Below are 144,179 nucleotides of genomic sequence, written 5' to 3' on the forward strand. Positions count from 1 at the left end.
CAATAAATGGTGTTGGGAAAACTGGACAGCCACATGCAGAAAAATGAAATTGAACCACTCCCTTACACCACACATGACAATAGACTCAAAATGGATAAAGGACCTCAATGTGAGAAAGGAATCCATCAAAATCCTTGAGGAGAACACAGGCAGCAACCTCTTCGACCTCAGCTGCAGCAACATCTTCCTAAGAACATCGCCAAAGGCAAGGGAAGCAAGGGCAAAAATGAACTATTGGGATTTCATCAAGATCAAAAGGAAACAGTGAACAAAACCAAAAGACAACTGACAGAATGGGAGAAGATATTTGCAAACGACATATCAGATAAAGGGCTAGTGTCCAAAATCTATAAAGAACTTAGTAAACCCAACACCCAAAGAACAAATAATCCAATCAAGAAATGAGCAGAAGACATGAACAGACATTTCTGCAAAGAAGACATCCAGATGGCCAATAGACACATGAAAAGGTGCTCCACATCACTTGGCATCAGGGAAATACAAATCAAAACCACAATGAGATATCACCTCACACCAGTCAGAATGGCTAAAATTAATAAGTCAGGAAATGACAGAAGCTGGCAAGGATGCAGAGAAAGGGGAACCCTCCTACACTGTTGGTGGGAATGCAAGCTGGTGCAACCACTCTGGAAAACAGCATGGAGGTTCCTCAAAATGTTGAAAATAAACTACCCTATGACTCAGCAATTGTACTACTGGGTATTTAGCCTAAAGATACCAATGTAGTGATCCGAAGGGGCACATGCCCCCAAATGTTTATAGCAGCAATGTCTACAATGGCCAAACTATGGAAAAAACCTAGATGTCCATCAACAGATGAATGGATAAAGAAGATGTGGTATATACACACAATGGAATACTATGCAGCCATCAAAAGAAATGAAATCTTGCCATATATGACGACATGGATGGAACTAGAGGGTATCATGCTTAGCAAAATAAGTCAACTGGAGAAAAACAACTATCATATGATCTTTCTGATATGAGGAAGTGGAGATGCAAAGTGGGGGGTTAAGGGGGTAGGAGAAGAATAAATGAAACAAGGTGGGATTGGGAGGGAGGAAAACCATAAATGACTCTTAATCTCACAAAACAAATTGAGGGTTGCTGGGGGGAGGGGGGTCGAGAGAGGGGGGTGGGGTTATGGACATTGGGGAGGGTATGTGCTATGGTGAGTGCTGTGAAGTGTGTAAACTTGGCGATTCACAGACCTGTACCCCTGGGGATAAAAATATATGTTTATAAAAAATAAAATATTAAAAAGAAAAAGAATATTTCCAGTAGACCATCATCAAATTCAGTTTTAAAAAGCCATCTCAAAATATTAGACCAGCTTCAGATATCAAGTTATAGATAAGTGCTCCTTTGTTCAATGAATTGTCCCCTTTTCAAGTTTATATTACTGCATAATCCATATGTATTTTATATTTTATACATATATATGTATGTATATATACATACATTCAGCATTTTTTTTTTCCTGTGACATGGTTCTTTTCTTCTGGAATGAATGCTAGTTATCAATTTGGATGCACTGACAGGTGGTAGGAGTTTTTCTTAAAAACATTATGCCTCAACTTTTGAGTACCTGCTTTAGGTAAGATTATTACATGTGCTTCAACAAAGATAAGATATTCTCTTGTGAAAAGAAAGAGGCTGTTTGTTTACTGGCTCAGTAAAATTTGAGGATTCAAAATTCTCAAAATTTTCTTAATTCCAGGTACTGGTGTCCCATTATTTTCCTGTCAATGTCCTTATTTTAAGTAGGAAGTATGTCAAGGCTATGCATTTATTTACCTTTTCACCTCTTTAAAGTTCTTGGTAGATTCTTTTCTGATTCCCAGCACAGTCTGCCTTATGACTACAAAAGGTAAAAGTTATTTTCCATGGTTCTATTGATTTTTCTCTGGGTTTTGGATCATGTCAGTTAGCAATCAATTGTTTTGAGTCTAACCTTTTCTTTTCTTTATGGTCTTCAGTCCCATTAATCAGATTTTTTGTCTCAAATGTATGTAATTTCCTTGGGTCCCGCCAGATTAATAACTGTATAATTTTATCTCCTAATGCCTTGCCTTCCACTTGAGCTTCACCCCAAATAACAACAGAGGAAAGCTTAAGTAAGTGTGATGCTACTGCCTGACAGTGGTTATTACTATTCCACTTACCACCAGAATATCACCTTATTGCCATTCTGCACAATACAACTCAAAAATCCTATCCTCAAAGTATATTTCTAGAACATTTTTAAAAAGATTTTATTTATTTATTCAACAGACAGATATCACAAGTAGGCACAGAGGCAGGCACAGAGAGAGGGGGAGGCAGGCTCCCCACCGAGCAGAGAGTCTGATGCAGGACTCGATCCCAGGACCCCGGGATCACAACCCGAGCCAAAGGCAGAGGCCCTAACCCACTGAGCCACCCAGGCACCCCTCTAGAACATTCTTCAATGTCAGTAACCTTATCCCTGTTTTACTAGGGGGGAAAAAAAACCTAGAATAAAAATTAATTGCTAAAGATTTCTTTGTAAGGTGCAAACCCAGGGCAGGCAGAGTGATGGAAAAAGCATGGAGACAGAGAAGAGTAAGAAGTGAATTATGATGCATTTCCATACAAGCACCACTTCATGACAAGGCCTAAATAGATACAAAATATTGTTTGGCCATGTGTGACATCCCCAGACCACTGTATTGGGAAACTGATGTTAGGAATACTTAATGAGAGAAAAGTTGGTAGATTAATATCCTGGCTTATCCTACCTCCTAAATTCCATTGCTTGAAAGTCATCTTCCTGGCCATTTGAGCAAATTCTAAGGAAACCAGACCCTATGTCCTACAATGTGGTGCTCAGAAGTAGAGGGAGAAACCAGAGATTCTGTTTGGGTAGCTGATTTGATTAAGGAAGAACTGTATGGGCCAGCTCAGGGTTAGAATTACTCATTAAGACTGCCTCCATCTTGTAATGCAGCAATCTCAACCTGTGGGTATTATGTTAACATAGTAAGGACACTGAGACCTTCTTGGCTATATGGGTATTTTATACTGGCTCAGTAACACAAGTCATTTCAGATTGAATTTATTAGCCAGAACCAGTCATAATACCCCACACAAATTAGGGTACTGGGCAGTACAGAAGAGCTAAAAGATTTTTATTGAATGTTAGATACCTCTTTCCCTATGTCAAGTTATGTTGGTTTTCTTGCTATCCAATCATGTGAGTTGTTCTTCTGTTGTTAAATATCTGAATTTATTAAAAGACCTGCAATGTCTACTCTTAAAAATTATATGTAGCCATAAATAAAGTATTCTTTAAATCAAATGAAGACGTTTATGCGAACATACAAAAGGAAAGTGTAAATAGCCCGGCAACATAAACAACCCATTCTTAACTTTTATTTTGGTTACTTATTTCTGTCCTTTATTCTGTATATAATTTTTTTGCATTACTGTGTCATTTTTAACATATTTTTATCACATTTTGGTATTAATGTTATATTGTGCTCATAAAACAGATTTGACAAAGATCTTTTTTTCCTTATTTTCTGAAAAATATAACAAGCACTACTGATATTATTTCATCCCTGAATATTTGATAGAATTCAATGAAATTGTAAGTTGTGCAGGCCTGGATTATTATTGTGAGGAAAGTTTTGGTTTCTTTTGTAACAACAATGTTCACTTTTTTTAATAGAGACATTAAAATTTTTCCTTTCTTTTTCCTTAGTGAGTTATGTGTTAGGAAATGTTCAACTCATCTAAGCAGCTAGAACTTTTCGTTTTAATGTCAGTAGGATCTGTGTGAAAATCACATTTTTATTCCTGATATTGATGAATTGGTTCTCTCTTAATTTCATTGATCAATCTAGCTAGAGGTTTGTTAATTCTGTTGATCATTTGAAGAAATTGTTGATTGCTAATAGTCCAAACTGAATTTCCGTTATCATATTGATTATTTATTTATGCTTACTTTCAGTTTATTTTGATCTTTCTCCCCTTGTTTCTTATGTTTGGGCATTGATGTCGTAGGTAGACTAATGCCTCCCCAAAGATGTCCACATCTTAACCCCCAAAATTAAATGACAAAAGAGACTGAAGATGAATTAAGTTAAGGATCTTGAGATAGGTGTATTGTCCTGGTTTACCTTGGTGGGCAGAATGCAATCATAAGAGTCCTTAAAAGTGAAAGGCAAGAGACTCAGAATCAGAGAAAGTGATCATAACAGCAGAGGTTAGAGAAATGCCATTGCAGGAAGGGGTCCATGAACCAAGGTATGCAGGGAGTTTGTAGAAGCTAGAAAATGCAAGGAATCTATTCCCCTGCAGTTTCCAGAAGGAATGCAGCCCTGCCAACAATTTTTTTTTCTTTCATTTTCATTGAGATATAACTGACATACAGTTCTGTATAAGTTTAAGGTGTACTGCATAATAACTTGACTTAAATGTGTATTGCAAAATGATTACTATAATAAATTTAGTGATCATTTATCTCCTCATATAGTTTTTTCCTTGTAATGATCTTGGGATCTATTCTCTTAGCAGCTTTCAAGTATACCATACAGCGGTGTTAACTATAGCCATTATCATGTACTTGTTAATCTTACCACTGGAAGTTTGTACCTTTTGACGATCTTCATCCAATCCCCCCACCTCTGGTAACCAAAATTTGATTTTTTAAATTTAAGTTTTTGTTTGTTTGTTTGTTTGTTTTTAGATTCCATATACAAATTAGATTATATGGTGTCTTTGTCTTTCTCTGTCTTACTTATTTCATTCAGCATAATGCCTTTGAGTTCCATCCATGTTGTCACAAATGGCAGAATTTCCTTATATGGCTAAATAATATCCCACTGTGTATATATTTCCCATATTTCCTTTATCCATTCATCAGCTGATGGACACAAGATATTTCCATGCTTTGACTATTTGTGAATAATGCTGCAATGAACATGAAGGTAGAGATATCACTTAAATATAGTGATTTTGTTTCCTTCAGCTATATTCCCAGAAGTAGAATTACTGGATCATATGATAGTTCTATTTTTAGTTTATTTTTCTTTTTTTCTGGAAGAACAATTTTTAAAAATTTTTTTATTATTATATTCAATTAGCCAACATATAGTACATCATTAGTTTTTGATGTAGTGTTCAACGATTTATTAGTTGCATATAACACCCAATGTTTATCACCACACGTGCTCTCCTTAATACCCATCCCTATCACCTGGTTACTCCATCCCCCCACCTCTCTCCCTTCTGTAACCCTCAGTTTGTTTCCCAAAGTCCAGAGCCTCTCATGGTTTGTCTCCCTCTCTGATCTCTTATCATTCAGTTTTTCCTCTCTTCCCACACCATTCCTCATGGTCCACATATGAGTGAAACCATATGATAATTATCTTTCTCTGCTTGGCTTATTTCACCTAGCATAGTCCCCTCCAGTTCCATCCATGTCAATGCAAATGGTGGTATTCATCCTTTCTGATGGCTGAGTAATATTCCATTATATATATGGACTACATCTTCTTTATCCATTCAACTATTGAAGGACATCTTGGCTCTTTCCACAGTTTGGCTACTGTGGATATTGCTACTATGAACATCAGGGTGCATGTGCCCCCTCTTTTCACCACATCTATATTTTTAATCTTTTGAGGAACCTCCATACTGTTTTCCATTGGTGACTGCACCAATCTTAATTCCCACCAACAGTGCAAGGGGATTATCTTTCCCTCACTTTCTTGCTGGTACTTATTTCCTCTTTTTGATGGTAGTCATTCTGACAGATGTGTGTTAATATATTAGCATGGTTTTGATTTGCATTTCCTTTATAATTTAGTGATACCAAACACCTTTTAAGATTCTGTTGGCCATTTGAATATCTCATTTGGGAAAATGACTCCTCGGGTCCTTTACCTATTTTTTTAAAATGGATTACTTTTTTTTTTTCTATTGAGTTGTATGAGCTCTTTATATATTTTGGATATTAAGCCCTTATAAAGCATATAATTTGAAAATAATTCCTGTTGGGAGGGTATGTGTTATGGTGAGTCCTGTGAAGTATGTAAACCTGGCAATTCACAGACCTGTAGCCCTGGGGTTAACAATACATTATATGTTAATAAAAAATAAAAAATTAAAAAAAAAGAAATAATTTCTATCCTGTAAGTTACTTTTTATTTTGTTGATGATTTTCTTTCCTGCATGGAAAGAAATGGAAAGAAAAAAAAAAGAAATGGAAAGCTTTTGTTTGATGCAGTTCCAATCGTTGATTTTTTTATTTTGCTGCTTGTGCTTTAGATGTTCTATCCAAATAGTCATTGTCAGGAGCCATGCCAAGGAATTTTCTTCCTGTGTTTTCTTCTAAGAGTCTTATGGTTTCTGGTCTTACATTTAAGTTTTTAATCCATTTCCAGTTAACTTTTGTGAGTAGTATAACATAGGAGTCTAGTTTCATTCTTTTACATATGAATATCCACTTTTACAGTAGCATTTACTGAGGAGACTCTTTTACTCCATTGAGTATTTTTGGCTTCCTTGTCAAACATTAGTTGATCATATATGAACAGATTTATTTCTGAGCTCTTATTCTGTTCCATTGACTATGGTTCTGTCTTTATGCCAGTACCATACTGTTTCGATTACTATAGCTTTATAGAACAGCTTGAAATGAGATGAAATTTAGGATTGGTTTTTCTATGTCTGCAGAAACATGTCATTGGAATCATGGTAGAAATTGCACTGATTCTGTAGGTGGCTTTAAATAATACAGACATTTTAACAATATTAATTAGTCCAACTCATGAACATGGGATATCTTTCCACTTGCCTATGTCTTCTTCAATTTATTTCAAAAATTTTGTTATTTATATTTTCAATGTCCTTCAATTAAAAATATTTCCTAATTTCCCTTGTGATTTCATTTATTATTCATAAGAAATGTGGTATTTCATTTCCAGATTTAGGCTTTCCTTGGTATATCAGTGTTATTATTAATTTTTAGCTATTTGTTGCCCAGTATATTAGCTACCAGCCACAAATAGCTGTTAACAACCTGAAGTGTGGCTAATTTGAATTAAAGTATGTGGAAATTATAAAATCATAACATTTCAAAGATTTACTATGCAAATCTATACATAACCAAAACATAAATCTCATTAAAATATTATATTAATTAAATGTAAAAATTATCAAATTTTCTATATATTGTGTTAAATAAAAAGTATTATTAAATTAAAGTGAATTTTATCTCTCCTTTTTTTAATGTGGCTACTAAGAATTTTAAATATATGTGCAACTACATATGTGGCTTGCATAATCTTTCTATTAGATAGCATTTTTCTAGTCAATTCCCAGTGTAATCTTAACTACCTCATTTCCAATTTTTTTTTTCACATCCATCCATTCTAACTAATCTTCCTGTTACATATTTGACTTTTTCCATTATCAATAACTGCATCATGTCAGAAAGTAAACTTTAAAATCCTAAACTCTGACCACCAACCCCCATATTTTAACTTATCTACTCCAGTATTACAAATCTTGAATTTTATCATTTTCTAATACACCAATCCTACATTTTTTACTTCTTCAGTAGTAAAGAAAGGAAATTTTTTACTACTTCAGTAGTCCCTTGCAGAATTCCTACATTATACTTCATCTATACTCTCCAAGCATGACATGAACTCAGTTTAAACCCAAATATCAGCCAACATTTTCACTCAGCTCAGCAATTATGAGTACTAGTGAAAAGGCAACATAAAACCATATTATTAGTACTATCATAAAAGTCATGACCATGGGAAAATGACCTATGCCACAATTCATTATGGTGACTGCTTTTCATATTTCTCTTCTGTCTTCAACCTTCCTATTTTAAGTCCTTCTACTGACTGATGGCCTTGTGTCATATATTACAGAGAAGGCAGTATAGAACTATAAATCTCTCTCTCTCTCTCTCTTTTTTTTTTTTTACCACCCAAACAGCCAATCTATTCCCAAGCATACCCAAAATCTTTGCTTTCGCTTTGTTACTATACCTAAAGTTCCCCCAGTCCTATGAAAAGATAGATCTAGACTTCAACCTGGATTCTAGATCTCTTTCCTTTAAGCATTTTTTAGAACATTTCCAACAAAATGAGACCTTGTCTCATACATCATTACCTTTTTGCTCTATACTAGATCATTCTCTTTAGAATACCAAATTACTAAGGGTACCTGTCATTAAAAATCATTGCCTTGACACGAAAGCATTTCACAAGATTCCTCAAATTTCCCATCACAGGAAAATTTCTGAGTTTTAAAAATTACATCTTTAACCTGCCCATCCCACATTTCCTTCTTACTTTTCTTCAGTTAGACCAATCTGCAACCACTACCAGTTAGATATTCTTTTTATTTTATTTTATTTTATTTATTGACAGAGAGAGAGAGAGATCATAAGTAGGCAGAGAGGCAAGCAGAGAGAGAGGAGAAAGCAGGAGGAGAGAGGAGGAAGCAGGCTCTCTGCTCAGCAGAGAGCCTGATGCGGGGCTTGATCCCAGGATCCTGAGATCATGACCTGAGCCAAAGGCAGAGGCTTAACCCACTGAGCCACCCAGGTGCCCCACCAGTTAGATATTCTTTATCAAGGTTACTGATGCTTTCTTACCAAATCTGATGGTAATCTCTTCTTAGCTGACAAAAACTGTTTGTAATTCCCTCTTTTATTCTTTTAAGTTTTGTTATTAAAAAATAAACAAATACTGAAAGTTTATAAAATATATATGTGCATATAAATCTTATAAATTTTATTTATTTATTTAAGTAATCTCTATACTCAACAGTGGGCTCAAACTCACAACTCCTGAGATCGAGTCCTATTCTCTTCTAACTGAGCCACCCAGGTGTCCTGCATTTTAAAATTTTAATGAAGTACAATATGCACGCAAAATATGCACAAATCACAAGTGAAGAGATCATGAATTTTACAAACTGAATGTACTGTGTAATTCATATGTTACCAGAATCTTAGAACAAGTCTTCCCTCTCTTAACCAATACAATTCCCACTGTTTTCACTTATAAAGTCACAGCTAAGTGTTGTCTGTTGGAACTTCATGTAACTATAATGAAACTGTATTACTCTTTGTCTTTGATTCTTTTTTTTTAACTGAACATTATTTTTGTGAGATTAACCATATCACTTTTTTAAATTACAGTTCAATCACACTCAGTGCTATAAATTTTTCCATGGTTTAAATATAAAGCTATTTGCTTATCTATTATTTTTTTCCATGGAGAGTTGTATAATTTTCATTTTGGTATTAAAACAATAGTACTAATTTTAGCATTATTTTACTTGTCTTTTGATAAACACGTGTACATGATTCTGTTATACATGCCTAAGAATGGAATTACTGGGTCATAGGCTATGAATATATAATACCTGCCAAACAAATATTCATCAGATATATATGAGAGCTCCGGTTGCTCAGTTTCCTACTGGCACTTGGCATTGTCTGTCATTTTGATTTCAGCATTTCTAGTGGCTATGCATAAATATCCCATTATAGGGGTGCCTGGGTGGCTCAGTGGGTTAAGCTTCTGCCTTCAGCTCAGGTCATGATCCCAGGGTTCTGGGATCGAGCCCCATATGGGGCTCTCTGCTCAGCAGGAAGCCTGCTTCCCTCTCTCTCTCTGCCTGCCTCTCTGCCTACTTGTGATCTCTGTCTGTCAAATAAATAAAATCTTTAAAAAAAAAAAAGTATCCCATTATAGTTTAATTTTCATTTTGCAGGTGATTAATGATGTTGAATACTTGTTCATGGACTAATTTAGCCTTGTAAAATTCTCATTTGATTCTTTTGCTTACCTTCAATTAGATTGTCTTTTGCCAAGTGGTACTCTCTGTTACCTGATACAAGACATTTATAGGATATATGTATTTGAAACATTTGTATGCTATGGATTTTTACTGTATTTATGTTGTATTTTAATATGTTAGTAATTTTAATATAGTCTATCAATTTTATTCTTTTGTGCTTGGTAATTTTGTGACATGTTTAAGAAATACTTGACTTCTCAAAAGTTATGGAGATGTTTTATATGTTTTCATTTAAAAGCTTGTTTACAGATACATAGATCAATGGAACAGAATAGAGAACCAAGAAATGGACCCACAACTATATGGTCAACTAATTATCCACAAAGCAGGAAAGAATATTCAATGGGAAAAAGACAGTTTCTTCAATGGTGTTGGAAAACTGGACAGCAATATGCAGAAGAATGAAACTGTATCACGTTCTTACACCATACACAGAAATAAATTCAAAATGGATGAAAGACCTAAATGTAAACACAGCCTGGAACCTCTTTGACCTCAGCTGTGACAGCTTCTTACTAGATACATCATTGGAGGCAAGGGAAACAGAAGCAAAAATGAACTATCAGGACTTCAAGATAAAAACCTTCTGCACATGATAGTTGTCTTTCTTTTGATGATCTCCCTGATATGAGGAAGTGGTGATGCAACATGGGTGCTTAAGTGGGTACGAGAAGAATAAATGAAACAACATGGGATTGGGAGGGAGACAAACCATAAGTGACTCTTAATCTCACAAAACAAACTGAGGGTTGCTGGGGGGAGGGGGTTTGGGAGAAGGGGGTGGGATTATGGACATTGGGGAGGGTATGTGCTTTGGTGAGTGCTGTGAAGTGTGTAAACCTGGTGATTCACAGACCTGTACCCCTGGGGATAAAAATATATGTTTATAAAAAATAAAAAATTATATAAAAAAAAAACCTTCTGCACAGCAAAGGAAACAACAAAACTGAGAGGCAGCCTATGGAATGGGAGAGTATATTTACAAACTACACATCTGATAAAGGGCCAGTATTAAAATTCTATAAAGAATTTATCAAAGTCAACAACCCCCCAAAACAAGTAATCCTGTTAAGCAATGGGTGGAAAACATGAAAAGACATCTTTCCAAAGAAGACATCCAGATAGCTAACAGACACATATAAAGGTGCTCAACATCACTCATCATCCTACTATGACATACCACCTCACACAGGTCAGAATGGCTAAAATTAACAACACAAGAAACAACAGGTGTTGGCAAGGATGTGGAGAAAGGGGAACCCTCTTGTACTGTTGGTGTGAATGCAAACTGGTGCAACCACTTTGGAAAACAGTATGGAAGTTTCTCAAAATGTTAAAAATAGAAGTACCCTATGATCCATCAGTTTCATTACTAGGTATTTACCCAAAGGATATAAAAATGTTTATAACAGTGTTATCAACAATAGTCAAATATAGATATAATAATTCCTGGAACTGAGGTCCATTCTAAATTGAAAATAATCCCCAGTTCTTCAGCTGAGGGTTCAAACTAGGATCAATGTAGTTTAGAATCCAAAATAAAGTCCTAATATGAAAGGCATGGAAATCAAACTTTGTAGTAATCTTTTTTTCCCCCTCACTCATGCTTTGTTTCTTCGTTGTTTACACCATTTCTACTGTGTCACTCCGATAAAAACCCAATTCTTGGAAACTAGGTCTATGACTTATTCCTCTTACCTATAGCTTATATTTGATATTGCTTGTGTTGTACTTCCTCCAGGTCTTGGAACTGGATTATGGATGAAGCACACACATAAGAAGAATATCTGTTGCTAGACAGTGAATGAATTTTCGATGGCATTCAAATCTTACCATGTGTTTTCTTTTTTTTTTTTTTTTAATTTTATTTATTTATTTGACAGCGAGAGATCACAAGTAGGCAGAGAGAGAGGAAGGGAAGGAAGCAGGCTCCCTGCCGAGCAGAGAGCCCGATGCGGGACTCGATCCCAGAACCCTGAGATCATGACCTGAGCCGAAGGCAGCGGCTTAACCCACTGAGCCACCCAGGCGCCCCACCCTGTGTTTTCTTTTGGCCCTTTTGACACAAATAAATGAAACAAAACAAAACAAAGCAAAAACTACATCAAATAAACACTAGCTTAAATTCTTCAAATTAATTTATTATTAAGGATTGGAGTAAGCTGGAACAACAACAACAACAACAACAACAAAAAAAAACAAGAAAATCTCATCTCTAGGGGCAGCCACTCTTTCAATATGGGTTATGCTTTCAATGGTTATTTTCACTATGGCTTACAATATTTCTTCCTTTTTTTTTTTCTCCTTGCTGACAGGCATCCACCATTTTCTCATTGTTTCTGTACCCTTATATCTGTTTCAGCTTGCTGTTTCACAGGTTTTATTTCACATATCCTCCTTTTAGTCTCTCTCTGTCTTACTTAAAAATTAAGAAAGTAATCATCTATCTGTTTTAGCTCTTTTGTGAATCTAGCCAAGTGCAAATTCTCTACGATCCGAAGCACAAACATCCCTATGTAAGATAACTACCTGTGGTAAAATCAGATACAGCATGGGAATGGGTAGGGCCATGAATGAAACATTGCTCCATATTGGTAAGGACTTTGATATGGAAAGCTTCCATACGTGGTGAACTGGGTTTTGTAGGCATTCTGAGAACACTGTTTTCCTGCTATCTCAACTTCTTCAAATACCTAAAATTATTTTTCTGGTGTTCCTCTTTGCTTGTTCTATTTCACTATTTCCAATAATTCTTTAACTTTTTCTATACTCTAATGCTTTCATCATATACTTCTATTGTCATTTATAATGATGATGTAAATGCCAAATCTAACCCCACCTTGGATCCTCCTTAACAGTATTTTCCACTACTGAAACAGTGTTAGGCTTTATGTTTACAAGATTACTGTGCTGGTATTTTCTCCTGGTTCTCAATCTCTGTCCACAATCTGTTCTTTCACAGGAACCGTGTCCTCTGCCATCCTACTGATGTTGACATTTTTCAGGGGTCTATATTTTGTCTCTTTTTTCAGTACATATCCTCATGTGTGATCTTATCATGACAGTCACAGACTCAACCTACATATGTCTTAACATGATTCTGAGAAACATGTATCAAATATGAATTTCTCTCATGAGTTATACAACTTTATTTCTAATGAAATTACAATAGTTGGCTACACATGAATTGAATAAAATATTAAAAGAAGAAAAAGAAAGTCAAGTCCCAACAACCCAAATCATTACAAATTGGGATACAACGATAAATGAACATGGCTCCTGGTTTGAGAGACTTCACATGAGAAGATTGTCAGGTACCTAAAGACATTATTACAAAATACTGTCTAAGTACAAACCAAAAATATGTTAAGCAAAATGGAGCTCTCGGAATTAAACATTGATGGAGTTTGTCTTTTATTGCTCTCTGCTCTATCAAAGCAGTCAACTTGGCCACCTATAAGAATCATGTCAACACAGATTTACAGATGTTTTCCCCAAACTATAGATTAGATTGTATGTTGGGAAGGTGGAAGGATGGAGTAGATAAGCCACATGGAAGGCCAGCAATCATGAGCCATATGTACTGATTTTGAAAAAAAAAAAAAATTGTTGAGAAATAAGGACACCCCAAGACAACACTTTGATATTCCAAAGTTTTGCGCCATTAGAGTAATTAAACACTTGTGGCAAGGAGAAAAGTTGTAAGATCCTATTGTGTTCCATGAGCTGAAAAGGAAACTAGCCCAGCTCCTGGTGGGACCCAGGTCCTGGAACCAGGGGGAAACTGTATTGGTTCTAATAGAAGTGGACATCTAAATTACTTAAGAGACTGAACCTCTAGAGTCATGGCCTCAAAAGACAATGTCTATAAGAGTTACCAAAAAGATTATATGAAACTTAAAAGCTATGGACTGAAAAAAACATGTTAGAGCACTCTATGTGGCATATAATACTGAGAGAGAAGCATCTTTGGTGATTTTTTCTCTCCTTTAAATCATGTTGATCTGTGCTGACAGCTGGATCTGCAGGATTTAGTTCTAGCATGGCTCTGATTTGTTGTCCAAATGTTAGAAAACCACATAAAACAGCAATATTGTGTGTCAGTAAGGAGAAAGAGCAGCAGCGACTGTAATAGAATGACAGATGCTAGGGCTTCTCTCTTTGCTCTAAAAGTTTGAGGCACTGTTTGGATTGCAAATTTCCCTATGTGGAAGAAATACAGTCTTATAATAGATTTTTTAAAGTAGATTTTATACTTGCAAACTGAAGCATTTGTACTGGATGCATATGTAAAATTAAATAATTATGCATGCCTATGAATAACGAACTCTGTCACAGAAAGCATCACAGTAATAATGGGTGGTCAAAGTTCTGAATAATTATAGAATGCCAAATAACCGTGGTGGTAAACAGTAAAGAGTGTACTACAAGAGAAAAATAAATGCGTTAAGGTATGGAAACAACATGATATATTCGGGGATTGAGGCATTTGGCAGTGATTCAATATATGCTTCTAAATAACAAAGATGTATTTGTTCTAGCATCCATGGCATAGAGTAGATTTTTAGCAAATATATAATGAATGGGTAGATAAATAAGTGCATTAATTAATATAAAGGGGAAGGGGCTGAATCAAGTAAAAAGGTAAGAAAAGTTTAACTTATAAAGTTTGTAGGCCATACTAAAACACTTTGGTTTTACTCTATAGTAATATATTGTATTGTAATCATGGGCATGCTTACATTTTTTGTCAAGTTGACTGTGAAGGCAGTACCTAGCTCGCCAGCAAGGAAGAACACTACAGCAACAAATACTCTAAATGCAAATTTTCTTTACAAACTGAGACTTGGATATGTTTCTCAAAAAGAAGTTGACTAGAGATGGGTTTATTTAAAATTGCAGAAATATCACAAAACATGAAAGTCACATATCCTAAGTATCATCTTTTTGCATATTTAAATTCTTCAAATGAAAGTGAATTTTAAAATAATGCAATCACAACTGAAGGTGTTTTAAATAACCTCATTTACCTCAACATTAATTTCCTTGTCTTTTCACCTCAATTACATTTCCATTGCAAATAGCTTTACTTGGATAATTTGTAATCAATTTCATATTTATATTGTGATAACAAAAATTAGTGTTTTGATGACTAAATCACTTAATGCAATAATTTCACTACATAAATTTACATAATTGCTCTGACCAAAACATATTTGTACACACAGTTAGGAGAAAAGAATTTGATGAAAAACCCATTTTATTATAATACTGTGCATTTGCATGACTTTATTGAGACTGGGGAATAAAATGCTTTATACGCAACACATGTACATCCACATACACACACAATATGATCCTATCCATGAATAATCAACTTGTATGAATTTAAATTCATGAAAATATATATTATGTATACAGTATCAGTGAAAGTCTAATCTTTACACTTTTGGCATTGAGAGAAAAAAGTTTCAAGTTCAAGTTCTAAGTACAATCACAAACTGATTTTAAAAATTAAATATCATTTAGCATAATGCCCTCAAGTTCCAACCATGCTGTTGCAAATATCAGAATTTATCTCCTTCTCATGGCCAAATAATATCCCATTATATATATATATATACACACACCATTTTTTTTTTTTTTTTTTTTTTTGTCCATTCACTAGTTGATGGACACTTAGAGATAGGTCAGACAGAAAAGGACAAACACTATATGATAACACTTATATGTGGGTCTAACAAAAGCTGAACTGGGTGCCTGGGGTGCTCAGTCAGTTAAGTGTATGCCTTTGACTCAGGTCATGACACCAGGGTTGTGGGATGGAGCCCAACATCAGGCTCCTTGCTCAGAGGAGAATCTGCTTCTCCCTCTGCCTCTGCCCCTCCTCCTTCCTTGTGTTCTCTTTCTCTCTCAAATAAATAAATACAAATCTTTAATTAAAAAAAAAAAAGCTGAACTCATAGAAATAGAAAATAGAATGAGGTTTATCAGGGCAAGAGCAGGAGGAATTGGGGAGATGTTTAGGAATACAAATTTGTAACTAGTAGATAAGTAAGTTTTGGAGACCCAATATACAAATCTAGTGAATATAGTCAATGATATTGTCTTATAAATTTCTAAGTTGCTAAAAGACTAGATCTTAATTGTTCTTACCAGAAAAAGAAATAGCTATGTGACAATATAAAGGTGTTACCTAACTCACGAGTTGTAATCATATTGCGATATATGTATGTATGTATCAAACCACCATGTTGTACACCTTAAACTTATACAATGTTATATGCCAATTATATCTCAACAACAACAAAAATTTTTAAAAAGCCAGAGTTATGTCTTAAGTGTGATGTAATAAAGAACAGTCATTGTAGAATGTACCTTTATAGAATGTACCTGTGTAATCATATGTGAATACTGATTACTATGCAGAATTTATTAGCATCGGAAATGTGCTTTTATGTTCAATGTTCAGGTTAATTGTCTTGGAAAATTAATCTCAAAATAAATTAGTCAAACTCAATAATAGCAATATCATTATTGTATTATCCTTATTTTATGCATGAAGCAAAGTTATCTCAAAGGGACTGAGCATTTTCTTAAAGTTATGTTTATTTTATATGACACTTGATTAATGGCAAGGATCTGATTTTTAATTGAACTGGTAGCAAGTCTGTCACATTATTATTAAAGAGACATCTTGGATCTGACTTCTATGTTAGTGCTAATTTCTTTGCTTCTTTGTGTGATTTACTTTATAAAGTAAAAAAAAAAACAAATTAATTATACTTTGCTATCTGCTACTTAAACTTGAGAACAAATGCTTTCAAGGTAAATAATTTTAATTAAATCTTAATGGTAACTAAATATAATTAGAGCAGAAAAATTTTTTAAAAACTCTCCGTTTTGATTAAAATGTAGTAATCGAACTTTGCTTAGCATAATACTCTCTAGCTCCATCCATGTTGCTGCAGATGGCAAGACATCATTCCTTTAATGGCTGAGTAATACTCCATTGTGTGTGTGTGTGTAAATCACCTCTTCTTTATCCACTCATCAGTCTGGATACTTGGGCTGTTTCCATAATTTGGTTACTGTAGATAATGTTGCTATAAACATCTGGATTTGTTTGTACCACTTTGAATTTGTATTTTTGTATTCTTGGATAAATACCTAGCAGTGCAATTGCTGGATGGGTTAAATAGGTGTTGGGGACTAATGAGTGTACTTGTTGTGATCATGGATTCATTATATTGTACACCTGAAACTAATATTACACTATATGTTAACTAACTGGAATTCAAATAAAACCTTAGAAGATTCAAATTATGAGGTACTTTATTTAAAGCTACATACAACATGAATACAATTTTTAAGTTAACTTTTAATATATTAATTAGGAACATTTCACTTTGACATAAACAATATTAAAATGAAAAATATTTTGATTCTTTTAAACTTTGGAAAATATATTAAGATATACAACTAAAATAATAGCTATTTCCTCTAAATTAGTCCATATTTATAATAAATCTAGATATCAAATGGAAGGATACTCAAAGCAATGACAGATTTTCCTAGTTATTAGGCATTTGAAATACATTTTCGAAAATTTTTGTTAAATTCTATGAAAAACACAAAATGGGAGAGATTTTAATTAAATTTTATTGGATCTAAAGATAATATTTTTAGAATATTTTGTTTTATCCTATCATGAAATAGGACTTTTCCTTTATTTTCTCCAGAGTTTTAACACTTGGCTATCTTTCATGTGATATATTTTTAGATCCCTTGCATTTTCCCTTTGCAATTTAAATGAATCTTCTTTTAACTTACATTTTCTATTGCTTATTGCAAATTAACAGTAATTTTATAGTTGATTTAACAAAGACCTTGCCATTGTCTTTTGATGATCCTAGTAATAGGTTAAATAATAGATATTTTTTGCTCTTTCTTGAGAGAGAGAAAAAGACAGAGATGGAAACAGAGAGAGAAGAGACAGAAACCTAGAGAGACAGAGAGAAAAAAAGAAACAAACACACTTACTCTAATTCTTCCCAATACTTAAAAAGTTTTATACTTTTATATATCATTGCCTGGAAAGAGACTTCAGAAAAATGTTAATAGTAACTTTTGGCATCCTTAATTTGTTACTGATTTCCAAAGTATACTTCTAATTATTTTTCATTGAGTCCTCTGTATAAGTCTTGTGGTTGCTATCAATTTTTTTCAGAGTAAGCAAGTTTTCTTTAATCCTTAATTTACTGAATGTTTTTCTCCATGAATAGTTTATGAACTTTCTAAATATTTTACTGCACCCATTGAGATGATTATTTGCATTTATCTTTTAATAGTTAACATGATAAATTAGCTAATATGAAAAATAATACAGAAATAATATCAAATTTCTGAAATAAATTGAAAATAGTGAGATCTGTTAACTTCCATTTATGAAATGCAGGGACCAATATTTTGTTAGTACGTTCTCATTTGAGGTGACAAAAAAAATGTTTGACACATATTTTAGTTTTCAATTCTGTCCTTATCTTGTTTTGAGATCCAATTAATATCAAACTCACAATCTCAGGGATAAGTGGTCTTTATCTCATCTCTGAATTAATTAGTTAAGATTAAATGATTTATTTCTGGATTATTTGGTAGAATTAGTTTCCTTACCCAAATGGGTCTGGTATTCTCCTAGTTGGAAGATACTTAATTAGTCATGCAAAGTATAATGATTATAGCACTATTTAGTTTTCTGTTTTACCCTGTTAGTTTTATCATTACACTTATCTAGGAAATTGGAAATTTCAGCTAATTATATTAAAATTGATTATAAAAGATTTTTCTAAAAGTCATCCTCAATATTTTTAGTGTTTGCTAGGCATATTGATATAATCTGATATTTTTATATAATATAAACTTTATATCTTTCATTTCTATAATTATTTATGTATATCTTCAATCTTTTTTTATTTATTATTTCTCCCAAAGGTTTGTCTTTTTGTTGTTGTTATTGATTTTTATAGAGAAAGTATTTTATTTTTATTGATATACTCTTGTGTTAGGGTTCTTTAGATAAACAGAACCAATAGGATACATACATATACATTATATAAAGATATTTATTAAAAGGAATTTTCTCAAATAATTATGGAGGCTGACAAATCCTAATATCGGCAGTCTGCAAGTCAGAGACCCAGAGACTCTAAGGTGTTATTTTAGTCTGAGTCTGAAGGCCTGAGTACCAGGAGAGCCAATGGTGTATATAATTCCAGACCCAAAAACCCCAAAGTCCCAGTTGGAAATCAGAACTGCAGGAAAATTTCCCTCTTACTCCTGTGAGGGTCAGCTCCTTTGTTCTATTCAGGACATCAGTGGATTGGATGAGGGTCAAAATATTAGGGAAAGCATATGAAGAAAGGGGAACCCTCTTACACTGTTGGTGGGAATGTAACTTGGTGCAGCCACTGTGGAAAACAGTGTGGAGATTCCTTAAGAAATTAAAAATAGAGCTGCCCTATGACCCTGCTGTTGCACCACTGGGTATTTGCCCCAAAGATACAAATGTAGTGAAAAGAAGGGCAAATCTGTACCCCAAGGTTCATAGTAGTAACGTCCACAGTCACCAAACTGGGGAAAGAACCAAGATGCCCTTCAGAGGATGAATGGATAAAAAAGATATGGTCCATATATACAATGGAGTATTATGCCTCCATCAGAAAGGATGAATACCCAACTTTTGTATCAACACAGACGGAACTGGAGGAGATTATGCTGAGTGAAATAAGTCAAGCAGAGAGAGTCAATTATCATATGGTTTCACTTACTTGTGGAGCATAAGAAATAACACAGAGGACATTGGGAGATGGAGAGGAGAAGGGAGTTGGGGGAAATCAGAGGGGGAGATAAGCCATGAGAGACTGTGATTGAGAAACAAACTGAAAGTTTTGGAGAAGAGGTGGGTGGGGAGTTGGGTGAGCCTGATTTTGAGTATTAAGAAAGGCATGTATTGCATGGAGAACTGGGTGTGGTACATAAATAATGACTTTTGGAACACTGAAGAAAAATTAAATTTAAAAATTAACAACAACAACAATATTAAGGCAAGCAATGTACTTACTCATTCTACCAGTTCAAAAGCTAATTAAAAAAAAATTTATAAACATATAATGTATTAGCCCTAGGGGTTCCTGTGAATTGCCAGGTTTACACACTTCACAGCACTCACCATAGCACATACCCTCCCCAATGTCCATAACCCCACCACCCTCTCCCAACCCCCTTCCCCCCAGCAATCCTCAGTTTATTTTGTGAGATTAAGAGACTCTTATGGTTTCTCTCCCTCCCTATCCCATCTTGTTTCACTTATTCTTTTTCTATCCCTCAAACCCCCCACATTGCCTCTCCACTTCCTCATATCAGGGAGATCATATGATAGTTGTCTTTCTCCAATTGACTTATTTCACTAAGCATAATATCCTCAAATGCAATCTTATCCAGAAATATCCTTCCAGACACACCCAGAATAATGTCTGGCCTAGTCAAGTTCACACATAAAATAGTCATCACAACTTGGTATAAGTACTTATACCAAGAGAATTCCCTACTCTTTTTCTTTTTAACTGTTTGTTAACTCTATTTTACTGTCTTTAGGCTTCTTCTATTTTTCTAATTCTAACTTCTTTGGTGGATGCTTAGATCACTGGTTTAGAAACTTTTCTTTCTGGGTCAATTGTATGTTTAAAATTACTTCTTAGTTCTATTCCTTCAGATTGTCATATTTTTTATATGCATTACTTTTTTAAAAAAAGATTTTTATTTATTTATTTGACAGAGAGAGATCCAAGTAGGCAGAGAGGCAGGTAGAGAGAGAAGGGGAAGCAGGCTTGCTGCTGAGCAGAGAGCCTGATGTGGGGCTCAATCTCAGGACCCTGAGACCATGATCTGACCTGAAGGCAGAGGCTTAATCCAGGGGCCCTTATATGCATTACTTTTTAAAGAATCTGTATATATTGTATATATATTGATGTATACATGTTAACTATTGGTAAAAATAATATCGCATATCAAAAATTTCAGGGATGCCTAGGTGGCTCAATTGGTTAAGTATCTACCTTAGGCTCAGGTCATGATCTCAGGGTCCTGGGATTGAGCCCCATGTTGAGTTAACTGCTTTGCTTCACAAGGAGTCTGCTTTTCCCTCTCCCGCTGTCCCTCCCACCCCTACTTGTTCTCTCTTTCTCTCAAAAAAAAAAATATTTTTTTTAAATTTCAGTGGCATAAAATAATAAATAATAAATTCTCATTTATTTCTGAGGCCACTAGGAAAACTCTCTTTCAGTTGTGCTAGTTCAATTGATCTAGATAAGCTCAGTTGGGGACATTTTTTACACCCTGCAGAGCCAACTGGGGCTTGGATATTCACTGTGGTTTGAGCTCGGGTCTGCTCCAAATGCATTCATTCTGGAAAGTTGATTGAGAAAGGTAGAAGAGCAGGGAATTCTCTCCTCATGGTAAAGGCACAAGTTCAAAAGGAAACCCACAATTTCATGGTCATGTTTCAAGTCTCTACTTGCGTCTATGAAACATGCCACTGGCCAAAGTAAGCCCTAATCTTCTGAGCTCACAGAATAGGGGTGGGAAAAACAATATCCATCATGAACAGAAGAGGAAACAAAGTGAAATGTAATTAAAATTGTAACTTTTTATTTATTTATTTCTAACCATATCCTACTTTTTATTAAGCCAATGAGTTTGGAGAAATGCATTTTTTTTAAGTTACCAATGTATGTAATTGGTTTAATTTATATTTCTGTTATTCACATTTAGCAATCACACTTTGGCCAAAGAATGTTTCTATATGGTATTAAACCTTTGAGTTTGTTAAAAACACCCTTATCACCCAAAATATAACCAATATTTGTAAATATTCCACATATTCTTGAAAAGAATAAATATTCTTATTCAATCAAATGGTTCTCTAATGCCCATAATTAAGGTAGGGATTATGCTCTTCAGATTCTTCAAAGCTGTTTTTTGTTTGTTGTTTTCATGCTACATCAATAGCCAAGAAAGTATATACAATTTTCAAAATGTTATGTATATTTTTCAATTTCTCCTTGTAATTCTCTTGATGTATGTACTGAAGCTGTGTAATTAGGAATATGCAGTTTAAGGCTAATAAACCTTCACATTTAATTGAAATCTAATTCTATTTATTTGATAATATTACTATCTTGCAATATATTATAATTTTTAAGGCAATTTTAAAGCAATTTACCTTAAAAGTTAAAGTTAATGGGAAACTGTATGGTTACACGATGCCAAATGCAACTCACTGTTTTATGTTCTCATCATGAAGAACAACAAAACTAAAATGATGGGATCAGGCTGTTACCCCTTGAATTCATTGGTCAATCTTAATATCACTAAATGAGTCAAACAAAACTACATTACAATATAATTTAAACTTGGGAATGTTGGCCCCTCGATAATGATACATTCTGGACCCAAACTAGCCCTCGGGTTGAATCAGAGTGGGATATGCAAAATCTATGCATCAGATTTTTCTTCTTGTTGTTGGTGGTGGTGTTTCTATTTAGTATATACGTGCCCTGATTTCTCTTAAATATAGATTTTTCTGAATTTCAGGTTTTGTTTTTTCTGCTTTCCCTCTCATGTGAACCCCCTAAAGACTTCTCAATAATAGCATTTCTGAGTACTAGAAATCCAATTCACACATCAGATTGAGAACATGGAATGACATTTTGTGAAGTCATGAGTTAGGCCCTAGTGTTTATCTGCAACCTACAGAAACAGAGTTTTTAGATAATACTTCTATGACTGATCCATTTTACTGCAGAAATTATAAGATTAAGCTAGTTTGAAAGATACCTAAAATTATCTTTATTTTTCACTTGAGCTGCAATGGGCTAAAGTCTGAAAGATTGAAAACCTAATTTAACTTGGACAGGAGCTATTTAAATTTGCTTGAATTAATCCTTGTTTCCTAATTAATAATTAATACACTGAGGGGTTCTGACTCCAAGGTCACACAGTAAAATAGTAAAATCAGGATTTTAATACCAATCTGGTTCCAAAGATCTAACCATTTTGCTGTCTTACCTTTCTAGTATAAACACCTGTCTGGAAGAGAGACTTACTAATATTTGCTCCAGAGCCCTCTTCTTCTCGATTTTCTGTCTTTTTCTAAGTTCCCAAACTAAATAATAATTATAATTCTCCATTCCTATTTCTCAATACTGTACTCCATTTTGTCATAAATTTCTGAATTATGTTTAAAAGTTAAAAAATATATTGATAGCTTTCTCTTTTTTTCATTTTTAAAATTTTAATTCAATTAATTAACATATAATGTATTACTAGTTTCAGTGTTAGAAGTCAGTGATTCATCAGTCTTATATAATACCCAGTGCTCATACATCACATGCCCTCCTTAATGTCCTCACAATTTTTAAAATTGTAGAATATAAAGTCACACACTAATGGCTTACTTAAATATAACAAAATAAAATATACCAGTGCCCTGTTTCCTTCCACTGAAAATAATCTATAATATTTTCTTTTTTTTGAGGCCTCAAAGATCATTTATTGTAATTATAACATGTAATATCGTAAGACAAATTTGAATATATGTGACACTCGCATCAAATTACCCACCTTTTAAATCTCTATTTCTAGCTTATTTCCTTTATTTTTTTTCCAGAAATGCCACTCGCCAATTCTCAGACAGTTTCGCCATAATACACACAGATTCTTGAGATAAGAAAAAAAAATTACATTTTTTAATATAATTAAAAAATGTAATTTTTTAATATTTGAAATATTAAAATCCATTCAATGAAACCCAACCTATACATGCAGAATCTTTGTTTCCCCTGAAAAATCTATGTCCTAATTTGGCTGGAGAAGTAAGAAACCACTGAAAGAGTGCTATAAAAAATGAATCTCCAATATGACAAACCTGAGAGCTTAGAAAAGACAGATCTCTTTTACACCTTTAAACTGGAAACATCAAAAGCATCTGGAAATTGAATTTTCACAGTAGGGGCCGGAAAGGAAAAGTAAGAACATAATGATATAGTACTTAATTATCATAATTCACCCCAGGTGTTGAAATGCTCAGAAAAGATACATTTTATAATGAGTATCAAACCATGTATTCACAAATTGCTAAAGATAAAAAGTCTTAATTAAATATCATGCATATCATACAAGGAAGATAAAATAAAAGAAAGATAATTTTTGTCAAGTATTCTTATTTTTTTCTGATAATCACCTAAAAATGAAAAATCTTATAGAGCTACATGTGTTACAATATGTTGTCAAATTGGGTAAGGTAAATGTTATAGGACAAAAAAATGTTTTATAACAGTTACCAGATGATACTGTTCACCATCTAACAGCAGTTTTATATAATATATAATCTTTTCGGAAATCTTTTATCAGTTCTACCAGGATTTTTGATTGTACCAGGTAAATGAAAATATGACATAAATGTGAAATAAACAGATACTGGAAATTTTCATTTTCTTTGTACATATAGGAATCAAGATTTCTTATTATTTCACTGAGAAACCATACATGAACTATAAAGTGATTGAGAGAGAGAAAACACAGAGTATTTTGAAATAATGGTCTATCTCAACATGACTACATATTCAAACCTGAGCATAATTACACCTCCCAAAAAAGAATGTATGCCTAATCTCTCTTAAAAGGTCCTCATAAGTTACTATTATAAATAAATTACTCTAATTTAGGTTCTTATTTTCTACAGGAAGGTTTTATAATAAATAAAAGATATACTGCTCTTTAGTCAATAGTTTTTGTTTTTGTTCTGTTTTAACATACAGAAAGTGCTGAGAAGCAATCTAAGTTTAACAAAGTAAGTTTAGAGTGAAACAAATGACTTATCTCATCAGGTGTGATTAATCTAGTAGACTGACCTATGAAATATTCTAAAAACATTACGCTGTACACCTTGATCTTATACAGTGTTGTAGGTCAGCTATATCTCAATAAAACTGAGACATTAGCCTTCTAATAGCAAACACTGTGGTGACACTTATCCAACCCTTTAACTGTATGATACTATTTCATAAAATTAAAATCAACTATAATTTAAAAGAAAAACACCTATTATAGAAAGGCACTAAATAGGGGTGCCCAGGTGGCTCAGTCATTAAGTGTCTGCCTTCAGTTCTGGTCATGATCCCAGGGTCCTGGGATCCAGCTCTGTGTTGGGCTCTCTGTTTAGCAGGAAGCCTGCTTCTCTCTCTCCCACTCCCCATGCTGGTGTTCCCTCTCTGGCTGTCTTTCTCTGCCAAATAAATAAAATATTAAGAGAAAAAAGGCACTAAATAATACATATAAGATTCAGGAAAACAGTCACATTAAGTGGGAAGAGATAAAAGTTTGATTAGATAGATAGATAGATAGACACCTAAACAAACTCTTACCTCTTCTCACATGAGGTGTGCTCTCCTTTGTATGATATGTATCAAGGTGATTGCTTTCCTGAGGATCTCTATTTTTTAGCTCCGTATATGTATCTCATGTTTTCTTTTCTCTCGGTATTCTCTCCATATTTTTATTTATTTTTTCTCTTCATATTTTTAAAATATTTATCTAGTGATATGACCTTTAATCCTGAGAGTTGTGACACATTGGTAGTTCTATGTCTTTAGGGTCAATATATCTTCCACTGAGCAAGACATTCTAAGCGAAGTATTCCAGGATCCCCTGAGTTCCATCCCTGTTCCTCCTCTTCCTCCTTGTTTTGTAGCATTAATTTCACTTTCCCTTCCTTCCACCATTACTCTCACTAGCGAAAGTTGTAAACTGTTTTTTGATTCTTTGGCTTTGGTTTATGAGGTTCAATTGGCTATTGGTGTATGAGGTTCAAATGACCACATTTGAATTAAATGAAACAGCTCTTCAAATATGCTGCTGTCTTAGAGTTTTAGAACACCCTTCTAAGCACTAGCATTATCATCTTTCTTCATCTATGTAGTGTTATCCAAGTATGTTCATTTTTTGAAAATTAATTCTCCTATGCTCTTTCAAAGTGCAGTTTAATTCAATTTCAATTCAATTCAATTTAATCCAATTTTGTCTCAAATACCGAAAAAATTAAATAATAACAAAGAATCAAAGAAAAAAAATTTTAAGCCTTGAAGATTGCTTGTATATGCATAAAAATTTTCTATAAGAATACAGTTTCTCTGGAAACTTGTGCTTTCAGGTGCACTGGATAATTTATAATAATTACATGTGTTTGTATACTATACAGAAAGATCAGTAAGTAGATATTTAACTTTAAAATTTTAAAATACTGGAGCACCTGGGTGGCTTGGTCATTTAAGCCTCTGCCTTCAGCCCATGTCATGATCTCAGGGTCCTGGGATCAAGCCCTGCATGGGGCTCCCTGCTTGAAAGGGGAGTATGCTTCTCCTTCTGCCTCCCACCTTTGTTCATATTGTCTCTCTCTAATAGATACATAACATCTTTTGAAATGTAAAGGTAAAATTTAAAACATTTAAATATATAGAGAGAGGCAGGCTATATTTAAATAAGAATTTAAATTCTTATTTAAATATAGCCTGCCTCTGTGACCAAGATATCATTGATTAATTTAAAATTATAAAATAGAGGGGCACCTGGGTGGCTGGGTCTGTTAAGTGTCTGACTCTTAGCTAAGTGTCCGATTTTGGCTAAGGTCATGATCTCAGAGTCCTGGGATTGAGCCCCACTTTGGGCTTGACACTCAACTAGAAGTAAGACTCTCATGTCCTCTCCTTCTGCCCCTCCCTGTCCCTGTGCACTCTCTCTCTCTCAATCTTTCTTTCTCTAAAATAAATAAACAAAACTTTTTAAAAACATAAATAAATAAATAAATAAATAAATAAATAAATAAAATTATAAAGTAGGCATGTTTACCCATGACTATAAACAATGCCATGGACTTTGGGTCAATAAAATACACACACGTACATGCACGTGCCCACACACAGAGTCATCTGGTATTCTTTGATACCAGTCATCTGGTATGAAAGTCATTGTGACTGAACCCAGCATTAGAAGTGTAAATTTTTTGACCAAAATATGGACTAATATAAAGTTCAAAGCCCAGCAGGTTTATATAAATCTGCATTTTGTTTTCTTTTTTTATGTACATTAGCTACATTTAAACCTAAAGAGTGACTACCAGTCAGGAAGACTAACAAACATATAAACAATTTTTATGTTACTTTAAGTATTTTCTGGTGGTTTCTAGAATATTAATATTATAAATAAAAGGTGCAAATTTACTCAAAAATCAAACTTAGACATAAATGAAAGTACACTATTCTGCTGCAGTTTGCAGAGCACACAAAATATTAAAATTATACTGCCTTGTTCTTATGACAAATTTGGTAATCAAAAAACCAAAATTATAACATTTCCATAATATCCGACCATAATTTTGTAATAACATTTAAATGATTCAAAAGCGTATGTGCAGCCATAAATGTAATGAAGTGTAGAATATTTCCATATTACATTAACAGCATTGGGAATTGTATCTTTAATTTCTTTGATGGACAGTAATATGAACTTACATATTCTTCTCTTTCTTATAAGGGAAAGAGTAGGAGTAAAGCCTACATTTTCTTTCAAGCTAACCAGAATATGATTGTAAACCCAAGCTCTCCCTGATTTATAAGAATGTAAATACTAAGCAGCACAGAATTGAAACTCTGACATACAGGAATAGTCACAACACATAGTTTACAGTCTCTGAACATGAAATATCAACATTAATTTTTTTTAAAGATTTTATTTATTTATTTGACAGACAGAGATCACAAGTAGGCAGAGAGGCAGGCAGAGAGAGAGAGAGAGGAGGAAGCAGGCTCCCTGCTGAGCAGAGAGCCTGATGTGGGACTCAATCCCAGGACCCTGAGATCATGACCTGAGCCGAAGGCAGTGGCTTAACCCACTGAGCCACCCAGGCGCCCCTCAACATTAATTTTTGATTAATGTTATATACTTCCAATTTTAAAGAAACACTGTATTATAGCTATACACTGAACAAACATCAAACTTTATTTTTACACTTCTAAATTTGGCTACAATCAATTTTGCTAGGCATTTCTTAATACTTCACAATTATTAAAATTTTTTAAGTGTCTCAAATTGATTTTAATTCAGAAAGATACTTCTGTCATTATTTTTCTATAGTTTACAAATATGAAGCAACACATTATAAAATGCAAAGTAATATTTCATTGGAAGGTTTTTTAATATCACTCATTAAAAGTCTGCTCTATTGCTCTTATCTTTTTACCAACTTCAGCATTTAGTTTGCAAAGATTTTTGTTTTATGTTGTTGTTTAGGAATGTTAACATCTATAATAATTTTGTTTTTGTCAACTCTCATTTTGAGTTTTGGTGTCAAAGATTTCTTGCATCATACAAAGAGAAAGGACAAACTTCTCATTTCAGTTTTCTGGAACAGTTTGAATGTGAGTAGAAAAATGTTTCCCTTATGGTTTCCCTTATATTATAAGGAAATACAGTATATAGTATACTATAGTATAGTATAGTATAGTATACTATACTATAATGTTTCCCTTATACTATATAGAGTATTGTATGTCAGCTATATGCTCAGGTAAACATGACACCACCAAAGCTCCACACACCAACTAATAAAGCTCTAATAATGTACCCTAAAGAATGGATATCTATGAATGGTCTGACAAATGATTCAGATTGGACGTTTTTAATAAGTTTAGTGAACTACAAAAACACACAGAAAACTAAATGCAATTAGGAAAACAATGCATGAACAAAATGAGTTCAATAAGGAAATAAAAGCCTTAAAAAAACCCCTCACATCTGTTAGAACAGTAGTCATCAAAAAGGCAAAAGAATAAATTCTGACAATACTCTTGGTGAAAATGTAATCTGGTATACCACTATAGAAAACATGGAAGTTCCTCAAAAATTTAAAATAGAACAACCATGTAATACAGCAATTCCATTTCTGGAATATATAGATCCAAAGAAAATGATTTCACTATCCTGAAGTGATATCTGTACCTCCACGTTCACTGCAGCATTATTTACAATAGCCAAGACATGGAAACAGTTTAAGTGTCTACCAACAGATAAAATGGATAATGAAAATTTGGTACATATACATAATGCAATACTACTCAGTCATAAAATGAAGGAAATCCTGCCATTTGCAACAACATGAATGAACTTTAATGGCATTATGCTAAGTGAAAGAAGTCAGACAAAGACAAATATTGTATGATCTCAGTTATATGTAGAATCTAAAAAGTAATAATAATAATCATAGTAATGAAGATCAGATTTGTGATTGACAGAAGTGGAAGGTGGGAGGGTGACTAGGTGAAGGTATTCTAGAGGTACAAACTTCCAGTTCTAGTTAGATTAGTACTGAGGTTGTAATTTACAACTTGATGATTATAGTTAACAATACTGTATATTTAACATTTGCTAAGATATTAGACATTTGCTAGCTTAAAAGTTCTCATCACAAGAAGAAAAACTAACAATGGGAGGTAATGGTTAACTAAACAATTTATAATCATTTCACAATACACACATATCAAATCATATGTTGTACACCTTAAAAGTTACACATTATCTGTAATTATATACCAATAAAACTGAAAAAATATATATAAACATATTTAAAAATAAAACACATGGGATCATTTATATGGGTAACACTAAATATTTTCTCTTTCTGTTGTTTAATATAGGCAATGACTCAAGATTTCTTCAGATTTTCTGTTCTCAGTTGGAAGGTGAAGACACTATACATGAGCATATTGTATTAGCTAATGCTTTTTATAATTTTTAGTTTATTTTTTGTTTTCTAAAAATAATTACATAACTGATCATCAAAATTTATGGACTCCATGAAATTTTTAACTGGTTAACTAACAGTGATGAGACAATTGAGTTTGATCTTTTGTAGGTATCTGATAATTAAGAATGAATGATTAGTGTATTCAAATGTATTTTCATCATTAATCCTCAAAGGCCTACTTTTGCTAATATATTAGTAAAATAAAATGTATAAACTGCTTCATTATATAGTGAGTTACATACAATTTTAAATTTAATTGTTAGTCAATATAATTCCAGTAAATTCTATCCAAAAGCTAGAAGTAAGGGGTTCCAGATGGTACCTTTGGGGACCCTTCTGATTTACACATATGCACATATGCCACATGATTGCATAATTCTGCTATTTGCTTTTAGTTTCAGGAATGTTATAACTAGGATTTTCAGGTAGGCTGCTTATTACTCTTTAGAACATATGTTGGATAACTTGATCTTAATGGAAGAACAATAAATTTTGGTTACTCCTAGAGGTTTTAGAGCAAGTTTCCAAGATTCTATGATACAGGCATGCCATTCCAGATCAAGAAAAATCTTTTCCTTCACTTTGCTACTCTAGAATTCCTTCAAAGAATTTTAAAAATTAACAATTCATATTTTACTAAAATTTCTGTTTTAGACATCTTCCTTTCCCTCCTACAAACCAATGCCAGGAAAAATATTACTGTGTGATTATCAAAGGAAGAAAAATATGATCTGGATCACAAATCTAGCCATGCAAATATGGTAGGACATACAATATCAATAGTTATCAAAAGGAGAAAAATTATAACCTGAATGAAATAAAAGGATTGATATAATACATATAACTCCAAAGAGATCATTCTTAGGTCCACAGCATATATTCCCACAAGTATAAGGAAAACATGAAATACTTATTAAATTTATCTGAGAGACTAACCAGAAGAGTAAATACCTAGTGAAAAAAGAAATTCGGTATATATTCAATATAAATTCATGTGCCCCAGTCATCATATAGAAGAATATCCACCAAGCTATCAAAGCAGTTGTCAAAAAATGGAAATAATCCAAATGTACATCTAATGGTAGAATGAAAACTAAAAATAAAAATGGCATATTCAAAAGTGAAACATAATATATCAACATTAAATCATACAAAAGAATACTTCTAATTAAAACTGTGTTACTAGCTCTGTATTAAAAAACACCAATAAAATTAAAAATTTAAAAAAATAAGTTCATAAGGAAGCTTACATATGACAAAGGTGGCATCTCACATCAATAGGCAAAACTGGACTTAAAAAAGTCTCTGGCGGGGCGCCTGGGTGGCTCAGTGGGTTAAGCCGCTGCCTTCGGCTCAGGTCATGATCTCAGGGTCCTGGGATCGAGTCCCGCATTGGGCTCTCTGCTCAGCAGGGAGCCTGCTTCCTCCTCTCTCTCTCTGCCTGCCTCTCTGCCTACTTGTGATCTCTGTCTGTCAAATAAATAAATAAAATCTTTAAAAAAAAAAGTCTCTGGAAATGGAAAGTAATACAGGAAAAATTGACAAAATTGGAATATACAGAAGAAAATTTCAATATGGATCAATAATCTAAATGTTAATAGTAAAGCCATACAAATACTAAAAGCAACCTAGGATTAATTACTCTATAAACTGAGTATGTGAATAGGCTGTCTTGGCTTGAAAAAGAAATATAAATAAATAAAATATTGCATTGTAAAAAATCAATCAATCAGTCCATCCATTCAATATAAGCCAACATCCCTAATGTAAAAAGAATCTTTAAATTAGAGGAAAAGTATAAAGTAAAAATCTTGGGGAAAATAGACTTCAGTAAAGGATATGAATCATCTATTCATTAAAAAAAACTGTAGGAGCACCTGGGTGTCTCATTCTTTAAGTGTCTGCCTTCTGCTCAGGTCATGATCCCAGGGTCCTGGGATAGAGCCCTACATCGGGCTCCCTGTTCAACAGGAAGCCTGCTTCTCCTTCTCCCTCTCCCACTGCCCCTGCTTATGTTCCCACTCTTGCTCTCTCTCTCTCTCTGTCAAGCAAATAAATAATTTTTTTTAAAAATTGTAAAAATGGCCCTATGAAAAGTTATTCATCTTTACTTATAATAGGAGATGCAAATTCCACTCTTAAGCAACAGCATTTGATAATATCTAACAAATTATAAAATTGCCTATGCATTTACCCTTTTTCTTTAACTATTATATTCAGTTGCCAATGCTGAGTACATCATTAGCTTTTGATAGAGTGTTCAATGATTCATTAGTTGTGTTTAACACTCAGTTCTCATTGCAAGCATTTATTCTTTAACTGACATATTTCCTTTCTAGGTATTTATCCCAAAGATACACATTCAATTACACAAAAATATATGTGTACAAATGTACCCACTGCAATGATAATTTTAATGGAAAATAAGTGACAACAACTTAAGTTTCTAGATAAAAAATCATTTGAAAGCACCCTGGTTTAAGCATAAAATTTATGTATCTGTAAAAATAATAAGGAAGATCTGCATGAAATGAAATGGAGGCATTTCTAGGATTTGTGAAGTTAAAAATAAGTGCAATTGAATATATATTTATTTCTATATTTATATACATAATGACATTTTAGTTAAAACAAGGAAAATAAGAAAATATATAATATTTACTTTTTTTTATTTTTGCAAATGGAAACACAGGAAGGGCAAATAAAAGACTAATAAATTCTGTTACTACATGAGTTGTGTGAACCTGGAGAACCAAGGATAAGAGAAAGAGAGTGACTTTACGTTTAGCTTATCTTATCTGTAGCTTTGATTTGGGGAACTAAATTAATGTTTTATATATTCAAAAAATTAAATGAATAAAAAATAGGAAAAAAAGGAAACTGAATATAAGAGAAAACCTTTCTGGAGAAAGAAAATCCCTTTCTGGAGAAATAAAAGAACTAAAATCTAACTAAGTTGAAATAAAAAAACTATTAATGTGGTACAATAAAAAATGGAGTCTCTTACTGCTAGGATAATGAGGCAGAAGAGAGAATTAGTGGTATAGAAGACAAAATGATGGGGTATAAAGAAGCTGAGGAAAAAAGAGACAAATAACTACTGGATGATGAAGGGAGAATTCAAGAGATAAGTGACACCACAGATGAAACAATATTAGAATAATTGGGGCTCCAGAAGAAGAAGAGAGAAAGGGGAAGAAGGTATTCTGGAGTGAATTATGGTAGAGAATTTCCCTAATATGGCAAAGGGACCAAGCATCAAAATCCAGGAGGCACAGAGAACTCTTCTCAAAATCAATAAAAATAGGTCCACACCCCATCATCTAAAAGTAAAACTTACAAGTCTTAGAGACAAAGAGAAAATCCTAAAAGCAGCTCAGGATAAAAGTCTGTAACATACAGTGGTAGAAATATTAGACTGGTAGCAGACTTATCCACAGAGACATGCCAGGCCAGAAAGAACAGGCATGATATATTCAGAGCATTAAATGAGAAAAATATACAGTCAAGAATATTATATCCAGCTAGGCTATCATTGAAAATAGAAGGAGAAATATAAAGTTTCGAGGACAAACAAAAACTAAAAGAATTTGCAAACACCAAACCAGCCCTATAGGAAATATAGAAAGGGGTACTCTAAACAAAGAGAGAGACTAAAAGTAGTAGAATAGAAAGGAACAGAGACAATATACAGTAACAGTCCCCTTACAGGCAATACAATGGTATTACATTCATGTATCTCAAGAGTTACCCTGAATGTAAATGGGCTAAATGCCCCAATCAAAAGACAGTACATGAGAATTGATAAAAAAAAAATGGATTAAAAAAAATACCCATTGATATGCTGTCCACAAAAAACTCTTTTTAGACCCAAAGACACCTCCAGATTTAAAGTGAGGAGGTGGAAAACAATTTACCATGCTAATGGACATCAAAAGAAAGCTGGGGTGGCAACCTTATATCAGATAAATTAGATTTTAAGCTAAAGATATAATAAGAGATGAAGAAAGACACCATATCATACTTAAAGGATCTGTCCAACAAGAAGACCTAACAATTTTAAATATCTATGCCTCTAATATGGGAGCAGCCAACTATATAAACCAATTAATAGCAAAATCATAGTAACTTATTGACAAAATACAATGATAGTAGGGGATATTAACACCCCCCTCACTGAAATGGATAGATCATCCAAGCAAAATATCAACAAGGAAATAAAAGCCTTAAAGGACACACTGGACCAGTTGGACATCACAGATATATTCAGCACATTCCACCCAAAGCAATAGAAAGCACATTCTTCGCTAGTGCACATGAAACATGCTCCAGAATAAATCACATAATGGGTCACAAATCAGGTCTCAACTGGTACCAAAAGACTGGGATCATTCCCTGCATATTTTCAGACCACAATGCTCTCAAGCTAGAACTCAATCACAAGAGGAAAGTTGGGAACAACCCAAATACATGGAGGCTAAAGAGAATCCTACTAAAGAATGAATTGGTCAACCAGGAAATTAAACAAGAATTTTAAAAATTCATGGAAACAAATGAAAATGAAAACACAATGATTCAAAATTTGTGGGACACAGCAAAGGTGGTTTTGAAAGGAAAGTATATAGCAATATAAGCCTTTCTCAAGAAACAAGAAAGGTCTCAAGTACACAACCTAACCCTACACCTAAAGAAGCTGAAGAAACAACAGCAAAGAAATCTCAAACCCAGCAGGAAAAGAGAAATAATAATCAGAGCAGAAATCAATGAAGTAGAAACCAAAAGAACAATAGAACAGATCAACAAAACTAGGAGCTGGTTCTTTGAAAGAATTAATAAGATCAATAAACCCCTGGCCAGTATTATCAAAAAGAAAATGAAAGGACCCAATTTAGTAAAATCAGAATGAAAGAGGAGAGATCAAAACCAACACCAAAGAAATACAATTATAAGAACATTTCATGAGCAACTATATACCAGCAAATTTGACAATCTGGAAGAAATGGATGCATTCCTAGAGACATATAACCTACCACAACTGAACCAGGAAGAAATAGAAAACCTGAACAGACCCATATCCAGGAAGGAGATTAAAGCAGTCATCAAAAATCCTCCAAGAAACAAGATCCCAGGGCCAGGCGACTTCCCAGTGGAATTCTACCAAACATTTAAAGAAGAATTAATACCTATTCTTCTGAAATTGCTCCAAAAAATAGAAATAGAAGGAAAACTTCTAAACTCATTTTACGAGGCCAACATTACCTTGATCCCAAAGTCAGAAAAAACCCCACCAAAAAGGAGAATTATAGACCAATATCCTTGATGAACACACAGGCAAACACGCTGGAGATGTCCACGATCACCACTGCTATTTAACATAGTAGGAGAAGTTCTAGCCTCAGCAATCAGAAAACAAAAAGATTTTAAAGGCATCCAAATCAGCAATGAAGAAGCCAAACTATCACTCGTTGCAGATGAGATGATACTTTATGTGGAAAACACAAAAGATTCCACTCCAAAACCACTAGAACTCTTACAGGAATTCAGGAAAGTGTCAGGATATAAAATCAATGCACAGAAATCAGTTGCATTTCTCTACACCAACAGCAAGACAGAAGAAAGAGAAATTTAGGAGTCAATCCTATTTACAATTGCACCCAAAACCATAAGATACCTAGGAATAAACCTAACCAAAGCGACAAAGAATCTGTACTCAGAAAACTATAAAGTACACATGAAAGAAATTGAGAAAGACACAAAGAAATGGAAAAACATTCCATGCTCATAGATTGGAATAAAAAACATGAAAATGTCTGCACTGACTAAAGCAATGTACACATTTAATGCAATCCCTATCAAAATATCATCCATTTTTGCAAACAAATGGAACAAGTAATCCTAAAATTTATATGAAACCAGAAAAGACCCCGAATAGCCAGAATAATTGAAAAAGAAAGTCAATGTTGGTGGCATCATGATTCCAGACTTCAAGCTGTATTATTACAAAGCTGTAATCATCAAGACAGTATGGTACTGGTACAAAAACAGACACATAGATTAATGGAACATAATAGAGAGCCCAGAAAGAGAGCCCATAGACCCTCAGCTCCATTGTCAACTAATCTTTCACAAGCAAAATGTCCAATGGAAAAAAGAGTCTTTAAACAAATGGGGTTGGGAAAATTGAACAGTCACATGCAGAAGAATGAAACTGGACCATTTTCTTACACCACACACAAAAAATAGACTCAAAATGGATAAAGACCTCAATGTGAGATAAAAGTCCATCAAAATCCTTGAGGAGAACACAGGCAGACACCTCTTTGACCTTCGCTGCAACAACTTCCTCCTAGAAACATCTCCAAAGACAAGGGAAGAAAGGGCAAAAATGAACTATTAGGACTTCATGAAGATCAAAAGCTTTTGAACAGCAAAGGAAACAGTCAATAAAACCAAAAGACAACTGACAGAATGAGAGAAGATATTCACAAATGACATATCAGATAAATGGCTAGTATCCAAAATCTATAAAGAACTTATCAAACTCAACATCCAAAGAATAAATAATCCAACCATGAAATGGGCAGAAGACATGAACAGACATTCCTGCAAAGAAGACATCCAGATGGCCAACAGACACATGAAAAGGGGCTCCACATCACTCGGCATCAGGGAAATACAAATCAAAACTACAATGAGATATCACCTCACACCAGTCAGAATGACTAAAATGAACAAGTCAGGAAATGACAGATACTGGCGAGGATGCGGAGAAAGGGGGACCCTCCTACACTGTTGGTGGGAACACAAGCTGGTGCAACCACTCTGGAGAACCGTGTGGAGGTTCCTCAAAAAACTGAAAATAGAGGTACCCTATGACCCAGCAATTGCACTACTGGGTATATATCCTAAAGATACAAACCTGGTGTTCCGAGGGGGCACATTCACCCGAATGTTTATAGCAGCAATGTCTACAATAGCCAAACTATGGAAAGAACCTAGATGTCCATCAACAGATGAATAGATAAAGAAGATGTGGTATATATACACAATGTAATACTATGCAGCCATCAAAAGAAATGAAATCTTGCCATTTGCGACAACGTGGATGGAACTAGAGCGTATCATGCTTAGCGAAATAAGTCAAGCAGAGAAAGACAGCTATCATATGATCTCCCTGATATGAGGAAGTGGTGATGCAACACGGGGGCTTAAGTGGGTAGGAGAAGAATAAATGAAACAAGATGGGATTGGGAGGGAGACAAACCATAAGTAACTCTTAATCTCACAAAACAAACTGAGGGTTGCTGGGAGGTGGGGGGGTGGAGAGGATGGTTGGGTTTTGTACATTGGTGAGGGTATATGAGTGCAGTGAAGTGTGTAAGCTTGATGATTCACAGACCTGTACCCCTGGGGCAAATAATACATTATATGTTAATAAAAATAATTAATTAAAAAAACCTACAAACTAATCTAAAACTCTTTTCGTTATGTTTGACTTTTGAATTGGTAATGGTGTAACCATTCTGATATCATTTTGTGTTGGGCCCCAAGAGGCCAAGATGGCACCGGGTGGCCTTCTCTTCCGGATCAGGAACCCACGTGGCCGACCACAAAGGCGCCAAAGTGGCGATTTCGGTTTCCCATCAGTTCTGTTTCCTGCAAGCCTCCACCCTCTGCAGGGTGTGTCTCTCCCAACTCCCGCCAACAGGGCACATCCCCATTGGCCCCCACTTTGCTGACCTCACTTCCCTTCCCTCACCCCATATAAGTCGCTGCCCTGCTCAATAAAGCGAGATCCTGCTTGGACAGATCCCCCGAGCCCGGTGTCTTCTGTGGGTGCGTTCTGGGTTCGCGACATTCGCCATCCCACTCAGCCCCAAGGAGAGGCCTCCGGCTGGCCCGGGCGCCTCCTCCCCTCGGCGGGGAGCCCAACAATTTTGTATATTGAGTGAATTTTGATAAGCTGTTGGGAGTCTGGTTCTTCTTGCTCAAGAAATGATGTATAACATGGACTTTAGAGGTAGAGAGAAAACTTTTGCATTGGATTGAAATTAGCAGTATCCCCACATATCAGGCTGAAGTGATGACATCTTAACTTTTCTTTTCTTTGTCCACCTAAAGGGCACAGGAGCAATAACAACCAAGCAGCAACAACTACAACCAGGATCCAGGTATGTGTCTGTAAAATATTTTTTTCCAATATAATTAACCCAAGTCTCCTTGGCATCTTGTAAAGATTAGTGATTCCAGGGCTAGAGCAAGAAATATATACCACGAGCCTTAAAGTCTTGAATCAAAAGTAAGGAAATACTTTAAAAAATGATGGAATCATGTAAAAGTAACATGGGGATAGTACAGAAGGAGCTATTACTATTCTCCAATCCAACATTATTTGGAATTCAACGTGAATAATGAAAGTATTAGATTTTGACCTATTGAATAAATTTTTAATCCACTAATCAGTATGGATAAAAATAGATACAGATACTGGAAGGCAGATGATAGATAGACATAGAAAAATCAAAGAAAGAAAAAGCTCTTTTTTAAACAATAGAACACTAAATCATAACTATGGAATAACAGATTGAGAAAAATTACCATTTCATAACTTCACAGTAGTAATTCAGGTAGGATTTATCAATGGAGACCAAGATCATTGGGTAAATGAAAAAGTATCTAAAAAATTCTTGCCACATATTACTTACAAAAGAAGGAAAGCTAATTGTATAGTGGAAAATCCAGTGGACAGCAATTTAATCAGATGACCAAACTTTATTCACCACAGCAGACTAAGAATAATAATTAAAATAATTACATAAGCAGGAAAGAAATGCTCTTGGTGTTAAGACTTTTATGCTAAGGATTTAGGGATAAAAGTATAAAATGTTAACTTGTAAAATCTGAATGCAGGGTATATGAGTGGTCTTTATAATTCTCTTGCAAATTTCCTATGAATTTGAAATTATTTAAAAATAAGAGTTGAGGGGCACCTGGGTGGCTCCGTGGGTTAAGCCTCTGCCTTCAGCTCAGGTCATGATCTCAGGGTCCTAGGATCGAGCCCCACATGGGGCTCTCTGCTCAGCAGGGAGCCTGCTTCCTCCTCTCTCTCTGGCTGCTTCTCTGCCTACTTGTGATCTCTGTCTGTCAAATGAATAAATAAAATCTTTAAAAAAAATAAGAGTTGAAAAAAAATGAGTTGACAAAATCTAAGTTGAAAATTCAGAAATGCAGAGCAGGATTTTCTGCCCACTATTGCTGCTGAAGAGAAAAATACCACCTTAGGAGTCTCTTTCAGATAAAATACTTTTTCATTTCTTTAGAACAACAACAAACACTTTTGAAAGGTAGTTTTTCTTTAAAGCATTCCCTAGTATATGCTGTAAATAATACATTAAAGTAAAAATAAATGCTAATCATAGATTAATCAAATATAAATAGATACATTTAATAGTCTAAGCTTATACTGTCTTATTCACTTGTTTGCCTAAAATTTTATTGCTTTTAAAAACAGTAAACTTATATAATAAATGTTGTTTTTCATGCTACATTTTTGACAGAATACTAATCAAATTATAATAATTTCTAAAATGTATGAGTCCATAGTAACAAATTTTTCTTACATTTACAAAATGTATGTTTTATATTAAAGATGTACAGAGACATTTTGAAGTCATTATGGTCTATTAACAGGAAGCTTAATGAGAGGGTCTAGTGTGGTCAGTTTTGATCAGAGTCATAATTAAGTAAATGAAGCATAAATGTGAATAATCAAACATAGATGTGAAGCTCTCTCATTGTGTGCAAAGCCTATACATATTTAAAAAAAATTATTCATTTTCTTCTCTCAAAAACAGAATCCCCTTTACTAGAAATAAAATTATTTTAGGTAAAAATGAAGAAGTTTGTAACATAATCAAATTCAATACTACCATTTCAATCAGGATTACTATTAAAATATACAACCAGGATAGTATCACATATAGGAAAGGCTATTTGATAATGAACAGGAAAAACTAATTTCCACATTCTGCTTTCAGTACACTTGAACCTTTAACTTGAATGTTCTTCCACGCACCTAGAGGAAGGCGCTGGACAGCTTGAGTTGTTTACCTTTGTGCTTTTGCAAACTGAACAGCGCTGTTCTCCTTCAGCACTAGATTTCAGAAGAGATGAGATAGGCTAGGAGAACGGTGGAGAGCCTGCTGGAAATATTGACCTAGGGTAGGTAGATCTAACTATTGTCTATTCTGAAGTTCTAGAAACAGGAAAGATTTCCTAGCTTGGGTTGAATATTATTATCAAGCCCATTGGAGTACAAGGAAACATGAGGGCTTAGGCATTAGATGTCTTCCTCCCAGGAGAAAACACACCCTGATAACCACAGGCTGCCTTGATAGTATTTGTATCAGATCTTTTATTCTGAGATTCCACATAAATGATTCTCCATTACCAGACCACCAAACTCAGATCTACCAATTTACTTATTAAAACTCATTTTCCTGCTTCCTGTCTCTACCTATGAAAATAAAATATCTTAAAATGGGGTGTAAAAAACTGAAAATTTTCTTTTCTTTTTTTTTTTTAAAGATTCTATTTACTTATTTGAGAGAGAGACCCAGAGATGGTGAGAGAGAGCATGAGCAGGGAGGAGAGGAAATAACAGACTCCCCACTGAACAGATACTCCTGCCCGCACCCCAACCCCAGGGCTCCATCCCAGGACCCTGGGATCATGACCTGAGCCATAGGCAGATGCCCAATGGACTGAGCCACCCAAGCATCCCAAAACTGAAAATTTTCAAGAAACCCAGGTGACACACACATACACACACACACACACACACACACACACACTAAAATTTGGAAATCACATAACTATTTTGTACTGCCACAAGGGAGTCTTTTCTTGAGAGCTTATTTACAGTGTTTTCCTAAGAATAGCTAAATCCCTTTTTAAAAAACCACATACATATCTGCTAAAAAATTACCACCTTCACTCTGAATGAGAAGAAAAAAATACTTAAATAAAATAATTCAATATGAATAGGAATTATAAGTTTAAATAATAAGAATTTAAAAGCAAATGAGACAAAAGCAATGAAAAAAGGAAGAGTAAGAACATGCCTATTTACTAAAGCGCTTCATTACATTAAAGTTTCTAAGTACGAGGCAATGGAAATAAGAGTAATTCTATAACTAATTGTATATGCTAATAGTAGCTTAAAAAGAAATATATTATTTCATGAGATTGCTTACCCTCATGTTGCCTTTTCCAATTCTTTTAATTAGCACTTACAGTATGCTAAACTTATTGTAAGGCACAATTAAAGACTCCAGATGTGACTGTGATTTAGCTTGATGAAAGAAATCATGAGACACTGATGATCAACACTAATTTCTTACATTCTGCTCAAATCTTGGCAGTTAACATGAGTAAATCCCACACAATGTTGTTGTACAACATTAATTATTTTCTGTTACTTTGCTCAAATGTGCCACACATTTGAAATTAATAGATCTCTTCAGATAACAACAAGTAGAGAACTCTGCCAAATATATGTATAGAATTTTTTCTGAACCTAGAATAAATTGCTAAAGGCAACTGATATCTTTTATAACCTGAGAACAATGCACATAATACTTTTTAAAATTTTTTTTGACCAGTTCATTATTGTTGTAACTTAAGATAAGCATTACAAGTGAATAGGCAAAGACACAAATATTTTCAATATTAATAAATGTTCTTACTCCCTGAATTTAATGTTATCATTAAATATCTCAAATAATGTTTTATATTATAGGATATTAATCTGTTTTTTTCTATTGTTATAACATTGGGTATCACATACAGTAGACAATAAATCTAGTGAGAGAGGAAGTACACAAAAGTGAAAATGTTAGCTTCGCTATATTTGAGTTAAACTTGGTCTTGTCACTTAACAGTTCTGAAATCTTTGACAACAGCTTTGGTATTTTCAATCAAAATATTAGTGCCTAATCTACAATGTGTTTATGATAACTAAAATATACAACACACATGTACCATTTTTTCAGAGTTCTCCATGCTTAATAAGCTGCCAATTAATTCCTACAAATGCAATAAAGGTAGTTGATAATAGAATGATAAAATTATTTAATAAATTAAATAAATTATTTAATAAAATGATAAAATTATTTTCCTGTTTGTTTTTACCATAATGTCTAGAAGTCACTAAAAATTTCTTGGTAAAATGATTTTAAAAAGGAGGGTAAGACATGAGAGAATAAAGAGTTCCTATATAATTGATTAATGATGAAGGTTATGGATATCTTGGACATTAACAAAAATACAGTCTGTTTCAAAAGTTCTGATGATTCTGGTAACACATTAGCTGGCAAGATATTGTCATGTTGAAAACAAATCATATGTAATATCTTATGCATCATTCCATAGCAATGCAGAATGAGAGTTACAAAAAGATTTTAGTACCTCTTTGAAGAATTTTAAAGATTTATTTATTTTAGAGACAGAGAAAGAGATGGGGGGAGTACAAAGGGAGAGAATCTCAAGCAGATACCCTGCTGAGTGGGAGCCTGTTGCAGGAGTCCATCCCACAACCCATGAGCTCATGAGTTGAGCCAAAACAAAGAGTCAGATACTTAACAGACTGAGCCACCCAGGCACCTCCATCTTTGAAGAATTTTACTTATATGTGGAACATAAGGAATAGAGTAGAGGACCACAGTGGAAGGGAGAGAAGACTGAATGGGAAGATATCAGAGAGGGAGACAAACCATGAGAAACTCTGGACTCTGGGAAACAAACTGAGGGTTACAGAAGAGAGGGGGGTAGGGGGGTGAGGTAATGGGGTGATGGGTAAGGAGGGCACATGTGGTGATGAGCACTGGATGTTATACACAGCTAATGAATCATTGAACACTACATCAAAAACTAATGATGTACTATATGTTGGCTAATTGAACATAATTAAAAAAAGTAATAAAGTATAAAAACAAAACAAAACAAAAAACCCAGAGGACCTCAAATCCAAAAAATAAAAAATAAGAGAATTTTAAATAAAGTATTTCATGTGGAGGTAACAGTATCCTGACAACAAAGGATTAGGCTATGGAAAACTTGACTCCCTCATTCAAAGTCTTTCAGAATCGGAGAAGCATCAGATACTTAATGGCATTGGCTACTGTAACACATAAACCCAGGTCTCCATTTTTTCACATGTACGATTTTATTTTGTGCTCTATTAAAGTCCAACCTACAATGTTGGAATAGGAGTTCCACACAGTTATTTAAAATAGAGGCTGATCAAGGCTCCGCCATTGTCAGCAGGTGATTCACAAGGTTTCTCTGTCAGCAACCCTTGGCACTGTCTTGTCCAGAGCCTCAGGGAGCTTAAGAGTGAAAGGTACTTCAGCCTGCTCTCTACCCACTAGCATTTGCATCACTTGCCTCAGGGCTTTCCTTGACACTAGGAACTCACTTTGCCAGTGGATACTGCAGGCTGGCAGTGCTGCTCCGTAATGTCCATCCTCAATAACAGCCCTCAACCAGTAATTGATGGGAACTGGTGGGAAAGTACCCCATTTCTTTTGTTCCTTTTGTAGAGAGAACTTGAGGTGCATGTGCTCTATTGAAACTTCAAGTTCCTCAATGGCTTATATGTTCCAGTGGCTTCCATGGTTAACTGGCTTGATGACATGCCCTTATTGTTTGCCTTCCCCTTCCTGATCCCATGAGCATGAAGAGAAAATATAAAAGAATACATACTCAATTGTTAATACAGATTGCTTGATGGAGAAGGAGGCTTACATGGGATTGAGGGATCATATAAGAAAGTACTTCTAGGTAAAACAATTTTTTAAAAAATCAAAATTAATCATGATCACATACAAATCTACTGAAGTTAATAAGTAAATGATCACTTAAAGTTGATACATAGTATATAGTAAAATTTACAGCATTAAGCCTATTCCATTAGGTTGTATAGAAAGTTAGTCATGTTGTAACCTTAGGTTTGTATAAATGTATACATACACATATACATATCCTCTCATTAGAACATGTAAAATCTAGATGGAAAGCATTTTCTTAACTTTCTAAAAGCCACATTTAATATATCTAAGGTATATGGATTTTGTCTTAGAGAGAAGCTTCTTATAACCCATCCTGAAAACAAGATGCAAAACAGATTCTTTTCCACACTGTCCAAAAAATGATATCAATACAAGCATCACTAGATCAAGAAGTTATATTATTTTCAAGCGATAAGTAAAACAAGAATGCAGAAGATTTCAAAATGTACATGATAGTAAGAAAATATATTTATAAATATATTTACTAAAGGCAATCATTTATCTAAAGCATAAGTTTGTCAAAGTCAGGAATTTTGGGAATTTGCTTCCTATTATGCACTTGCAATACCTTAAAATCAAATTAAATGAGCATTTTATTTTTGACTAGTGTAGAAGTAATTAGGAGAAAAAATGTGTACACTGAAATGCCAAATATTTATTATTATTATTAATTTACTACCAGAAGCTAACACATACACATAACTTACTCTATTTCTATATTTTACAAAACAAGAGGAAAATTAATCTAATTGATTCCTATATTATGTATGGGTGCTTGAGTGCACAACATAAAAATAAGCCATTCCTGCCTATTTAAAAAGAAGTATGTATACTATATTTTCTTTATTTATAAACCATTTTTCCAATGCATGTTTTTATACACACAGTTGTATATAAATTAAAATTTTATAGAAAAAGCAAAGACATATGTCACCGAAAGAATACTTAATAATTTTGAGATTAAATTGTTTTTGCATGTGTAATGTCTTTTTACATATTATTTTTAAGTACTTCCCATTTCTCTATTAAAGTACTTTTAAAATAAATTTTCATGTAATTTACCATACTATACTTTTCTTATCATTTTTTATATCTGTCTTTCTCTCTAAGCTCTGAATTTGAGGATGCTGATCATATCATCTTCTAATAGAGTAGAGGAAGTAAATACATCTTCTTGATTTTGAAAATTGGAATTGCACTTTAGAGAAGCTTACACTAAATAGTACTTCATTCATCATTTATTCATCCACTTATATTATTTGCACTGACTATCTACATACCCCTGTGCTAAGAAAACCATAAAACACTGTAAGACATGGACCAAAAACTCTATTCTAAAGTATGAAGGAGTCAATAAATGATACTGAGTAGTGGAAAGATATGTATGATCTGTTTTTATATAGAATATTCTGGGGGAAGTAAGTAATAAGGACTGGATAGTTGAAAACTAAAGAGAAACAGTTTAGCAAAACATACTGTAATGCTCAAGATGAGGGGATTTTAGGCACTAATGTTATAAATATTTGATAACAAATGTTCTGAAACTCTTCTACTATAGTTGATCCACACTGATGGTTTTCAATGAATGAGACTTTCTAGTATTCACAGATCATGTAGTCTCTTCTCATTGAATCTGGCACACCCTGTTTACTATCGTTGATCAATAAAGTGTAGCTGAAGTGATAGATAGTAAGTTCCATAGTCCTTAGGACATCTGAAGTGTCCACTTTCACCTTTTTGAAACCTTCCCTCTTAAAAACCAATCACCACGCTGTCTGACATCCAAGCCACATGGAGAGGTCACATTGAGGAAATTGTATTGTTCTCATCAACATCCATGAAAGAGCTCCCAGCCAGCATTAATTAGAACCACATGAATTAAATGTCTTGAACATTCCAAACCAGTACAGACTCCAGATGCCTGTGGCACTTGATGACAATGACATGAAGCAAAAGAACCATCCAGCTGAGCTGCAATCAACAACAGAAACATGAGAGATTTTTAAAAAATCATAATTGTTTAATCCAGAAAGTTTTAAAATGGATTTGTCATGCAGCACAGATAACCTCAACAAATATCGGTACCAGAGCAGTTGTGACCAAAAAAATGAAACGTGAATCAGCTTTGGGACCAGCTGTCAGGTGCAAGCTAGAAGGGCCCTGAGGAGAATATTAGTAAAGACTGAAAGGGAAATGAGGGAAATTTTATTGGAGGCTAGAGAAAAAGGTGCCCCGTGTTGGGAATTTTGGCAGCACTCTTTCCTGCAGAAAATATGGATAATAGAAATATGTATCAATTGAACTTGTAAATCTAACTAAAAACCACAGTTTCTATCTTTAAGAGAGAAGCAGTGCCTAGTGGGCCTCTTTGGATTTTGGAAATAATATATACTTCATTTGGGTTTGCAATTTCAATTGATTTACCTAATTAGCTTAGAGTATGCCGGTTTTGAGCAAGAAGCAGAGAAGAGGTTGTAAAGTAAGGCCAGGTTACTGTGCAGATTGCTAGGCCACTTGTCCATATGACCCAACAGATTTAATGGTACTTGAAGTTAGGGATGAAGTCTGGAATGTTTGGCAGGCTCCTGTGAGCAAATCACAGTTATACACTTTCATAATTTTGGAGCAAAGCTATTCCATCCTCTAGATAACTATTCTCCTGAGGAGAAACAATTTCATGCTTGCTTGGGGGCCCTATAAGAGACAAAACATTTGACCTTTGTCCACCAATTCCATATGCTCATCATTAATTGGGTGTTTTATGATCCATCCAGCCTCAAGCTGGGTGTGCACAAAAGCACTCAAATTTCAAATGGAGGTGGTATAAACAAATAAGGTTCAAGTGATTACTGAAAACAGAAATAAATCACATGAGAAAGTGTTGTTTCCATGACTTCTCCTACCAGTATATTTTCTCCCTTTTCTCAACTAACACTTATGGTCCATGAGCACTCTTTATGCTCACTTTTTGGCAGACAAAACCTTTGGCCTGACTTATAAATAAGTCTACCAATGATAGACATCTGCAGCATTAGCACCTTACTCAAGAGTGGCCTGAAAAAAAATTTTTGGACAAAATCATCTTATTAAGCAGTATACCTTGTTAATTTGACCCAAAAGTAGAAATGACCAGAATTTTAGGTCTGCATCAACTTGTAGGCAGTGGCTAACAGTTTGGCTTCAGATGAGGAGCTTCAAAGAAATATGACTGGAAAATTGTTGACAAGAAGGATAGGAAAGATATATAGGTATAGATAGATATAGATTATAGATATAGATATAGATATAGATATAGATACAGATACAGATATAGATATAGATATAGATATAGATATATAGGTATATAGATATATATCACAGGTATTTCTAATAAAGATATCCGTGCCCTATGCCAAAGCTAAGAAAAGAATAGAAGCAGATGAAAATCTTAATAATCAGGTGAGCAAGAAAATGACTTCTTGAGTGTTTCGCCAGCTTCTTTCCAAACCATTCTTCTTCTTGTCTGATGGGCTCACGAATAAGGTAGTCTTGGGCAGAGATGGAGGTTATGTATGGGTTCAGCAACAAGGCCTTCCATTCAGCAAGAATCATCTGGTTACAACCACTGCTGTGTAAAACTTGCAACAGCAGAGACTAACACTGATTCACAATATACCCCCATTCCTTCAAAGGACCTTCTGATTATAGTGGGTCAATTCTATAATGGAAGGTGGAATGCTATGTTCTCACTGGAATAGAGATCTACTTTGGATACACACAGCATTCTTATTTTCTTGTTGGAATGAGTTTGCCACATTCAAAAAAAAGTTTTAAAATCTTAACTTGCTTCTTGTACCTGTAATCTTTATTATTTAAATAAACATTAATTATAGACTAGCTTTGCATTTATAGAAAACTGCAAGGATAATACAAAGAGTTCTCTTTTATACCATGGCCAGTTTCCCCTTTGTTAATATCTTACATTGGTATGGTATATTTGTCATACAAATGAAGAATACTGGATACCTGATTTTAACGAAACTCTAGTTTATTCAGATGTCCTTAATTTTTACTTAATAACTGTTTTCTAGGATCCCATCCAATCTACCACATTTTATATAGCCATCATGACTCCTGGAAGTCACAGTTTTAAAGACTTTCCTTGTTTTTGGTTACATTGACCATTTTGGTAATGTAATTTTTAGGCTGTCCTTCCATATGGGTTTGTCCAATGTTTCTCTTATGATTATATTGGGTGTAAAGTTAGTAATAATAAATTTTATGACCTGATGAATTTTATGTTCATCAGGTCATTCTACAGTCAAGTAGTTCATTTTCCTCTTTTTTCCTACTGGTATTAGAAACCAAACTCTGGTGTGTTGATTGCTTTTCTCTATCTCTGTGCGATCATATATGTTCATCTCAATTTAGAATTAAATCTGAATGAATTCCTATTGAAGTATCCAGCCCTAATCTAGTTCCACATGGCTCTTCCTAGCCTTCCTACATTGTTTATTTATTACTTCCCATGTGACGAGGGAGAAACCATCTACCATCAATTTACTTAACTTTTTAAAAATTTCAGTATAAATGTAACATGTAAACCCATACCCCCATGAGAAATAACTTTATAACTAGAGTACAGTGTTAATGTACAGTTCTTTTTGTCCTTAAAGTATTCACTTATTTCAGTGCTTACTTAGGTAAAAATCTTTTCCCCAAACCTGTTGAGAGAGGTTATGCCATACATTTTTAACACAGTTAAATTCTTTTATTACCTTCCACATTCCATCCTGAGGTCTCCCAACTCCCTAATTTTGATTTTTTTCACATATATTAAGTTTTGTTATTTGTGCTGAAAATCTCTATGAGTTTTAACAAAAGCAAAGTATCATGTAATCACTACTATAGTATCAGAGTAACTTTGCCCATACTAACAGTTATTCCCTTGTGTTTCACCTATTGAAATTTCATCTATTCAAACCCTCACCAAGCTCCTGGCAACAATAGATCTGTGTTGTTTTATCAGGAATGTCATACAAATGGAATCATAGAGTGTGCAGTTATTTCAGACAGACTTGTTTCACTTAGCAATATGCACTTAAAGTTCATCCATGTTGATGTATGTGATAATAGTCCATTAGTGTTTATCTTTGAGTGGTATTCCATATAGACACAACATCATCTATGTATTCATCCTACTGAAGGATATCTTGGTTGGTTTGGCTTTTGTCAATTAAGAATGGAACTAACATAAACTTTCACATGCCGGTTTTCAGATCAGTTGGACAAATATATAGGCATACAATTGCTGGTTCCTACAGTAATACTGTATCTAACCTTGTAAGAAACTGGTAAACTTTTTCCAGAGTGACTATAATTTGTTCATTCCCACCATCAGTGAATAATTCCTTGTATTTCATATCTTTCTGATTGTGTTTTCATTAAAAAAATATGCTAGCCATTCTTACAGACATGCAGTAATATCTGACTTTTGTTTAAATTTGCATTTCCCTGACAAATATCATTCAGACCTTTTCATATGTTTATTTGGCATTGTTATATCTTCATAAGTGAGTTGTAGTTCATGTGATTTGTCCCTATTTTAGTTGGGCTTTTGTTTCTTATTGTTGAGATTTAACAGCTCTTTGTGTATTTTCAGTACAAGCCCTTTAGGAGACATAAACTTTGTATATATTTTTTCCCAGTTTATGATGATTTTTTATTCTCTTAATAATACCTTTAACACAACAAAAGCTTTTAATATTAATAAAGTGCAACTTACCAGTTTTATCAATTGCTTTCATTTGTCATTGTATCCAAAAACTCATCACCAGAGGTTTACACAAATTTCTCATGTTCTGTTCTAGAAGTTTTAGAGATTTACATTTTAATTAGATCTCTAAATAAAAACTTGAAGCATTTTAATTAGATCTCTAAATAAAAACTTGAAGCATTAAACCATTAAAAAAACTTAAAATAATTTAGATCTCTACTCCATTTTGAATTAACATTTTTAGGTTGTAAAGTCTCTTTAAGCTTTTTTTCCTTTTGCATATGGACATCCAATTGTTTCAGCACAACGTAGAAAAGATCAACGTTTCTCTATTGAATTGCTCTGGTAAAAATCAGTTCACTATATTTTTATGAGTCTATTTCTGAATTTTCTATTCTGTTGGTCAAGGTACCTATTATCTTACCAATATGATATAGTCTTGATTATTATAGCTTTAAAGTAGGAAGTCCAATAATGTGAGTCATTTTTTCAGAATTATGTTGGGTGTTCTAGATCTTTTGCTTTATGGTATAAATTTTAGAATCAATTTTGTAAAATTTATAAAAAGCTTACTTGAATACAAAACTCTTACTTTATGTAGATCAAAGTTTCTGATATAAATCATTTATCTCTCACCTAAAAAGCTTCCTTTAACATTTTTGGTCTGTTTATAATAAATCCATTCAGTTTTTGTTTCTCTGAAAAGCTATTTATTTCTCCTTCATTTCTGAAGAATTATTTCACTAGATATAGACTTATTGGTGCCCATTCTTTTCCTTATATTTCCTTATATTTCCAAATATTTTATTCCACTCATTTCTTATTTGCATGGGGTTTGATTAGAAAGCCACTGTAATTCTTATCCTGGTTTCTTTACAGCTAATGATTTTTTCTTCTTTGAGTTACCTTCAACAAGATTTTCGGTCTTTGATTTTGTACAGTTTGACTATGATATGCCTAGGATTGTGCATGTGGGTTGTATATTTTGTTTTGTTCTGTTTCTATATTCCTACTGCTTTATTTTCTCTCAGCTTCTGGGATATGATTTTGTTTCCTGTCATTAATTTTGGAAACATTTCAGCCCTTATTACTTCAAATATTCCTTCTGCACCATTCTCTGTTTCTTCTATTATTCTAATTATGAACATACTACACTTTTTGATATTATCCCAAAGTTCTTGGACATTTTTTTAATTCATATTTTACTCTTCATTTCAGCTAGGGAGTTTTCTATTGACAGATCTTCAAGTTCCCTGATTAATGCCTTAGTTGGTGAGCACTCTGAAGGGATTACTCATTTCTATTCTGTGTTTTTGATTTCTAGCATTTCATTTTGATTCTTCCTTAGAGTTCTCATCTCTTTAATGTCATTCATTACCTAGCCATTCTCGCACATTGTCTACTTTTTCCATTAGACCCATGACACATAAATAGTTATTTTGTTTTGTTTTACTATTTACAGTATTTATTTATTCATTCATTCATTCATTCATTCATTCATTCATTTTAGAGAGAAAGCAAGAGAGAGAACATGACTGGGGCAGGGAGGAGTAGAGGGAGAGAATCTCAAGCAGATTCCCTGCTGAGTGGGGAGCCTACACCGGGTTTGATCTTACAAGTCTGAGATCATGAAAAGAGCCAAAATCAAGAGTTGGACACTTAAAGGACTGAGTCACCCAGGAGCACTGAATAAACAGTTCTTATTTTAAATTCCTGGACGGATAATTCCAATGTATACGTCATATCTGAGTCTTGTTCTGTTGGCTCTATCTCTTCAACATATTTTTTTCCTACCTTTTGGTGTGCCATTTAATTCTTTAATTAAAAGCATGATGTGTTACAGAAGTTAATAGATACTAAGGTAAATGGGCACTTAGTGTGAGGATTTATGATAATCTGACTAGAACTTGGGATATGTTTAACATTTATTATAGATATAGGTACCAGAGGCTTCAAATTTGTTTACACTCCTTGTTTTTGTCTCACTTGTAGGCTTTCAGATTCCTGTATGTATTGCTACACAGAGAGTCTATGTGATGTACATCTTTATATGTAACCACTGTTTTTATACTGGAGGTTTATGGTGTAGGGTTAACATACAGAGGAGAGACAATTCTATAATTTGGGGATTAAACTTCAGCCTTTTTTTTTAAGATTTTTTAATTTATTTGATAGAGATCAAAATTGGCAGAGAGACAAGCAGAGTGGGGGCAGAGGGAGGAGGCTCCCTGCCTAGCAGAGAGCCTGATGTGGGACTCGATCCCAGGACCCTGATATCATGACATGAGCTGAAGGCAGAGGCTTAACCCACTGAGACACCCAGGCAGCCCTAAACCTCAGCCTTTTAATAAGCCTGTATTCAATATTTGGCCTTCATAAGTTTCTATTTCTTCTGCAGGGATGTAGCCCTGGTTGGGTACTGGATTCTAGATTATGAAAGATCTTCCTCAAGATACTAATCTATTGCTTTCTTGCTTAATGTGTTAATTATGAGAAATTTGTAGTCAAACTAAATTTCATTTGTAGATGACATTGTATTTTTCTTTTCAGTTCTCTGGAAACTTTTGGGGGGATATTTTCTTCACTTTAAATTTCTAAGCGTTCAACATAGTAGTCTAGGTTTGTTCCTTTTTATTAACTCAACATATGGTAGATCTTTCCATTTGGAAAATTTTCAGCAGTTCTTTTTTTTCTGTTTTAGGAAATACTTTTCATAGATCTTTATTACTCCTCTCTCTTCCTTTTATTTTCTGGAGATCCATAAAGTACAGGGTGTTAATTGGAAAGGTTTTGTTTGTTTCCCACCCCTCCTCCTGACGCTTCATTTATACTCAAGTAATACAATGACATTTTATGTTCCTTTGATGATATGGATAAATATTCAGTTGAACTTTTTCTTAGTTTGTGGTTGGATAGTTGATATCCTAGTTTCTGAAATAGGTAGACATTATGTCAGTGAATTAAAGAAAGAAAGGGTAAGTAAGTCTCTAGTCTATTCCTGTTGTTTATCCCTGTCCTCAGCTGTCATGCAGCTATTCTGGTTTGGGTGCACTGTATGTATATTTCACAACTTTGAGTTAAAATAATATGCAAATGCCTAAATATTAAAGCTAGAATAAATTTTTAAAGTTCACATTTCCATTTTTACCCATATTATCCAATGCTTTTGTTTCATTATTTTTAATGTATATATTAGCATATATTTTAATAAGAATGGAAGAAATATATCAGGCATTGTAACATGCCAAATTAACACTTAAATTGATCATTTTTCTATTAAGAATTATTAACAAGGAAAGTCTTAATTTTTGTTCTACAAACAGGATGATTTTTTTCACAAGCACTGTTCTGATCCATGGGGAAAAATGAAAGGATTCTGACAAAAGCAAAATATATGAAGAGCACTGGCACTGCTAAACATACTTTCAATTCTGTATATACTTAATCATAAATATTACCTTAGAAAGACAACATTATTTCATGAATGAAAGCTCAAGATCTATAGCATTTAGAGAATTGTAGCCATCACTCTCAAAACAATCAAACTTCAAATTAAACCTTTGCTGGCATTCTGGCAAGGAAAGCATTGCTGTGAAACTGCTGCTTGTAATAGAGACAGTTGTTAAAGGGGAAAAGGTCAAGATGTCAAGAATAAGTTAAATGACATGGCAATATTTAGGGACCTCAAATAAAGACTATTAAAGAAATAAACATCTTGTGGATCCATTTACCTCAAAAAAGCTTAAAAGAGAATTTTAACATGTTTTTATTGAGAGGTTCACTTAATATGATTCTCAAAGACTTTTTTCCCAAGGAAATATCAAATGTATTTATAAAGAAGCCTATTGCTCATTCATGAAGTGCAAATAATGTCAATATTTACATGGATAATCTTTATAATATCAAGATAGATCTGGCTATAATTTTTTCATGTGTCATATGGTTTCCCTTGTCCATTTCCCTTATTTTCTCTATGTATGGTTTGTCTCTCTATTTACTCCTAATTTCTTCTTCACATTTTTTTTAGGGAGAGGGAGACAAAGAGAGAAAGAGAGGTGAGGGGGAGGGCACAAGGGAAAGGGTCGAAAGAGAATCTTAAGCAGGCTCTATTCCCAGTACAGAGCTGAACTCTGGGCTTGATTTCATGATCCTGAGATCATGACCTGAGCTGGAATCAAGAGTTGGACATTTAACCGACTGAGCCACCCAAGCACCCCTCCTCCACAAATTTTAATACTCCTACAGATTCCTCAACTTCCTTCATACATTAGCTCTACTCCTAACAAACTCAATGTCTTGACATTTCCTTATTTACATGAGAAAATCTGACTACTCTATATTAGTTTCTCATTGAATTATTCTACATCATTTTCTCATTCGCCCATGGCCCCAAATAGGTCACATATTATATAGAGTAGGTGGCCTCTCCAAGTATATATACCAGAAGCATACTAGTTAACTACCTACACAGAGGCATTGTGATCAATGTACCTTTAGAAGATGTAAGTAGAGTCATTATCATGAATAACTTATTTTGTATGGAAATAATTATTTCCTTTCCAGTTATTTAATAATGAGTATTACAGTTATCATTCACATTACCTGTGTTGATACAATAACATTAATTTATAAAGATACGGTTTTTGTTCCTTTCTGAATCTTCAAAATTTTGGGAAAAGCTATTGAACAGCGGCTACCTGTATCATGACAGTTCAAATAAAAAAAGAACACATAATTCAGTAATTTGAGAAGGAAGAAAGAGATTAGAATAAGTGAGAAAGCTACAACCCTTCTTTTAACAAACCTGGTCTATTCTTTTTCTCTGATTTGTTTGATAAGCCTAATAAGTCAAGTAAGCAAATTTTGGCATCAATTAGACAAATTAGTCATAAAATCAAATGTTTTAGGCCAGGCAGGACCCAGAACTCTGGAATCCTATCAGCTTCCAGGAATAGTTGTGAGTTCTTTATACTTGTTACTAGCAAAAAATGGAGATAAGGAATATTGTCAGTTATTTGAAAACAGATAATCTTGTATTTCATTAAAATAGACATAAACTTTCTTGAAAACTAGTTTGACACATTATTTATTTACTTTTAACAGCTTTAGTGAGACATTCATTTAACATACAATTCATCTATTTAAAATGAAAAATTCAGGGGCTTTACTGAATTCATAAATAGGTGCAATCATCACCAGTAAATTTTTAAAACTTTTTCATAATCTCAAAATGGAAGCCCATACATTGTAGCTATTCTCCCTTATCCCCAAAACCCAGGCAGCTCTAAGCAATCACTAATTTTTCTCTCTCTCTATATAAATGTATGTATTTTTATTTCCATATATACAATATAAATATATATTTTCCATATGTAAATGTGTTTCTATATATATTCCCAATATAATATATACATTTCCATACATATTATATATATTTCTATGCTCTGGATATTTTATATGAATGAAATCATAAAAGTACATGTGTGTGACTAGTTTCTTTCAATTAGCATAATTTTTTTTCAAAATTCATCCATGTTTTAGTGTGTATCAGAAGTTCATTCTCACTATGGACAAATTATACTCCCTTGTAGGGAATATTTTCTTTATCCATTAATCAGTTGATGGGCATTTGGGCTGTTTCCAAGTTCTAGCTATTATGTATAATGCTGCTACTAACATTCAAGTGAAATTTTTTATTCATTCTGCCAAACTGTTTTTGAAAGCAGCTGTGCAATTTTAAATTCTCACCAGCAAAGTCTGGGGGTTCTGATTTTCCACATCTTTGCAACAATGATTATATCCATCTATTTTTTAAAATGTTTTATGTCAGCTTAATTTCTTCAAAGACACAGAGTAATAAAAATTTGGGTAACGAAGAAGGTTGGGCAGAATATCATTGTAAGTGCTTTTAATCAAATATTTTAAATGACACATAATTAATCTACTCTTTTAAAGAAAATGGGCCACTCTTTAGGTGATTTACCTAAGAACAGAAGCCAGATTAAGTAGCAGAGCCATATAGCCTAGAGCCATGACATATGCCATTATGGTCCAATCTATATCTGACACCAAAACATGTCCAACTCAGATTACAACAAAATGCCAAGTTGAAAAACACTCTGTACAGCATGATCCGCATTTCATAAAATATTCATACCCATTTATCTATATGGTGCAGGGAGGAGTCATTTTGGAAATGGATGCTTAGTGCCAATATGGGAAAGTGTAGATTTTTTTTCTGTTTATTCTTTTAACAATAACATATTTTTTTGTTTAAGTATGGTTAATACTTAATTAATTAATACAATGTTAGTTTAGTTTCAGGTGTACAAAATAGTGACTTGATGTTCTATACATTAGGCAATGCTCACCACAGTAGGTATAGTTACCATGGAAAGGCTATTTGAAAATAATCTATTTGATAGGAGTTAATATCAAAATATATAAATAACTCACACAACTCGACACCAAATAATAATAATAATAATAATAATCTTATTAAAAAGTGAGCAGAAGACCTAACCAGGCATTTTTCAAAAGAGGACATGGATGGCCAACAGATACATAAAAAGATGCTCAGCATCTAACCATCAGGGAAATGCAAATCAAAACCATAACAAGGTATCAACTAACACCAGTCTGAATAACTAGTATCAAAAAGATAAGAAATAACAAGTGTTGGCACAGATGTGGAGAAAAAGGAACCACTATGAACTGTTGGTAGGAATGTAAACTGGTGTAGCCACTGTGGAAAATAATACAGATGTTCCTCAAAAAACTTTAAATTACCACATGATACAGTAATTCCACTACTAGGTATTTACCCAAAGGAAACAAAACACTAAATTGAAAAGATATATGTACCCCTATGTTTCTCACAGCTTTAGTTACAATAGTCAAGATATGGAAACAAACCAACAAACCATCCATTGATGAATGGATAAAGAAGATGTGGTATAGATATACAATGGGATATTACTCAGCTATTAAAAAGAATTTGTAACAATATGAATGGACCTAGAGAGTATAATGCTAAGTGAAATGAAACAAATAAAGATAAATATCATATGATTTCACTCATATACAGAATTTAAACAAAACAAATGAACAAAGGAAAAAAGAGAGAAACCAAAAAACAGATTCTTAAATGCAGAGAACAAACTTGTGGTTGCCAGAGGGGAGGTGGGTGGGAGGTGGGAGGAAACAGAGGAGATTAAGAGAACACCTATCTCAATTAGCACTAAATAATGTACATAATTGTTAAATCATTAAACTGTACATCTGAGACTAGTATAACAATGTATGTTAGTTATACAAAAAAACAAACACAAAAAAGAATAAGTGTTAGTGAGGATGTGGAAAATATCTATTTTTGATTATATATGTCCAGTAGGTGTGAAGTGGTATCTCATGGTGGCTTTGATTTTCATTTTCTCAATGATTTTGAGCATATTTAATGTGCTTATTGGACATTTGTTTTCATTCTCCAGAGAGATAACCATCAGATTCTTTACCCAATAAATGGGTTATTGAGTTATTTCTTATATCTTAACATAGGCACTTTCAACTATAAATTTTCCTCTAAGCACTGCTTTAACTGCATCCTGTAAATTTTGTATCTTCATTTCCACTCATTTCAAGATTTTCTAATTTCCCCTTGGTTTCTTCTTTGACCCATTATTTAGGAATATGTGATTTTATTTACACATATTTTTGAGTTCCTCGCTTTCTTTTCTGCTATTGATTTCTGATCATTCCATTGTGATCAAATGAAACATTTTTATACACTTTCTTTTGCTTTTCTTTTTGAGTAGCTGACATTTAATGTTTCATATAGTTTCAATAGTTTCAATACCATATGATCCAATAATTCCAAAAGATATATGCAATTTAATATATGCACCGCTATGTTTGTTGTAGCATCATTTGCAATAGCCAAGATATGGAAGCAACCCAAGTGCCCATCGATAGACGAATGAATAAAAAAGAGGTGGTATATATACACAATGGAATATTACACAGCCATAAAAAGGATGAGAACTTGCCATTTGTGACAATGTTTTGTATTTCTATATTTTAAATTTACTGACATTTGTTTATGGCCTAGCATATGATCTATCCTAAAGAATATTTCATGTGCCATTGAGAAGAAAGTATATTTGGTTTATGAGTGGAATGTTCCATTGATGTTTGTGAGATCTACTTGGTTCATAATATTTTTGTGTCTCCTATTTCCTTGTTGATCTTCAGTCTAGTTGTTCTACCCATTATTGAAAATGGAGTACCAAAGCCTCAAAATATTACTGAATTTTCTACTTTTCTTCATTTATTTTAGTCTTTGTTTCATACTTTTTATTTTGCTTTTTGGTACTAGATATGCTTATACTTGTTATATCATCTTGATGTATTGACACTTTTATAATTGTAAAATATCTCTCTTTACCAACAGAAACATTACTTGTTTTAAGGTCCATTCTGTCTGGTATGGGTACAACCACTCTAGCTATCTTGTGGTTGCTGTTTGAAGTATTTTTTTAATAAGATTTTATTTATTTACTTGAGAGAAAGAGAGAGAGAGAGAGCATGAGAGGGGAGAGGTATCAGAGGGAGAAGCAGACTCCCTGTTAAACAGGGAGCCTGATGCGGGACTTGATCCTGGGACTCCAGGATCATGACCTGAGCAGAAGGTAGTCACCCAACCAAATGAGTCACCCACGCGCTCATTGAAATCTCTTTTCATATTTTATCTTTATTCCCACTTTATTTGTATCTTTTACATTATTACAGACATATTTGGAATTATTTGTTCTCTATATGTGTTATGTTGTCTTGCTCCTCTATTTCCCTTTTACTGCTTTCTTTTGCATTAAATATTTTCTAATGTACCATTTTAATTTATTTAATAATTTCAACTGTATTCTTGAAGTCTTTTCTTTAGTATTGACTCTAAGATTTACCATACATTTCAACTTATCTGAATCAGCTTCCAACTTATATCACCTTAATCTTAGTGTTACATACAAAAATTAGACTTTTATATCTCTACTGTATTTCTCTGTCATTGTGGTATTACCATGATGTGTATTTCATTAACCTGAAAACTCAATAATACAACATTATAATTATTATTTACCATCTGTAGTCATTTCCTTAGGCTAGTACAGCTTTGCTCACATGTTACTTTTTGTGCTATCATTGGAAAATATATTGTACATATATAACTTCTGTGGTATAGGCCCAAAAATAAATATTTATATAAAATATATATCATATAAATACTAATATATAACTATACATGTTATAATTATCCATTATATATCATATTACATATTTTACAAATCATGTATACACATTTTTATATATTAAATGTATAATTTTACACAATGGCATTTTAAACAGTTAAGAACAGAGAAAAAATACATCCTTATGGTTTATATGATTACACAGTAATCTTTATTAGTGCAGATTTGAATTACCACATGAAAATCACTTTCTTTCTACCTGAAAAACCTTTTTTAGTATTTTGTATAAAACAGGTCTTCTAATAACAGATTCTCTCATATTTTCCTTCATCTTAGAAAGTAACAGATCAGCTTTCATTTTTTAAATACAGTTTTGTTAGATACAGAATTCTTGTTTGACAGTTATTTGGAGCACTTTGAAGAACCCAAAGTTCCTTTGAGCACTTTAAATATGTTATCTCAGTCTCTTGATGTCTTCTGCTCTTCTGCTTAAAAATTATTGAAATTTCCATGTAAGTGTTTTTTTATTTTTCTCCTTACTGATTTTAAGATTTGTTCCTTGTCTTTGACTTCTAATATTTTTTTATAGTTTTTTAAATTTTTTTTATAAACATATAATATATTATTGGCCCCAGGGGTACAGATCTGTGAATTGCCAGGTTTACACACTTCACAACACTCACCATAGCACATACCCTTCCCAATGTCCATAATGCCACCACCCTCACTTTACCCACCTCCCCCCAGCAACCTTCAGTTTATTTTGTGAGATTAAGAGTCTTCTATGGTTTGTCTCCCTCCCGGTTCCCTCTTGTTTCATTTATTCTTTTCCTACCCCCCAAACCCTCCACGTTGCATCTCCATTTCCTCATATGATAGTTGTCTTTCTCTGATTGACTTATTTCGCTAAACATAATACCCTCTAGCTCCATCCATATCATTGCAAATGGCAAGATTTCATTTATTTTGATGACTGCATATGACTTCTAATACTTTTATTATGATGTGTCTATCTGTGGATCTTTTTACATTTATCCTACTTGGACTCTGTTGAGCTTCATGGATTTGTAGGTTATTATTTTATGAAAGAATTGGGAAATTTTCAGCCATTAGTTTCAAATATTATTTCTTCTCCTGTTTGTCCCAGTTCCGACACACCCAACTTGGATTTCTTGGTGTGCCTACTTCTTCATCATATCTCTTTGACGTTCTTCATTTTTCCCCCTTTGTTCTTGGCTTGCATGGCCTCTACCCTATCTCAATTCACTTTTTCTTTTTCCTCTGAATTCAAATCTACTGTTGAATCCCTCTGAAATTTTTTTTATTTCAATTGCTGCATTTTCGACTGTTATCATTTCTACTTGGTTTGCTTTTTATAATTTCTGTTTATTGAAATTCTCTATTTAATGCAATATCTTCATTTTAACTTCCCTTTTTCTTTGATCGTGGCTTCCTTTAGTTCTGTAAACATAATGGGGTCTTTAGAGTATTTTTCTGTTAAGTCTGACATCTGGTCACTTTTGCAGGCAGTTTTGGTTGCCGACTTTTTATCCAGTGTATGGGTTATACTTCCCTGTCTCCATATGCAACGTATTTTGTTGCTGCTGTTGTTCGGAACACAAAGCTTTAGATAATATATTGTAGTAACTCTGGGGTCTGGTCTCATTCTCTTCCAAGATTTTTACTGTTATTTGCTTTTTTATTTGCTTAGTGACTGGTTGAATTATTTTAGTGGCGTTTTACCTAACTCTACCTTACCCGACAAACACAGCCTCTGATATTCTTCCTTTGGGAGATGGCCTTTCAGTGAACCTCATTCACTGGGTTGACTGATTTTGGTAGGGCTCCTTTCCTCTTTCCCTGACCATGCCCAGCTGTTAAGCTCCACTAACTGTTAGCTGATTTCTCTCTTATTTCAACAATGCCTTCTGGCATAAATGAAAAAGTAATCCAATCAAATTCTGGTTCCTTTAAAGACACAGTTTCTGAAGACAGTGCTTAATATATATATATATATTTTTTGACCGAGGAGGGCTCCTCTCAGCTGTCATATCCCCTAGTTCTCTCCCGAAAACTACTGGTCTTACAGTTTTGTTTTGTTTTTTTTTTTTTTTAAACAAGGACATCCTTTTTTTTTTTTTTTTAAAGATTTTATTTATTCATTTGACAGAGAGAGATCACAAGTAGGCAGAGAGGCAGGCAGATAGAGAGAGAGGAGGAAGCAGGCTCCCTGCTGAGCAGAGAGCCCGACGGGGGGGACTCGATCCCAGGACCCTGAGATCATGACCTGAGCCGAAGGCAGCGGCTTAACCCACTGAGCCACCCAGGCACCCTGGTCTTACAGTTTAACCTGTCTCTTAAACCCCTCCCAATTGCCTTTCACCATAATCCTACTACCCTTGAGAACACGCTTAAACTTAAACTTCTCCATACTTTGATGAAAATGAAATCAGTCCCTTTTGTAAAAGGTCAGGAACTCTCTCTTTTAAGGCATTCTTCCCTCTCCAGTAAAATCACTAAGCCAGCATTCTGGAACTGGGGCTGGTAACCATGACAAGCTTTTCTGAGTGTTAGTTCTGCTCTAGGAGCTGAATGCTTGGTGGAGGCAAAGCAATAGTCTGAGGTCCTCTTGGTTCATCTCTCCTGGTATGGATCTGCAGCCTCATAAGCAAGATGAAGAGTGCTGAGAGCCCAGTGTACCATATCCAAGGAAAAGTATTCATTCCATGAGTGATGGCTGTGTGAAAGAGAAGAATACCTATCTCTTAACTGAACTTATTTAAGACTTAGTTAGCTTCAGCAGCACATAGCCGGCAGCAAGAAAAGAAAAACTGACATCATCCTCATCCTGGGAAGAAAGACTTCCAACTGAGATCCAGGAAGAAAGGAAGTCCTGTTCTGTTACATGCACCAGTCTGGATTAGAATCTCTGGTTTATTGAGCTGAAGAAGAGGGTAAATGGTCTTGGTCCAAATATCACAGATTCAACTTTCTTATTGAATTTTCATTGATTTTCTTCAAAGAATTTCTTCATTTGCTGTTTGCCCTTGAGACTGTTTCCATAGGTTTTCAATTTTTTTCTTATTTATAGTATGTTCACTAGTTTCACTGGGGAGTGGACTCATGGAGCTCCTCACACTATCATGCCTAAAGTCACTCTCTCTATATTATTTTTAATTCCTGAGTTTATTGTTAATCTCAGTTGGTATCTATGATACTCAAAATATCAAATAGAAATGCAAATTGTCATGGATTAGACTCTCACAATATTTAAATAGTTGTTTATAAGGAACTAGGCATGTTATAATATATGGAAATGCCATTCAGGCCTATGGAGTTTTAGATTAATTAATTATTTTTATATATGCTAATAATTATAAGATACTATTTAATAGAAATTTCCCTGCATGCTACACGATAGTGATTCATCAACTAGATGCTATTATTACTACTAACTAGAGACAAGCAAAAATTAAGACACATTTTCAATGGCATTAAAGAGTTACTTTATAAGACTTAAACCGGCTCAAATATAGATTGCTCCAGATCAATATTCCTCTGGTATACTTAAATCTGATTTTTTATAATTTAATTTCCTAGATCATCACTTTTAATTTAATAATTTGTTGTTTAATTTAATAATTTGTTGGCAAGTTATACATGCCAACAAGCATATGTATATATAAACACAATAAATTCATAACATATTCTTCATCTACCAAAGAATAGTAAAATGACTTAAAACTACAGGGTTTTTCATTCATTCAACGATTATTAAATTCTTCCTAGATACTAGGCACTGTCATAGGTACATTATATGTAACAAATGAGCAAAACTGACAAATACCTGTTGTTGTGTAGATCGCATTCAAGTAAGTCATAATCACACATACAATTCTATTCCTATTAAGCTAGAAAATAATCACTCTTCTGGTTGAAAACAATAGGATGTTTATGAGTTTTCTAATAACAAATCATTTCTCCGAGGTATTCACAATAAGAAACAATATTTATTAGTCTGTGAACTGACAAAACGCAGTTAAAATTAACAGTACAACTGTAACAAGAAAGCAATGATATTGATATTTCTCCAATATTGTTCCTTCTGTTTAATTTTAATAGTAGTTAACAAATTAAAATCTCTAGTGAAGTAAAGAATATAGAAAACAACCTAAGTTCATATTCATATGTGATTATAATTAGTTCTTAAAATTTTCTTTAGTTGCTAATTTTAAAATTAAAATATTACATACAATGACAGTTTCTTAAAATATGTACATATTATAATGAATTATCAAGTTAAAACTAAGACAAATATTAGTTCTAAAGTAAACTTAGGGGTAACAGGGTGGTTTAATCAGTTAAGCATCTGATTCTTGATTTCAGCTCAGGCCACGATCTCAAGGTCCTGAGATCGGAGCCCTGTTTTGGGCTTTACATTCACCGGGTGTCTGCTTGAGATTTTCTCCCTCTCCTTTTACCCCTTGACCCATTTGCATGTGTGTACCCTCTCTCTAAAATAAACAAAACTTTTAAAATTAAAAATAAAAAAAAAATAAAGTGAACTTAGATGATTACTAAAATATAAGATATACTATGCTGAAAAGATGGTGGGGAGTGGGAGGACCCTAAGTTCACCTCATCCTAGGGATACAATGAGCTCATGCCCACATCAGTGTAAATTACCCATAAAATGACCCAAAGACTGGCAGAACAAATTGCACAACTAAAGGTAGAGAAGAGGCAATATTCAAGAAGGTATGAAGGGCTGAGGAACAATTTGGGAGTAAAGGGGACTGTGGCTATCCATGCTCTTAAGTGAGCTGGGGGTATGGTGAAAAGTAAGAAATAGACTACCACGCTGGGAAGCCCCCCATGGTGAAGATGAATCCCTATAACCTCTGGCTTTGAAATCAAGAGAGGCCAAATTTCATGAGTTCCTACAACCAGCAGACCTAAGCTGGGAATTTTAAAAATCAGCAGGCTTGACTCTGGGAGCGTCTGGAGGGCATTAGGAAGCTGAGTTCCCCCCACCCCACTCCCACTAAAAGACACAGAACAACTAACCACTAGGAGAAGAAACAGCTTAGAAGCAGCAGTTTGAAAAATGCCTGGGGTTCATGGGAAGGAGAGTTATTTGCTCATCTCAGAGCCTGTTCCAGAAAGGCTAGGATCACAAGGAGACTGAGCCAGGAAGAAAGGAGCTGGAAGACACCATTTTCCTCATGTTGCTCAGCATAAACACACCACCACCTGTGGGAAACAGTGCTGTACCTGTACTGCTACCTAACTTGCTCCCACAGAGCCCCACCCACTTTGTTTCTAACCCCTTTTCTCTCTCTTCTCTGGGACTCCTATAATACAGATGTTACTATGTTTGATGGAGTCACTGAGTTCCCCAAGTATTTTCTCATGTTGCATAATTATTTCTTTCTCTCTTTTGTTTAACTTCATTATTTTCCATTCTTTTATCCTCTAGGTCACTGCAAACTTTCAGTTCTAGAGGAAAGAGTATTAAGTCTCATTTAACAAGCAAACCAGAGCACACTCAGTTATAACTTGCCAGTTCTGGCCAAGGTCCAAACACCATCCACTGCAGGCAAGAAGAACCTCTATAGACAACTGACCTAAGTGACAGAGTAGCCAAAACACAGCAGCAAACTGCATGCAGCACACACCAGAGACACTCCCTCCAGCACCAGGCCCTGCAAATTATATGACCTCTTCTTCATAAAACCATTACTCTCAGGGGCAGGAAACATAATGAGATTTTCTAACACAGAAAAGACAGAGACCTAGAATAATGCTAAGATGGAGGAATTCATCCCAATAAATGAACCTTTTCCTGTCATGGCCCAGAGATCTAATCAACATGTATAAATAAATGTCAAAGACAAAATTTAAAGGAACAAGCATAAGGATACTCTCTAGGTTTGAGAAAAGCATGGAAGGCATGAGGGAGGCCCTTATTGAATAAATGAGATAATATATCAATTTCATTATAAAATCATGTATAAGTGAATTCTATTTTATCATTCATGTTTATTTACATAATAATCTATCATTCTGGTTAATATTTAGTGCATTTTCTGTTATAATATTCATATCTGTTTCACTAGGACTATGAGAAGGAAAAGGAAATAATCACACCGTCTTAAGGGAAAAAGAGCAGAGCACTGTGGGTTTGAATATATGAACCCTGAGATAATTTTGGTACAATATCATATGCTATTTTATCAACAGATAAAACTGAGTTTGAGTTTTAAATCTATCCCTGAGTAGCTAGGTAATCGTGCTAACGGGGTTATACACCTTAGCCATTTCATTCATACTGTATTATGATACAGAGTAAATTTAGAGAAGGGAGAGGGATAGCAGAAAAAATAGTTCGTGACTTACTGAGCCACATGATATATTAATATATAACAACTGGATGATAATGAAAATGCAATTTCTATTTCCCACCAACACTATGGTTTGTAAATAATTTATTTCTATCAATAATATGAAATATAATCAGACTGAGAATGGATAATATTATTTTGTTTTTTCAGAGTAGGGTCAAAGCATTATACCAGGTTACTAGGGGGAGGAAAAAGTACAGAAAGGGGGAAGAGAAGAAATAGATCTCAACTAATTAAAACATGGAAAAGGTTAAAAAAATAGCATTATGACATTTATTCCTAATAAGACCCAAGTTGGTTTACAAAATTAATATTCCATGTAGAATCTTACTGAGTTTCTTTCTTTTTCTTTTCTTTTTCTTTCGTTCTTTTTTTTTTTCCCCCTAACTGAGTTTCTAATCCTGCTGCAGAATTACATGCTATGGCCACAACAAATTCACATTTCTCAGCCTAAGATCCAGGCTATCACTTGTACTAAAGAAAATAAACAAAGTTAATACAGAAAAATTAACTTCTAGAACTTTCAGAATTAGGTGGAATGACAATAACCTAAAGAATAAGAAAACTCATTGCTATAAAGTTCATAATTTTTACTCATTCTAAATATCTTAAACTGTATGTTTAACATAGCTACTAAAATCACCCAACATAGTGGAAACATTTATATGTGTATATGTTTATTTTTTGCTTTTTAATCCTTATGATACTATATATTTTTCATTCCAGTATTTTGAAAATATTAATGAAAAGTGTTAAGAAACTTAAAATAGGAGGATGCAGAGATGGCAGATGAGCAGGGGACCCTATTTCAACCAGTCCCCTGAATTGAACTGAATTTCTACCAGGCCACTCTGAACACCCACTAAATCAGCCTGAGATATAAGAAGATATATCTGGATCTATACCAACAAAATATCTCAGGTGGTCTGGTCTCAACTTATGAAGCAAGGAGCCGTGATTCTATGGGCAGATATCAAAAGATAAATGGAAGGGGGAGGTAGCCTCTGAGATCCTGTGCTACCAGAGCCCAAAAGCCTCCTGTGCTAGGGACTGGGCAGAGACTCACAGACTAGTAGCAGTAGGGAAATGACTTTAGGGCAGCCCCCCAGACTGAAACCTGGAGCTGTGGGGGTGCACATGGGTACTGGGGGTGGCTGGAGGTTTTAAAAGCACAAAGGGCAGAGACATGCCAGACCTGGAAGCAAGGGCTGGGAGTGTAGCTATGGGGTGCACAACCCAGGACACTGGGGTTTTTAGCAGCACAGACAGAAATGAAGACAGTGTGGCCTGGAGAGCTCACTGGAGAACAGACGGTGATCTCTCTGTTTGGAAACAGAGGTCTGGATACAATATGGTCACTTCTGCTCTGACTCTTGGAAGAGATGCGGAAACCCACCAAAGCCCCCCAAACACGTTTTCACTGAACCCATCCCCTCCCCCCAGTAGGCAGGGAAACTCTGCCCAAACAGGGTTGCTGGAATGACAATGCAATAGGACCCTCCCTCAGAAGACAGGCTGGAAGAACAAGAGGCTGAGGACCTTAAGGTCCCTATAAAACAGGTGCATCTTGCTTGGGTCATGGTCAATAATTTGGACTCTGTACATTCCTTCAACCACCCCTCAACAGAATAACTAAGAGTAGGAACCCCCAACATAGGAAGGACACAGAGACTGTGACCTCTGCTATAACACTAATGGATATGTATATGAACAAGTTGTTGGAAATAGACTTCACGGTAGCAGTTATGAAGACAATAGCTAGGATGGAGAAAACCATTAATGGCAACATAGATTCTCTAAGGGCAGAAATGAGAGCTGATCTGGAAGAACTTAAAAATGCTATCAATGAGGTCCAATACAATCTAGTTACTCTAACAGCTAAAGTAAACAAGGCAGAAGAATGAATTAGTGATCTAGAAGATAAACCAATAGAAACAAACAGCTTAAAATCCATGAAATATTCCAATGTCAGAATTATTGGGATCCCAGAAAGGGTGAAGAGAGAGAGGACCAGAAGATATATTCAAGCAAATTGTAGCTGAGAACTTTTGTAATTGGGGGACTGAAACAAGCATTTGTGTCCTAGAGGCAAACAGGACCCCTCCCAAGATCAAGTAGAACAGACCAATGTTCCAGCATGTAATAGTAAAACTCACAAGTCTTAGAACCAAAGAAACCATCTTAAGGGTAGTTAGTGGGGAGAGATTCCTTATGTACAGATGGAGGAACATTAGAATTAACATCAGATGGGTCCATAGAGACCTGGCAAGCCAGAAAGGGCTGGCAAGACATATTCAGGGTACTAAATGAGAAGAACATGCAGCCAAGAATTCTTTTTCCAGCAAGGCTGTTATTCAGAATGGATGGAGAGATAAAGAGCTTCTAAGACTGGCAGAAACTAAAAGAACATGTGACCACTAAGCTGAACCTGCAAGAAATATTAAGAGAGGTTCCATAAAGGGAAAAGGATCCCAAGAGCGATATAGAACAGAAATTTAGAGTAATCTACAGAAACAAAGACCTCATAGGCAACATGATGATGATAAAATCAAATCTTTCAATAATCACTCTCAATGTGAACAGCCTAAATGCTCCCATAAAATAGCACGAGGTTGCAGATTGGATAAAAAGACAGGACCCATCCAAATGCTGTCTATAAGAGACTCACTTTGAACCTAAAGATACATCCAGACTAAAATTGAAGGGATGGAGAACCATCTTTCATGCCAACGGACCTCAAAAGAAAGCTGGGGTAGCGATTCTCATATAAGACAAATTAGATTTTAAGTTGAAGACTATAGTTACAGACATAGAAGGATACTATATTCTTCTTAAAGGGTCTAAGAATTCTAAATATCTATGCCTCCAACATGCAAACAGCCAACTCCATAAGCCTAACTGTTACTCAAAATAGACATATTAATAATGATACATTAATAGTAGAAGACCTCTACACTCCACTCTCAGCAACAGACAGATCCTCTACGCAGAAAATCAAAGAGATAAGAGCTTTGAATGACACAATGGACCAGACAGACCTCATAGATATACAAAGAACATTCCACCCTAAAACAACAGAACACTAATTTTTCTCAAGCCCACATGGAAATTTCTCCAGAATAGACCATATACTGGGTCACAAATCAGGTCTCAATTGATACCAAAAGAATGAGATTATTCCCTGCATATTCTCAGACCACAAAGTTTTGAAACTGAAACTCAATCACAAGAAAAAGTTTGGAAGAAAGTCAAATACTTGAAAGCTAAAGACCATTCTGCTCAAGAATGTTTGGGTCAACAAGGAAATCAAAGAAGAACTTAAACAATTCATGGAAACCAATGAGAATGAAAACACTTTGGTCCAAAACCCATGGGATATTGCAAAGGTAGTCCTAATGGGGAAATACATGCCACCCAAACATCACCCCACAAAATGGAAAAATCCTGAATACACGAACTGCCTTTATACCTTATACCTTTATACCTTAAAGAACTGGAGAATCAACAACAAATTAAGCCTAACCCATGCACAAGGAGGGAAATAATAAAGATTGGAGTGGGGATGCATTAGAAACCAGAAATACAGTATAACACAACAAGGAAAAAATAGAATATTATTCAGCCATCAGAAAAGATAAATTCCCAACTTTTGGATCAATATGGATGGGACTGAAGGAGTTATACTAAATGAAATAAGTCAAGCAGGGAAAGTCAATTATCATATGGTTTCACTTACTTGTGGAACATAAGGAATAGCATGGAGGACATTAGAAGGAAGGGGAAAATGAAGGGGGGGAATCAGAGTGGGAGAAAACCCTGAGAGACTATGAGAAACAAATGGAGGGTTTTAGAAGGGAGGGGGTTGGGGGAATGGATGAGCCTGGTGATGAGTACTAAGGAAAGCACAGATTTGCACAGAGCACTGGGTGTTATACCAAACAATGAATCATGGAACACTACATCAAAAAAACTAATAATGTACTGTATGGTGACTAACATAACAAAAAAAAAAAAGAAAGAAAGAAAAAGAAACTTAAAATGGTTTACTCTAAGACCAGTAGATCTTCCATTTAGCTAATCTAACAAGAGGCAATAGAAATGATTTCCTTTCAAATACTATGAGATGAACAGTATTTGCAGTATAACAAAGTTAATTAAGAACTGATGATGATCCAAATTCTGCCAGTGGCTCAGCCATCTATGATTATGTATCTTTGAAATTCAAGTTAATCCATTGGGCTTTAGGAAACTCTTAAAATGATTATCACTGCTACTAAAAAATTATCTTCCAAGTAACTAAAATAGTGGAAGGAACATTTAACAATACCTTATAGATAACAGAAGAAAGCATATCTTCTAATAATATGACCCAGTGCTGTGATCTTAGGGCCTAGCGCATATATATATATATATATATATATATATATATATATATTTTTTTTTTTTTTTAAGATTTTGTTTATTTATTTAACAGACAGAGATTACAAGTAGGCAGAGAGGCAGGCAGAGAGAGAGGGGGGAAGCAGGCTCTCTGCCAAGCAGAAAGCCCGATGTGGGGCTCGATCCCAGGACCCCGGAATCATGACCTGAGCTGAAGGCAGAGGCTTTAACCCACTGAGCCACCCAGGAGCACCCATATGTTTATTTTAAATCTCATTGGTTCTTACATAATTAAAGGGCATCATAAAATTATACTCTAAAATTTCCTGAAGTTATAAAAGTTATTGTTTTGTGAATTCCACATATAAGAAGATATGTTGAAGAGGGCAAAGTTCTTTCACTGACTTATCACATATCACAAATTTAAATGTTATATAGCACAAGAAAATATCAAGATTAATCTTGATACTTGGGTTGCTATTTTGCTTTCAGACATCATGTCATAACATTTTGGCCATATCAAACTTTGTGTTTATTGGTAGAGAAATAGAAAATAAAAATATTAGATTCCATTAACATAAACCCAACAATGTACTTGATTCTTTCTTCATAAAAATAGTCTAGATAATAATACAGAATAGTTTATTTATAGACTAATAAATAACTTGTTTTGGTTTTAGGTGTTACTAGATCATACAAAAAATAAAATGTTACATATGCCATTTCCTCTGTTTTCAAAGATTTTGATCAATGTTTATTAATATTTAAATAATCAACATATTTCTAATAAGTATAACTCATGTTGCAAGTTAGAACATTGTATCATAAAAGATTAAAGTTAAACCAAATATTAATTTTTTTAAAGATTTTATTTATTTATTTGAGACAAAGAGAAAGAAAGAGAGAGAGAGCACAAGTGGGAGTAGGGGCAGAGGGAGAAGCGGACTCCCACTGAGCAGGGAGCCCAACTCAGGGCTCCATCCCAGGATCCCCAGATCATGACTTGAGTCAAAGATAGACACTTAACTGACTGAACCACCCAGGCACCCCTTATTTAATAGTTTAATAACATTTGATCTTATATACATAGATATACACATATATGAATAAAATAATCAAAATGGATCTTTTAATTATCTCAAAAATGTCAGTTATATCCACACACATATTTAGTAAAACATTCAAAACCTCGCAATTTTATGTTAAGGACATTTACCTTCCTTTTGCATCTCAGGCTGTTTCCACGGAAACAGTAGCTGGCACACAAGCAGAATGTTTATAACTTTGATATTTCAGCTGTGTTTGTCAGGTAAATGATGGAAATGTCATTTTTCAAAGAAGCACCTGCAGCTTTTGGGTTCCAACAGGTTCACAGAATATAACATTTACCTCCTGAAAGAGTTTTAGTTTATAATGTTTCAGTATAAATCATAACCATGCCTGCTTTTAAAAGAGGCTTAATTACTCTAGGTCTATTTTAGAAAATTACTTTTTAAATGCAATAAGTGATTTTAGGTAACTTAGAATTATAATGGTCTACAGGGCTCTCAGAATCACAATGAAGAAAATTATCATAATTTGCCTTAGGTCAGACATTTACTGGAGGTAGAGTCTGTCCTGAGCCACTTTGGTTCTGATACAGCATCTGTATTTTAGGAGTTCATTTCACTTTGGCCAAAAATCCATAATTCCAGGAGGTAGGTTTCATTCTCAGTGGTAAATCACACCTGGGTATTGAACTGGTTCACCCCTACTCATGCCTTCCTTCCACCCCACCAACTACCCAACAAATATCAAAATTTTCTAGCTTTTGATACCAATAAGCTGCAGTGCTTGACATATTTCTTCCAGAGATAGATTATGATGTGCTAATGTTCTGCTAGTTCAGAAATTCAATGAAGTACTTATTAACATAGTCATCACTATCTCCTGCCATTAGTGTATTTAGAAAATTTGCAAGTGACTAAATATTGTCAATGACAAAAATAAAAGTAAAGTGAAACAGAGATGATCTGGTGAATAAAGAACCTTCCTCGAAATAAAGTTTCAAGATTTTATTTCCAATTCAAGAAAACATGATGGTAAATAGAAAATAAAATGATAATATTAAAACATTACATTCTTAATTTTATATAAGTGAACTAAAAGTTTCATAGATCAGGGTAGCCCTTCACATTGAAAAAAAGGCACTTAGAGCCTAAAACTTACTACCAAGATGCATTTAGTCAAAACATCCTAATAGTTGGCCATAATAAGCTGTGCCTTTTGTAACGGGAACTTACTAAGGGCAAGTGATCAAATTTCAGTAACTAAATGGAGCTTATTGAGCAACTGCTGCATGGAAGACATTATCAAGGCTTTTGAATAACAGAAAGTAATTAAAGAGAAAAAAGCCCCTTTTGGTAACAGCTCTAGAAGTCTGCATCAAGCCATACCAACAAACTGCATTAAAAAGAGTGTGCCCAGAGGCACCTGGATGGCTCAGTGGTTTAAAGTCTCTGCTTTCCGCTTGGGTCAAGATCCCAAGATCCTGGGATCAAGCCCCGCATCCGGCTCTCTGCTTAGTGGGAAGCCTGATTCCTCCTCTCTCATCCCCTGCCTACTTGTGACCTCTGTCTATCAAATAAATAAATAAAATCTTTAAAAAAAAAAAAAAAAGAGTGTGCCCAGACTTAACCATGGGGCTCAGTTAAATTCCGTGTTGGTTTCAGATTACTATGATTCTTAAAGAACAAAGGGCAAATGGATTGAGGCAAAAGTGTTTGTGGATTAATTAAAAAGTTAAAACATTTGTAAAACAAATGGAAATAATAATAAAAATTATTATTTTTTAAGATTTCTTTACTTAATTATTTGACAGAGAAAGAGACAGAGCAGGAGAGGGAAAACAAGCAGGGGGAGTGGGAGACGGAGAAGCAGGCTTCCCTCTGAGCACCGAGTCCAATGCAGTGCTCGATCCCAGAACCCTGGGATCATGCATGACCTGAGCCTAAGCAGGGAACTTTCCTCAGTTGGGGGAAAAAAGGGACTGATTGCTGGGGAATTGTATCTAAATAATGTTGTATTTGCCTTCTCAAAAAATTATATACCTAAATAGAATAATTAATTATCACTGTTTTTGCCCATCTGAAATTTTGTTCATGGTATTTGTTAAATTATGTCAAAATTTGCAAATCAGTGCATTGCAGTATATGCTTATTACTATGAAATAAAACTATAACAAAAATATATATGTTCATGCACCTAATATATAATACATAAAAGCATGAGAAAAATACTAAAATAAATATACCAGATTGGTAGTTTTGGACTCATTAGAGAGATAAGACTGGAAGAATAGAGAAAGAACAGATGATTGATATTTTCTTTGTGTATTTTTTGGTCTCTTTCATATAGCATACATTACTTTTAACTAAAAAAAAATAAAGGTATATGTAAGATGCAAGGCAAAAGGATGCATGGCTTACTGTATTCTTACAATAGACTAAAAGAAAGATATTAATAGGAAAATCATAAGGAAGAGAAAATACATTTCTAGAATCCTGTAAAAAAACAAATCTAGATATAAGTGGACCCACACCGTTCAAATCTGTGTTGTCCAAGGGTCAACCGTGCATTTTTTGAGGTCAGTTGAATTATCCTGACTGATTAAACTTGTTCAAAACTCTAAGTCAGTGTCAATTATGTGTTCACTTTTCCTGAGTGAGTTAAAGAAACACAGGACCGAATTTACAATATTTACTTCCTCTTACCAACTCATTAACTTGAAATATTATTCAAGATTCATATATTTTTCCTGAATTGCATTTTGTTTTTGTCATTCTTAATAGGATATGACAAATTTATTGGCACTCATTTAATCATTCAGTTCTGGGCCTGTTGATCTATAATAAATGACATAATGGATTCCCTCCAACTATCTACCAGATTCATGAAATTTTTGAATTAGAATAGTCTTTCAATATAATCTAGCCTAAGCACTAACCCAGTTTGTAATTTCTTTATCAGAGATAACTCAGTTTCTCTTTGAACATGTCCCTTGTCAGGGAGCTTACTCTTTCTTTTTTTTTTAAAGATTTTATTTATTTATTTGACAGAGAGAGATCACAAGTAGGCATGATGAAGTCCCAGAACCTTAAGTCAGGTTCGGTGTGGTGAGGAGGTTCGGAGCCGACGACTAAAGAAAGAATTCTTAAGACGTCATTGGTGCAAAATGGTGGTTTATTAAAGCACGGGGACAGAACCCGTGGGCAGGAAGAGCTGCTGCCCCGGGTTGTGAAGGTGGGCATGTTATATACCCCACGGTTGGGGGGAGGTGGTGAAGGAATGGGGGATTTCGACAGAGTTCTCACATGCTAGGGAGGGCCTACAAGGTGCCGGGGGGGAGTCTTTGACATTATGGCTTGATTAATGTCGTGCTTCAGGAACCAAGAGTTATTTGCCTTTGGAAATTTGTGCTATTGATAAGGTAACCTCCCTGTTCAGGTCTCTAGGACATCTTGTAGGGCAAGGGAGATTCCTGTTCTGCAGGATTGTCATCCCTGCAAGTTAACTATTTATCGTTTTATGGCAGTCATGGGTGCCTGAGGAATGCCACACACATGGAGGGGAGCAGGTGAAGAGGGGGTGCAAGGCGCCAGCTTTTGCTTTGTCCTCAGCCAGCCTCCTGCTCCCTCATCAGGCAGAGAGGCAGGCAGAGAGAGAGAGAGAGGAGGAAGCAGGCTCCCTGCCGAGCAGAGAGCCTGATGCAGGACTCGATCCCAGGACCCTAAGATCATGACCCGAGCCGAAGGCAGCGGCTTAACCCACTGAGCCACTCAGGTGCCCCGGGAGCTTACTCTTTTTAATAGTAATCTAATCAATTCAGGAACGTTCTGATTGTTTGAAATATCTTCCATTATACTGAGGCCTAGGGATCTGTAGAATATCTTTGCACTTAATTACAAAAAGAAAATATAACAAAAATAAAAACAAAAAACCAAAAACAAAGACAAAAAAAACATAAGTTTACAACTGCTAGAGTTATATAGTGTAAGTTTTCTTCTATGTGAAAATATTTTAAATTATAAGGCAACTGCCAATTTTCACAATTTATATTAACTATTTCCATATTCTCTAATAATTATTTATATGGGAGTACTCAGATTCATTCTACTCAATTAATCAAGGATTAAACCCTCATTAAAATTCATAGAAAATATTTCATATGTTTTTATATCATTTAAAAAATAAAGATGTGTATTTCTACCCAACATCACAACTAGACCATGGGAATCTTGAGAATAAGAATATTGTCTTGTCTTGCTTTGTATACCTGTATAATTGTAAGGCACATAACTAGAGGTGCCTCCACAGGGTGCGGCCCAGAATAAAGATGGCACCGGCTTGCCGTCTCTTCCGGCCAACAAGGCGCCAATTTCACAGTTTCGGTTCCTGAAACCTATGGCACTTCCTCCTCTCGCCCGACACGCCTTACCCAGCAACTGCTACTTGGCATAATCTTATTGGCTCTTCCCCCTCTGTCCTCACTTCCCTTCTGCTGCTCTATATAAGGTGTGCCCCCGCACAATAAAGTGAGATCCTGCTTCGACAGATCCCCCGAGCCCGGTGTCTTCTGTGGGTGCGTTCCGGGTTCGGGACACTCGCCATCCCGCTCAGCCCCAAGGAGAGGCCTCCGGCAGGCCCCGGGCGCCTCCTCCCCTCGGCGGGGAGCTCAACATATAATGACACATTGACTAATATATATTAGGTAGTTAATAAATTTTTATTTAAAGACTATTTATAAAAGACTATTTTTAGCATTATATAGAACTAAACAGTATATCTCAGCTGTAGCCTACTCATAACAAAAGTGTAACTCCATTGATTGCATCCTAAATTTTTATTTTCTAATCTTAGTATATTATTCCCCACATGTATATATTTCTAAACACATTAAAAACTCAGAAAACACAGTGGTATGTTGTGACTTTGTATTATTTTCATATAAAATCAACTAAATGTGGACTCTTCTATGCAAAAATTAGTTGAAAATATTTTAATATAAAAGAAAACTCATTTAATATAATTAAATAAAAATAAACAATGTACTTTGGCTGATTTCCTATGAAACTTGTGAATGTATTTACTTCCTGAAATTTTAATCATATATTAATATACACTAATAAATGCCCAATATATGTTTGACTTGTTCATATTATGTATCCCAAGGTTGGTTCTGACTCACTTTACAAATTGTTTCAAAAAACATTTTGAGGGGTGCCTGGATGGCTCAGTCAGTTAAGGTGCTGCCTTTGGCTTCAGTCGTCATCCCAGGGTCCTGGGATCGAGCCCCATATTGGGTTCTTTGCTGGGCAGGGAGCCTGCTTCTCCCTCTCTCTCTGCCTGCTGCTCTACTTGTGTTGTCTCTCTGTCAAATAAATAAATAAAATCATTTAAAAAAAATTTAAAAAATTTTTGAACACACATGTAGGAAATTTGACACAGCACAAATTACACTGGATACAATGCTGAAACACTTGAATCCTTTTCAGTTCCAGTTCTGTTCTTTGAATATGATAACATTTTAGGCAGTTCAAAATCTCCTAAATTATCAGCACCTTAACTTACAAATGGGGATAAAATAATATCTTAATGAGTAACTGTGATGCTCCAACAAGATTTTGTAAATGTGCTTCAGAACACAGAAATTAGTATATAAATAATGGTTGTTTTTAAAAAAATAAATAAGCTTGTCCTAAATATTGTATTGATTTTTTCTTTTTTCTTTTTAATGTCAAGTAAGACATCTACAGTTTCCTCAGACTCCATTCTCTGGCTTTTACAATATTAATGCCTTTATCTCCCTTTATCTCCTTGCTTGTCTTCCAGGCTTTTTTATATTCACTGTAATGGTTTCATTATGATAACTGGTTTGTTTTTGAGAATGTAGTACACCTGATCTTGGATATTACTTCATTAAATCATGTATGTATGTTTTTACTTTGTCAAGAAAATTTGTTTGCTTTTTATAAGATGAGTTTAGGGGCTCCTGCATGGGTTCAGTATGTTAACTGTCTTACTCTTGACTTTGGCTCAGGTCATGATGTTGAGGTCCTGGGATTGAGCCCTGCAATGGGCTCTGGGCTGAGTGTGTAGCCTGCTTGGCTCTCTCTCTCTCTCTCCCACTCTACCCCTTTGCCAGCTCACACTCTCTCACTCTCTCTCTCAAAATATATAGGTGGGTTAATATTTACCAATTTAAAATGATTCTCCATATTGGCTCCACAAAAGAAGAGAACATATGTGTGGAAACTATGTTTTTATCCATCTTACAACTTACACTTATTAACATCAAATTTTCTTGGGCAAGTAGTTAATTTTTGTCTACTTCTTTCTTTGAATATCTAATTTTTTTAAATTCAGTTTATCATGGAAAATAAACTTTCTGATACTATGTTTGCACACGGCTGAAGTTATATCAAGTAAACTTTACTACATAATAATCTACCCCTAACTCAATTGCTTAAAACAATAAACATTTAATAGCTCCAGAGTCTGCAAGTTAGTGGGTAGTTGTTTTGCCCTGAGTAAGTTCATTCAAGTAGCTGCTAGGTTGTGTGGGATCTGGCTTTTAGGAAAGCCACAGGTGGCATGTTATATCTCTAGTACACATAGTCTCTGTCATACCACTAGCTAGCCCATATGTGTTCACATGACATCACTGGCAGGGTTTCTATCACTGGTTAATGAGTCAGCCCAGGATACAGAGGGAGAAATAAATTCTTTCACCATTTGAAGACCCACTAATGTAATCCACCATAGCAACAGACCAAAGAAGAAAAAATTATTCGATAGTATCAATTGATGCAGAAAAAGCATTTGACAAAAATCCAACAACCATTTATGATAAAAATTCTCAGCAAGTTAGGAATAGAAAACTACTTCAACTTGATGAAGAGCATGTTCAAAAAAACCTGACAACTAACATCATAGTTAGTGATAAAAGACTAAATGTTTTCCATAAAATATCAGGAACAAGGCAAGAATGTTTTCATCACTCTTATTCAACAAAGTACCTAAGATTCTAGCCATTACAACTAGGCATAAAAATGAAATAAAATCATACAGATTGGAAAGAAGTAAATTATTTGCAGATTATGTGATTGTATACATAGAATGTCTCCCCAAAATCTACAAAATACTCTTAGAACTGTAAGTTCAGCAAGGTCACAGGGCACAACCAATACACAAAATTCAATTTCAATTCTATGTACTAACAATGAACAGGTGGAAAACCAAATTTAAAATACAAATGCATTTACAATTACTCCAAAAAGATGAAATTCTTAGGTTTAAACTTAACAGAACACTTAGAACATTTATTGATCTATATGCTGAAAATTACAAAATTATTTTGAAAGAAATCAAAGAAGACAAATAAATGGAGAGACATTGTATTCACAGAGTCAACAAACTAAAAATGCCAATTCTCTCCAAACTGACTTATAGGCATAATGTAATTCTTATCAAATTTTCATTAAACTTTCTGTAGATATAGACAAGCTAATTCCAAAATTTATCCAAAAAGGAATAGGTCCTGGAATAGCTAAAACTATACTAAAAATTTAATAAAGAGGGAATAGTAATCTGCTATTAAAGCCCATTATTCAGTACAATATTTTAGACAGACTATTACTGGCTGAGGAAAAGACACACAGATTAATATAAAACAAAATTAAAAACTCAGAAACATACTCACACAAATATATCCAGCTGATTTTTGCAAAGGTGTAAAAGAAATTCAATATAGAAAGGATATATAGTCTTTTTAACAAATGGCTCTAGAGCAACTGAACATCCACAAACGAAAGTGAACATTAACTTAAACCTCACATCTCACACAAAAATAAAATCAAAATGGTTCATGACTTAAATATAAAACAAAACTGAATTTTTGAAAAAAGAGACAGAAAAATCATCAAGATCTTTAACTAGACATTGAAGTTTTAGATTTGACACTGAAAAGAATGATTCATAGGAAAAAAATAATAAATTAGACATCATCAAAATTAAAACCTTTTGGATTGCAAATGAATCTCAAAGAATATGAAAAGCAAGTTATAAACTGGGAAAAAATATTTGTAAATCACATGTCTAATAAAGGGCTAATATTCAGAATATATAAAAAAGTGTCCAAAGGAAGAGTATAAAAACAAATTATCCAATTACAGTGAATAATTTCCTTATTTCTAATGGGGGGAGGGGAATTAATTATTTATATCTCAAAAATAAAAGAGAATTGAACATTGAATATATTTCCCTTTGTGTTGGGGGTGGGGTGTTGGGTTAGGGGTCAGTGTTTTGATAGCCTTTACTATGCTACCAAGAGGCGATTCTACTGTTTGCACAAATTCCCTGATGGCTCTGAGTTGCCTCCCTGTGGAAATAGTTCACTTAAAGAATACTAACTTGCTACATAAGGTTTGGTCACCATCATTATTATCCTTCATTAAGTACTTCATATTTTAACTAATTAAAAAGTACTAGTTTGATAAATTATTTCTAATGTATATGTTTAAATATGTACATATGCATACAATATTCTCCTATTAGTACAATATAATCATATGCATTGTATAAACTAACATTATTTTTTAATATGATTTCACCGAAGTTATGCCAATATTGTAAGTTAATGTGGCTATATTGAATAGGTCCCTCTCTTCATTCTTAAGGCAAATATCCAAAGATTGAGTCTCAAATAAAAAATTTAAAAAAACAGTTGGAGGGGGAATAAGGAGTTAGTGTTCAATGGATACAGAGAGTTTCAGTTGGGCAAATTGAAAAAGATCTGGAGATAGAGGATGGTGACGGTTGCACAAAAATGTTAAGTGTGAACTATACACTTATAACAAGTAAAATGGTAAACTTTGAGGCACGTGGGTGGCTCAGTGGGTTAAGCCTCTGCCTTCGGCTCAGGTCATGATCCCAGACTCCTGGGATCGAGCCCAGGTCGGGCTCTCTGCTCAAAGGGGAGCCTGCTTCCCCCTCTCTCTCTGCCTGCCTCTCTGCCTACTTGTGATCTCTCTCTGTCAAAAAAATAAATAAAATCTTTAAAAACAAATATAAAAAATAGTAAACCTGTTATGTTATCATACCACAATTTTCAAAAAGTGGTATGTCACAGGGCACCTGAGTGGCTTAGTCCGTTGAGCGTCAGACTCTTGGTTTCAGCTCAGGTCATGATCTCAGGGTCCTGGGATTGAGTCCCACATAGGGCTCTGTGCTCAGCATAGCGTCAGTTTGGGATTCTCTCTCTCCCTCTCCCTTTGTCCCTCTCCCTCTCTAAAATAAATAAATCTTAAACAAACAAAAAAAGGTGATATGTCACACTGATAGCATGCACCCTTGTTATGATGCAATAACAATGTGCAAAATATTAAACAAGTTGGGAGTCTTGAGGAAAGAGTTAATAACTCACAGATTTCTAACCCCAAGGTTAATAAATTTTAATTATGTAATTTCTTTCACTTTGCTTTTCAGTTCCTTCTCGAACTTCAAGTTTTCATGTTTTATGTTTTCTTCTTAATAACTTTTCATTAGATTGTTTTAAATGTGTATGTATTTAATAATTATAACAGAAAGTTATTTTATATTAAAATATATCATCCAAAAAATTTTTCTTATAATTTTTACTGGCTCGGTTTTCACAACCTAATGAGGCAATTATTTTTCAAATTACCTAATATATATATTATAAACAAACTTCTGCATTTCTGAATCTCTGCAAACACATGCTTAAAAATCATAGATCTCACTCACATGTGAATCTTAAATTACCAAACTCACAGAAGCAGACAGTAGAATCATGATTACCAGAAGCTGGAGGAGGGAGAAATTGGTGAAATGTTGTGCAAGATGAGTAAGCTATTGAGAGCTAATGTACAACAATGCAAACTATACTTAACAGCACTTTATTATATATTTGAACTTTGGCCAGGAGGTAAATCTGAGTCTTCACATTACCAAAAAAAAGGTGGTAATAATCTGAGGTGATAGATACATTAGTTCTCTTGAATGTGGTGATTTTTTCACATAGTTTATATTTGTGACATAATCAAATTGCACACCTTCAATAAAATTCACAATTGTCAAAACAATAAAAAATAAAATAAAAACCACAGGTTTAAATTAATGTAAAAAATAAAGCTGGAAACTGAACAAATCCTCTTTCTCTAGGCAGCCTGTGTCTACTTTTTCTACTTACTCTACCTGTTTTAAATATACGTTACCCTTAAGCTGTTATATTTTGTACTAATCACCATAAGATTTATAAACTTGTATTAATACACTTAAGGTTCTAATTTTATTGGCAATTTGAACACATACTATGATAAAATAGAAATGTTATTTTTGAGTTCAGAGATTATTTTGTTCTTGCTATAACTTTTTTCCATTAACTTACTTGCTAAATTTGATAATAAACATATTTTAGAATATTTTTCTCATGTGGTATGTTGACAGTCTAATTATGCATTTTTCATTTTTTGAAACTGCATTTCCTTTCACTAATTTAAAGTCTGAGATAAAATATTGTTTGCTTTTATGTTGGTTTTCTCTGTGTATTTTTCTAATTTACTTCAGTTGCAACATTAATGTGGTAATTAGAGTCTAATGAAAAAATATGCTTGTTGGAAAGAAAGGTAATATGTTGAAGACACAAACAACTAAATTTGAGCATTTCATATGTTAATGCTTTCCCAGATCCATTTTGGAGAATTTTTTTGAAGGTTGTGATGAAAATATGAAGCAGACCAGGCATGATGAGGAGTAGCCAACGCTAATTACCCTGGCTAACCGAGAAGTCAATTGACGCAAAGGAGCATACATAAAGAGAAGGAGACATTAACAAGAATATTCATGAATAACTACTGTAAAACAATTCCATTTCAGCTTGGACAAAACCCCAAATTTCTGTGTCATACAATATTAATTTAATCTAAAAAGAAATCCCACAAACAGTTAACCCTTCAATGCTTAAACATAAGCAACATTGGACAAGTGGAAACCAAGATGGCCAAAGAATTGTTTAGTCATTTTTATAAATGGCTGCTGTGGCGCATGTCTTGGTCCTATCAGAGATCTGACACTTGTCCTTTCATTATCACTGTAACAATCCCTAAATGTGTCTTGCTCTTCCAGAGCAACAAAAAGAATCCTTAACCCCTTCTCTGTAATCTTAGTCATACTGCAAGTAGTGGACATTTGCCAAACAAACATAAAGGGCAAGATCTCAAATTCATAATTCACAAATTGAAGTCTTCATTTGTGTGCTAGCCACATTCAGCTTCTGATACTGTTTTGGATTTGAAATATACAGACAAAGACCTCCTTCACTCACCAATGAATATGTTAGAACCTCTCAAACATCCAAAAACCCTACTCGTAGAAATTCCTCCTTATTTTCTTGAGGAGAAATGATATTATTTGCATGTCTAAATTAGGATAGTTAGTCACTTGCTTGAAAATTTTGTTCTGGGATGAATTTTGATGAACAACATGTGTGTGAGCCTGTATGTGTGCACATGTGTGTGCATGCTGACACATTCAGCAGCTAAAGCCACAGTGTTTCACCCCTTCTTTTTTTCTCCTAATAATCGTTGCTCTATGATAATTCAAAATCATCATTATGTAATTAATGTTAATCTTGGTAAGCAGTATCATTGCAAATTAAAATGTTGGTTAATATATCCTCTGTATGGCCATGGGTGTGTTAATGTCTATACAAACTGACTACATAAAACCTTTTGCGATCAATGACTAAATCCTTTTTTCTTACAATATATCTTCAGATTTTACATGATACATTAAAGAAAGGAAAAGCCTTCATATATTTGTCTGGATAGATATTATTCTTATTTAGATTTCAAGCTTTACTTCACACATAAAGATTATAACATTTAAGTGCATTTTATTACAATGAAATTCTTTCTACCTCCATAATTTTATAGTAATCCAATGTTTCCATAACTGAGAAACTCAGTATAGAGGTCAGAGAAAAAAATACATGAGTCAATTATGAAATGGTATAATACTTCACAGTTTACCTCCAAGATTAGGAACTTAACAGAGTTTATGTAATTATTTCAAAATTAAGTAAATATTGTTTATAATTTAACCTAATAGAGTAATTAAAGAGGTTGTTGGATATATAGGAGTTTAAAATTTCCTTTCAAATCAGTGTCATATCTAAGCATAAAAATTAGGAAAGGCAAAGAGAATATTTTTTTCAGTTAATGAGTTTTAACTCCAACTTTTCAAGCATGAAATTTGCTCTGCAAGTCACTCCTAAATCATTTTCTTCGATTTTTATTCACAAGTATCAGGAATCACCCTTATTCATGTAAATATGATATATGTCATTGTAATTGATTACATAATTTCCCCTGAAAGGCCTTTTGCTCCTATGTAAAAACTGGCCTTACTTTTAAAATTGTTTCTGTATTGACTTTAATGAAATTCCCAAGACTAATACAGCATATGCACATCTACCCATTGCTACAATTTAACAGAAGTTAACATATTATTTGTTTCATATCTTATGGATATGATATGATATGATATTAAAGTCCACCTTGTATCACTCCTCAGTCCCATTTCTCCTCTCATCTGCCTTGGACCCAATCATTCTCATGAATTGGTTTATAACCTTCTTGTCCATACTTTTACATTTTATCGACCCTTCAACTTTTTTGATAGCATTTTTGTGTTTTCAAGTTTATACAAATGGAGCCATGTTAAATGAAAATTATGCAATATTATGTTTTTACTTAATGTTCTCAAAGTCATTTCATATTGAAATACAGAGTTGGTAACCTTTATTTCAACTACTGATTTTCATACTCTTATTAGATTACATGTACATATTAAGTTACTAATTTCCTTATCAGTGGACTCCATTGCAACAATGATGCAGTGAATAACCCTGTACATCTCTTTGTGAAAATTTATTAACAGCCTCTAAAGAATATACAGTTGACCCTGAAACAACACAGATTTGAACTGCATGGGTCTTCTCACATGCAACTTTTTCTTTTTTGACAAATACAGTACAGTACTATGAGTGTATTTTCCCTCTTATGATTTTCTTAATAACATTTTTTCTCTAGCTTACTTTATGTTCTCTAACTTACTTTTTTCTATTCTTACTTTGTAAGAATTCAGTATATAATACCTGTAACATAGAAAATACATGTTAATCAACTGTTTATGTCACTGGCAAGGCCTCTGGCCAATGACAGACTGTGAGTAGTTTGGGAGGAGTCAAAAGTTATACACAGGTGTTTTTTTTTTTTTTTTAAGATTTTATTTATTTATTTGACAGACAGAGAGGCAGGCAGAGAGGCAGGCAGAGACAGAGAGAGGGGGAGGGGAAAGCAGGATCCCTGCTGAGCAGAGAGCCTGATGTGGGGCTCAATCCCAGGACCCTGGGATCATGACCTGAGCCGAAGGCAGAGGCTTTAACCCACTGAGCCACCCAGGCGCCCTATACACAGGTTTTTGACTGAGTTGGGGTCAGCACCCCTCACCACTATGTTGTTTCAGGGTCAACAGTACATACCAGTGGGATCATGGAGGTAGAAAACTGACATTTGCACTTCACTGGGTGTTTTCAAACTTGCACTGCTAGAATTTTGCCTATGTTTTAAATTCAGTATATTTTTAAATTCAATATATTTTTAAATTCAGTATATCTTTTCAATGATCTACAAGTTATGCTGATTCTTTGTAGAACCCATGCTATTTCTTCAACAAACTGATATGTTTTCCTATGTTGTATTTTTTTTTCTTGCATGTACTCAAATTATACTTCTGTCATTGCTCAGACATACCTTTTAATCATCAAATTCTATCAGCAATCTATGAAGAGAGGTTTAATTGCTCCAATATGTTCTAAGAAAGGTTGATTACAATGTTTCAATGCCTTCACTCAGTTACATAGTACAGCTTTCTATTAAAGCATGTTTAATATCCATGCAATATTTCTAGGAGCATCACTCAGTATTTTTGTATGTTGAGTATCCTTTGGCAATAGGAGGGCTTCTATTCTACTTAGTGGTAATTATAAATCCCAGTTCAGATTCCAGATTCAAAATTAGTTTCTCCAAGTGTAGGAACAAACTCTATTGTAATATCTCTTCAACACTATTAACTGCTTTCCCGATTTTGGTACCTTGGGGTATTCTTAACTATGTCACATTCACTGTTTTGTATATTCCGGTTATGAAGCATGTCTTTTCTTCAGTAAAACACAGGTAGGTCATAATCACCCTATTTTATAGTAAATAGAACATATTCTCTAATTGTTTCCCAAAAGTAAGTTTCAACTTAGATTTGTTTTGTTTGGTTTTGTTTTGTAGAGTTGGGGGATAGAGAGAAGAAGAAATGGAAAGTGACTATTTAATGGGTCCAGGGTTTCTTTCTGGTGAGATAAAAATGTTCTGGCATTAGATAGTGGAAGTCATTGGACACCACTGTGAATACATCAAAAATCCTAAATTGTATACTTTGGTTAAAGTGGTAAATTTTGAAGAGTTCTGTGTATTTTATCTCTGTAAGGAAAAAAAAAAAAACTTAAAGGTTAATTTTTTGCTGGATCATAAAAAGAGAAGAAAACAAAGGAAAAAAAATCCTAGTTGGATAACTAGGAGCAGTCAGATTATACAGGTCCATAGGGATCATATTCATGAATTCAGACTTAATCTAAATGAAATGAAACAACAGTGGAGGAGTTGTGAAAGGGCTTACTCTGAAACCCACTTTTGAACTATTATTAGGCTATTCTGTGAGTATGGGACAATAGCAAGGTTGCAACTGTTAAAGCAAGAAATGATGGTAGCTTAGAACAAGGTTTTAATAGAAGATGTAGTCACTTTTAGGAAATATTTGTTAGATTCAAGTAAGGCCAGTCAAAGATTGTCTTGGGGTATTTGGGGTTCAGATGCCTACTAGATCCAGCAGACTACAATAACTGAATGATTGCTTATAGCCCTTAGTAAGAAAATACAGGGATCTATTGTCTGGACAATACTCACACCTCAGCTTGCGACACCCTCAGTACTCTTACCTTTGTTTTTTGAAACATTATTTCATAAAATATGAAATACAAGCCATGAATGAGAAATGGTATTTTTATTTTTATTTTTATTTTTTTTAAGATTTTATTGATTTGACAGAAATCACAAGTAGGCAGAGAGGCAGGCAGAGAGAGAGAGAGGAGGGAGCAGGCTCCCTGCCGAGCAGAGAGCCCGATGCGGGACTTGATCTCAGAACCCGGAGATCATGACCTGAGCTGAAGGCAGAGGCTTAACCCACTGAGCCACCCAGGTGCCCCGAGAAATGGTATTTTTAAACAAATAACTGTCATAGAACTAGTCTCAATATTATAGAGATGCTCTATAAGTCAATGTTAGACAAACACAATAGTTTAATGAAAAAGTTTGTAAATAATTTACAAATTAGAAAAATAACAGAACGTCTCATAAGTATAGAGTACTCAAATGGCTGCACTCATGCAAGCTAATACACTAGCACTAGTCCTTTCAGATTTATCAATTTGGTTAAAAATTAGAAGTTTGACCAGTTCTAGCACATTGGGGAACATGTGGAGAAAGGGGAACCCTTAAGCACTGACAGTTAAAGTATAACTTGGTACAAACAACAAAAGTAAAGATGGTTATACCTAAACATTTTCATACATTTTGGATGTATATTTTTCAAGGAGTTATTATATTCTAATTGTAGAGAGAACATTAAATATTAGTGTTAGATTTGATACCAAACTGATTAATTTCTTAAGTTTCAATAAACAATAACTTCAGAGTTACTTTATACCAAAAGAACCTATTTGCATTTTCATCAAAACAATATAAACTCTAATAATGACCTGTTAAATGTTAAAGCAACTATAAAAATGAGGATAATAACATGACAAATTTATTATACCATGAAGGAAGGAGTGTTATGTATGAAACATGACATTTGTGTAAGAAATTACTTAGAGACAAAGTTGAAAATATTATGCAAAAATCATTGAAAATTAATCTATATTATTTATACAAATAACTCATAACTAAATTAGAAATCAAGAATATGTCATATGCAGAAATTCCAAATAGGTCATATTCATTACTAATAAATACCTAGAAATATCAATCTAATAAAGAAAGAAATAAAAAATAAATTACCAAACCATTTTAATCTGTCAAATTAGCAAAGATCTTGAAAAATCATTGTAATGTTTAAATTGTGAGTAAATAAAATTTTTTAAATGCGGATGTTTTGTAACATATCTGATGAAAATGTAATTAAAGGTGTATTTTCTAATTTAATGTTGCATTTAGATATTCATGTCAAGAGGAAACCTAGAAATGTTCAAAGATTTTAGTAATAAAGATCTCAAAAGAATGTGATAGAAAAATTGAACACTATATCAAAAACGAATTATGTACTACAGTGGCTAACTGAACATAATAAAAAAAAGAAGAATGTGATAGAAAAGTCTAACAATTAAAAAGAAACATAAATGCATACCTACAGGTGATGCTTCAGTAAACTGCATGCTATAATTTTTTTAAAGATTTTATTTATTTATTTGAGAGAGAGAGAAAACATGAGAAAGAAGAAGGTCAAGGGAGAAGCAGACTCCCTGCAGAGGTGGGAGCCTGAAGCAGAACTCGATCCCAGGACTCTGGGATCATGACCTGAGCTGAAGGAAGATGATTAACCAACTGAGCCACCCAGGCGCCCTTCATGCTATAATTTTTAAGACTGCAGTTTTAAAAACACTGTCACAGGACAACATTCTGACATAAGCTTTTAAAAAGCAGAATATAAAACTTGATGTTTGCATGTTAATTATACAGAAAATTAAATTAAAGTTAAATAATTAAACATATGCCTGGGAATGTAGTTAAACATTTGTTGAATATATATGTGTTAGATTAGGGTTCATTATTTTATTTTTAATCTTTATTAAATTCCCTATACAAATTTTTGTATTTTTAATAAACTGCTCACCTACTATTTAACTAAATATAAAGGATTAGTGAAACACTCTGATATAGTTTGAGGGCTGAAAATGCAACATAACACTATGACTCAACACACTATGACTCTATCTTGTCAGTCTTGAACTGTGAACACCAAATCTACTCTTCAGAGACAGCAATACAGTTTTACTAGGTTTTGTTTGTTTGTTTTTGTTTGTTTTGTTTTGTTTTGTTTGCATCTTTCCAAATCCATTTCTCCTTTAGTCTGGTATCCATTTTACTGTCTTAAAATTGGTATTAGCAGCTGCACTTGCAATTCCAATACCTTCTTAACTGGCCTCTTGCTTGTATGCCCTTAGCCCTCTACCACTGGCAACACAGCACTACCGTTGAGTGATTGGGGTGCCTGGGAGGCTCAGTGCATTAAAGCCTCTGCCTTTGGCTCAGTTGATAATCCCAGGGTCCTGGGATCAAGCCCCACATTGGGTTCCCTGCTCAACGGGGAGCCTGTCTCCCCACCCCTCTCTGCTTGCCTCTCCGTCTACTTGTGATCTCTGTCAAATCAATCAATAAATAAAATCTTTTAAAAAAATTTAAAAATGTTGAGTGATCAATCATCTTGTTATTTCATATAATGAGGCATAAATTCATCCTATTTGACAAGAAAAAATTCTTAAATCTCCCTGCCTTGACCCCCAATCTTCTCATCATATACATCCATCTAAAGGTCCTGGTAGAATTTATGACGTCATCATAGTCCCATTCCACTCTCATATCCTTGATCCACCCAGGGAAAAGTAGATTATGTTTACTCTAAACCCTTGCTTGCATTTTAGTCATTGTCCACAACCCACATCTCTTCATGGTATCTTTTTACTTCTGTTTCTTTCTACTTACTAGATCAAGTTCATAAAACAAAATAATAATAATTTTAATTTCCTCAAACTTATATACTAATTACTTGACCCACTAAATGAGGCAGTATAAAAACAAGTAAAAGAAGACAAAGCCAGTACTACCCAATATAAATTGGGAGTGATGGGACATTATAATTAGTTAACTTTTGGGGTGAGAATAATTGCCTTATAGAGTCTTTGGTTATGTTTGAAGAGCTCATGAATATGGGAAAGAGGCAGATTATAATTACTGTTCTTCATCCACCCTGAATGAATAGTTCTACTAATATTATACTCTTTGATTGATTCATAAATGATTTATAATAATAATAATAATAACAACAAACAGCCACAAAATAATGGAACAGACAGATCATAGTTCAGCATCCCAAACTGGTATGATATATGCTCAAAGTTCCTAGTAGTCAAAAATTCAAGGAGGTATTCAATCATCTTTACAGAAATCCCTTTCATTACTATGAGAATGAATACATTTACTAAATGTATTCGGGTATAAACAAAATGAGAGAATGGAAGGGTATTTAGATATTTAGGAAGGAAGGCAAAGGATCCCTCAGCAAGAAGTGTGAAGAATAGGAAAGAATTTATTTAAAAAGGACAAAAACTTATTTGCAGATTTAGGGTGCTATTTCTTTTTCTTTCTTTCTTTTTCAGTGTTTATCTGTTTTATTTTTTATTTACATTCAATTAACCAACATAGGGTACATCCTTAGTTTCATATGTAGTGTTCAATAATTCATCAGGGTACTGTTTCTTTCTTTTTTTGTTTGTTTGCTTGTTTTAAGATTCACATTGCTTCAGGCATCTATCATGTATAATAATTGAGTTTTGATTTTTTTTTAATGTTGGCATTTTAACGATGTACTTGTAGCCTCCAGCACTTGGCAAGTTGAGCAACTTCAAGTTTTCTAAGAGGCCAATTTCATTCCAAGGTAGAGGACCAAATATGGAAGCGTGTAAACCTGAAACAGTAACAACTTGAGCTGTTGCATCCCTCTATCACCAAAATTACCTAATCTCTCACAAAACATTGTTTGTTAAACTGAGTTTAACATGGCAGTTTAAGATTTATAAATTTTGTCAAAGGTAACTAAAAATCAGACAAGCTTACTAGTTTCTGAGTTCCAACACCACTTTTCATATTTCTATTTAGTTATCAATCATTTGTCAGCATATGCCTATTTTGAAATGTAAAGAATGCTGTATCATTTTAAAAAATATTTTATTTATTTATTTGACAGAGAGAGAGAGTGTGCAAGCAAAGAGAGCAGCAGAGGGAGAGGGAGAAGCAGGCTGTCTTTTGAGCAGGGAGCCTGATGCAGGGCTTGATCCCAGAACCCTGCAATCATGACTGGAGCCAAAGGCAGACGCTTAACTGACTGAGCCACCCAGGTACCCAAAGGATGCTGTATCATTAATCCATTCATACACATACAATTGTTTTTTAAAAGTAGTCATTTTTATCATAAAGAACTATAAAAAAAAGCTTACTAAATTATTCCATAGTTTTACTATTCTATTAATTTTTCAGGAAAATTAAAATAGCTCTCATGTAGAAGGTTAGGTAATATAGCAACCTAAAACAGTGAACACTGAGCCCCATTCTGTAGAAAACTTGGGGATTATTGATAGTCAGAAAGAATAAAGAAAAGACTCAGATTTGTTCTGAATGTTAAATCTGTCCCTCACTGGATGAGTGATGCTGCAAGTCTTGACAATAAAACAAGTAGTAGAATTTTGTTCTGAAGAACCTTCTCATTAAATCCAAGAAAACAGCGTAAATCCAAAGTCTGCCCGAAGACATTATTTTGCCACATAGATAGTGGCACTGGATAGAAATAATTTCTTTAAGAATATACCATGGCTGTGGACTAAACTTTTCCCATGTAGTTACTTAAATCAGAATAATTCACTTATATTTAAATCCCCCCTTTCTGTGGTGAACACAAAATAACATATAGAGGAGTTGAATCACTGTGTTAAACACCTGAAAACCCTGTAACATTTTATGTTGATTATACTCAAAGAAATTTTTTTTAAAACCCACCTATTGGAATTCTACTTAATTACCAAACCAAGATTACCATACTTCCAAAAATTTAGGTCAAAGTGAACAAAGAAGGTATTGTGTTTCAATTAATGTACTTTACAAAAGTAATTTTATAATTGGCCTTAGCATCATGAGTATGTCACTTAGTCCATTCTTTAGTTATTACCAGCCACTCAGCAAATAAAGGAATTCATCTGCTTCCATTCATTAAATTAAATTTATTTCTAGATATCATTTAAAAAGTGAAGAGATGAAACTGAAATAAAACAGATATTTGAATCTCATTTTAAAAATTGAATTAAGCCCCATACAAATTACTCTAATTAAATTACACCCTCACTTTTTTGTGTTGTATCATTTTCCCTCATTAAAAAGATGAATACAAAAGGAAGTGTAATCCTTGTCCACAGAATTAACAGATCTCCCATGTGTCATATATTCACAATGTCCCTTAGTGTTGGATTTGCATTTAAAATGTGAGCCAAAATGTGAAAAATCACACATAGTCAGAAAACTCTCTATAGACATAGACATCTGAAGAGGTGCCTGTGTATCATCCATTCTAGCAAGAACATGAACTACCTTATGTACCTGAAGTGCAGCATAACTACCTTTAATTTTCAGTGGGAGTATAGTACATGCATAAATGGTGTGTGTAACTGAAACCTCTCTTCTACTGAGAAATAAAATATTTTAGACATAATCCAACAGCTACATTAGACAGGCACTGCACTCAGTCCAGCCTTTTAAGTCACCAAACTCACCAATCAGTAACATTTTTTTCTGCTTCAGAAATACTAGCCATTCTCTGCTTTTAAATATACTTCCATGACACAGAGTTGTACTCTGGTTTTATGTAGTAGTTACCTTGTCTGGGTCTGTTAAACTGTTAAGCATTTCTCCAAAGAGTAAATTTAATTTTACAATTAAGGGAAAATATGATATAATTTGTAAGCCAACTGGTTCAAGAAAAGATAAAAGTGATAATTAGATACATTTCAGATTTTATTTCGCCAGTATGCAAATAATATAACTATATTAAGGAACTTAAATAAAATAACACGATAGTGTTGCCAATCTACTTGGGGATAGAATTGTCCTTAGAGGACACATTATTTTTGTAAACCAGAAATATAGTTAATCATCAAAATTGCACTTAGTGGCACTTTGGTACTGTTCAAAGCACTTTGGAAATTCTTTGTTCTCAAAATTTCTTATTTAAAGACAGATCTTGATATAAATCATAGGATTTTAAAAGCAAAAAGTGAGCCATCACATAATTTATATTTAGAACAAGAAATAGTAAATTCTTCAAAATGTGGGCATTTTCTATTTAGAATTATTTAGGAAGTAAATTATTTCTCTTACAATAACATTGATCTAGGATGAGAGGATAAAGTTGAGAAGAATTTCATAATTCAAAAAAACTTTCAGGCATACAATGAGGCATAAAAGACATCTTGTGGGCAAAAACCACATGATCACATAAAAGCATACACATTTGAAAAGAATAAAAATGTTGCCTCAAATGTGGGCTTTGTTAACAGAAGTAAAACTTTCCACATCCATTCTTAAAATAGGAAATGTAGTTCCTTTCTTATGACTTATGTTCCTGGAACCAATGCTGAAACTAAATGAGAACAGTCCCATAATTATATACTTAGACCCAGGACAACCTCTATTTTGCAGTAGGCTGGTGGAATCATAACACGGTCTGGAACACCAGTTGTTATGCAGTTCAAACCCTGCTAAAGAATGGAATGATAAATTATGGAAAGTTCATATGCCTATTAGATGCAATAATAATAATAATTCATTTAATCAAATATTTTCTAATCTTGAGGCAAAAATAATCATTTTCTTAGAATTTAAAAGCAAATTTTAATAAATCCAAATGTAATACCCAATCACCTCAAGTAATTTTCGGTGTTCTGATGTAAGTTTACTTGGATAAAGGAACTCTTGGGGCGCCTGGGTGGCTCAGTGGGTTAAGCCGCTGCCTTCGGCTCAGGTCATGATCTCAGGGTCCTGGGATCGAGTCCCACATCGGGCTCTCTGCTCAGCAGGGAGCCTGCTTCCTTCTCTCACTCTCTCTCTGCCTGCCTCTGCCTACTTGTGATCTCTGTCTGTCAAATAAATAAAAAATCTTAAAAAAATAAAAAATAAAAAAAATAAAGGAACTCTTGGAAGGGATTTTATCTTGGCTTCACTCTGAGAAGCCACAAAGACTATATGGGAAAGGGCTATAGGAAGCCACACTAAATGTTAAATGTCTGCTTTGTACCACTGATCAAAGACATAAATCACTTACTCAAATGTAGGGCAATTAGATTGATTTTTAAAATAAAATATTAGCCCTCAGACTATTTTTCCTGTAATTGTAAGGAACCAAAAATAAATACACATGTGATGTTAAATATATACCTCGAATAAAACATTTTAGAATATCTACTACACACACACAAAAAAATCTCTACAGTGCTAGAGTTCATTGAGCATTAGAAATATTTGAGAGAATGAGCTATAAAATGTTTTACAGGAATAAAATTATATCCTACTAATCCCAAATAATTAGCTTGCATCCTAATTTCCCTCCTAATTCCATATAAATAAATTTGATATGCATCCACATTAAATGTTCACGAAATATGATCTTTGTTCTTATTAGTTGAATAAAATCTAAATAGACAGTTAATTTTGAAAGCCAAGAATAATTGCCACAGAAAAACAGAATTTAAAACAACTTCATAAAACCGAATCAATGAAAATAACATGGATCTATGTGGTTTTATTTAAAACATCCTTATTTATTTGTGAGAGTAGGAGGATTGGTTGTATAGATTAATCACCAGTGAGAGTAACATTTATTACTCTTGGAAAGAGAAGTCTGCACATATACATCCTCCAAGGCTCAAGGAACCATATGTCTTGATGAGTTCAGGACAATTCGTTTATGAGATATTCTAAAGCCATTTTCATAATTTTCAAAAGTGTTCTGCTTTGGACAATGAATGATATGGTCACCCAATTTATAATTTTAATGGACATGACACACTTGTTTTCCTTTTTTATTTTTAACAAACACCAGAAATTGCTGCCAGATGTAAAAATTATGAATCAAGAAAATGTTATTTTGTCATTAAGGAGAAAGAAAATCAACTCATATGCTTTTATATTGTAGAATTTTTGCTTCGTTAATGATTTTGTGAGGAAAAAATATTTTCTATTATCAATAAGTCATTTATTACTGTTTTCCTTTAAATACCTTTTTAATCCACATAATCCTAATAGAACAAGCAATGCCACTTGAGGGTTAAATTGGATATAGACCAGCAGTGGCCTCAGAGAATCTGTGTAAGAGATTTGGGAGCACTGCTAAACATGTTTCATCCTGGGGTGTTTAAATGAACCTTGGAACTCTCAAACCCTTATTTGAATTTCAATGTGCTCATATATCCTAAGTTCAGAGTTATTTATTCAAGATTGCTTATGGCAGAAGTCCAGAGTCATATAGCTGTGGATTTTCCTCTTGTCAAATCTGAGGAGATGGCGGTAGCTTGTATTTGCATTTCTCCTGAAGTCTGCCATCACGTCTCCACAGGAAATAGAGTTAATGACTAAGGGTCTGGCACACTTCCTATAAACCAGTAAGGAAGTAACAATGCCCAAATTACGCATGGAGGATAATTCTGATGTGACTACTTTACAGACTACATCAAGTAGATCTAAATATAGTTTAAATCTTTCCATTTAAGTATGATAAATTGTTAAGCTTTGATTTCCAATTGAAGTGCAAGTCAAGGAAAAGCATGAGGCAGTATCTAACTTGATCATACACCTGCTACAAAATGCTGAGTCACATACCATTCCCCTTCATATTTGTCAAAAAATGCTCTATGTGTATTTGTACTTTAATTGTGAATTCTGCTGCCTGGAGGTAGAAAGTTGAGCTGCCAACTTCTCACATTACAGAGAGGGCTTACTGGCTCAAGGAATGTTCAATGAAATCTCAGAATGAAGGTGATAACTATTAAAAATGGAACAAAACAAAAAACTAAAATCAATTATAGACCAGAAATGAGTAAAAACACCCAAAAAAAAAAAAAAAAAAGCAGGAGTGAAATCAAATAGACAGGTGAGTCAATAAATATTAAGAGAAAGACAAAATGGAAAATACAGTTTTAAAAAGTCACTAAGATGATTTTAGGTTAATTTAGGCATATTCACCATCTCTAAGGACAAGAGGAGTGGAAAATGAATAAGTTAATGTCAGTACTCAGGAAGATAGTTTAATACAAATAGAGGCACAGTTCATAATTCCTCTATGGATTTAGAGGAATTAATCTTTTATAGATGCACAATTAATGACATAGTCATTTGAACTTTTGCTCTTTTGTTTTACTTATCAGTGATTTTTTTATTGACATATAATGTATTATTTGTTTCAAGGGTACATGTCTGTGATTCATCAGTCTTACATAATTCATAGCACTCACCATAGCATATACCCTCCCCAATGTCCATAATCCAGCCACCCAACCCCTCCCCCACCCCCCCACTTCCAGCAACCCTCACTTTGTTTTGTGAGATTAAGAGTCTCTTATGGTTTGTCTCCCTCTCCAATCCCATAGCCAAATTACGGAAAGAGCCTAGATGTCCATCAACAGATGAATGGATAAAGAAGATGTGGTATGTATACACAATGGAATACTATGCAGCCATCAAAAAATGAAATCTTGCCATTTACAATGACGTGGATGGAACTAGAGGGTACTATGCTAAGCGAAATAAGACAATCAGAGAAAGACAATTATCATATGATCCTTCTGATAGGAGGAATTTGAGAGAGAGGACAAGGGGTTGTGGGGGGGAGGGAGGGAAAAACGAATTAATGATGTTTTAAAACTCTTTGAAATAGGGGCGCCTTGGTGGCTTAGTCAGTCAATAAGCATCTGGACTCCTGATTTTAGCTCAGGTCATCATCTCAGGGTTGTGAGATCCAGCCTCATGTCAATCTCCATGCTCAGTGTGGAGTCTGCTCAAGATTCTCCCTGCCTTCCTCTGCCCTTTCCCCCACTCACTCTCTCACTCTCTCTCAAAATAAATATACACAATCTTTTAAAAAATTAAAATACAAGAACATAAACTCTGTGGAGTGAATGAAATAAAAGATGCTAAGAGTAGGATATAAGTAAAGGATAAAATGGTGCAAGAGTTTTGATGAAAAAAATTTGGAAGAAGGACTTGCAAAAAATGAGCAACATGATGTGGGCAAAGTTTTGTTTTACATGTCACGAAGTTGTTCAGTTATAAATATTCAAGCTAAATAAGAAAAACCACACACACACACACACACACACACACACACACACACACACAAGAATTTCTTGTATAGGGGACACTGAAAATTAAGAAATCAAAACCTTAGATGTCTATAATGATTAGTCATATTGTAACTTAGTATGTTCTACAAATATTTCCACTTAAATCCATCAGAAGATGATAAAACAATGTTCCAATGAAGACAATATTGAAAATTCTTACACTTTTATCACTGTTGAACAACTACTTTACTCATTCTGAAGTATGTTCAATTAGATCTCTGTGTGATCAATATAAGCCTTCCTTTTCCAGGAGAAAAAAAAAAAAAAATTCCCTGTCAGGTAACTGTTTTTTGTAGCTTTGATAAAAAGCTCAGTATCTGATCTGTTCAGATTCATTATATTCAAAGTCCATGCAGTTTTTCCTTTCAGTTAGGACAAAGACATATATTTTCAAGTATTGTCTTTCAGAGCAGGAATAATGTAGCTGGTGAAACACTTTAGGCTTTTGGAAAACCCTGAATGCAAACATAGTGCTAACAATTCCTATACAAAACTGGAAAAAGTAAAGATTAAAAAAAATTATCTGGGAAAGATTGGTCCCAGGACTAATTTTATAACAGTGATAATGTGATAAAATAATCTCAAATAATTTGAGGTTTTAGAACCAATAAAAATATTGGTGAGTGCTGTGACGTGTGTAAACCTGGTGATTCACAGACCTGTACCCCTGGGAATGAAAAAAAATAAAAATAAAAATAAAAATAAAATAAAAAATTAAAAAAAAACTAAATTATTTAAATTGTCAATTAAATAAATTATATTAAAAACAAAAGTAACACCTACCCCCCCAAAAATATATATATATATTGGTACCTTGTAACAGATAAAATCAGCTTGAATGACCTCTCTAATCTCCTTTACCCATTTTACTGATTATATTTAGACATGAGAATATAAGATTGAGTTGTCCCAAAACTTCAAAGGCTGAGAATGTTATAAAGTAATTCTGACATAATTTTCTGTTTGTTTCTTATTCATTGTTTTTAAAAAACTGATGGGCAAGCTATGGGGCAAGTTTATAAGGAAATTTGAATATCTGGATATCTATGTGCTTGTTACGTATCAGTGTCACACAACACCATCTGCAAGTAAGGAACTCACTGCAGTGACAACCTCCCATGAACGTGCAGGTACCTGCTGAGATCGCGTCAGGGCTGGCTGCTGGCTAGCCTACCCTGTGAGTGGTCATGTGGCTGATGAACCACAGCCGCAGCTACTGGGGCCACGGGTAACTTCCCCCCCACCCCCGCACTAATGGCGATCCCTCCTTTCACCGTGTATCAGCACAGTGGAAGCAGTTTTTGCTGTTCCTATGGCAGCAGTACAAGTTTCAACTTTTTAAAAAATTTATTTTGCCTTTTATTCATAGCAAGGAAGCTATTTTGAAATCTTTAGGCAAGATTAAGAGGAAGGCCACCCTGTGGCTTGTGTGGCAGCCACAAGCACTAAACTGAATCCAAAAGACCATTTGAGCCTGAGGGATGCACGGCAGCATATGGGCTTCTTCCTCTCATTGCTTCTTAAGTACCATCACACAGCTCTTCTAGGTTCAGGCCTCCTGCAGCTTTCTAGAGGATGCTGATTAAGAGCATGTTTCATTCTGGTGTCTGCATTTTCCTGGCAGCCTTACCTTCTCTCTTCTGTAGATACATACTTTTCTTTGTACCTTTATTTGATGTCAAATGTATTCATATTTAAACCATGTTTTTGCACACTCTGCATATTCCTTTTTTTTTTAAGATTATTTATTTATTTATTTATTTGACAGAGAGAGAGAGATCACAAGTAGGCAGAGAGGCAGGCAGAGAGAGGGGGAAGCAGGCTCTTTTGAGCAGAGAGCCCGATGTGGGACTCAATCCCAGGACCCTGAGATCATGACCTGAGTAAAAGGCGGAGGCTTAATCCACTGAACCATCCAGGCACCCCGCATATTCCATTTTAAATCAAGGTTTGGTAACTAAAACTTTAGTGGTAATGAAAAGCTTCTGCTATGGCAAATCTATTGCACTATCAAGTAAAATTCTGTAACAACGAGCTTTTACTTTTATTATAAATATCTCATGTGCAATAATAAACCCTTTCATTGGCTTAATTTACCTATTTAAGTTTGTAATAAAATATGTGACTATTTATTTACCTTTAGCCACAAAAGCAATTCATTTATTTCTCTCTCAAGATGTAGCTCCCTTCCATTCCAAGTGGCATGCTGGGAAACATCTTTATTCCTAAAATTTCATCTCATAAAACCTGGATTTCCTATTATTTAAAGAACTGCCTCATAACCAGGTAGGGAGTAAATTACACCTCATCATTTTATGCAAAAAGAATCTGAAGCTCAGAATTAAAAACCTTTAACCTGTGAGTTACAAAGTGAAGTAAAATGCAAGCCTGGGAAAGTAGTATATGAATCCTGGTCTCTTTTCCCACCCATTTTAGGCTGTTTCCTCATCTTTTTTTTTTTTTTTTTTTTTTTGGTAAGAGACCCCTGCATATGAATTGGTATAAGAGCAATCATCCAAGCTACATTATATTTTCTAGTCACACCTTAGCTATGTGAACTTAGCTAGATTAAGCAGTTTTTGCCCATTTTGGTATGCATACTCCTAAACTACACTGTAAACAATCTCATAGAACATATGTCCACTTAAAAGCATTCATCTATTTTCTTTCCCTAAATTGGCCAACAGGGAAGAATTAGCACAACATAGTTTCTTGGTAGTTCATTAAAATGTGATTACTTTTGGTACCAATAAGTAATATTCACTGGTTTCCTTGTGCTGTTTGTTAATAAATTAATAGCAGTGACAGAACAAGGGGCTGCAGCAGGATATCATCTTCCAAAAACCATGTATAGAAAACCGAGCTTCAAGCCTAAGGAAACTACTAACCAAGGACAAACTAATAAATATATATTACTCTAACCTATTTATCTAATTTGTATGCATTTTTCCAGAAAGACCAATGACAATTTTATGAAGAGATGTGATTTTATTTCTATAATAACTCCTTTAGGATTCAGTATTGATCAGTGATAAACTGTCAATAATTTTTTGTTCACATTCAAAATAGCTTCAAGGGGTAACTGGTTAATAACTAAATGAATATAGTAAAAATAAAACCAAACTAAGCAAATAGAACACAAATACTCCTCTAAAAAAGAAGATAAAATACTGCCTAATAATAAGTGTTACAATAAATAATGATATTTTTGTTAAAATTAATGACTGTCACCCCTTCACAAAATAGGCAATGATCATTTATGTATATTTATACCTTTCTGAAATAAAAATTAATAAAAGTGTTTTTAAGCAATACTAGAAATCCATAAAATCTAATCTTCCCTAATTGATATGCATTAGAAATATTCTGAAAATTCTCTCTACCTTAGCTATAACCCTCAATAGGATTTAAATATGTACACATTTATATAAAATTAAAAAGCACTAGATGGCCAGTTAAGAATAATTTAAATATACAGGATGATAAATTATTCATATAAAATTAGAAGAAACCCACATTTATATTTGTCCTCTTCTTTTCTCATTTCTTTTTTGCAGATCTAAACCACTTCCTTGGTATATTAAAAATAATCTATCAAAAACACACATGACCATCATGGAATGGAAAAAAAAGAAAAGAAAAAGCAATGTGAAGTTCTGAAGCTCATACACATTCTCCAAACACTGCACCATCACAAAGGTGTTTTATATATGCAAATAAATAGATAAGTCCTATTCTGTGTTACTCAGTCACAATTTCTTTCAAACTTCTGAAATTGATCTCTATTCAGGAAAAGCAGAGCTAGATGGTACATTGTAAAGAAGGGGACTATGCTTTTCTGTAGATGAGACTAGATCAGAGGGCTCTACTCAACAGAAATGATGAAAATTAGCTAACCAATCTATTCACTCCAAGAGTTGGTCTCAAAAACAATGAAAGAAACAGCCAAGGACCAAAGGAGAAAGGACAAGGAGCTGTGTGAATCAGTAACACTGCAGTGGACAACTGTAGTGCTCACTAGATATAGAGATGAGGAGTAATGCATCCTAAGAACTGCCACTGGTCTAGGTCAAATCAACGTCTAACGCAAAATAAATAAATAAATAAATAAATAATAAAAATTATTTTTCTGTACTGTTTTTACTTTTACAAGATATATATGAGTATCTATTTTAAAAATTGAAAAAAAAAAACATAAATCTTCCTTCAGACTAACCTCTCTGATACCTTCTACTCTCACATCTCTCTTCCTCTGAATTACTACACTATATCTGTACATACTATTTTAAGTTTGCTCAATTTGGTGGTTTTGGATGGAATACGCAATTGATTACACAGAATGTCATTTAAAAAGTCTTACTGATTCATTTGATAAAATTTTTGGAGCAAAAGGACATGCTGAAGTTGACCTTAACATAGCAATGCTGTATTACTAAAAATACAAAAATTTAACAGAGGGATTGAGGTAGAAATCAATTTCTGTGAAATTATATCTTTCCTTTTTAATTAACCTTAGGAAAAAATGTAGAAAACCTTAACAAGTAAAGTAAAAGAGTAACTACAGAAGTTGATATTATCTTCACCTCTTTTTTTAAAGAAGACATTCTAATTTTGTAAATAGAAACAACTTTCCAACTAAATAAAAAAACTACAGGGGTGCCTGAGTGACTCAGTGGGTTAAGCCTCTGCCTTCAGCTCAGGTCATGATCTCAGGGTCCTGGGATCAAGCCCCGCATCTGGCTCTCTGCTCAGCGGAGAGCCTGCCTCCCCCCCTCTCTCTGCCTGCCGCTCTGCCTCCTTGTGATCTCTCTCTCTCTCTCTGTCAAATAAATAAATAAAATCTTAAAAAAAAAAAAAAACTACATTTCTCTTCTCTGTCCCCTCTTTCTCCTCCTTCTCATTCTTTTTAGTACCTTAGAAAAAATTTAATACAATTTGTTGAGCATAGTATCCAGGAATGCTCTTTGAAACCAAAGAGGGAGGTGGTTGGTTCATCTGCTTGTATCTCTTTCCAGTAGACTTTTGCTTTCACCAGCATTGAACACAGACGATTCCTGAACCTCTAAGAAATCAAGAGGCAACTAAGGGGGAAGCTGTACAATGAGAATGGCAGAGCAAAAGGATGAGGAGGACCCTATGTTTCACTGGCAATATTGAATAGAAGCTATACTACTAGACTGAGAACATCTAACTCTATTTTTATTTAACTTGGAAGAAAAAGAAACCTCTAGAATATTTAAGCATCTGTATTTCTGTCACTAGGATTATCAGTCAAATACAATTCCTGCTTGATTCTAAAGTACAGTTACTGGAACCTAAGTAATGGAGAAAAATGTGTTGTATTTGAATTTACCCTTGCTGTTTACATTATATTAATAATCTGTTAGATAGCTAAGGTTAACCTTGGCATTAGATTCATTGGAAGATTATAGGAGAGAAAACAGAGCATGCCAGCAGAGCAGAATCACATATTTATCTTCCATTAGAATAGTTCTTGGAGTAGTCCACAGAGCTATCCAGGATGATTCTCTATATCTTACCAAATGAGATTTAGAAGCAATGAAGGCAATGCTTTCAGAAGCAATGAAATAAAATTTATCAGACTGGTACAGAAATAATGTGAAGCCATAAGGTCTTTAGGATGTGACTTGATACAATATCATAGAGAGCATCCAGGTCTCTGCCTGGGATATACCAATTACAAAAACATCAGATTCAGGGAAGCCCAAAGATATGCTCTACCTAGTATTTTTATCTCTCCTCGTCCAGATACAGACTTCTAACTTGGGTCACTGTTGCCATAACCATATGGTCTAATAACATAGTTGACATCTCATCTCTATCAAGCTTCCAGAAAAAAGCTAAAATACTCAGAAAGAATGGAAATGGTTGCTTTATTTTTATTTTTTATTTTTTAAAAGATTTTATTTATTTATTTGTCAGAGAGAGAGAGAGCAAGCTCAGGCAGACAGAATGGCAGGCAGAGGCAGAGGGAGAAGCAGGCTCCCCGCTGAGCAAGGAGCCCGATGTGGGACTCAATCTCAGGACACTGCGATCATGACTTGAGCTGAAGGCATCTGCTTAGCCAACTGAGCCACCCAGGCGTCCCGAAAATGGTTGTTTTAAATGCTTAACCGTAAGATATTAAGGAGAAAATGACAGGTTAATTTTAGACTGAGGAGACTTAAATGGTAGGACAAGGAGGTCACAATTTAATCTGTATATTTTGTGGACCCACGGAAGTCCACAGAGTATACATAATAAAGTATACCATAAAAAATCTGAGAATGCAAAAAAACTGATGGGTAAGTGGATCAGCACAAGTCTGACTTAGTAAAGAATTTTAAACAGCTTTTAAAATGTCTGATCTTATCAATGGGAATTAAACTCAGTTCAATTAGAATTGCCAAATAGAAGCTCACTATTCTTACTATATTCATTTCATAAATATTTCTTAAGGATTGTTGGAAAGACACTATCTTCCAGATAGCCACTAGTTGCCCTGCTAGATCCATTCTGTGATAGCTAATTTTATGTGTCAACTTGACTGTACAAAGGGATTCCCAGACAGCTGGTGAGATATTACTTCTGGGTGTGTCTATGTGAGTGTTTTGGGAAGAGATTAACCTTTGAATTGGTAGACTGAGTAAGATCTGTTCTCACCCATGTGGGCTGGCAACATCCAATCTGTGAAGGGACTGAACAGAAAAAAAAAAGGGAAGGGTGAACTGCTGTCTGCTTGAGCAGACGGATCCATTTTCTCCTGACCTTGGGCAATAACACTCTTGGTTCTTGGGCTTTTGGACTTAGAATGGGATTTATATCATTGACCACCAATTCTCAGGCCTTTATACCTGAACTGAACTTACACCAGTAGCCTTCCTGGTTCTCTAGTTTGTAGACTACAGATCATGGGGCTTCTTGGCCTTCATAATTACATGAGCCAGTTCTTATAATCTCCTATAATACATATCCTATTGGTTCTATTTCTCTGAAGAAGAATGGCCAATATACATTCTTTGACCTTCTCCACTCTACTCTAGCCTCTAACCCAGAGGACTGACCTGCATAGACTATACCAAAGGGCTCCCTTAGCTCTGGGTTCTGACAGAACTCAGCTAACTAGTGAACTTGGTAGGAGATTAAAGTGAAGAATAGTAAGTTAATTTATGCATCTTTTGGCTGTCTTTCTGATAGTGGCCATTGTGTGACTTTGTCTCTTGACTGAAGGTCACTGCTTCTTTTCAGAAAATGAACATAGTGTATAATACATATAACATACAAAATATGTGTTAAATCAACTTCATGTTACTGTTAAGGCTTAACAGTAATGTATTGGTAGTTACGTAGTTAAGTGTTGAGGAATCAAAAGTTATACATGGATTTTCAACTGTATGGAGGTCACTGTACCTAACCCCTGCAAAGTTCACAGTTCATCAGTATATGACTATCAGTTTCCTGTCTCTCATTCTTTCCAGCCTCAGGATGGTTACAACTTCACTCTTAAAAGCGCCGTGGTACTGAACTATTCTATCCTCTGTAGTTTCCTTATACTGTGTGCACACCTTGGTGAAACAGTCTTTTCATTAAAATCTTCCTGTAATTTTCCTTTGTTGAGTGCCTTGGATTCCTCCTGGGACCCTGACTGATACACATGGACACAGAAATTCCTTTCACAGTTGCTCTCATTGTTCTGTCTATACCATTTTATTAAGGATGATGGGGCCATTTAAAAACATCCCTTTTTAAGTATTATAGGAAATCAGCTTCTCCATATTTCACATGAATTATCTATCCTCCAAGAACAGGAGGTTAAGAAAACAGCTTTTGCCCTAGATTGTGGGAGAGCACTTTCCACCCATTTTTTAATGGAAATTATAATGATATCAAATTTCAAAAGATTTTTATTATATTTCATCTGGCTTTCAGGAAAAAAAAACTATTGAGACATCCTAAGACTCCATCAGACTGATTTACTTATTATAAATAAGAATCAAATTTAATGAATAATTAAATTATGTTTCCCAAGGAATAATGAATGAGTGATACTAAAATGATCAAATGTATTTTAATATTCAACAGTTTCAGCTTTCAGCTTTTTAAATGTCAAAAATACAAATACATGTATCCATTCAAATTTATAAAACAATATAAAATACCATTCTGGTTCAACACTGGAGTTTATTTCATAATTAAAAGATATCTATTCATTATTATTTCTAGTGAATTTTACTTTCTGTTCTGTACCGATATAAATTCTCTAGCTTACAAAGTTACTGTAGTTTTTCTAATATTGGATTACTATTTATGGCTTTCAATTAATTGCTTAGATTTAAATGATTATTTTTTACCCTAGTAGAAGATGTAAGTTTTAAGATTTTTGTCAATTTGGTGTTCTGATGATATATTTTTCTTATTTATATTTCACAAATTCCTTTAAGGAAAATATATAACTCTCATAGTAAACAAATGGTGTTTAAAAAATAATAGCTATGGCTCATTTTATATACTTTCCTTTTTTGCAGTCAGTGACATAGTTTAAAAATAGCAGATATTTCTTGAAATAATGGAGGCAGTTATGTAATTTAATTTACATTATAATATTTATAATGTATTTGGATTAAAATTGTTAATTTCTGAATTCACATATTGTATTTAGTTAACATACCAGATTGATTTTCTTTTACTTCCCTTTTCATCTCATCTGGTTCTAAAAGTGAGTTCCTTTTCACAGCCTAGTTTTTAAAATGCTTCTCTGCAACTAATTTTCTTTATTAATTTATTCCTTTTCCATTCAGTTACTATAACCATTCTCTTTTTGTTTGGAAATAAACAAACATATTCTTCAAAGAAACCATCCATTATGCCTAATATTTACTGATTCTTCTTATTTTCATTAGTTTTCTTTTGTGAGTTTTACTCTTTGTTCTTTTTCTAATACAGTATACATAATTCTTACTCTAACTTTTCACTTTAAGTATCATTTATACTAGAAACCATGCTTTCCCCATTTTATAGTGGAAATTGGTAGAGAGTTTAACAGAGAATTTACCAGGTAGGTAATAGCAGATAGATTACTAGATTCTCATTTATGACAATCTGGCCAGAAAGGAAAATGGCTCTACTAAACCACTGAAGCCATTTGCTCTTTGGTTTTAACAGATGTTGTAAACTGAATTCCCCAGCCACGCCCACCCCCCAACACCCTTCCACAAATTCATGTGTGCAGCCTTAACACCCAACACGACTATATTCAGAGACTGAGCCTACAGGAGGTAATTAAGATTAAATGAGGTTAGAAGAATAGACTCCAAAATCAAAAGGATTGGAAACCTTACAAGAATATAAGAGAGCAACCTCTGCCATGTGAGGACAAAGTGAAAGGCAGTGTCTGTGAAATAGGAAAGGAGCTCTCCCTTGGAACCAAACAGGCCTGCACTTTGATCTTGAACTTCCCAGCCTCCAGAACAGTGAGAACATTCATTTCTGTTGTTTAAGCCACCCAGTCACACTGTATTTGTCATGGTGCCCTAAACTGACTAACATAATAAACAAGCAAAGAATATAGAGAAGATGGAATTTTTAAATGAAGAACAGACAATATGGAGTATTTGTGAAGGCCCATAATTTTAAATTACTGAAATGCTACATTAGAATAAGATTTTTTTTTCCTCTTCTACATTATTAACAATCAACTAAAGGCTAGGGATTCCTTGAGAATTATTTACAGTCAATCTTATCTGAACATGAGTCTAATGGAAATATCATTTTAAGAATGGAAAGAACAGCTATTCCTTAGACTTTGACTGGATGTCATATTGATTGAAGTGTAATATCATAAAAAAATTAAGTTTTATAATACATACCTTTTTCATTTTAAAAAATATAAATCTGAGAAAAATTAAATCTATGTATATTTGATTCCAAGAGTAACTAAATGGTACAGAACTACTTCTTGTATGTTTTATGAAAGCCCTGAATAGCTAACTGAATAAACTGAGTTTTCACTCCCAGTTTCCACAAGGAGAATGGTAAATATTAAGTGGTCCCTTTGCCAGAATTTAAGAACACAGAAGATGCCCAGCATGTCTAGCTCGAGTTTTAGGCTGAGGTAGTACTAGACTGCCATCTGGAGACTATTTAACCAAGACGCATCTTGAATAACTTTTTATTATTTTTTACATGATTAGGGCTTCCTTGCTTGTCTCTTTATTTTTTAATTATGTTTGCTATGTGTTCTTCATATTTTGCTGATCATGCCCTTGGTGATCTTTATTTGGTTTTATTAAAAAGGAACAGGGAAATTAAGCAAATATGAACATTACAAAATATTTGAAGTATTTTTTCCAAACATGTATATATAAATAACAGCTAATGTCCCTCCTGTGGTGACATTTCAGTGTACTGTCAATACGAGAGACCCATATTCACTAGAGAATGTCATTTCATTAACTACAACAATGGATCCTGGTGTAATTTATTTCAATTGTTGCATAATTTAGATTTATATTTTGAAATAAATATATAAGATAATATTTTACATATATTTTCTAAAGAATACAGTTATTTACAATCCTTTTCTGGTAATAATAGTCAAGTTAAGTTAAAAAGAACTTAATTAAATTATTTATTTATCACCATCAAATACGAAATGATTTCCAATATCGAAATGTTTATAGTTTATTGAAGATATAGTATGAATCAATGTATGCTTTGTATGAGGCAAGTAGTTGTCTTTTCATTGTTTATGAGTATTTCTTGACTGACATTTTAAAATACAATCTAGTTAAAATGATCTACCTTTTCCTTTATGCATTTATTGTCTTTAATAAATCTTTCACTATGCTGATGTATTAGAGATATGCTTTATTCTAAAGTTAAGAGTAAAAACTAGTTCCTCTTAAAATATTACAAAAAGAATCTTTTACAGAATCACCAGAAAGACTGAGAAAATTCATGGAAGTTCTAAGATGTTCCCAGCATTTTCCTGGTTCCATTTTACTTTCCTTTTACCTAATTTTTCAGGTGGCAATTCTCTTTAATCTTGATAGCTAAAATCTATCACTCAATCCAACATTATTTCTCCCAAGTGTTGGATGTACAGCAAGTAAGAGAGCTGATTGGGGTGGGGAGGGCAGGTCACAACTTTCAATTCACCTGGATTGTCTCCTGATAGAAGTATTTTGCTTTTGAATTCTAAGAGCTCCAAAAAGCAGTGCCTAGAGTGACAAAAATGGTTATCAGGATTGTTGAGGGTAGGCAAAGTTTTTTTTTCCCCCTTGTTTCTTGGAACTCAGAGTACACTAGCTATGGCATAAAAAACAATATAGATTGATTATTTGTTAGAGAATACTTGGCAATCACTAAAATAGCATTCCAAATATTCAGGATGTTTTCTCTGGGCTGCTGCTGTAATGAGCTTTAATATATCATTATCATCTTTTATATATCCAGTGGTTCTGGAAACTGAGAGAAGAGAAAAGTTATGGGATTTAATTGGTTATCTTCATATTTAATTGGAAAGTAATTTCCTTGGACAGAAGTAATACTGTATGAAAAGCAATAATGGTGAATAAAAGTATTCAGAAAATCCAAGAATGGTAGTGCTGATGATATACGCATCTTTGTAGATAAAGAAAATGTAAATCTGGGATAAGCCACTCTTCCAAAAGAACAAATATGTGATCTTTCCATAATTAAAAGTGTCAAATGTAACCAACAGTTAACCAATGGGTTAGCTAGCTCTCCTGGAATGTGGTACCCTATCGGAGTGTAGAATTGAAAGTTGCTTCTAGTTAAATGAGACATGAGCAGGACAGTGGTTTGACTCATCTAAGATAGCCATTTGTTGTCCTGGTATATTACTTCTTCTCTATCAGAGCCATATGTTATGTCAAAACTCTTTCTCAAAAATGATATATTTACTTGCTTAAAAGGACCATAATCTCTACTACAGTTGTCTTCTGAGGACTTGAGGCTCTATTTGCCTTCTCTTCTGCTACAGAAATGTCAAGCAGCATTGAAACTCTATGTAATAATCTTGCACTGAAAACTACATTAGCTGGAAAGGCAACACTTCTAAGCATCATTAATATTTGACAGGTGAATTAGTTGTGTAGCAGGTTAAAATGCTTTACATAAATATCACATATGAGCATGAATACTGGAAGGTAAGGACGGCTGGGGGCCAGATAGCAAACTTGTTACCAGACTAGCTCTCAGTGTTAAAAAAAAAACTTTTTCTTCTTGGGTTTTATTTAGTCCTTGTCCGTCAGTGGTATGTTGGAATTATGACTTAAGTTAGAAACCTACAGCTGGAAGATAGTATTATGGTACACAAACATAATTGAATATGTAAAGCACAGGGAATTTTTAAGGCAGTTTAAACCATCCTGGATGATATGTAATGGTAGATACATGACACTATACATTTGTCAAAAACAGTAGAATCCTACAGCATAAAAAGTAAAGCTTAATACATAAGAATTAAATAAAAATCATTTAAGAAATCTGGAGACCCCGGCAATGAAGACTGTGACAAAAAGACATCCATTGTACAGTGTTTGAGAAGTTGTCCACCATTATTACTGACAGCACTTTTCATAGTATATCAATTTCCTTTTTTTAACCCTTTTCCCCCCCAGCCAAATAAATAGCTGATAGCAAATTTTATTTCACAAATTCCTCATTTTAATTATTAAAGAGCTGATTTAAAACATAAATGGATACACCTGCTAATCCTGAGATGATGATGGTGGTGATGGTGATTATGAAATGATAAGAAAATTAAACCCAGGGGTGCCTGGGTGGCTCAGGCAGTTAAACATCTGTCTGCCTTGGTTCAGGTCATGATCTTGGGGGTCCTGGGATCAAGTCCTGAGTCAGGCTCCCTGCTCTGCAGGGATTCTGCTTCTCCCTCTCCCTGCACCCCTCCCCACCATTCATTCTCTCTCTTGCTCTTTCTCTCTAAAGTATGAGGGAAGGGAGAGAGGAAGGGGGGAGGGAGGAAGGAAGGAAGGAAGGAAGGGAAGGGAAGATAGAAAAAAAAGAAATGAAGGGAAGGAGAGAGGGAGGAAAGAAAGTAGGAAGGAAAGAAAATTAAACCCAGATTTTTATTCTCTGTACATAAACTTTCTTATAAGAATATAGTGATCTCCATATTGTGGAAAAAAATCACTAAAATTCAAATCCTATAACTTTATTTTCATATCTAGAGTTCTAGAGAATAATTTTATAGCATTTATCAATAATTGTAAAAAATGAATATGCCCAATCCAGTACTTTCAACTTTAGGATATAATTATATATAAACAAAGATCTAGTTTCAAGCATGTCTAGCAAAGTATTATAATAGGAGAATTTGCAATAATGTAAATGTCCAAAAACGAGGTTGAATAAGTTGTCCTTCACTCTTTTTTTCTTTTTTTAAAGATTGTATTTATTTATTTGACAGAGAGAGATTACAGGTAGGCAGAGGCAGGCAGGAGCGGTGGGGGGTGGGTAGGGAAGCAAGTTCTCTGCTGAGCAGGGAGCCCAACTTGGGGCTCAATCCCAGGATCCCGAGATCATGACCTGAGGCTGAAGGCAGAGGCTTAACCCACCCAGGTGCCCCTGTCTTTCACTCTTGATGGAATATATGAAGGAAGTGGTAGGAGATAAATTGACATGGAAAAATACTTAAAATATGAGTAAAACAAATAGGCTATGCAAGACTAAGCAAAAAAGATCATATTTCATTAGAATTTAAACCTGGTTGAAAAAAATTTATTAGTTAAAACTGAAATTAACTAAATCTCCAGGTATTTCATATCTAAAATGAGGAAATAAGGACAAAAAAATCTTCCTTCTGAAGGATTTTGTGAACATGTTATTTTATAATATCCAAAATTGCCTATACTAAATATAACTTTGGTTTGTCAATAAATTTTTTAAAACAATAAACAAGATGTTGTAATTATTCTTTTCAAAAGATCTATTTTCATAAGTATTAACCTAAACTTTAACTAATAACCAGATACTCAATACATGAGATATCTGCTTATCTTGTTGGCATTTAGACAACTAAACTTAAATCGGAAAGAAAAGCAGAACACCATTATTAAAGAACAATAATAGTGGGATTTTTGTCACTGGTTGATTTCAAAATTAAACTTAATCTCCTTAAAAGCAAAAACTTTGGTTGGTCCTTCCTCCTTCCATAGTGAGTGTTGATTTCAGTATAATGAAAAATGAACCAATTCTCTGCTGAAAATTAAAATTCAATATGAGAAAATTACTTATAAAAAGGCACCTTGATTTTTTTTCTCTCTACTAGGAGAGACTGGAGATTTAAAAAGAAAAATCTTATTTACTCCTAATTAAACAATATTTGCATAAAGTGCTCTTCTTTAAAGAGGTAAATATATATATATATATATATATATATATATATGTATATGTATATATATATATTTAAATCAATATAATCTGAAAAACATTTATGAGCATCTATTTTATGCCAGCCATGTACTGAGTCCTAAAATGACATATTGTGTGACGTGTCTGCAAGCAGTACACAACCTAGTGCAGCTACATAGTTAGATTTGTAAGATCTCTAACACATCCTGAATCAGGGGGCTTACCTAGAAAAGTGACAATTAAAATATACACACATGCACACAGGCACACACAAACCAAAACCAAACTTTCAATGGCACAAGAGATGTTATCACAGGAGATATAATAAACCAGTTAATCAGATACAGTGTTATTCTCAAAAACATAATCTGATAGATGAGATGTTATCTCTGATGTTCAACCTTCTGTGATCATTTCACACTTTCTCTGCTAAGTATCTATATATAACTTGTCTCTGAACTAAAGAGAATAGCAGAATAAGGCACCCAAGTCCAGAAGATCATTAAGCTGTGGAGAACTTCTATGTACCGAAAAGATGAAGAAGCTGTAGGAAGAAAATGTACACCAACATAAGCTGCAACACTCTTGCTGACCCAACTTCTGCCTGGCCATTCCCCTTCAGATGGTCTGCTGCCCAGTGTGAAGGAGACCACATCAAGCTGCCTGGCCCCTACTGTGGTCATGATGAGTGCCCTGTCTGCCATGCTCTTTGGCTACTCTGCCTTTCATCTTATCAGATGCAGGGAAGGTCTAAAATGCTGGTGTGCTTTGTTTTGTTTTGTTTTGATTTCTTATGTCTGTGGTGTTTTCTTTTGTTTTATTTGCCTTTTGCAGAAGCTCAAACTTAACTTTTTTTTTTTTATAAAGATTTTATTTATTTGACAGAGACACAGCAAGAGAGGGAAAACCAGCAGGGGAAGTAGGAGAGGGAGAAGCAGACTTCCCTCTGAGCAAGGAGGAAGAAGTCCTTTACCGGTCCAAGTCAAGGACAATTAAGGGCCAGTTTTTGTTGAAAGTCAAGTGTACTTGGATATATTCTCACCTCAGCCTTGCTTTCTGTTCAGGAGCTGGAGTGAAAGGACCATTCAGACACCCCGCATTCTATCATACCAAGCAGAAAAGAGCTTAAGACCTATGATAAAGAAGGCCACTGAAGCCTGTCTAGTCAAGTATGGGCAAGTTCAAAGCTTGCTTTGAAGTTTTGGCTGTAAGGCCCAGGCAATATTTATTTATTTTTTAAAATCTCCTGAAAACTTCCTAAGTGCATGCAACCTTGAGATAGAGAAAACCTATTTACTGGCAGGTGTCCCTGGATGCCATAACTGTGGGTTCCATTTCTTACAGTTGAGGTAGTTTAAGCAAGACAACTAATACACCTCCTAAGGTTAAGAATTTAAAGAGACTTCTTGAGCAGTGATTCTCAATCCAGATGACAGAATATCTTTGGGAGAAACTTTTCAAACTATTCTCAGATCTGAAGATTTTCATAGGCATTCCCTCACATTACTTCCTTCTATTCTATTAACATCTTGTGTCCATTTTCACAGTAGTCACAAAATGATATAACTTCCTTCTATTCTTCTATTAATGTCCAGGCGTCTGGTTATTATTCCTCCTTCATTATTTCTATTAAGGTTTGGATTAACTGTGTTTAACAGACTTTTCTGAAGGAAATATGGTGCCTGAATTTAGAAAAAATTGTTAGAACTCATTCTTTTAGTTTTTAAGGTTCTACCTCAAGTAGAGATGGAAGTATATTTATTGATTCAATCAACATATATTTAGCACTATTTCCCTAACACTGCTCTAAAGGTTTTAGATTATGAATTCCTTTAATATTATACTAATCTTAAGTATTATTTTCTAATTTTGCAGGTGAGGAAACAGGCTTAATAGGTTAAGAAATTCACACAACTGGGATGTGGTTGAGATGTATTTGAACTCAGACAATCTTAATCCCTGTGTCCATGCTCTTAAAGACAAAACTTTGTTTCCAGCGTCCTCAATGCACAAAGAAAAGTTTATCTTCAACAGGGGGACAAAATAACATTGTCTAGACTGTCAAAGAATGATATGGTAGCAACTAGCAACATATGGCTATCTAAATTTAAATGTTTATTAACTAAAATAATATAAAAATAAAAATTCCTTCCTCCATGATACTAGACACATTTCAACTGTTTGATATGCTATATGTCTCAAATGGTTACCATATGAGAAAGCACAAAAAATTTTTCTATCATCATGGGAAGTTTCTACTGAACAGCGCTGAATACCTCACAACTTAGTTTATCAGGATTTGTTGCAGAAAAATCCTACACATGAGCATTGTTTTTGTCCTGGAAGGAAATTAGCTAGACAAGGGATTTTCAAACATTAACATGTATTTATATTACTGGAAATCATGTTTCAATTCAGATTCTAATTCACTAGGACTGGGGCAGGGCCTGAGAATCTGCATTTCTTATGGAGTGGGGGGGAGCTCCAATTTGTTGTCAATGCACTTTGAATTAAAAAATGAATTCCTTTATAGCCCATATAGGAATATATATTTTTTGGATTAAGGATCATTTTCCTCAGTGATCTCAGAGTGCAGGAGATCATTGCTTCTGGAGGTGAGAACTACTTTGGAGTAAAAAATTAAAAGTATCTACAGTATCACCTCCAGTTGCCATAAATCCAGAAAAAAAAAATTCAGTCATATCTAGGACCAGGACAATATGCCCCGGTAACAGGCAGAGAGGAAGTACTCCACCTTTGCACATGGAGACCATGTATTGGTAGGAGTCATAGTTTTTGCTATAGTAGCTCAAGTTTCCTTAGTTTCTTCTCTTCTCTGGGTTTACGAACTAACAAACATAAACAAGGTTGTTACAAAGAGAAAAAAAAAAAACAGCAGGATAGGATTTTGTTTTTCCACTTTTTGAGAAATTTAACCAGAGCCCAGTGAATTTATTGGATAAATGGTGAGTTTTAAGTGGAGTTTGTAGAGGTGACATGCTATGCACTCTTATTTGGGGTCAACACCAAGTTATTACTCTGCTCATTATCTCCTTGCAGAATATCATTTACTCATAGGCCTCAAGAGGAGAGACTGTTCCTCGGGAGTCGGAATCAGATATTCTTATGTCTCCTGGCCAAAAGTTGGCTAATATTAGTCATTATCTCCAAAAACTTTTAGCTAGGATTAGCCAAGTTTTAGCGTGCATGTATGTGTGCATGCGTGCACATGTGCATACATATGTGGGTATAGTTGTATGTAACATATAAATAAGTCGTATGTAACAAATGTCATAAATTTATATAAATACTAGTATTTATATAAAAAGTTGATAAAACTGTATTTGAAGAAAATATTAAAGTATCTTTTCATAAAATTATTTTCTGAGAACTATTCAGTTGCAAATGTGTACACTGTTATCAACATAGGTAGCAAATAATTATGATAGTTTAAATTTAAGTTTTAGGTTTGAAAAAAATGTTTAAAAACTATCCCTGAAATCTTCTCATTTTCTTGTTCACACAGTAAAAATAAGTAGTAATTTGTATATCTGAAAGGCCTATAATAGTGTTAAGGTTCTTATTTATGATTATCAGAAGCAAATAAATATTATATTCCAATTATATATCCTCCCCTTAGAGGAAATTTGGATCTTGCAGGTAGAAATAATTGGAGTTAGAGGTGACATTTTTAGAAAAATCAGTTATCTAGTGATTCCTGGAATCAATATCTACAGTTTAAGGCTTATTATATGCTTCTCAGGATGACCCTTTATACTAGTGGCATCAATTACAAATATTTTCTCTTATAGTTCTGTTGGCCAGTTGTTCAGCTAAGATTGGCTGAAAGCAGCTAGACTTCATTCTAGGCCAAAGACCGGGTTCATGTTAGCTTTATGTCTTGTCACAGTCTAGGACTAGTAGCTAGCTTGGCGTTTTTTTTCCCCATAGTGGAAGACAGAAGTGCAAGAAGTCAAACCAACCCACACAAGCACATCTAAAAGATTTTTTCACACAGTATTGTAAAATGTAATTCTCAAGGATAAACACAGAGTCATTTCAGTATAAGAAACTATTCTCCATGGAAGGTAGAAGATAAGGTGAATATTTGCCAAGTATTTTTACATTCTACTACACTTACTAATTGTCACACCTTATAAAGGCTGAAGGCTCACCCTCACTTCTGCTGAAGTTTAGGCAATCAATGTCAAGAACAGCAAAGGAACCGGTATACTTAGCCTAAATGTAAGCTAGCAACTTAGCCTGCCACAGTCTCATAGAAGCTTGCAGAATACCTAAGAATCCTGGTCACAAGAAAGGGGCATTATTACTCACAATGCAGCAAGCTGAATGAGCTTCATTTTTCTTGAATATTCCACTGCCCCCCCAAAATTAAAGTCACCCCAGGGAGATGAGAAGCAAAGCCCATGGGGATGCTCACACACAGCAGGTGTATGTCATAGCTAATGAATCTTAGGAAACCCCCTAATCATTTAAGAAATGATTAGCCAACCTGGTTAAGTTTTACAGAAGAGGAGACATTATAAGCCTAGTCAAAAAACAAAGCTGCCTTCTGTGCCCAAGTGCTGCATTATGTCTTCCAAGAAAGTTTACTATATCAATATACTTGAAAAGATATTCTAGAACAAAAATTAACATAAGACGTGCAGCAACATGTTGGATTGTCTCCCACCGATGAGGAAACTGAAAGGACTCTTACATTCATGACTTATAAATGTAGTATCCTTACATGTCTTTAAAAATGAGGTGCCAATTTTTATCAGAGCAGTAATATATAACATTGACTTTACTTATTGAATTACCTAATGACAGGCATGACTCAAAGAATTTTTCATTAAATGAGTGCTCACTATAACCCTACAAGGTAAATATATTATTGTAATAATTTAATCAGTAACAAAATCAGCTCACCGAAGAATTAAGTAAATTCACCAGAGATGCACAACTTGAAAATAATGGATTTGAATATGAACCTAGGTTATATGGCTTCAGGGTCAGGGTCATTATGTTTCAAAGATGAGCTTGCTTACATTTTTTTCCAGAGCATTTTTTTTTTTTTTTTGGAGCATTCATTCAATAAGCAGTGACTCCCTTTAAATCATGGGTGATTGATGCTTCTGGGCGATGGCTCTCCAGTGTCAACACAAAATACCTTCCATGTTCAGGAAGGCCCTTTGTAAAAGTTCAAACTTGCATTTCTAGAATTTCGGCTGAAATACAAAATACATTATTCAGAGAAATGTGTTACATTTACAGGGGTAAGGGCAAACAGAGAAATTCTACCAACATCACAGAATAGGGCAGATAGGATCGGGGGAGGGGAGGAACTTAATAATTCTTTCTCTGTCAAAATGTCAGTAAGAATGATCATCTTCCCATGACATAACTTTTATGAAACAACTGTCACAGACCATGTTAAAGAATCCTCCATGGAATGGAAATTGTGTTTCTCTAGTATTTTTGTTCTTCTCTATATTCCAACACTCAGTCATACCATAAAATAAGCTTTTAAATCAAAGAGAAATAACTAAGAGCTACTTTAAATGACTTACAAACAGCAAATATCAAAGGAATTATTTTGACTTGGAAACCATACTTAATTCCTCACATATTCTTTCCTCTATCACATTTAAATTTAAGAAAAAAAGGTGTTTTTTTTTTTTTATGTTCTACATTTGGTGTCAAAGATTGTCAATGAATGGCTAATAACATTTGACTTTATTCTTTCATGTACACATTTTCCTGCTATAACTGACAAAAAAAATCTAATTTATTCACTCAAATACCTATAATGAGGCATACAAGTATTTAGTACTAGATTTATAAAAGACTTCTAAAAAGAACAAATAGGAGGTAAGCAGTATGAGAGAAATATACAGCTCACCTCTCAAATATAAACAAAATAATCTGTGGACCCATGGAAAAATAGTAAAAGTCATTGGGCCATCTGAAAAGAAAAATCTATTGCTTATAAAGAGAGGAAGATAGAATGGAATATATGCTGTTTGCTCCAGCTCAGGTCTTTTGAGGCCACACCTGGTCAAGGAAATTCATAATATAAAATTCTTTCCTGAAGCTTGTTCCAAAATAACATGCCCCATCATTTATTAGTTATGTTCTTCATGTATTTTATTATACATAGTATATATTATTTACATATTTATGCATTTATTAAATATTTCTATAGTTATTAAATATTTCTATATATATTTATTTTATATATATTCTTTTGCCAAGTTAATTTTTTAAGCACTAAGTTTACAAATTTCTGGCTTCTGATCAAGAATTCCAATAATGTGTCTTTTCTGTATCAAAGGATTTCTCAAAGAAATCATCTCCTTTCCCTCTCTACTATGTTTTATTTTGAGATTGAAACATTATAACATACGTAAATGTTTAAAATAACATATATAAATCTATAAAAAAATTAAAATCAAATCAAAACAAAATAAAATAACATACATAGATTTACTGAATGATAATTCCTAGTTCTTCTATTGCTTTGGTTTATCATATACATGGTAACAGTTGATCACTCTAGATTTCACTCAAAGATTAGTCAATTTTGAAATTATATATTTAATATGCAACACATATTTATGAGTGTCTATTACATGTTAAGTGGTGTGTTTAGGCATGCGAGAAATAAAAGCTAAAGTTAACCAAGGTACTCAAAATTGTAAATTTTGAATGGGCTTTCTTAATTAAGAAAAATTACCAAAATGGTAGATTGAGTGTAATCACCTCAATAATCATTATGTCAGAGCTTATTAGAAACAGTCAGATTTATGTAATTTCATCAAGACTAGGAAAGTTACTATTTTCAGGATCCAAGGGAAAGAAGTATTTCAAGAAGGAAGAACACTTTTTATTTAACCATTTTTAGACATTTTTTTTTCTTTAAAGGAAGACTTTGTGAGTAATTGTATGTGACAATTTAGCAATTGGTATGCTATTTTTAATTATTTTAGCAGGCTGTTATTGGGAAGAAAATATTTGCTATATTTACAATACCAAATAATTGCATATTTCCAAACAAATGAGGGAATTACTTGTTATTTTTTACTTGCCATGTGCATAATTTTGGCACTGCACATTCACATATGTTGAAGGCCCTATTTTCTTCTCATATTATCAGATAATTTTTCTGAGGCCAAAAGTTTAAAAAGATATAAAAATAATTACAAAATTAAAATATGAACCACATTATTGTCTTTACTACTTAGAATTATTCTTGTATATGCTATTGTGCTCTAGCACATCAGTCATAAAAATAGCCTTGTGCATAGAAAATGCGTGTTTTAATAATAAATATTAACCAATCCATGTATTAACTATAAAAGGGGTAAACCTTTAAGAAGTTGCAAAACTGGACAGAGACATACAAAAGAATGAAACTGGACCACTTTCTTACACCATACCCAAAAATAAATTCAAAATGGAGGAAAAACCTAAATGTGAGACAGGAAATCATCAAAATCCTACAGAAGAACACAGGAAGCAACCTCTTTGACATTGGCCTATATGAACTCTCTTAAATGGCAGCTTGCTGCTGGTTTTATACTCCTTCTTTACATTCTTATAAACTTACACCATTTATAATATTTCCATATTCTCATTTGTGATCTTTGGAGAGAATTTTTTTGCCGTTAGAAATAGAAAGATATGCTATGGAGTAATTTTTACTTTTTAAGTGGAAGACTTCCTTCTATAAAGGAAAATAAAAGCCATAATTATGGAAATAAAGAAATAAAATAGTTCACAGTCTAATATTTATATTTTCATTCAAAATATTAATAAATATTAATGTCTACCCACTCAATATTCCTGGTTATTATTAAGATTTTTAATTATTCATATCTCATCTGCTTCTTTGGATCCTGTATGTATGTCAAGAATGCTACAACTCCCGGCACAACTTAGTGGCTAAAAAATGCATCTATGTAAAAAAGAGAGAGTATCTGGAAAAAAATCCATCTGGTTAGGCAGTCTATTTTATGAAAATTTCTAAACAACAATAGCCTTAAATTACTGAATACTTTAGCACATCAGACATGCTTAGTGTTTTGCATTCATTATCTCACTTTAATTTTTCTAGTAGAACTGAAATTATGAAATCTTATTCTCATTTAAAGATGGAGAACCTTAGTCTCAGACTAAAAACATGTTCCAGGCTATAAAGCACATAAAGGTCAAAGTGAAAATGGGAACACAAAATAACAGTTCCTGCAATACTTGCCACAACAGAATATCCCACATTATATTAAGATGCATTAAATTCAAATAATATTCAAATAAATTTATAATTAGTTTTCTGTAAACTTGTACATTAATGTCCTTTAAGCTGACAAAAACAGAATTCTAAAATGGTATGCGATAAATATATTTTTAAATAAGTTAGCAAAGTATAAGTTATATTTAAGAATTTTTTCATTTTCTAACAGAAAGAACAACTTTACTCTTAATTATGTTGATAATGAATTTCAGTTGTCAGTTTTTCTAGCATCTCTTCGCTTTCAAACACATAAACAACATAAATATAAAGCAATCAAAATATTTTATTTGAAAATGAGCCAAATATAAAAATGTCAAACATGAAAAAAAAATGCATATGTCCATTAGAGCAGAAAAGATGTGGTGTGATTAAAATACAGTCACAAAAACAATAGGAATGTATTTGCACACTTATATAGTAAAGCCATCATTTCTTGTTCATTAAAAAAAATAAAGGTGACAAACTTTGAAAAGCTATAATTAAAAATTTTTACTCTTCCTCATGCCTAACACATTCTTAGTAAAGTTATTGTTCCTGGAATTGCACATATATGGGCAGAAAAATAAAGTAATCTGGCAGTGTATAACTTGATGCAGAACAGTCATGTAGGTATTTCTGATTGCATAACTCCTGAGGTGTTGCTTTAGAGAATGAACTTTTCTGCAAGTGATATGTCATGTGGTAAAAAGAAAGTTTCCCCTGAAAAATGCTCATCTTTTTCTGCATTCATTATATCCTGAGACTGTTGAATTTCTCAGGGCTTATTTTTTCCTATTTCCACTCCAACTATGCTCTTTTTTGTAATGCAGCCACATTAGCAGACACAGCTTTACACTCTTCATGCTGACAGAGATGCTGAAAATATTGTTGCTAAGCAACTGGATGCTGCACATTGGAACTCCATTTTTTTCTGATGAAAGTGACAGGAGAAAGATAGCGACATCAATAGCTTTCTGATTTTTTTTAGCTTAACAGCTGCAGTGAAAAGAGAAAATGATAGGCACAATGAAAGAAAAAGTCAGAGAAGGCTGAAAAAGAGGAGGTCTAGACATAAAGAAAAGAACTATGGAAGAAATCCTAAGAGGAGATTTGATTCATAGAAATGGATGGAAAAAGTATTAGAAACTAATCCAGAAAATAAGAACTGTGTATATAGAAACTGTTTTTGTAAACTAGATGCTCTGCTAAGGAAGAAAACCAAAACTTAAATACAAAGTGTTGATCCTGAAATTGAATGAGTTAGTGCATTGAAACTTCCCTAATCCTTCCAGATTCCATCTCTCTTCTCTTATATTAAGCTTCCAGGTATGACTTTTATTTCAGAATCTGAAATCATGTCTGAAGTGAACATTTCTGGTCTTTGAAATTTGCCAGATGGTAAAAAATGAGACTCTGAAGGAATAATAAAAAGGTAACAGGGATAGATAGCTTTGAGTCTCTCCAAGCAATTGAAAATCTACACTCTTATTCAGCCTAATGAAGAGAGACCATCTAAGTAATAATGGCTTAGAAAGAAAGAAAAGAAAATCCTCTGAATGGGTTTGAATGCAATTAGATACCCACTAAACTGCAGAAAATGCAGCAGTGATAGTGATGATAGATAGGTGACTTATTTCATTTCAACTTGAGTAATTATAAAATCAAGCCAATGTTGTAAAAAGAAATTGGCATAAATACCACTAACTGTAAGATTGTAAGACAATAAAAAGCTACCAATTTATCCACTTGAGATATTTCAGATATGCATTTGATTCCAGGTTTAAAATTTCTACACATCATTCAACTTCTCTGAACTTTAGTTTATGCCTCTTTAAAACGGCAATGACACCTAATTTTTAGGGTTAGAGGTTATAAATGAAATTTTATGCTGAACACCTACCATATGTCCTGATTTCTTTCACCAAAAAGTGCAATATATTTAAAAATGCTTATAGTATAAAACAAAATATTGACTATGAAATGTGTCAATTTTCATTAATCTAGACTATCAGTATTGTTGGGACACTCTCCCACTGCTGGTCCCACTCGACCAACCACCAGTGTTGGTCGAACTGAGCAGCTAAGAAACACTACTCAATTGGAAATCTAAAGCAGTAATTTTTAAATTTATTTTTTTTAAGAGAGAGAGAGAGTGTGCATGTGCAAGCCCCGTGGGGGTGAAGGGGCAGAGGGAGAGGGAGAGAGAATCTTAAGTGGTCTCCATGCTGATACAGAACACTCAGAATTCTGAGCATGAAGCCCAACCTGGGGCTCACTCAATTTCATCACCTTGAGCCAAAAATCAAGAGTCAGATGTAAAGCAATAATGTTTAATGAAAAATTACTTCCTATTCTTCATTTGGCCAAAAAAAAAAAAAAAATAGGAGGCAGAACTAAAATTTTCATTGATGAAATAATGGTAGTCTTAACTCTTAATTTTTAAATGTCTGGATTATGAAGGTAGTTTGGGAACTTAATCCATTCTGGTCAATCCACCCCTGTCTTAAAATGGTGATTGGCATATGTCTGTGACAAGGTGAAGGAAAATTAGAAACCTACAGAAGAGAAATGGCAAACTATTGATTGCATTCTGATTATCTTCATTCCAGTTAGTTCTTGGTTTGGGTTGCTATTGATTGCTCTTGGTCTTGGTATTGTATGTTCCTAGGACATGACTCCTACCACTGAAGAGAAAATACATAGAACCAGGCAATCTGATTCTGAAAGCCAGATCCTTTAACTGGAGGCTTGAATAAATAAGAAAATCACCAACCACTTCAAGCTAAAGGTTAGAAATATACCATGAACAGGGAAAAAAAAAATAGAAAAAGAGGTGTTGGCATGTGGGCAAAATAAAAATAGCATCCTGAGAAGTATTTAACATATTTTTCAAAATTTGGTATAATGACATAATTCATTTTTCTAATAACCTAGAGATACAAACTTCTTTTTATATTTACTGTTAGTAAAGATATCTAGGTAGTACAGACTGTCTTCTGCAAAACCTTATTGTTCTGCTTTCTAAATCTGTTTTGTTTTAGCTTGTGTTACTCTGCTTTGGTGGTCTATGAGGTATCCTTCCCTCCCGCCCCCGCAAGATTCAAGAGCAATTTTTTTATCCATCAATTTACACACCTTTAATTTTGCTAAACAAAATCACTGTTCTCAATTTATTTAATCCTCATCCAACTCTCAGAAACAGTATTATTACTGTCAGTTGATAGATAAGTAGCTGAGAAAGTTCCCCCAAAGCCACAATTAGGAGGGAAAAAAACCCAACTCATATAACCTGCCCCTCCCCCATAAAAACATGTTTTTAGTTATGCTAAATAGCATTTTAAGGGGTTGCCATAACTAGCATTTTGTGAATTTCACACACTGCTTTTCAAATCTCTAATAATGTTCATGATTGACTTTTTCATTTTGACCTCATAACATATTTAAGAGGTTGTGTTTGTTTTTACCAATATCAGAAATTATTTTTTTCTTGAATAAGTAACTCTACTCCTTTCTATTACTCATAATATTAATGTCTAAGAGTGACGTGGTAGCAAGTGAGAATGCCTGGTTCTATCTCTGGAACCTAATATACACTCTACTTCTTCTGTTTTCCTCAGGTACATTTAATCAAGTGCTTCTATCCAATTTGCTCACATCTTTGGGAATATGAAGATGAATGTGAATTAAAATGAGTCCCTAATTTTGAGGAACTCTCCAGCTTGTAAAGAGCAATAAACTTGAAAGCAAGGAAGTTCAAGAGACTGATATTGGATTATAATCATTGAATATATGAATGTGATGATTAATTTTGTGTCAACTTGGCTGGGACACAGGGTGCCCAAATATTTGGTTAAACATTCTGGGTGTGTCTATGAGGATATTTTTGGATGAGATTAACATTCAGATCAGTAAACTGAATAAAGTAGATTGTTCTCCTCAGAGTGTGTGGGCCTCATCAAATATGTTAGAAGCATAAATAAAAAAGACAAGCAAGGTCAGAGAGAATTCTCTCTCTGCTTAACAGGTTAAGATGGGACATTAGCCTTCTCCTGCTGTCAAATTGGGGCATCAGTGTTCCAAGTTCTCAACCCCTTGGACTAAGACTGGAACTACACCATTGACTTTCCTGGGTCTCCAGCTCACAGATGGCATATCATGGGACTTCTCAGCCTTTATAATTCACAGAAGACAGGTGAGGGGATAAATAGAGACAGTCTTGAAAGATAAAACCACTCTATCATTCCAATCCTTCTAAGTCTTTGGATACCTTTCTAAACACCTTCTGACATTTAAATTTATTGTAGGTCATTCTTGGGTTGGTAATTCAGTCAACTAAGTAAGCAAACTACTAGAGTCATTACCAGCTCCTCCTACCCACTGAATCTAGAATCTCTGTTTATGATGCCATATCAATAAATGTGTGCTGATTCAACTTAGATTCTTTACACTCTGATCTCATTTCCTGAGCATCCACAGATTTCTGTTACTACAAATTGGCAAAGTCATGCAATTCTGTTGTTATATAACATTATCTTCTCAAGGTTCACATTTGAATCTCACTGTTGAAGCATGCTGGGAATTCAGTCTAGTTATAGATATAGAAGTAGGAAAATGTGATGGGGGTAGGTACTGAGGGGGATTAGCAACCTCTTGTAGAACCACCATCAGAGAAGCCATTACAGGTCTTCATGCAGGCGAAGAATATCCCTATGGACAGTATAGAAGGTCTGCTACTGCTGGCCAAGTAATTTCAGTTAAGATTTATAAAAAGTTCAAGGTCCATCCCTAGCTTCATTGTAATCTACCCATATGACTGCATTCCAGTTTTCAAGATCTCATCCCTTCCTGAGATATATTACATGTTTAGAAATAAAATTTGCATTTTAAGCCAGCCACTTACAGGATTCGATTTTGGATATTGTTTTCAGAAATCTCTGCCTCTGGGCTACAAAAGATAAGTGATTATTTTAGAGTAGTCACAGAAGCTCTCAGGTTCCCTATGCAGACCTTGAGTTGAGAACTAACTTTTTTTAAAAGATTTATTAATTATTTGAGAAAAGGAGAGAGAAAGCACAAGAGGAGAAAGAGGCAGAAGGAGAGAATCTTTAAGCAGATTCCCCACTAAGCCCAGAGCCTGATGAAGGGCTTGATCCCACCAGCCATTATTAGATCATTACCTGAGCTGAACACAAAAGTCAGACGCTTAACGGACTTAGCCACCCAGGTATTCTAAATTGAGAACTCACTTAAGGCCTTGAGCTTTATATCTTCTTACCACATATTCTCTAGTGTACTTAAAGATGCCAATATAATCCTTATATTTACTAGCAATTTCTATGGCAAAATCCTTTGTCACCAGGAATTTTACCTTTCAGAGATAAATACCTGCACTAATTATCTACAGGTAGTAATTTGCCACTGTATGTCATAAGCTTCCATTGTGTTCTTTATCACTGAAGAGTCATTAATGCCATTAAATCTAATCAGATCAATTTCAGATAGCGTAAGAGGAATACAGAGAATACATAATTAAGATTTTATCAGAAGCACTATCAATGCCAAATTTTGTATTAGTCAGAGTTCAATAAAAGAAACATAACTCCTCCTACATACGAAGTGAGCAAAACTTTGAAGGGATCTGACTTGATGCAATTGTGACAGAAGTTAAACTGTCTCTTTATAGCTGCTGCCTTTTGTGTCTGGTGCTAGAGGTTGAAAGCCAAAGAATATGAAATCATATGTAAATAAGGGAAAAGTAGCAATAAGTTTAATCCCATGAGAATGAGGTAGGACGCATGGCCACAAGCAATCTGGAAACCCTAAGGTTTCTAGAATTTCCATGAACATGGAAATTCATGTTCATCTTCTTATCATCGCCATCCTTGTTAACTGGGTGTCCTAAATTTAGAAGTTGGAATATGGGTGCCCTGAGAAGTTGGAATGTATCTTTACAATGCTAAGTACACACCTGGTCAAGGAAGCAGAGAAGCTGAAAGAGGTAGATCAATTGTTAGCCCAAAGCTCTCCCACACAATGAGGTAACCTCCCAGAGAAGCAAAAAAGTATGAGATACAAACAAGTTATCTTCCCCGAACTTCCAAGCACTTAAAAAAAAAAAAAAAGTCTCTTACTTTACTACTGATTGCCAAAATTTCATGAAAAAAATACCTCTTCTCATCCAGGTTAACTAGAAACACATAGGGATTTGGGGAAATGTAGTTTTGTCTAGCCAAACTGACACATTACAAAGAGACCACTGTAGAGAAACCAACCAGCTTAGTCACACACAAGGAAGCATTCCCAGTAACAAGCCAGTTAATGAAATTTATAAATTATCAGTATGTTTACTATAACCTGTGTTCATAACTGCTTGTTAGAACCTTTCCTTGAATTCCTTTAAATATACTAACATTTTCTGGCATTGATTTCATAGAAATCTTCTGCCAGTCTTGTATTAAAAATTGTATCAATTTGTAGTTAATCTCTTTTCTGTCTAGAGTTCCTTTCCTTTCCTTTCCATTTTTCTTTCCTTTCCCTTTTCCTTTCATTTCCCATTTCCTTTCCTTTCCTTTCTTTTCCTTTCTTTTCCTTACTTTTCTTTCTTTCTTTCGAGGGGCACAGGGGCAAAGGGAGAGAGAGAATCTTAAGCCTGGTGTGGAATCCAACAAGGGGCTCAACCTCATAGCCCTGAGATCATGACTTGAACCAAAATCAAGAGTTGGACACTTAACCAACTGAGCCACTCAAATGCCCCTGTCTGTGGAGTTCTTCTAATATTTCTCATTGATATATTTTACCACTGTGTATTTAGATATGGAACTGATACTATTGACTGGAATTGATATTAATGATTTGATGAAAATCACATATATCCAGATTGAAAAGATACACTTTTTGTGTATCTTTAAAATTAAAATTAGCTGCCATTATATTATTTAACATGGCTTCTACCATATTGTGAGGTAATTCTTGGGGCTATTCACAAGTACACTTCTCCTCCTTTCTGTACATGTTAGAATTGCATGTCACATTCCTCCGAAGTTAGGATTGGTCAAGATACTCTGCAAAAAGTGGCATGTATCACCTCTTAGGTCAGTCTTTAAGGTCCAGGGTTAATTTTCTTTGGCTCTTTCTACCATATCAGGAAAAGTGGCATTGTTCCAGGTGCTATAAATTCCAGTAGCTTATGTGGATACCTGGGATAACTGGAGATAACCTTCGCCAGTGGCCTATACATCAAATTTCCTAAAAGTAGTTTTTGGATTTTTATATCCTGCATTTCTATTGGCAAGATAAGCCCTCTGTTCTTACTATTAAATAGCTCCTGCTTTCTTAATTTTAAGACTGGATGATAAATTGACATTTTATAAAATATGCTGGAAATTTAAGGAGTAATGAACATTAAATCTATCATTTACATGTTTCATAAAAAGTAAGATATATCTTGAAAACCTTTTACCTGGCAGAGATGTTTAAGGGCTAAAAACTGCCTCAGGGCTAAAAGTTGCCAAAATTCAGATGACTGTATCTGTACACTATATGCACCATTTATAAGACCTCACCTATATTTTCTCATACTATCTAGATCTGTTCTGTCCAACACAGTAATCACTAGTGACATGTAGCTACTGAACATGTAAAATGTGACCACCCCAAATTCAGCTGTGTTTTAATTGTAAAATATACACTGGATTTCAAATATTAGGATGAATTAGAAAAATGTGAAATATCTCCCTATCAAATTATTATGCTGAGTACATACTGAAACAACATCTTACTTATAATTGTTTAAATAAAATATATAATAAATATTAATCACATTATGTTTCTATTTTAATTTTAAGTATTTCTAAGAAAAAATATCTAAGTTTTATATTTGACTTTAATTACATTTCAACTAAATAGCATTAGTCCAGGCTGTAAAGATAAAATGTATCTATTATGTATAGAAAAATTTCTTACAAATTTTTCATTAAGTAGTCACTGTACCAAAAGTCTAACAGTTTTTAGTACTTCTTAAAGAAAATTTCTTTAAGAGATTTATTTTCTAATGAATATGAATTAATCTTTATATATTTTCACAGATTCTATAAGGGTAGGTTTTTTGGGTTTTTGGTTTTTGTTTTTTTTTTTCTCATTTCATTTTGACCCTGATCACTTTTGCATGTGTGTGTGAGTTTTGTTTATAGACCATTTATTAATGGAGATAATGTTTGACATATTAGACATTTTGGAAATTGCTATTCTTCAAGGTTTTATTAAAAATGGGTTAAAGATACCGAAGGTTGTATTTTATGTCTAGAGTTTCAATATTGGGCTTTTAAGATGTAAATTTCATTCCTTGTCACTCAAATATATTTTTCAATTTGACTTAAAATTTATGACATTCAAATTTGATCAGACAGCTGAAATTGTTTCTCATCCTCCACTGAACTTATTTTAAGTCTATGTCACAAAGTTAGTGATATAAGTAAGCAATCCAATTTCTCCTCTTTCCAAGCACATTGGCCTATAGCCCAAGTGCCAAACCTCTTCAGGTCTGAATTTTGCTAAGAGTATATATAGTCTTAAGAAGAGTAAGAATAATGAAAAAAGTATCTGTTATCTGATAACAAGTTATGAAGTCTTTTATAACTTTTGGTACTATTATATGCAAATCTTTTGGTACTATTTATATGCATGATACATATTATATGTATGTGTGTATTGAAAATACTGATAGTTTTCAAAATTATTCTAATGGTGGATAAAGGTGAATATATAGACAAATAACCCAGGCTACTGATAAGTGTAACTTCTATAAAGCAAAATGATTCTTAAGTTTTATTTTTGTATGACACTTTTTGCTTTTTCAAATTATTTTCACATATGTTCATAAAATAATTAACTTTAAAAATAGCACTATAAAAGAGGTATAATAATTAAAAACAAACACTTATTCATGCTTACTATATGATAGGTACCATTCAAAGTAGTTCATATGTATTAACTCATTTAATCCCCATACATAATCATTTCTATTTTGCAGATGAAAGAACTAAGAAACAGAAAAGCTAAATAACTTGTTAACAATATTTCCCTGGCTGTAAATGGTGGAATTAGGATTTGACACAGGCAATTTAATCCCATAGCCAAATATTCCTAAGGACATATTTTATAGAGAATGGTTAAGTACATTGCTCCAAGTCCTGTCATTTATAGATATGGCCAGGACCACAAGACAGATCATCAGTTTTAAGTTTATAATTCTTTACATTACAGAGGAAAATTATATTGAAGAAACTATAAGAAGCAGAATACACAAAGGGGAAGAAACAACAGAAGGAGCAAAAGCATAAATAAATATTATTACTATGCAAAAGTTGACATTTTTAAAGTTTTTAACATCAATACTGACTTGTATTTTTTTAACCTAATAATTATAATATGAATCAAGTAGCTATAACTTACTAGTAGATTGTTAGGTTCAACTTTTAATTGAAATTTTAAATTTCATGAGTAGAAACACTATGATACTACATTTGCAATTCCTTCCCTATGTGGTACTATAGATGTAGTTCATTTAAAAAACATAGAGGAGGGGCACCTGAGTGGCTCGGTGGGTTAAAGTCTCTGCCTTCAGCTCAGGTCATGATCCCAGGGTTCCGGGATCGAGCCCCACATTGGCCTCTCTGCTCATTAGGGAGCCTGCTTCCTCCATTCTCTCTCTCTGCCTGCCTCTATGCCTACTTGTGATCTCTATCTGTCAAAGAAAAAAATAAAATCTTAAAAAAAATTTAAAGATATATAAATAAAAATAAAAAACATAGAGGAGTGATTGGAAATTATACTGAAAAAATATGTGTATATATGGCAAATCTATACAAATTTATATGCATATTAATGTCAATCACAACCAAAACCATAGGAGTTATGTATGTATATTTGTGTGTGTAACATTGACAAGCTGATTCTTAAGTGTATACAGCACAGGAGTGGACCAAGAAGAGACAACATGATCCAAGACTATCTTAGTAAAGATGTATAAAGTTAGTAGATTTAAACTATCTGATAATTAGGAGCTCCTATAAAATAATGCAGATAGGGATGTCTTCTTTGCAGAAATGTCTGTTCATGTCCTCTGCCCATTTCTTGATTGGATTATTTGTTCTTTGGGTGTTGAGTTTGCTAAGTTCTTTATAGATTCTGGACACTAGTCCTTTATCTGATATGTCGTTTGCAAATATCTTCTCCCATTCTGTCAGTTGTCTTTTGATTTTGTTAACTGTTTCCTTTGCTGTGCAAAAGCTTTTGATCTTGATGAAATCCCAATAGTTCATTTTTGCCCTTGCTTCCCTTGCCTTTTGCGTTGTTCCTAGGAAGATGTTGCTGCGGCAGAGGTCGAAGAGGTTGCTGCCTGTGTTCTCCTCAAGGATTTTGATGGATTCCTTTCGCACATTGAGGTCCTTCATCCATTTTGAGTCTATTTTTGTGTGTGGTGTAAGGAAATGGTCCAATTTCATTTTTCTGCATGTGGCTGTCCAATTTTCCCAGCACCATTTATTGAAGAGGCTGTCTTTTTTCCATTGGACATTCTTTCCTGCTTTGTCGAAGATTAGTTGGCCATAGAGTTGAGGGTCTATTTCTGGGCTCTCTATTCTGTTCCATTGATCTATGTGTCTGTTTTTGTGCCAGGACCTTGCTGTCTTGATGATGACAGCTTTGTAATAGAGCTTGAAGTCGGAATTGTGATGCCACCAACGTGGGGCTTTCTTTTTCAATATCCCTTTGGCTATTCGAGGTCTTTTCTGGTTCCATATAAATTTTAGCATTATTTATTCCATTTCTTTGAAAAAGATGGATGGTACTTTGATAGGAATTGCATTAAATGTGTAGATTGCTTTAGGTAGCATAGACATTTTCACAATATTTATTCTTCCAATCCAGGAGCATGGAACATTTTTCCATTTCTTTGTGTCTTCCTCAATTTCTTTCATGAGTACTTTATAGTTTTCTGAGTATAGAAGACATCCAGATGGCCAACAGACACATGAAAAAGTGCTCCATATCACTCAGCATCAGGGAAATACAAATCAAAACCACAATGAGATATCACCTCACACCAGTCAGAATGGCTAAAATCAACAAGTCAGGAAATGACAGATGCTGGGGAGGATGCGGAGAAAGGGGAACCCTCCTACACTGTTGGTGGGAATGCAAGCTGGTTCAGCCACTCTGGAAAACAGCATGGAGGTTCCTCAAAATGTTGAAAATAGAACTGCCCTATGACCCAGCAATTGCACTATTGGGTATTTACCCTAAAGATACAAATGTAGTGATCCAAAGGGGCACGTGTAACTGAATGTTTATAGCAGCAATGTCCACAATAGCCAAACTATGGAAAGAACCTAGATGTCCATCAACAGATGAATGGATCCAGAAGATGTGGTATATATACACAATGGAATACTATGCAGCCATCAAAAGAAATGAAATCTTGCCATTTGCGACAACATGGATGGAACTAGAGCGTATCATGCTTAGCGAAATAAGTCAAGCAGAGAAAGACAACTATAATATGATCTCCCTGATATGAGGAAGTGGTGATGCAACATGGAGGCTTAAATGCGTAGGAGAAGAATAAATGAAACAAGATGGGATTGGGAGGGAGACAAACCATAAGTGACTCTTAATCTCACAAAACAAACTGAGGGTTGCTGGGTGGAGGGGGTTTGGGAGAAGGGGGTGGGATTATGGACATTGGGGAGGGTATGTGCTTTTGTGAGTGCTGTGAAGTGTGTAAACCTGGTGATTCACAGACCTGTACCCCTGGGGATAAAAATATATGTTTATAAAAAATAAAAAATTTAAAAAAAAAATAATGCAGATAGGGAGATTTGGCAAAAAGATAGGCAAATGGAAAAAAGAAATAGATTAGTGTCCAGGAATAAGCCCACACATACATAATAATTTAATTTATGACAAAAATTAATTTATGACCCTCAGTATAGTGGTGGTATTTTCAATAAATTATGTTGAATCAATTGAATATTCACATAGGAAATAAAATAAACCTTAAATAAAATAAATAAATAAAAGAAATAAATAATATAATATATAATATTAATTAAAATATATAATATTTAATAATAATATATAATAATATATAATATGTATTTGTTATATATATAGTCTTGGATCATACACATAAATACATATACATGTATTTATTTATCAATTTATTTATTTATTTATTTTGCTTGTTTAATGATTTTTTTCATTCCATACTAATATCAACCAGACTGGATGCCTACAATACCACAACCTCAATCAAGAATTTCCGTGAAAGACAGTAGGGAAGAGAAATATTACCAATAGGCAGAACCTGGAAGAGGATATTTTAACGTATCTACTTTATACGAAGAAATGGTTAGAAATATGGATCTGCACAAATTAATGGGTCATAGCTAAGAGTTTGGCCCTGTTGTCAGGAACCAAAAAAAAATTAGATGAAGACTAAAAGATAGGAAGATGACTAAATATAAGTTTTTATAAAAGGACAAAGATGTTACCATGTTTGACTTCATCTGAATGCTCATCTATGTGTAAGGAGGTAGATAATACATATACTCTGTGGACATCAGGAAGCCCCTTTCCCAGCCATTCTGGTGCCTCTTTAATGAACCCAAATATGCTGTGATCATGATAACAGAGAAGGAATCTATATAATACGTGCTCAACAAAAGTCAACTTTCTTCACTGAGTCTAATCCAGCTGCCACCACGGCTGAGTACCTATATGCCAACAGCAAGGACAAACGCTGACCTGATATAGAGCTATCAATATGTCACAAATCTCTATAGGGACCAGTAAGACTCCTGGTGGCAAATTGATTATACTGGATCTCTTCCAACATGGAGATGTGAACTACTTTACATCACTAAAATAAACATGTAATGCTTGCAATTAACTTGCATTTCATGTCCACAATTCTTCTTCCCATATCAAATCTGTGATTTTAAGGAAATCACTTTGTGAAATTTCTGTGAATTTAAGAAATTCTGTGAAATTAAGGAATGACTTACTTAGGTTTTATTTTTCTACCCAAAGTTTTTTTTTTTTTTTTTTTTTTGGTCTAGAAATTCATTTCACATCAAAATGAATCTTAAAATTGGCTTCTGACTATGAAATTCACCAGTCTTAATTAATATCACTTAAAAGATGCTGGCATGAGAGAATGACTCAATTATAGCACCAGTTGAAAAAGAACATGCTGAAAATATGTTTCTGTCTTTCAGAATGAAGTATATACTCTGAGTAATCATGTTATACACTGCAGTGTAGTCCAAGCTCACATAAATGAGTCCAAAAATCAAAGGCTGGTGATATAATTTGCTCCTAATAATCTACTCACATAGGTTTGGTTTTTTATCCTTACAATTCTGGCCACTGCTAATTTGAAGGTCTTTGTTTCCATTGCAGATGACAACAGTTGTATTACCTGACCAGATAAAGAAACTAGACCTATTAAAGTGCCAACTGTGTAAAACTTAACCAAGAGGTTAAAGATAGAAACTATGTCAGTTAATCATCCCTCTTATCTGTTATACAAACAAGAACTGATACAGTTATATATACTTCCCTCCTTTTGGATTTTGTGTATACAAATAAAAATATACATTCTCATACACACAGGTATATAATAATAATTATTATTTATATTAACTACTCCTCTGTCCTTCACTCTTATCATTTTGTATAAGAATTCCTAGTGGTATTTAGCTTTTCAACTTAATTTCCTTAATTACAAAATATTCTGTAGTCACTGTGACTGAATGAGTAGAGAAATTTACATTGCTTACAGATGGATACCAGGACTAGTGGTGCTCAAAGATCATGTTGTGACTGTTGGGATTTTGTTGCTCACTTTTGTAGAAACAGTTAAAACACACACACACACACACACACAAACTGTAGAAACAGTCTTCTTTTGTATAAAAGATTATTACATGTTTTTAGGTAGAAACATAAATATATTAACATGACATGAAAGTTAAAATATATAGAGGGCATGTTTGAATGCTGACTGACCAATAAAGTCAACCAGGATAGCAATTATTTTACTCCATTCCAAACGGTGCCTCCTACTCAGGATGTTAAGCTTGAAGACACGAAAAGTATACTTTTTATTTTCTCACTGACTTCTCATCAGGCTCTACAAAAGGTGAACTAAGAATCTGAAACAGAAAATAGGAAATATCAATGTCCTGTGCTTCCATCCCTCCAGCTTTCCAGTTTTCTAAAACTAATTTATCATGCATTCTCAAAGGTATTAGCACCAGCTGAGCAGCAACTTGCCCTCAGAGATCTGAGCCCCAACATCATAGGTACCCTCTCCCAAGTTTCTATACCTTCATAACATTAACTGCTTCTATTATTTTCCATAGTCCAAGTGTTAGTACCTGTTTTTAATGTCATTATCTCATTTTATCTTGAATTTTCCCTGTAACATCTATATCTAATCCCCTAAATTATTTCCTCTCTGTTGAAAGCCTTATGGGGGTTCCTGTATTATTAACCTGAGATTGATGCTATTGTTCACAACCAACACCATATCCTACAACTGTTCTGACATTCTGAAATTCCCTGAATATACTAAAATCTCTAGTGAACTGCTGATTTTGCACAGCTATCTCCCCACACCGCCATCTGGAATACCTTACAGTGACTCATTGTTCATGATTCAAACTGAGAGTCACCCCATCTCTAAAGCAATCCTATCTTTCCTTGTTCAACACATAATCCATCCTATGGAAAGTTTCTTCTTACCAAAGTTATAGCCTTATATATCACTCTTCTAACATTCGTCAAAATTAGCCAAACAGGTTTGGTTATGAATCTTTTCCATTAAACTATAAGAGTTTTTAAGGCATACATACCACCTGTTTTTTCATTGTTATGGTCATATTTTAATCCCTCCATTGTATTTAACCTTATTTTTTGTGTGCATATAGGTTTTTCTTCTTTAAAATTCTGGAATACAATTTCTTCTAATAAATCAAAATATACCCTAAGTCTAGCACATGGCTTTGTTCTAGTCTCCAGCCAGATCACATTCTCTCCTCTTTTTTTTTTCTTTTTCCAACCAACTTACCTAATCAATTCTTTTTTTAGAATCCTTTTTTAAATTTCATCTTTATACTTATATTCCATCCCATCATCATGTTTATCCTTGTTTTTAGCATACATATCACTTTTTCTTTCCTTAAAATTTTGAGAGATAGTTTCTTCTAAGAGACCAGAATAGAAATCAAGTGGATGGCTCTGTTCTATTCACTAGTCATATATATTTTTTTAAGTTTTTTTCCCCCACGTTTCTTCTCCCCCCAGTTTCAGATCTCTTCTGATTGGGTTAGCATATATTTTTCTTGGGTCTTTGCCACCCTTCTAGTATTTGATTCTCTCATTCGTATGAATGGAAAAAATGACAAGGCAGAAAAAATCACCACACACACACACACACACACAAAAGAGCAAGCCACAGTACTGATAGCTAGGGACCTAATCAATACAACATTGGTAATATGTCAGAACTAGAGTTCTGAATGATGATTCTCAAGGTGCTAGCTGGGATCAAAAAAGGCTTGGAAGATATTAGAGAAACCCTTTCTGGAGACATAAAAGAAAGAAAATCTAACCAAGTTGAAATCAAAAAAGCTATTACTGAGGTGCAATAAAAAAATGGAGGCTCTTACAGCAGGATAAACAGGGCAGAAGAGAGAGTTAGTGATATAGAAGACCAAATGACAAAGAATAAAGAATCTGGCAAAAGAGAGACAAACAACTACTGGACCATGATGGGAGAATACGAGAGAAATGATATCATAAGATGAAAAAATATGAGAATAATTGGGATCCCAAAAGAAGAAGAAAGAGAGAGGGGGGAAGAAGGTATATTGGAACAAATTATACTAGAGAATTTCCCTAATATGGCAAAAGGAACAAGCATCAAAATCTGGGAGGCACCAAGAACCCCACTCAAAATCAATAAAATAGGTCCATACCACATCATCTAATAATAAAACGTACTAGCCTTAGTGACAAAGAGAAAATCCTGAAAGCAGCTCGGGACAAGAAGTCTGTAACATACAATGGTAGAAATATTAAATTGGCAGCAGATATATCCACAGAGACCTGGCAGGCCAGAAAGAACTGGCATAATATATTCAGAGCACTAAATGAGAAAAATACACAGCCAAGAATACCATATACAGCTGGGCTGTTATTGAAAACAGAAAGAGAGATAAAAAAGCTTCCAGAGCAAACAAAAACTAAAAGGATTTGCAAACACCAAATCAGCCCTACAGGAAATATTGAAAGGGGTGCTCTAAGCAAAGAGAGAGCCTAAAAGTAGTAGACCAGAAAAGAAGAGAGACAATATACAATAACAGTCACCTTACAGGCAATACAATGGCACCACATTCAAAACTCTCAATAGTTACCCTGAAGTAAATGAGCTAAATGCCCCAATCAAAAGACACAGTGTATCAGACTGGATTAAAAATCAAGACTTATCAATATGTTGTCTATAAGAAACTTATCTTAGACCCAAAGACATCTCCAGATTCAAAGTGAGGGGGTGGAAAACAATTTACCATCCTAATGGACATCAAAAGAAACCCGGGATGGCAATCCTTATATCAGAAAAATTAGATTTTAAGCCAAAGACTATAATAAGAGATGAGGAAGGACACTATATCATATGTAAAGGGTCTGTCCAACAAAAAAATCTAACAATTTTAAATATCTATACCCCTAACATGGGAGCAGCCAACTATATAAACCAATTAATAACAAAATCAAAGAAACACATTGAAAATAATACAATAATAGTAGCAGACTTTAACACTCCCCTCACTGAAATGGACAGATCACCCAAGCAAAAGATCAACAAGGAAATAAAGGCTTTAAATGACACACTGGACCAGATGGACATCACAGATATATTCAGAACATTCCATCCCAAAGTGACAGAATACACATTCTTCTCTAGTGTACACAGAACATTCTCCAGAATAGATAATATTCTGGGTCATAAATCGGGTCTCAACCAGTAAAAAAAAATGGAATCATTCCCTGCATATTTTCTGACCAAAATGCTTGAAGCTAGAACTCAATCACAAGGGGAAAGTTGGAAATAACCCACATACATGGAAGCTAAAGAGTATCCTACTAAAGAATGAATGGGTAAACCAGGAAATTAAAGAAAATTTTTAAAAATTCATGGAAACAAATGAAAATGAAAACACAACTGTTCAAAATCTTGGGACACAGAAAAGGTGGTCCTGACAGGAAAGTATATAGCGATACAAGCCTTTCTCAAGAAACAAGTACACATCCTAAACCTCCCTCTAAAGGAGCTGGAGAAAGAACAGGGGACAAAAAAAAAAAAAAAAAAAAAAAAAGAAAAGAAAATAAACCTAAAACCAGCAGGAGAACAGAAATAATAAAGATCAGCACAGACATCAATGAAACAGAAACCAAAAGAACAATAGAACAAATCAATGAAATTAGGGGCTGATTCTTTGAAAGAATTAATATGAATAATAAACCCCTGGCCAGACTTATCAAAAAGAAAAAAGAAAGAACCCAAATAAATAAAATCATGAGTGAAAGAGCAAAGATCACAAACAACACCAAAAAAAAACAAACAATTATAAAAACATGTTATGAGCAACTATAAACCAGCAAATTCGACGATCCAGAAAAAATGGATGCATTCCTAGAGACATTCATAGAAACTACCAAAACTGAACAGACCCATAACCAGTAAGGAGATTGAAGTAGTCATCAAAAATCTCCCAACAAACAAGAGCCCAGGGCCAGATGGCTTCCCAGGGGAATTCTACCAAACATTTAAAGAATTAATACCTATATTCCTGATACTGTTCCAAAAAATACAAATGAAAGGAAAACTTCTAAATTCATTTTATGAGGTCAGCATTACCATGATCCCCCAACCAGACAAAGACACTATCAAAAAGGAGAATTACGGACCAATATCCTTGATGAACATGGATGTGAAAATTTTCACCAAAATACTAACCAATAGGTTCCAACAGTACATTAAAAAGATTATTACCACAACCAAGTGGGATTTATTCCTGGGCTGCAAGGTTGTTTCAGTATCCACAAATCAATCAATGTGATACAATACATTAATAAAAGAATGAAGAAAAACCATACTCTCGATACTCTCAATAGATGCTAAAAAAGCATTTGACAAAGTACTGCATCCTTTCTTAATCAAAACTCTTCACAGTGTAGGGATAGAGAGTAAATACCTCAATATCATCAAAGCCATCTATGAAAAACCCCCAGCAAATATCATTCTCAAGGGGGAAAAACTGAGAGCTTTTTCCCTAAGGTCAGGAACACCATAGGGATGTCCACTATCAGCACTGCTATTCAATGTAGTACTAGAAGTCCTAGCCTCAGCAATCAGACAATAAGAAGAAATAAAAGGCATCTGAATCAGCAAAGAAGAAGTCAAACTCTCACTCTTTGCAGATGACATGATACTTTATGTGGAAAACCCAAAAGACTCCACTCCAAAACTGCTAGAACTCATACAGGAATTCAGTAAAGTGTTGGGATATAAAATAAATGCACAGAAATCATTTGCATTTCTATACACCAACAGCAAAACAGCAGAAAGAGAAATTAAGGAGTCAATCCCATTTATAATTGCACCCCAAACCAAAAGATACCTAGGAATAAACCAATCAAACAGGCAAAAAATCTGTACTCAGAAAATGATAAAGTATTCATGAAAGAAATAAAGAAATTGAGAAAGACACAAAGAAAGACTTTTTTTCCATGATCATGGATTGGAAGAACAAATATTGTGAAAATGCCTATGCCAACCTAAAACAATCTACACATTCAATGCAATCCCTATCAAAATACCATCCTTTTTTTTTTTTTCCAAAGAAATGGAACAAATAATCCTAAAACTTATATGGAACCAGAAAAACCCCAAAGAGTCAGAGGAATGTTGAGAAAGAAAACGAAAGTTGGTGGTATCACAATTCCAGACTTCAAGCTCTATTACGAGGCTGTAATCCTCAAGACAGTATGGTACTGGCACAAAAACAGACACAAAGAGCAATGGAACAGAATAGAGAGCCCAGAAATTGACCCTCAACTCTAGGGTCAAATAATCTTCAACGAAGCAGGAAAGAGTGTCCAATGGAAAAGACAGCGTCTTCAACAAATGGTGTTGGGAAAACTGGATAGCCACATGCAGAAGAATGAAACTGGAATATTTCCTTACACCACATACAAGAATAGACTCAAAACGGATGAAAGACTTCAATGTGAGAAAGTAATCCATCAAAATTCTTGAGGAGAACACAGGCAGACACCTCTTTGGCCTCAGCCACAGCAACGTCTTCCTAGAAACATCGCCAAAGTCAAGGGAAGCAAGGGCAAAAATGAACTATTGGGACTTCATCAAGATCATAAGCTTTTGCACAGGAAAGGAAACAGTTAACAAAACCAAAAGACAATGACAGAATGGGAGAAGATATTCGCAAATTACATATCAGATAAATGGCTAGTACATAAAATCTATAAAGAACTTATCAAACTCAACACCAAAGAACAAATAATCCAATCATGAAATGGGCAGAAGACATGAACAGACATTTCTGCAAAGAAGACATCCAGATGGCCAAAAGACATGTAAAAGGGCTCAACATCACTTGGCATCAGGGAAATACAAATCAAAACCACAGAGAGGTACCACCTCACACCAGTCAGAATGGCTAAAATTAACAAGTCAGGAAAACAACAGATATTGGAGAGCATGTAGAGAAAGGGGAACCTTTGGTGGGAATGCAATCTGGTACAGCCACTCTGAAAAACAGCATGGAAGTTCCTCAAAAAGTTGAAACTAGAGCTACCTTATGACTGAGCAATCACACCACTTGGTATTTACCCTAAAGATACAAATGTGGAGATCCAAGGGGGCATGTGCACCTAAGTGTTTATGCCAGCATTGTCCACAATAGCCAAACTATGGAAAGAACCTAATGTCCATCAACAGATGAATGGATAAAGAAGAGGTGGTATATATATACAATGGAATACTCTGCAGCCATTCAAAGAAATGAAATCTTGCCATTTGCAATGACATGGATGGAACTAGAGGGTATTATGCTAAGCGAAATAAGTCAATCAGAGAAAGACAATTATCATATGACCTCTCTGATATGAGGAATTTGAGAGGCAGGGCAGGGGCTTGGAAGTTAGGAAAGGAAGAAATGAAACAAGATGGGATCAGGAGGGAGACTAACCATAAGAGACTCTTAATCTCACAAAACCAACAGAGTTGCTGGGGGATGGAAGGGTAGGGAGAGGGTGTTTGGGTTATGGACATTGGGGAGGGTATGTGCTATGGTGAGTGCTGTGAAATACGTAAGCCTGATGACTCACAGACCTGTACTCCTGAGGCAAATAATACATTATATGTTAATAAAAATAATTTAAAACAACAAAGCATTTTGGGGGATGTTAGGGTTCCAATTTGGTACACTTAGCAAGATAAGCACTGAGTGTAAAATCACTGAATCACTATATTGTACACTTGAAACTAATATAACACTGTATGTTAATTATACTTCAATGAAAATCATTAAAAAATGACAATTTATTATAAAAATGTCCTAATTTAAGTTCTGTTCATCTCTTAGTTTTAAAAAATGATTCTCTCCCCAATTACATATGTAACTCAGTCACAGTAGAAATATTTTAAGTACTCAATATGCACATTTAATTAATGGCTGCCATATTGGGCAGAGTAAATATACAACAATCAATCATGGCAGAAATTATTTTTTTTATTTTATTATTTTTTTTATTATATTCGGTTAGCCAACATATAGTACATCATTACTTTTAGATGTAGTGTTCAACAATTTATTAGTTACATATAATATCCAGTGCTCATCACATCATGTGCCTGCCGTAATACCCTCCACCCAGCTACACTATCCCCCTCCCCCCCACTCCCCTCTGTAACCCTCAGTTTGTTTCCCAGAGTCCAGAATCTCTCATGGTTTGTCTCCTTCTCTGGTTTCTTCCCATTCAGTTTTCCCTCCCTTTCTCTATGGTCCTCCATATTATTCCTCATGTTCTGTTAAAGTTTGCTATTTCTTCCTATTTCAGCTTTGGTAATTTATATGTTTCTAGGAATTTATCCATTTCTTCCCAGTGTACTGCCCAATTTGTTGGCATATAATTGCTCATAATACTTTCTTGTAATTGTTTTGTATTTCTGTAAGTTTATTGTGATTTCTCCTCTCTCATTGTGGTTTTGAGTCCTTTTTTCTTTTCTTCTTTATAAGTCTGGCTAGGGGTTTATCAATTTTACTGTTTCAAAGAACAGCTTCTAGTCTCACTGATCTGTTCTACTGGGTTGTTTTATTTCTATATTATTTATTTCTGTTCTGATCTTATTTCCCCTCTTCTGCTGGTTTTAGGCTTTACTTGCTATTCTTTTTCCAGCTCCATTAGGTATAAGATTAGGTTGTCTATTTGAGTCTTTGAAGGTCTGTATTGCTATATACTTCCTTCCTATGATTGCCTTTACTGGGTCCTGAAGATTTTGGACTGTTGTGTTTTCATTTTCATTTTCTTCCATGTATTCATTCTTTAGTAGGATGTTCTTTAACTGCCATGTATTTGTGGTCTTTCCAAGTTTTTTTTCTTATGGTTGACTTCACATTTAATAGAGTTGTGATCTGAAAATACACATGGTATGATCTTATTGTATTTGTTAAAACCTGATTTGTATGACCTCATATGTAATCATTATGGAGAATGTTCTATGTGCACTTGAAAAGAATGTGTATTCTGCTGCTATAAGATGAAATGTTCTGAGTATATCTGTTGAGTCCATCTGGTCCAGTGTGTCATTAAAAACCACTGTTTCCTTGCTGATTTTCTGTTTTCATGATCTGCCCATTGCTGTTAGGTAAAGTCCCCAACTATTATTGCATTATTATTGATTAGTTTAAGTTTGTTAATAATTTATATAGTTGGGTGTTCCCAAGTTGGGGGCATAAATATTTACAATTGTTAGATCTTCTTGTTGAATAGACACTTTATTATGATATAGTGTACTTCTTCATCTCTTATTACAGTTTTTGGTTTAAAATCTAGTTTGTCTTATATAAGTATGGCTTCTCCAGTTTTCTTTTGATGTCCATTAGCATGACAGATGGTTCTTCACCCCCCTCACTTTCAATCCGAAGGTGTCTTTGGGTTTAAAATGAGTCTCAGGTAAGCAGCATATTGATGGGTCTTTTTTTTTTTTATCCATTCTGATGCCCTGTGTCTTTTGATTGGAACATTTAGCCCATTCACATTCAAAGAAATTATTAGATATGAATTTAGTGCCATTGTATTACCTACAAAGTTGCTGGTTATATAGATTGTCTCTTCCCTTTCTAGGCTTTGTTGATTTCAGTCTCTCTTTCCCACTCAGATGGTCCATTTTAATATTCTTTGCAGAGCTGGTTTAGTGTTCATGAACTCTTAATTTTTTGCTTGTCCTGGAATCTCTATCTCTCCTTCTATTGTGACATATAGATATAGAAGATAAAGTGCTTTTTCCATTCATTGTCATTATATCAGTTGATTTTGCATATCAATTATAGCATTTTTCATTTTGGCCTGAATAGTTTTTAAGTCTTTTATATCTGCAGAAAGGGTTTCTCTGGTGTCTTCTATGCTTCTTGCAAGTCCAGCTATCATTCTTACGATTACTGTTCTAAAATCTTGTTCAGATATATTGCTTAAATCTCTTTTGAGAAAATCCCTAACTGTGGTTTCTTCTTGATCTTTCTTTTGGGGAGAATTCCTCCATCTTGTCATTATGTCTAGATCTCCGTCTTCTGTGTGTTATGAAAGCTTGTTATGCTTCATGCTCCTGAGAATAATACTATATTAAGAAGGGGCCCTACACTGTTCAAGTACTGGTGCTTCAGGAAGTATTTCTGGTGCATGCTGTGTGCACTCTGCTGCTGTACTTGGTGCTCCTTCTCACAGGCCAGTCCTCTGCAGAGTTCCTCCTTGCTTGCAGTGGGGACTGTTTGGGCCTTCAGGTATGCTTTGGTTTGTTTGCTAAGATAAGCCTGGTAATAAAGAAAAAAAAAGGAAAAAAGAAAGAAGGAAAAAAAAAAAAAAAAGACTGATCCAAAGAATGAGAAAAGGAAACAAACAAGCCAACAACTGAACAAAAAACTATAAGCCTGATGCCAAAGAGGAAAAAAAAAATTAAATATTTAGAAGAATAATTTAAAAAATTAAAAATTAAAAAAAAAAAAAGCCTGGTCCCATTTCCACCAGAACTGAAGATGACCCTTTGGAGCACTCTAGTATCAGTAACCCTGATGCATGTGGAGGGTCCGTGTTGGTCTGAGGAGGAGGTTTGCTGCCCAGGCTCACAATCAGATATGTCCTTGTAATGATGTCCCCACCAGGAGCAAGGGGACAGGGTTTGGCATAAGTGACTCAATGCATTGTGTTTCTCCCTTGAAGTCCAACTGTGTTGGTGGGCAGGGGAAGGGAAAGATGGCATCATGCTGCTCTCTCATCACTGGAGAGAGCAACTCACAGACACAGCAGTTCATGAGGCCCTCACAGAAAAGTGAACATCTTCTCTTTTGTGTCCCAGGCTTTCATCAGATCCTTGGCCTCAACCTGTTTGTGCCCATCCTTCAGCTTGCCCGGTGCCACAGTTCTCCTGTGTTTTATCTCTGACTGGGGGGTGGGATTCGAAACAAGAAGTCTTAAAGTACTGGCCACTTACAGACCCACCCTCTCCCAGAAGAAAGCCTTGCAGCACTGTGCCTGACACTTTTCTGTCGCAGAGTGACAGAGTGAATGATCGGTGTCTATGCTGAAACACAGCAAAAAAGCTGTGACCAGGTTATTTATTGTCTGTATGCGCCTCTCTCCCCTGATGCTGAATGGCCACTCAATACTGCCAGGCAGTTCTTTGTTCTTGAAAAGCAAAATACACTCTTTCAAATGCACTCCAGGAAGGTGAACGTTAATTCAACATGTGATCCAGGGGATCCCTACACCACAGCATCTTACTCAAACCACTGCTCTCTCACACCCGTTCCCTCTATCCCTGACTTTGGTAAAATGGTTTCTCTCCCTCTTTAACACCTCAACTTTTCTCTCTCCCAATTCTCTCATCAGTCACATTCTCTCTGTCCAGTTGTGCAGATTGTTTTCTTAATCCTCAGATCAATTTCCCAGTTTTTCAGAATGATTTGATATGGATCTAGCTATGTCTGAGGGACAAGGCAAACCCAGGGTCCCCCTTATTCCATCACCTTAACTCCTCTGTTGCTTTTCTTTCTTATTTACTAAATCAAGGGTAACTTGCATTTAGTTATACTTTCTTTTTTTTTAATTTTTAATTAATTTTTTATTTTTTATAAACATATATTTTTATCCCCAGGGGTACAGGTATGTGAATCACCAGGTTTACACACTTCACAGCACTCACCAAAGCACATACCCTCCCCAATGTCCATAATCCCACCCTCTTCTCCCAAACCCCCTCCCCCCAGCAACCCTCAGTTTGTTTTGTGAGATTAAGAGTTACTTATGGTTTGTCTCCCTCCCAATCCCATCTTGTTTCATTGATTCTTCTCCTACCCACTTAAGCCCCCATGTAGCATCACCACTTCTTCATATCAGGGAGATCATATGATAGTTGTCTTTCTCTGCTTGACTTATTTCGCTAAGCATGATACGCTCTAGTTCCATCCATGGTGTCGCAAATGGCAAGATTTCATTTCTTTTGATGGCTGCATAGTATTCCATTGTGTATATATACCACTTCTTCTTGATCCATTCATCTGTTGATGGACATATAGGTTCTTTCCATAGTTTGGCTATTGTGGACATTGCTGCTATAAACATTCGGGTGCACGTGCCCCTTTGGACCACTACGTTTGTATCTTTAGGGTAAATACCCAGTAGTGCAATTGCTGGGTCATAGGGCAGTTCTATTTTCAACATTTTGAGGAACCTCCATGTTGTTTTCCAGAGTGGCTGCACCAGCTTGCATTCCCACCAACAGTGTAGCAGGGTTCCCCTTTCTCCACATCCTCGCCAGCATCTGTTATTTACTGTCTTGTTAATTTTAGCCATTCTGACTGGTGTGAGGTGATATCTCATTGTGGTTTTGATTTGTATTTCCCTGATGCCAAGTGATATAGAGCACTTTTTCATGTGTCTGTTGGCCATCTGGATGTCTTCTTTGCAGAAATGTCTGTTCATGTCCTCTGCCCATTTCTTGATTGGATTATTTGTTCTTTGGGTGTAGAGTTTGCTAAGTTCTTTATAGATTCTGGACACTAGTCCTTTATCTGATATGTCATTTGAAAATATCTTCTCCCATTGTGTCAGTTGTCTTTTGATTTTGTTAACTGTTTCCTTTGCTGTGCAAAAGCTTTTGATCTTGATGAAATCCCAATAGTTCATTTTTGCCCTTGCTTCCCTTGCCTTTTGCATTGTTCCTAGGAAGATGTTGCTGCGGCAGAGGTCGAAGAGGTTGCTGCCTGTGTTGTCCTCAAGGGTTTTGATGGATTCCTTTCTCACATTGAGGTCCTTCATCCATTTTGAGTCTATT

Source organism: Mustela nivalis (assembly GCF_964662115.1).
Source record: "Mustela nivalis genome assembly, chromosome: 6".
Classification (NCBI taxonomy): domain Eukaryota; kingdom Metazoa; phylum Chordata; class Mammalia; order Carnivora; family Mustelidae; genus Mustela; species Mustela nivalis.